Source organism: Leuciscus leuciscus (assembly GCF_965113295.1).
Source record: "Leuciscus leuciscus genome assembly, chromosome: 22".
NCBI classification, from domain to species: domain Eukaryota; kingdom Metazoa; phylum Chordata; class Actinopteri; order Cypriniformes; family Leuciscidae; genus Leuciscus; species Leuciscus leuciscus.
In genome coordinates this window covers 4,013,418-4,147,198 of record NC_138746.1, presented here as the reverse complement: position 1 = coordinate 4,147,198, position 133,781 = coordinate 4,013,418, and the positions used below count along the sequence as shown (strand labels likewise).

The window sequence follows — 133,781 nt, the reverse complement described above, 5'->3', positions numbered from 1 at the left end:
CCATGTCCCTTTAGGGGCTCCGTGGTGTAATGATTCGTAAAAAGGATTGAGTAAATAATTTCCTTTAATCTCTGTAAGATGGACTACACATCATCCATACTGTTGCATACGGAGCCTGTTATTTTCCCAGCATTACTAGCTCTGTCTGATAGACTCCCTCATGCAGCTCCCCCATGGAGCCCTCAGTCTCCCAGCGCTCACACGGGGAGGCTCCCTAATCAATGACCCCTAAATGTCACAGACTGAGGGGCCCCTGCCGCACTCCACACTCCCCTTCCAAACTGTCTTCTCCATTGGACAGGCCCTTTTCACTTATCCGAAGGAGAAAACTAAAGAGTTGTGGAGGAGAGCGGGATTAGGAGAGGAGGAGGAGGAGGAGGGAACTGTGGCCAATATGCCTTTCCTTCTCCGCTCTACACCAGGCTGCCCGAGCCTCCTGTTTTTTCCCCCTTCCCCATAAAAGAAACGTTCCCATTCACTCCGAACGAGCCAGCTAATAAGGCTGTTAAAGAAAGAGAGAGGTTCCTCTGTGAATGGGGCCTTCGATCACGGCTTTTCTTTCCCTTTTAGCCCCGATTCTCTCTCTCTCTCTCACTCATACACAGTGAAGCCATCACACACTCCCATAAAAGGTGACAGTTTGGATCGCAATGAGAGGGAAGCGGGGAAAGGAGGGGACAGGCCACAGGTTTAGGGGTGTGAAATAAAAGATGGACTATACAGTCTTTCACACGCTTCCCCATCGCCTGTCCGAGCCAGATTTACATTGTTTTTATGGCTGTCTTACAGGCCTGCCACATTTAGCAAATACAATAGGACAGCTAGTGAGAGTCAGAGAAAGAGACAGAACTGAAAAAGGTTGGTCACGTCTTGCTGTTCTTCATTTTCCACCAAGAAACACTCATCCAGCTGAAGATGTTAGGATTGAATCAACAGAGAAAACATACATACAGTGTTTGCATAAACCTTGATCAGAAGTTTACTGCACATTAATGCAACACATTGTCAGAAATCCCCACCTCATGTTGCATGCTATCAAATGGAAATAAATTAGATAATTTTGCATTGTTTACTTAATTTGGAACATATTATGCCCTTTTACAAAGTCCTGATTTAGTTTTTGGGCTCTACTAGACAAGGTTTTAATTCTTGAATGTTAAAAAAACACATTCTTTTTCACATATTTTACATTGATCGGCTCCTCTCTTCCCAGTCTGTCAGTAACGCTCTGGGGTGCGTTTCCCGAAAGCATCGTTGGCCAACTATGGTCGCAAGTTCCCTCGTTGCCAATAGAGTTCAATGGACATTGCGATGAACTTGCGACCATAGTTGGCCAACGATGCTTTCGGGAAACGCACCCCTGTTTAGTTCCTGTCTCAATGAAGCCCCTCCTTCTGAAAAGCACACTGTGCTCTGATTGGTCAGCTAAACTGGTGTGTTGTGATTGGTCACCTGCTTCAAGCGTGTTCGGGAAATTTCACACTCCTTATCATAACAGAGAGTTTCAACACACTACTAACTCACTCAACCAGGCCCCGCCCCTTTATTCTGCGTATTAATTATTTAAATGAGGATTATTGTGACTTGTTTGTTCCCGGAAGAAAACTCAAGACTACAATGGAAGCGTTTCAGGGAGTTCAGAAACAGTGAGATTGATATAGAGAAGAACTCCTGCTGGAGGGACTTTGTAACTTTGCAGAGCTTTTTTATGCTCAAACAGCGACATTACACACTAAAGAAAGATGAAAAAGTGGGAAAAAGCATAAAAGGTCCTTTGTAAATTAATTAATGAGTCAGAATATTTTAATAGTTGTCATTGTGAGAAACAGTATTCCACACAGTGTGCTCTGTAGCATACTACTTTCTTTTTTTTCTTTTTTTTAAGTGTACAACTGTGCAGGCTTTTTTTAGCTAACAGCCTAATGTCCATAACCCTTCACTGGTCAGTCTTGAACACGGTTGAAACTCGCTGAAGATGTTAAGATATAACCGACAGTGGAATATACTTTATAAATCACGACAGCTAGAATTCAACCAATCAACTTTCAGAAATTCGACTCCAAACGTAACAATGTAAATTATCTCATTGAATGTGACAATTTACATAAGAATGGTTTAATGACCAATTTTACACAGATATATTATTTTCATTAATGATGAATGATGCACAATACTGTCTAACATTTTCAAAAGTATGTACTTTCCTATTGGCAGTGAAGTACTATACTTTTAGCAATTAGTATAATGCGATTTGGAAAGCTCCTCATGACATAGCAGTACGATTAAGAAAAACACACAATCACACACACGTCTTGAGAAAGATTTGTCATTTCCTTAGGTCAATAGAGTTATCAGAACTTGAGCATGAGAACAGCCACCTAATGGATGCTAAACGCTTATTACAGCCGGGTCCGCCTGTTATGCTAATGTTGAGTTATTTCAGCGAGGCCATCGACACAACGGTGTTATTCTACCGCCGAAGAGAGTCACGTGACCAGCCTGCTGTGTGCTGCCCTTCTGTCTATTGACAGCGAGTTATGATTTATGCAAGACACTTGTTTGGTCAGCTTTTGATTTCAAAACAATCCAACCAAAATGCAGAGTTTGTTTTACTCTGAGAGGAGACGAGAAGAAAAACTATTCACACGGAGAATAAACATTCACTCCCCACGTCACTATGAGGGCAAGAATTCTTAGATAAACATTATGTCACGTATCATCTCCCTGGCAACGTTCCCAAGGCATAAATACTCATTATAATCATTAAGAAAACACTTTAAGCAGTGTTTAGTGCAATTTGACTTTAGGTGTGCCAAATACTTGAACACTTAAATTATAGAGAACGGAGCAATTGTAGGATAATGTCTGTGTAGGTGTTCTTTGCCATGCATTAACATGTTTTGTGTAATGTAATGGCACATACGAAAGTCAACCAAGCACAAGCGGAGTTAGTCCTGATCCTTGCTTAAAAGGATCTTAAAAATAAATATACTCTTAAAAATAAAGGTTCTTTATTGGCATCGATGGTTCCATGAAGAATCTTTAACATCCATGGAATCTTTCCATTCCACAAAAGAATCTTTAGAATTTTAAATGTTCTTAAAGTGGTTCTTTTCAGAACTGTTCACTGAAATGTTCTTTGGGGAATCAAACATTCTTCTTCTATGGCTCCTCCAATCCTGCAATGTCCGTCAGAGTAAAGCTTCAACCGGCCCCAACACACTTGCCTGGAAGTTTCTAGTGACCTGAAGACCTCAGTGAGCTGGTTCAGTGTGTTTGATTAGGACTGAAGCTAAACTCTTACGGACATTGGCCCTCCAGGAGCAGGACTGGACACCCCTGTTCTATGGCATCACTGTGAAAAAACCCTTTTGGGGGTTCAATAAGTTCAGAAAGGCTTTTCAAACTAAAGGAAGTGTGAGTGATTCTTACCAATGCACAACTCACTGCCATAATGCTAGGATTTGCTATGCGCTTGCTGACTGGTCCTTCATCCAAGTCTTAATGCCTTCAAGGTCTTGATAGCACCATTAGCCAAATGACTTGGGATCAAACCTAAGGAAAAACTATTTTTTTTTAAATGTTCTTGGTTCACAAGCCACACTTAATGTAAGAGGTGGTGAACTGTATGAATATAATTTTTGGTCTCTCTAATAGCACTCTTTTATATGCATATGAATGACAAACCCACTTAAGCAACTTGTGGTGTTCCTGACTGTGAGATTGGCACTTTCGGACAGCAAGCGTTACCAGTAAATGGCCCTGTGGTGCAGCTTTAGTGATGCCATTAGTGGTTGTGGTGATGGTCTCAAACTGCAGTCCATCAAGCGTTATATGGTGCTTCCTCATGGCTACATTAGGCAGAACAAAACCTCTTTAGGGGTTTACCATCGGTTGGGAACCAGATAACACAGTCATTTAAGAAGTGCAATAAACTTGAGCACAAAGATGGGTTACTTTGATCATCCACACAAAATGACTATACATCTCACACTTACAAAAAAAAACATATATATATATATATATATATATATATATATATATATATACATATATATATAACTTCAAATATTCTCAGAACATTTATTTTCCTTTCAGACAACATTTAAAGAAAGTAGAGATCTCATAATGAGTTTTCGAACCAAAACCATTGATCTGAATGGATGTTGTCTCTAATCAAGACTGATACCGAGCTGAGAAACGAACTCGTTCATTCCAGGAAAGATCTGTGATTGATTTGTCCATAAATATAAGAACTGAACTGGACTCACATGATGTGCTTTGAAATTTATTTTTGTCGCTCATCTATCAATTATCTACACTCTTAAACATGAATGTTTCTTTATCGGCACTGGTGGTTTCATTAAGAACCTTTAACATCCACTGAATCTTTCCATTTCACAAAAGGTTCTCTATATTGGAAAAAAGTTCTTTAGATTATTAAAATGTTCTTCACACTAAGAAAAACATGGTTCTTTTAAGAACTGATCACTGAAAGGTTCTTTGAGGATCACAAGAGACGACACTGCAAAAAAAAACGTAAAAAAACTTTTGGAACCTTTATTTTTAAGTGTATGGATATTTGTTTCTGCCACTGAATAAAATAAAAAAAACTTAATTTGACTTTTTTTCTCAGAATTGTTAGATATAAATTTGTAATTGAAAAAAAGTCTGAATTGCACGATTTAAACTCGTAAATTTGAGATAATTACGTCAAAATTGTGTGATATAAGTCACAATTCAGTGACAGAAACAAGCTTCTATTATTATCAGTTTGTTTTGTACATACTGATATATTTAGAATATGGATGCATAGTGGTATTCCTGTAACAATATGAAACAATTTAAAAATGTACTGAATTAGAGATATTAGACTTGTAGATTTTCTGAAGAAAATGTGAATTTGATCTCAATGCACAATATATACAATTCTTCAGTAACACTTTTCAATGGTCCACTTTAGACATTCTACTCACTACAAGTAACTTTGCAACTACACGTCAACTAGCAGTCATTAGAGCATTAGTAGACTGTCTGCTTAATATCTGCTAACACTTTATTCTGATGCTCCTAAACAGACATTCTACTGACTATAAGTGACTTTGCAAGTACTTGTCAACTAACACCTAACCCTAACCTAACAGTCTAGTAATACATATTGACTGCTAGTTAACATGTAGTTGCAAAGTTACTTATAGTTAGTAGAATGTCTGTTTAGGAGCATCAGAATAAAGTGTTAGCAGATATTAAACAGACAGTCTACTAATACTCTAATGACTGCTAGTTGACGTGTAGTTGCAAAGTTACTTATAGTTAGTAGAATGTCTAAAGTGGACCATTAAAATAAAGTGTAACCAATTCTTCTAGTGTTTACATTACCTTGTCTATTAAAACAAATGCTTGAAGTACACCAATATAGTTCCTAATATATGCAGATTTTAGTCATCAGGCCTGAGTGAGAAATCAAACACCCTCGCTCGCGCTGCTCTCCACGGCTGCAGAGGTCCAGTGACAGGCATGCAAGTTATTTCAAGCACTCCAGAGAGCAGCAGCCCAGACATCTGAAGAATCTGGACACTTCACCAACACACACACACACACACACACACACACACACACACACACACACACACACACACACACACACACACACACACACACACACACAGACAAACACACAGACACACACGCACACACACACTCTCTCTCTCTCTCTCTCTCTCTCTCTTTCTCTCTCTCTCTCTCTCTCACACACACACACACACACACACACACACACACACACACACACACACACACACACAGACAAACACACAGACACACACACTCTCTCTCTCTCTCTCTCTCTCTCTCTCTCTCACACACACACACACACTCTCTCTCTCTCTCTCTCTCTCTCTCTCTCTCTGTGTGTCACACACACACTCTCTCTCTCTCACACACACACACACACACACGCACACACACTCACTCACTCTCTCTCACACACACACACACAGGTCTAGGGCTGAAAGGCTGGGCGTAAGGATGAGGGACTGTTAATGCGTCAGGTGACAGGAAAGGGCAGAGGTCAAGAACCATCATCTCTACAAATCACCAAAGACTGACATTTATGAGCCATTTAAGACAAAGACTTAATTAAGGAGACTCATTATCATGCTACACTCAACATGTCTCTGAAGACACCGCACATTTCATGTGCACTGTACCACGGTTTTATGAACGTTACCTGAAAAAGATTTCTTTAATCTGTGTGTGGAAAACCTTAAAGGGATAGTTCACTTTGAAATTAAATTTTGGTATGTTTCAGCTTACCTCAAGGGCATCCAAGATGTAGGTGTCTTTTTTTCCGCAGTAGCTTCAATTTTGATATTTTTAGGTCAAACCGTTCTTGTCTGTCAGTCATATAATGCAGGTCTATGGTCACTGTCTCAAAGAGCATGCATGCACAGATTCCCCGTCGTCCAAATTAAACAATTCCCCATCGTAAGTACACATTGATGGCCCAAGACACGAAACGAGCGGTTTGTGTGAGAAAAAGAACAGTATTTATATCGTTTTTACCTCTTATACACAGCCATGTCCAAGTGATCTGATCTGACGTGTACGCAGACTGGTGCATAGATATATACACTAGATGTCGCCTTAAAGACATTCGTTCCAATGAACTGCCGTAGACAAGGCATCAGATCACTCGGACATCGCTGTGTTCAAGAGGTAACTATATAAATACTGTTCTTTTTCTCACACAAACCGCTCGTTTCGTGTCTTAGGCCATCAATGTGTACTTACGATGGGGAATTGTTTAATTTGGACGACGGGGAATTGTTTTAATTTGGACTCTGTGCATGCTCTTTGAGACCGTGACCATAGACCTGCATTATATGACTGACAGACAAGAACGGTTTGACCTAAAAATATCAAAATTGAAACTACTGCGGAAAAAAAGACACCTACATCTTGGATGCCCTTGAGGTAAGCTAAAACATACCAAAAATTAATTTCAAAGTGAACTATCCCTTTAACCATGTTTCATAAAATAAACATTTAAGGGTGAAGTATTTTACATACACTGTTAAAAATAAAGGTTTACGTTAGAACCAAAAAAAAAAGGTTTTAAAACAAACTTTTTTGTGCTCTAGTTCTTAAATGGATAGTTAAACATTCAAATGACATCATTGTTTACTCTCTGTTATGTCGTCTCAAACCCATATGCTGTTGTTTTTATTTTTGGAACATAAAAGGAAAATTCTGAAGGACATTTACACAGTTATTTTCCATGAGACAGTTCATAGTGACCACATTTGTCAAGCTCCAAAAAAAAGAACAAAAACACCTCATAAAAGTAGTCCATACAAATATATTTCAAGTCTTATTAGCTTTGTGTGAGAAACAGATTTGGATCGAAACTCTTTTAAAATCAGCCCACCAATGCTCTGAAATGTAATTTGCATCTGCATTTGGGCTTGGTAGGACTTCGTAATGGTTTTGGAAGAAGTCTCTTATGCTTGCCAAGGCGGAATTTATTGGATCAAAAAGACCAAAATATTCTGAAATATTATTATATTTTAAAATGACTGCTTTTTCAGCATCATTATTCTCCAGTCTTCAGTGTCACATGATCCTTCAGAAATTGATGATTTGCTGAAACATTTCTGATTATTATCAATGTGAAAGTTGTGCTGCTTCATATTTTTGTGAAAATGTGATTTAAAGAAAATTCAGGAGTCTTTGATGAATAGTTAAAAGTCCAATAGAACAGCATTTATTTGAAATAGAAATATCTTGTAACAACATAAGTGTCTTTATTGAAACTTTTATCAATGTAATGCATCCTTGCTGGAAAAAAAGGAAACAGAAAACTTACACTTTAAAAAAAATAAAGGTTCAAATGCATTGATGCACAATTTCCATTAATTATTCCATTCAACTCAAGGTTCTTTATAGTGGAAAAAACTATAATATTTTTAATAATAACTATAGCACTTTAAGGTGGTTCTTCTATGGCATCACTGTGATATATGAACCCAAAAACAATAATGCTGATCTAAATAATGAACTTATGAAAGCACTCCAGAACATTCTCTGTGCATCTCTAATGAACCTTGATTTCTCTAAAAGATTCAGACTGAGATGAGTCTGTATAAGTTCAGTGGAGGATCCTTCAGTATCGCTGCATCTTCTCTTCATACAAACCAACATGTTTCCACAGTCAACTTGTATGGTTCATATTAAAGCCCGGGGCGATTGTGCACGTACACACACACACACATATCTTTTCACATTTGTTTCATATTGCACTCAGGATATGAGTCATCTACCTCTGATCTTTTAATTATAACATGACAAAAATACATCGCAAAAAAAAAAAAAAAAGAAGAAAATCCCTCCGGACGTTTAGGAAGTCTGGGGCCTAGAAAGTGCTGAAATGATGACAATTAAACTCAAAGACTGATGAAGTTGAGCTATCAAGGTGTTGGAGTGTGTTTTAACAATCTACTCACGCTGTAATCTTCACATGAGAGAGAAGCAGAAGCCAAGACGAGTTAAACACTTCTCAACACTGCAGAAAGTGCAGCTGCTTTCATTCATCTCAGACTGATGGTGCATGGATTGCTTCTTGATGAACAAACAAACCTGAGCTTCAAAATGAAGCTATTAATATGAATGACTAATCAGTTTCTGATTACTCTGGCCACAACTTAAAATCTTATTAAGGTCCAAACACGCAGCTCTCCCTGATAATATCTGTAATGTGTAAGAGAGGACTGCAGGTTACGTATTCATGCTGACTGAGCGAATCCATGAACTCATTCTGTCTGGACAAGCAGGAAACGTGGTTAAACTTTAGCAGTAAAGCTGTCACAAACAGGCCCGACACAAACCCCGAAACACTCCCCAGTGTCATTAGCAGGATAATTAGTCAACGGAGACGGTCACTGCAAACTGTTTTTATAGCATTCATCTATTTGCCTTCTGACGATCCAACACAAACACAACATTTACTGTTCCTCAGAGACAAAACTTGCCAAAATTGCCAAAACCTAAATTTGCCATCAAATGAATCCTGACAGGTAATTATGTGAAAATGTTCAGTTAGTGTAAGCTATATAGATGAAAACTTTGGCAAATATATAAGACTCGTTTACTGTTTAAAAGTTTGGGATTTGGGAAAGAAGCCTCTTCTGCTCACCAAGGTTACATTTATTTAATCAAAAATACACGAAAAACTGAAATAATGTGAAAAATTATTACAAATAAAAATGTATTCCTGTGATCAAAGCTGAATTTTCAGCATCATTACTCCAGTCTTCAGTGTCACATGATCCTTCAGAAATCATTCTAATATGCATATTTTTGTGGAAACTGTGATACTGTGATTTTTTTTTTTCAGGATTCTTTCAATGTTCAACAGTTCAAAACAGCATTTTTTTAAATCACATTTTTTTGTCACTCTATAAATGTCTTTAATGTCCCTTTTGATCAAGTCCTTGATGAATAAAAGTATGCCTTCCTTTAAAAAAAATGGTACAGACCGAAAAAAATGTAAAGTACAGTACAGGCCAAAAGTTTGGACACATTACTATTTTTAATGTTTTTGAAAGAAGTTTCTTCTGCTCATCAAGCCTGCATTTATTTGATCAAAAATACAGATTTTTTTTTAATATTGTGATATATTATTACAATTTAAAATAATTGGTTTTCAATTTATTATACTTTAAATTATCATTTATTTCTGTGACGCAAAGCAGAATTTTCAGGATCATTACTCCAGTCTTCAGTGTCACATGTGACATCCAGTCTATCACATGATCCTTTAGAAATCATTCTAATATTCTGATTTATTATGAGCGTTGGACACAGTTCTGCTGCCTAATAAATTTGATGAATAAAAGGTTAAAAAGAACTGCATTTATTCAAAATAAAAAAATATTTTCTAATAATATAAATCTTCTTTACTATCACTTTTTATCAATTTAACACATCCTTGCTGAATAAAAGTATTGATTTATTTCAAAAAAAAGAAAGAAAAAAAATGACTGACCCCAAATTACTGACCAGTAGTGTATATCAACACATTCTCACCCCAAATCGTCACTTTTTCGTCACTTTCAACCATGCTTCAATATCCGACGCACAAAGCACCCTTTAGCGTCCATATGTGACGCTTCGGTTATGGGTAGGTTTAGGTATGTGGTAGGGTTATGCGTCTCATATGGACGCTAAAGGGTGCTTTGTGCGTCAGATATTGAAGCATGGTTGAAAGTGACGAAAAAGTGACGTTTTGGGTATGAGAACGGGCTGTTGTTACAAAAGATTTCTATTTTTAAAACATTTGCTTCTTTTTTTTTTTCATCAAAGTATCCTAAAAAAAAGTATCACAGGTTATGAAAAAATATTAAGCAGCAGAACTGTTTCCAACTTTGATAATGAATCATCATATTAGAATGATTTCTAAAGGATCATGTGATAGACTGGAGTAATGATCCTGAAAATTCAGGTTTGCATCACAGAAATAAATGAAAATTTTAAGTATAATAAATTGAAAACCAATTATTTTAAATTGTAATAATATATCACAATATTAAAAAAAATATCTGTATTTTTGATCAAACAAATGCAGGCTTGATGAGCAGAAGAAACTTCTTTCAAAAACATTAAAAATAGTACTGTGTATTTTTTATTCGTTTTTATAAGTGGTGTTTTAATCTTAACAGCCATGAACAAACTCATAACACTCCAACTTAACACCTCAGCACTAACACCATAACAACACACTAAAACCAATTCAGAACACCTTAGCAACACCCTGGAAACCAACCACGACATGACAGTGAGTTTAGCATGGGAAAACACAACTGACATAAATCTGAACAGCACATTATTCCCATGCATTATTCCGCTTGTCTGTGAAGATGTTCACACTCATCTCTCTTCTGTGTAAATGCGGCTCCACTCCAGTTGTCTTTCATCTTGAGATGCATAAAGGCTTTGAGACGTCTCGGCGAGACACTAGAGAATGTGAAGTTGACAAGAGGAGAAGGAGGGGAAGACTAGAGAAACGGGTTTATGATCAACCTCTTCAGCTGTGTGTTGACACAGACGTGGATTGTATTGTGACAGCACCTGGAGGAGGGAGAAAAGGCTAGACTGAAGACACTGTTACTTCATAAAAACAGACAGCAGATTCTCTCTGCTTTACACTTTCTGGCCCAAAACAAATCGCTGTTTGGATTTAAATAGGCAAATGCTTAAAAATATATGATTGGATCATCATTGCAGTGATTATTATGTTTCTAGCATGTTATATGTTGACCAAAAATGTATGCACCTCTTGATGGAAATAACGTCACAACATGCATACATTTTTGGTCCAGATCTCGTATTGTCAAAGCAAGAGTCCAGCACTCTGTAAAGTCTCCTCCAGCACATCCCAAAGACTTTCAATGAGTTTATGCAGTTGTTTAGTAGAATGTCCAAGATGCTCTTTTCAATTTCTCAAACTTATTTCACAGCTAAACCCCTTTGACCTAAAATATTTACTTGAATTGCCGCCTGAGATTTTAAGTGAATATTTCAGTAAATTAACAACACTTTCACAGGTCTCTGATGTCAGTTAATGGTCACATATTGTAACATGCCGGTAAACAAATAACATATATTAATCTTTTTTTTATAGTAACTTTTATTTTGATATTTTAAATTATTTATTGGTGCACTTTACACTTTACAATAAGGGGCTCTATCTTGCACCCAGCGCAACTTGACTTGACTTTGTACACCGACGCATGTATCATTCCTATTTTGCACCCACGCACAGCGGACTTTTCCTTCCACAGACGCACTCCGGTAAACTAGCAAATGCATTTGCGCTCCCGGGGGCGGTTCAGCGCAAAGAGGAGGCGTGTTCCGGCGCAAACGTTCCCTGGTGCTATTTTGCAGGTTTAGAAAACAATTCCGCCACTAATTAGGAAAAACCTAGTCTAAAGTCAGTGGCGCGTTGCGCATGTTATTCATATGCTATTTTAAGGGCGCATGCTTGGCCATAACCAATGTAGCGAGTGCACAACGCGCATACACTTTGATTCTCTCATCTACACACAGATGCAGCAGTTCTCATTTTTAGAAAACCATACATTATTACAAGGAAAAATATTACCACACGAGGGAAATCTTTGTGGTGTCCATGAAGATGTGAAAAAATAGGCATAAATCTAGCTTACACATTTACCCAAATTATTATACGCCTGTTTAACCGAAACTAATTTGGGTGTGTTTCTCCATCCCCAATGTCACTTCTCTGTGTTTTACGGCCCTGACGGGAACGTCGGTCTCCTCGGCTGTGAACCGCTCCTGGCGTGCGCCTGGCAAATCCACCATTATAATAGCAATCCGCCATGGAAAAAGCGCTTGCTCTTAAAGGGAATGTGAGATGTTGCTCTGATTGGTTTATTTCACGTTACGCCCAAACCACACCTATGAGCAATGAAGCTACTTCAGACCAACCCATTTTAGATTTTCGTCGGGCGCAAGAGTCATTTATCCCGCTGGTATAATAGCAACAGCGCCCGAGACCCGCCCACAAAGTTACTTGCGTTTCGCACTTGATACTTGCGTTTCAGATCGTTAAAATAGGGCCCAAGGTTTCATTAGTTAACAGTTACTTTAGTTAACATGAACTAAGAATGAACAATTCTTATACAGCATTTATTATTTTAATGTTAATTTCAACATTTACTAATATGCTTGAATTTATTTATTTAATTAATTAAAAGGAAAAGCATTATAAAGTTTGCAGAGCAGACATGAACCGCTTTAAAAAACATGAAGTTGGTTGATGAACATCGATGAGTGACCATGAATATAGACAAAACAAAAAATATATATTCATAAAAGAGTTTTCATTCATCTCACATATTTGGTGGTGACTACAAATGTCCATACTAAGATGTGTTATTCAGTAGTTTTGATGATTTGATGTAAAATGTGGAAAATAAAATAGGTCTAGTCATAATAAAAAAGAGAACATGTGTCCAAACGTTTATGTACTCTGAAAGCATCATATAACCAATCTTGTTTACACAAGATGGTTTTTCTATCAGAAACTGTTAACAGGGTGTACTTCTACGCAGACGTTCCTCAAACTTTCCACTTCCATTTGTGCCTAAAGTTTGAGTCAAACAAAACACCCCCATGTCAACTAATCCAGCGGCGCTCAGACAAACTTCAGAAGCAGCGATCACTTAATCTGGATTAAGACGAGATTTCTCGTCCTCGTCGGAGGAGGTGGAAAAACAGACAGATTTATTGGCAGTGTTTGCTCATTTCATGCTCTCCAGGCTCAGAGGAGGGAGTTGTGGAGAGACGCTCACGGGTTTGTTTTCCCACACATGCTCGTGCGCATCAGTCCCGGCCCATTTCATACACACTCACACACACACAGCACTGTTTAAGGCCGAGGAAGTTCAGTGAAAGCCCGCCGCTGTATCCGACTTCACCCTTTAATAAAGAGCGTCTGTGAGCAGGTTGGGTTTGAGCCGGGCGTCAGGTCACGGCATGTAAGTCTGCAGGTGAACAAATGACAGATTTACATTGTGGTCTTTCCCTTTGCTCCACTTTCTGCCCGCCTAATGAGTGTGTTACACAACACGGCAGAGTCGAATCTCCCGCCGGCTTCACCCACGGCGAGTTGAAGCGTGTTCAGACTTCTGCAGTGTGTGTTGTTGCCACACAATGTTCCTGTGACGTTGCCCTCGGGTTTTCACTGAATTTATGCCAAACTGCAACTTGTTTGAAAACACTGCGGGCAAAGTTTGATTTAATGACTTTATCGGCAAGTAGAAAGAACAAATGGAGGATTTGCATGTTAAATCGGCCTACTTGAAGTTCCTCAACCGACGAGTGGCTTTAAATAGACATGAAAGAGCAGATGAGGAGGAACGTTGCAAACACAAACACTGTACAAAATCAAGCCAATCTAAACAGCACCAGCTTCCAAACTCAGACCACAGCGAGTATTAATACAAACATTACAGACAATTTACTGAAGTCTGTCTTATGAGAATGGAGGCACGATTAAGGCCCGTTCACACCGAGAACGACAACTAACAATATCTCTATTAGCATCAGCGCACGATATCGTTCTGTTTATTATAAGAACGCTGCAGTTTTGTCATCTGACACTTTAAGGGACATTCTACATGATCTGTCCTTGAATTGTTACAGTTAATAAAAAAATATTTCATCCAAAAAATTCCAAAACTGGCTCATGGTTGATTTCTGTGAGTTGTTCTGTGAGGGAATATGTCATTCATTAGGTTATCATATATTTTTTTCTTTATTAAAAATAATTTTGAAAATGACAAATCCTGTCAATGTCCTTGTCCTCAGCCGAACTGGAGCTACAGCTTTCATAGTTTTGTCATGCTAAAAACTCCATCAATAACAAGTTTAAAGGACAAGTTCGGTATTTTACACTTAAAGCCCTGTTTACAGATCGTATCTGATGAAATAGAACGGTTAAGATTAAAATTTGGACACATGCTCCTGTCCCGAGAATTTTAGGTTTATTTCGCTTTTGTGGACCTATTTTGCCAAACGCGTCACACCCGTGATTCTTCCGTTGAGAGCTTGAATAATAGACACTCCAGCCCAGTTGGTGGCGATAATGCACCTTTGCCAATTGCAAGCAAACCACGGGCATTTCATTGAATACACAGAAGAAGCAGAAGAAGAAGCGGCGGAGTAATACCGTAAAGGTGCTGCGGTCTCACAGCGCGTCCTATACAAGTCAATTAGTTGGGGGCCTTAAGCACATTTTCGCGCAAATTCATCTAAAAGCGCCAGATTTGGCACAGATGTAGCTCAGGTCATACCGAAATGATTTAGCTAGGGCGCCGGAGCCAGCGACCCTCGGGGCCAAGATGGCGGCCAAATCCAAAATGGCCGCCGCCCGAAAAGGGTTCCGGCTTTAACTTTTGAACCACATGAGTTACAAATACAAACTTGATATGTTTTTCAGCTTAATTGATCATGAGAAACACATAGGAATGTTTATATTTATGACCCAGTATACCCCTCGATCCTCCAATTCCAATATGGCTGCTGTCCAAAAAAGCAGTTTGGGCTGTAGTATGGGGCCTTACACACCATTGTTCGCGCAAATTCATCTACAAGCACCAAATTTGGCACAGATGTAGCTGAGGGGATACTGAAATGATTTAGCCAGGGCGCCCGAGCCAATGGTCCCTGAGACCAAGATGGCGGCCAAATCCAATATGGCCGCCGCCTGAAAGGGTTTCAGCTATAGCTTTTGAGCCAGATGAGATACAAATACAAACTTGATGTCTATTTTACCTTCTTTGACCATGGGAAACCCATAGGAATACTTACATTTATAATTGGGTATATCAGGACCCCCCAAATTCCCTAAATTTAATATGGCCGCTGTCCGAAAAACGGTTTTGACTACAAATTTTGAACTAAATGCGCTACAAATGAGGATGTGGTGTCTATGTTATGTTTATTGACCACAGGAAGTCCATTGGCATATTTATATTTATGCTTGTGTAAGTCTGGAACCTGTATTCTTTTCAAGACTGTGGTTGAAAATCCTTTTTTTTACCACAACTTTGAAGGTTATTCTCAATGTTGATTCATTTCCTTATAAAAGTGAAATGGTTTTCAGTGTACCACAGGTGAATACATTTCAAAGTGTAATCATATAAGAAAGAATAAGACAATTATTATTGCAAGGCAATATTTATATTATGTTAAATTGTTAAAATAATAATATAGTCAATTTTTCCAAAACTCTTAAAGGTTTGCTTAGCATAACAAAAAAACAGCAATAACATAAAAAACAACAGTGAATTCTTATGGTCTCTCACATGAATTATCATTATCACTCACAATCACCGGATCTCTCATTGTCTTCACCATCATTGTTTGTACAAGCACCCTCACATGCACATATAGAAGTGCAACGAACTCCGGCTTTACAGCACTTACAGTGCCCTCTACATGCTGTCTTGCAGCCACAGTGGAGGAGAATGGTGCAGGCTTTACTGGCGTCTCTGAGAATAGTCCAGTAAGGTTCCCAAGTCTTGCTCGTAGAGTCCCGAAACCATCCCCATGCATTAAACTCTGGGATATCTTGCTGGACAGCGGTTGCCTGATTCCAGTAGAAGCTGGCCTGCAGAAGTGCTCTTTTGATGTGCTGAATCAATGCAGCTTGGGTGGGTGGCAGGTTCTCGAGAGACTTGGTACCATTCGAGAAAAGGTGATGTCTAGCTTCATCTACACGGCTGGAACCACAGCTCTTCCTGTACATGATGACGACCATACGCTCCAGTCTTTGGACATGGACGTCATTGTTGATCTGTTCAGGCTCCAAGGTGAGGGTAACCAGAGATTCTGTGAGATCTGGTGTTTGATTGATTCAGCACATCAAAAGAGCACTTCTGCAGGCCAGCTTCTACTGGAATCAGGCAACCGCTGTCCAGCAAGATATCCCAGAGTTTAATGCATGGGGATGGTTTCGGGACTCTACGAGCAAGACTTGGGAACCTTACTGGACTAATCTCAGAGACGCCAGTAAAGCCTGCACCATTCTCCTCCACTGTGGCTGCAAGACAGCATGTAGAGGGCACTGTAAGTGCTGTAAAGCCGGAGTTCGTTGCACTTCTATATGTGCATGTGAGGGTGCTTGTACAAACAATGATGGTGAAGACAATGAGAGATCCGGTGATTGTGAGTGATAATGATAATTCATGTGAGAGACCATGAGAATTCACTGTTGTTTTTTATGTTATTGCTGTTTTTTTGTTATGCTAAGCAAACCTTTAAGAGTTTTGGAAAAATGTACTATATTATTATTTTAACAATTTGACATAATATAAATATTGCCTTGCAATATTAATTGTGTCTTATTTTTTCTTATATGATTACACTTTGAAATGTATTCACCTGTGGTAAACTGAAAACCATTTCACTTCTATAAGGAAATGAATCAACATTGAGAATAACCTTCAAAGTTGTGAAAAAAAAAAAAAAGGATTTTCAACCACAGTCTTGAAAAGAATACAGGTTCCAGACTTACACAAGCATAAATATAAATATGCCAATGGACTTCCTGTGGTCAATAAACATAACATAGACACCACATCCTCATTTGTAGCGCATTTGGTTCAAAATTTGCAGTCAAAACCGTTTTTTGGACAGCAGCCATATTGAATTTAGGGAATTTGGGGGGTCCTGATATACCCAATCATAAATGTAAGTATTCCTATGGGTTTCCCATGGTCAAAGAAGGTAAAATAGACATCAAGTTTGTATTTGTATCTCATCTGGCTCAAAAGCTATAGCCGAAACCCTTTCAGGCGGCGGCCATATTGGATTTGGCCGCCATCTTGGTCTCAGGGACCATTGGCTCGGGCGCCCTGGCTAAATCATTTCAGTATCCCCTCAGCTACATCTGTGCCAAATTTGGTGCTTGTAGATGAATTTGCGCGAACAATGGTGTGTAAGGCCCCATACTACAGCCCAAACGGCTTTTTTGGACAGCGGCCATATTGGAATTGGAGGATCGAGGGGTCCAGATATACTGGGTCATAAATATAAACATTCCTATGTGTTTCTCATGATCAATTAAGCTGAAAAACATATCAAGTTTGTATTTGTAACTCATGTGGTTCAAAAGTTAAAGCCGGAACCCTTTTCGGGCGGCGGCCATATTGGATTTGGCCGCCATCTTGGCCCCGAGGGTCGCTGGCTCCGGCGCCCTAGCTAAATCATTTCGGTATGACCTGAGCTACATCTGTGCCAAATCTGGCGCTTTTAGATGAATTTGTGCGAAATTACCTATTTATGTGCTTAAGGCCCCCAACTAAATGGAGTTGGACAAAAACTACGATAAAACCTGTTGGAATGCATCTTTTTCAGCGATTTTTGAGGGAACATATCAGTGAACACCCCCTGACCACTCGGTGAGTTTCACGTCTTTGTAAACGAAAGTTTAATGTGTTTTTAGGACGGAATCTTCCAGTGCATATAGACAACCATTGTGGGGGTGGTGGGGGGAAGCGAAATAAACCAAAAATTCTCGGGACAGCAGCATGTGTCCAAATTTTAATCTTAACCGTTCTATTTCATCAGATACGATCTGTAAACAGGGCTTTAAGTGTAAAATACCGAACTTGTCCTTTAAGCTTTTATCATTCACATCAATTGATCAAAAACATGAAATTATACATATATATTCTACAAATAAATACTATTTTACATCTGTCCCCATGTTTTCGGTCAGTCTTGTCACATTTACATAAAACTCTACATAAAATGTGTGAAAAACGGCTTTAAGGGTATGACTCAGAGGAAGTGACATCATCTGACCCAGGTGAAGCTGACATTGATCAAGGCTGAATTCTGTCATTGAATTGTAGGATTTGAAGCTTGTTTTAGTTTTAGTTTTGATTTTAAGCTTGTTTTTTCTTTTAAAAATGATCAAGCTTTTTAAAGTCACATGGATTCTGATTGCCTGTCAATGTTTTTATCGTTTGTTTTGAAAGTGTTTCCAATGATATTGTTCCTCTGTGCCGCCATCGTTATAGTTGTGGACTCTGCTATTAATTAAATTGAGAAGGATTTGCTTTATCTTTAATGTTATTATTCTCGTCCTTGGAGTGAACGGGCCTTTACACTGTAAAATATGGATTCCAGACCTTTTTAAATATAAATATCTACATTATCATTCAAAAGTTTGAGGTTGTAGGATTAATACATTCAGCATAAACTAATACTTTATACAGCTAGGATGCATTAAATTGATAAAAAAAAAAAAAAGTCACATGAATTCTGATTGCCTGTCAATGTTTTCTTGAGCAGCAAATCATCATATTAGAATGATTTCTGAAGGATCATGTGACACTGAAGACTGGAGTAATGATGCTGAAAATTCAGCTTTGATCACAGAAATATATTGCAGTTTAAAATATATTTAAATAGAATTTTAAATTGTAAAAATATTTCACAATATTACTGATTTTACTTTATTTTTGATCAAATAAATGCAGCCTTGGGGACCAGAAGAAACTTATTTTAAAAACATGCACCAGTGTTTAAAAAAATCATTGTAAATGATTCTTAATCAAGACTAGCTTAATTTTTTGCGGAATCATCATTGTCAATTTATGATGGACAAATCAAGATAAAACTGTGCTTGATAAAAACTCCTGCAGAGTCCAGATGGATTGGTCAAAGTTGTTGTCCTGAGACATAATACAGTAATACTGATATTTATACTGTACAGACTGTATATTCTATCCCCCAAACCGACCAATCACAGAAAACTTTCTGCATTATTACATGTTCAAAAAACATTATATATTATGAATTATAAGCTGTTTTCCTCATGGGGACCAACATTTTCCTCACAAGGACAAGGATTTTCGATATTGCCATCTTTTGGGGGACATTTTGTCCACGTAATGTAGGGTTTACCTAAACCACACACACAGACACACACACACACACACACACACACACACACACACACACACACACCCTCCTCATTCATCCCACCCAGTGAGAGCCATCACTCCTCCAGTGTGTCAGAGTAATTTACTGTGACAACACACACCAGTGGGCCACCATGAGCACATATTCAGAGACGGTGAGAGTGTGAAAACACACAGACAGAGAGAGAGAGAGAGAGAGAGAGAGACAGAGACAGAGAGAGAGAGAGAGAGAGAGAGATGAGAGATATTTTTGGATTCTTGTTGAATGTTTTACTTTAAATATTTTCTGCCATCAGAAGGGACTTTGATAAACACCATGATATATTAAAACACACGGTTTCAGTGATCCACAATTTCCTCCAGAATATTGGTAATATTTAAAATTACTAGGACAATATTTTCATTCTGACACTGTTACAAAAATAAACAAACTGTGTTTATAAATGTAAATCCTTTATGATATTTCTTCAGCTTTATTATTTCTGCTCGTACTGTCCCGCTTGGTCGAGAGAAGTCTTATAAATTCTCTGGCAAAGTTGCTGAGAGAGACGTGGAGCAGCCGTCAATACCATATTTGACTTAAACAACACAAGCTAGTGCTAGTTCTCATGAGGAGAAGATTGGAGGAGAGTTCATGAATATGGTAATCAGGGTCTATATCAAAGTACTGATACCATCACTGTACCATGTTATCACTACAGTACTTTTATATAGGATCTAGAGAATGACAAGGACATGTGACTGTAAAGAGTTATAAATCAAAAACCGTGTGAAGCCTCTCCTTCCCCAAATGGATATGACAAACTGGAGCACCTGATTTAGCAGAGGCGAGTGATCAGTTGTTTGTTTTACATTAGTCTTCAGATTTAAAGCCATAAAAGTGTTGAGGTTTCCTCACCTTGTGAGCCGGAGGAGGGTTGAAACTTCACACGTGGATGCTTGGGAAATGTGTCCTGTTATTCTCTCCATCACCCCCACTGCCTCACATGAAAAAACAAAACTCTTTAAAAAAAAATTACATTCCAGCTGGGTGAATATCGTGGAACCTATTTTTATTTTTTTTGGGTCCAATTCTCACTATTAACTAGCTGCTTATTAACGTGCATATTATTAGGATATTGGCTGTTTATTAGTACTTATAAAGCACATATTAATGCCTTATTCTGCATGACCATATTCTACTTTCCTAATCCTATCCAATTCCTAAACTTAACAACTATCTTACTATATATTAATAAGCAGTAATTAGGAGTTTATTGAGGCAAAATTCATAGTTAATTGTTAGTAAATTGTGAGAATTGGACCCTAATCTAATGTGTTACCCAATTTTCAATTAAAAATATTTTGGAGTGTATTTAAATAGTATATATAAAAAAGTCATTTAAATCTTATTTATTCTAAAATAAAAAAATCACTACAACATTTTTAGAAACACATGAATAATCAAGAAAAAACGAGGATTGGTTATAAGCACACGAGTAAACATCTGGGTAAATCATAGCAATGAGAATTTCATTTAATTTAAAAATGCAATAATGCATACATTTTTCATGGCTCAAAAATATGATTTATATTTGAAATATGTTTTTTTTTTTTTTGTGAACTATTGAACTATGATCTGAATATGTTTCCATGAGATTCACCTAATTTGACCATTTTAAATGTATAAATCGGTAAAAAATTAAATAATAACTAGAAATCAATGCGTTTCAAATTCCATTGGGTCTAAATAATGTTTCCCCCTAACTCTGTCTTTCCTAAACACACTTCCACCATCCAATCAGATCTGGAATTCCTTTCTAAAGAAATAAAAATACTAATTACAAGATCCTCACAATCAACGTAACCGTCATTGTAATTGATATAAAAGATTACGGTGAACTCCATCAGTCGACTCTGCAGTCAAACTCTCTTTGCCTTTAACTTGTTTCTGTTGCTAAAACACAAGACTTATGAGCTCTGTGTCCCTTTGAGAGTTTCTAAAACATTTGACCCCCAAAAGTTCAGCAGAATTTCCCAACTCTGCACCTGGATACCCAAAGAGTTGTGGGAATGTCTTAGCAAGTGTGTCTCTATGAGAAAAAAAACATGTTGACAGGGACAGATAATGCAGTTGTTCAAGTACTTTTTGATACGAAAAATTATTCCATGAACGTGTAATGGAACAATGCGCTCATACTTCAGGCAATTGCACTGTTATAAATGACTTTGTGATCTTATCTTTGTTGTTTCTGCTTTAGCACAAGTCGATTTCTCAATAGCACTGGGCATGACCCCATCAAGATGATGTGTGGTTGTGTTTACCGTGTGTCCATCTGTGTGCCAGCTTGTCTGGTCAGTGGGTGATGTGTCCTGCAGCGCTGGTGTCTGCTGGGAGTGTTGGACCATGTGGCTCGGTCTCAAAAGAGGAGGCTGGGGTCTTGGTGAGACCATCAATCCGTGAACATCAGGACTGTCACAGTCTATCTGGTGGACATTCATACACAGAACAATACAGACTATTTAAAGAGATACATCAATATATATATATATATATACACATCGCCTGATCCAAAAATAAAGTCACTGTTTGGATTTAAATAGGCAAATGCTTAAGAGTCAGTGATTGGATAGTTATTGCAGTGATTATTATGTGCTCTAAGGTCCAGGTCCTACGTTCTCATGTACATTGTAGGCACTTTTGACATTGGTCAGGGGTCATCATACTGCAGCAGAGTGCGATGCACTGTGTGTTGTGACACATTCCTCCCATAACATTAAATCACATCATTAAAATGTTGTGTGACCTGTGCCGCAGTAGACCTTCTGTTGGCTCAGACCAGACAGGATAGCCCTCGTGCATTGATAAGCCTTGGACGTCCAACACTCTGTTGTATGTGTTTTGTCCTTCCTCGGACACTGTTGGTAAATTCTCACCTCTGCTGACCAGTAGAAACCCACAAGCCTTGCTGTTTCAGATAATCTCTGACCCAGTCGCCTTGCCATAACTATTTGGCTCTTGTCAAAGTCGCTCAGATATTTATATTCCTGCACATTTCTCCTGCATCCAACACGTTGATTACAAGAAGTAATTGTTTGCTTTCCATTTCATCTACACATACCTTAATACGTGGTCTTGTTAGGAGATTCACTTCACCGGTGACTGGTCATAATGTTTTGGCTCATCAGCGTGCATCACACACACACACACACACACACACACACACACACACACACACACACACACACACACACACACACTGATAGATCAAATTAGCCATTGTTGAAATACACTAGATACGACACATGTGAGATTAATAGAGTCTTTATATCAGGGGAAACATTTGACAAACAAGAAACTTTACTAAAAATCCCCCTCTGCTCCACATTTAATCGCATATCGGAAACAATTGAGATGTTAAAGAGATCTTCTTTGAGTTCTTTTTTTTTACCATGGGAGTTTTGTGAGCATTGTGCCAAATTCGGGTCACGGCACCAACGTAACCCCTCAGGTCCTACTCGCCTCGCTCTGTGCGGGTCTCGAACCCGGGTCTCTGGTGTGGGAGGCTGAAGACCGCAGTCTCTAGTGTCCTCTTGAGATCAGGGGAGTGAGGTTTACACGCACAGCTCTCACTAGCTGGCCTCCGTTACATATATAACAAACTCAAGCCAGGACACATGCAGCACCTCACATTCTGGTTCAAAAGATCATAAGGTGGATCTCAATAAGAAAGTATTCTCTTCTTCTCATCCTAAACTGTCCTCGCATCAGGCGTGGGGGAAATTAAATCCGGCTCTCGACGGCTGTCGTTCGAGGGTGGATAATCCGGGGCGGATTAGAGGTCGAGGGGGATCTGAGGGGTGACAATGAGGCAAAGATCCGGGAGTCAGTGAGTAAAGACACTAACCGGCTTTCTGATTCAAAGCTTCAAAGACTAGGCCTCATAATCAGACAGAGGGAGGGGGAGGCTTGAAATCTAGAATATTTTTATATTATATATCAAGTCCTAGGATGGGCTATGCAAATCAAAGTAGAATCTACTTTTAAAATACAAATACCTGGTTTTATTGTGAACAGTTTAACAAGCTTTCATCAAACTAATTTGCTTCTCCTTTAAAATGACTTTCTATTCAAATGATATCAGGCCCTCTTATCTTTTCAACCCTTCCTCTCTAAATGAATGTCACTTTTCATAGTCCAATCAATTCCCAATGGATAAAATCAAGTTCCGCCATATTTTCTTTGTGATTGCAAGTTGTTTGTAAACATGTCACATTACATAAGTAAAATGAATTGTGAACAAGGGTTATAATAATAATAATAATAATAATAATAAACTTTATTATCTACAGCGCCTTTAAAAGTTAAATCTCAAAGCGCTTCACAAAAATAAGAATTCATAAAAGAGAAATACAACAATATAAAAGAAAAGAATTCATAAAAGAGAAGTACAAATTTACAATACAAATATAAAATGTTATCAAAAGAGTTTCATAAGTAAATGGTTTAGAAAAAAATTGTTTAAGTAATCAAATAAATCAAATAATCTAATCGCTTGCCTAATCTCAGAGGACAGAGAGCTCCATAATTCTGGAGCAAATGAAGAGAAAGTCCTATCTCCCATAGATCTTAAACGGGTTATATTGAGGAGCCAGGCCATGCAAAGCCTTATAAGTAAGCCTGAGAATTTTAAAATCAACACAAAACAGGGAGCCAGTGTAAGGACTCCAGAATAGGAGTGATGTGATCCCTAGTCCTGGTCCTAGTCAGTGTTAATATCATTAACTAATAAGCCGTTTACTCGACACAACTAAAAACTTTTTATGCATTTTGGCCATTCATAACATGACCTACTGCGTTTTGGGGGCCTGAAGTGCCAGTTTTTGAAAACGATACCATTATTGTCCCTGTGTAAAGTACAATGCAAATTTGTGAAAACAGTGATGTCATGCTCATGCGTATTACATGTTCAGTCTATAGGTGCGTAGTTCCTTTACAAAGTGACATCGCCAACTACTGGCCTGACATGAATAATACAGCGTTTTTAGTCGTTTTAGGGGATCCGTGTGACAATGTCGTCGTCTGTACGTGAAAAATGCGAAGGAAAAACGTTTCTGTTTTTAGTACATCGTTGTCATGTAACCATAACCCTAAAACTAAAATCCTAAAAAAAATTTAAATCATTATTTGAAATAAAATAAACAATAACTGAAATAAAAAAATTATCTAAAAAACTTCCGTTTAATTTGAAGTACTAAAATAGCAGAATAAACTAAAAACAAAAATTATATAGTCAAAAAAAAAACTTTAACTAAAACTTATACTATATAAAAATATAATAAAAATCAAATCAAATTCAAAATATTAACAAAAACTATAAGTGTACATCAATGATTAAAAAAATTTCTCACTTTAAATCTGTGCTATTCAGATGCTGAATAAATAATAAATAAACTTAAAAAAAAAAAAAAAAACTTACAAAAATGCACAATTAACAGTTTTAATAAGTGCACTTAAATTACAATATACACACATGCACAAAAACAGCACAAACGCACACACCACGCCTCAATCCAAACATGCCAAGTTTCCAGCTGGCCGCCAACTACACACTGCTCCCCTTTTCCAAACCTTCCACACATATTTGACCCGGAGGCCAGGGAATGTCGTGTAGAGACGGGCCAGATGACACCGCGGAGGTGAGGCGGGGGTCCAGTGCTAACTGTGCTGTGAATGACAGCGGCTCTCTGTGTGTGTGCAGTCTGAACGCCTAATCTGCTAATGTATTCCTGAGGTCAGGAGGTCCTCCACCAAATCAATGGCAGGGATTTACACAGCTTTCCCCTGGAATGTGCCTGATCCGCACTCCTCTCCGCGGCCGGGGGGAAAACATCCAGTTTGGCAGCGCCGTCCAATTTTCCGCGGAATTTAACCAATGAAAAGTGAACGGGGGAGGAGGAGGCCAGTGACAGCCCCCGCTGACATAACGCTTCTCGCTGAATAATATTAATACACATAAAGGATGAAAACCTTCTCAGACTGATTAAAATGAGCTTGATTTGAGAGTCTGGGAGTTTGAAGTGCACTTTAAAGTAGTCTGACCTTAAGAATTTGGCCTCAAACTCACTCAAAAAGTGCAATTCATGAGTTAACAGAAAATACACATTCTAATGATTATTGACAAAGGACCTTACTTGCTGAACCAGTTAACTATTAGTTAGAAATGAACAGTTCATTTATTAAAATCTGAATCTCAATAGATTGATAAAGGGTCATATGTACTGGTTTGAATTCCTTTTATTGATGGATGGATGGATGGATGGATGGATGGATGGATGGATGGATGGATGGATGGATGGATGGATGGATGGATGGATGGATGGATGGATGGATGGATGGATGGACGGATGGATGGACGGATGGATGGATGGATTCAAGCTATAATGCAAGACAAAGGGTTTCCATGGTGGAATTTCCCTACAGAACTTAAAATTATGCTGCAAATGACTGCAAAAACGACTGCCAATTCAAACACAACGCCTTTAATAGATCACCGCCACTTCTAATCGCTCTAAAGCCATTTGGTGATTTCTTATTTCTTCATAAAGCAGGTTCTAATTTCCATCGCGTCATGAAACCAGGCGAGAGAAAGAATGACGACTCATCAAACATTTGGCCAGATCTGAGGTTCCCTTCTCCATCAATGTCTGCTTCTCTCCCAGAAACCTCAGTTAAAGATGCTGGTGTCTGTAAAATGGCTTCATGACTTCAGGCTGCATCCAGGTTAGAGAGGTTCACCAGTTCATTTATAGAAAGCACAACGATGTGAGAAACAGTTGAGATCTTTAGAGTAAGACGTGTGATTACTGAGGTCAGAAAAGCATAAGACAGGAGAAACAATTGAGATATTAATATGTGATTTTTCTGTCCTATAGATGAAACATAGACACATCTGTCAGGAAGACGGAGGAGTAGTAACATAGATGATTAGATCCCATCACACTAACCAACCCCTCCTCTTTCTCCTCTTAGCTTTTCATTGGCATGATCTCTCCATTCATCCGTCAATATGCTTCCTGTCTGGGACGCCACAGGGTCAGCAGAGTGACAAACATATAAATCCACCCCGTTTCCCCATGTGCCCCATCCCATCCCATCCCATCCCAGCACTGTCCAACCAAACGGCCCCCTGCCCTCTGGTTCCCACAGAATGTGTGTCCGTCAGTCACGCTGAGTGACAGCCCTATTATAATCCGCCACAGTCCCGTCATGAGATGATGAGCTGTCTGTCACTCATACACCACTAAAGCTCAAGCACTAATGGGTCTGAAGGCTAACAAATAATCAACCGAAACTATGGCATCCGGGCTCATATGCATATGTATTCATATTTATAAAGATATAAAAAACAACAACCCAAAAACTAGCTGAACTCTTGCTAAGTCAAGCATCACTGTCACTATTGCTCACAGTAACATCATGTCTACACTAGACGCGAGCGGTTGCAAGACACATTATTTGAAGCGCAGCGCGACGCAACACGACAAATTCCCGACAGCTGCGCCCATCCGGTGTAGACAGCATCACTGATTATAATGGGTTATATCTGGTTTTGTCGCATCGCTGGCGTTTGGTGTAGACACCGTGTTAGTTCTTGTCATGCATGTTTGTGCTACACACATGAATAAATGAATTTAGCAAGTGCACTTAGGCCGTGTCCGAAACCATTTTTGCTAGTTTAACGACGGGAAAAATGGTAGACACGCAGCGCATGGTCTAAAAGGGTTGTTCCTATTCTCTTAATGAGTAATGGGTGTGTTTTGGGGGTTAACGTGCAATAAACCAATAAGTGTCTCATCTCACATTCCCTTTAAGAGTCTCATCTCCCATTCCCTTTAAAAGCCAGTTGCGCTCGCGCCATGGCGGATTCGCTTATTACATGGCGGAATTTGCAAGCGGAAACACTGAACGCTTCTCCAGACAGGAAACGGATCTGCTCGTGTGCGAGGTTAAAGCACAAGCAGATCATCTTACGGGACAAGCCGGATTCCACCATATCTTTAAAGGAGTCATGACCTGTAATTTTCACTTTTCCACGAGAAAAAATGTATGTTATGATTACCTAACGATTATACACTGGCCGGGAAGCCGATATTTAAAAGTGAAGCGTTTGTTTACCCCTGGGTTCGTCAACCAGCCCACGTGCACGCGCAATTAAATACGTGATGTTAATTTCTGCGCCGACTTGACGTCAAGTCGCCGCAGGATATACCATATATGGACACCGCAGACCTATGCTGCAGGAAGCCCGCCCTGCCCCTCTCCCCCTCATATTCAGTCGAGCGCCGCCATTACTGAATTCCGATTCGAAGTACGCACTCGACCGTGTAAGATGCAGAAACGTGGTGCACACGTGAGTTGCTCTGTTGTTGACTGCCAGAATCAACATGGAAATGTTTTTTCTCTCCCAAGAACGGACCAAGCTATCAGGGACCAGTGGATTAAAATCATTTTTAATGACGCGGTTCCTACAACCCTTCCCACTGGCTTAGGTGTCTGTGCTAAACATTTTACAAAAATTGCGTTGCAATGATAAGATCTTTATTCACGCGATCAACAGACTGTCTGTCATCTGCTCAGTCAGTGCTCATCATGCTGCAACCTTTCATGTGATGGAATAGATTTAAATATAATGCTTTAAACGATACTTTTCACGATTTGTTAATCTCGATAGCTGTAATAGTAAAAACGTAGTAAAAGTTTTTGAGAGAGTTCATGTAATACTAGCTATTTCATATGCAAGCATGTCAGTCTCACAGCAGACACGCACCTTAAAACAGAGCGTTCAAATCTGAGGCTGAAATCAGGCTTGGAAAAATGGCTTTTATTTATAAATTATGACAATTTTTGATGTAAAAATCATACTAACATTATAAGGGCACCCCAGGCAACATTATAAAATAATAAAACAATCCAGTTCATGACTCCTTTAAGTACACTATATTAATCTTTTACATTGTAATCCTTTTATTTTTAATATTTGGCTAGTCTGTGTGCTGCTGTGAGTCCCTGTGTGTGTAATAAGCAGAGTGTACTGCGTTGTGGACCCGCTATAGGCGCACATTACTAACGCGCTCTTTAAATAACAAAAAAAAAATACTGCGCCATTGACTTTAGACCAGGTTTCAGTTGGTCAATGGCGCAGTCTATTTCAGTCGCCTCAAAAAAGCAACGCGCCAACAATGCGCCTGAACACACCTCATTCTCAGACCAGCAGCACATGGGCGCACAAATGCATTTGCTATTTAAACAATGTGCAGGACATGAAAATGATAACTGCGTCGGGCTGAAACTAGCAAAAAACACTTGTGTCGCGCCTGGCGCTGCATTGCACCGGATGTATGATAGGGCCCAATATGTCTTGCAACCACATTGCAACAAACTTACATAAAACATAGAACACTCATAGCAACCCCATATGTCCTCAGAAGAGATTTGCAACGGCATAGGAAAGCTCTGGCAACCACCCATAACTGAAAAAAACACTCGTTTCTGTATATAACCCCACGTCCACCTCGTGCAACTCAACAGTCAATTAAGAATGACAAAAGCATTTGTGTCCTAAAGCAACAGATGTGAAAGTTCAGTGTTAACTGGACATACTCATTTAAACTCCTGCTCTACCCACTGTAACTCATCACAGTCAGCGGACACAAAGCCTGTTTTCTGCTCTTATAACCTCCTGTGTGTCAGACGCCCAACAAAACCAGAGGCCCATCACACTGTCCGTCTGAAAGCGCCACTGAAAGGGAAGAATGCAGCATGAGAATGAGCTTTCTCCAGCAGACGGGCAGATGAATGGAGTCGAGCTGGTGCTACAGACTCTTGGCACATGGAGTCCAGTGTTATAAAGAGATTCGTCCTGGGTGGGTAAACAACAGTTCCTGTCCTCTCTTCTGATGCAGAAAGGCATTGGATGGGGGAAGAGTTGGCATGAGTGCCAACCAACAACTGAACTTTAATCTCAAACTAAACTCAGAGCACAATCTATCCTGCTATGATTAATACGGTGTCTGCACTGCAAGCGCCAGTCGAAGCTTCATGTCACCTCAGAAAGAGCAGAACGGACCAATCAGCTGTGAGCTTGAGGACATATATATATGATTGGTTATTTCTGAACATAATCACATACACAAGTATAAAAGGGTGTGCACACTTATGCAGTTACTATTCCAAGTTATTTTCTCTCCCTGAAATGTGTCCATTTGATTTCCATTGGCATTGAAATTTTTACATTAAAGGTGCAAAAGTTTTCATATGATTTGCTTAATTTTTGACATCACAAAAGCAGCCTATCTATCTATCTATCTATCTATCTATCTATCTATCTATCTATCTATCTATCTATCTATCTATTTATCTATCTATCTGTCTATCTATCTATCTATCTATCTGTCTATCTATCTGTCTATCTATCTGTCTGTCTATCTATCTGTCTGTCTGTCTGTCTATCTATCTATCAATCTGTCTGTCTGTCTGTCTGTCTGTCTATCTATCTATATGTCTGTCTGTCTGTCTGTCTGTCTATCTATCTATATGTCTATCCATTGTTCTGTATATATATATATATATCTGTCTATCTATCTATCTATCTGTCTGTCTATCTATCTATCTGTCTATCTATATGTCTGTCTGTCTATCTATATGTCTGTCTGTCTATCTATCTATCTGTTTATCTATCTATCTGTCTGTCTATCTATCTGTCTATCCATTGTTCTGTATATCTATCTATCTATGTCTATCTATCTGTCTGTCTGTCTATCTATCTATCTGTCTATCCATTGTTCTGTATATATATCTCTCTATCCATTGTTCTATCTATCTATCTATCTATCTATCTATCTATCTATCTATCTATAGATCTATCTATCTAGCTAGCTAGCTATGTCTATCTATCTATGTATCTATCTATGTCTATCTGTCTATCTATCTGTCTGTCTATCTGTCTTTCTGTGAATTCTTAGATAATAATATGAATTTCGTTGAATTGCAATTAATTTGAATTTAACTTCCTTACATTTAAATTGCAATTCTTCATCCAGTATTTCATCTCAATTCAAATTAAAAATCATAAATTTAAAGGCATTCTGAATTTAATTCTGAATGGAGCACTACCCTGCTGTTTAACTGCATTTACACATACAGATGGAAACAAAAAGATAATTTAAATAAGATTTAAAAAATGCTTTGCCTCTAAAATGAAGGGGCTAAAAAAAAGTATAAACTAAAAATAGTTTAAAAATAAGGCCGATCAGCGCATTTTAAGAGTCAAGTTAAAAATAACTCAAATTTCATGATGTTACCGAGCTGCTCAATGTCAATTTAAAACCAAAGTACCAATCGATTACACCAGTGGTGGTTCTCAATCCTGGTCCTGGGGACCCACAGCTCTGCACATTTTATATGTCTCCCTCATTTAACACACCTGATTCAGATCATCAGCTCGTTAGGAAAGAGCTCTGAACTGAACTGGGTGTGTAAGATAAAGGAGACATATAAAATGTGCAGAGCTGTGGGTCCCCAGGACCAGGATTGAGAACCTCCCGCCCGCAGAGTCGATGAGGTGAATCGCGCATATAGGGTCACACTCTTTGAAAAAGATTCAGTGACTATGTAGACTATGCAAGTTCTATATTTTAGGTGAGAGCATCATGAGCTGAAGATTTAATGTGGTCAGACGAAGGAGGGAGACGTGGGTGTTGTCCAGATGCTCTTCACCGTCTCGTCTGGGAAGAGTCCAGGACTCACGTTCTTTCCAAATGGAATTGCACTGTCACACTGCACATCCATTAAGACCCCGCTAAGTGATCGCCTGGCTTACGAGAGCCTAAGAGAAGATGAGCTAATCTCGTCTAATTTACAAGAGGGGTTAGCTTTACTCCTCGCAGTGTCATTCTGGATATGGGTTTGAAGACAAGTTCAGAGCTTTTGACTGAGCTTGAGTTTCCACCGTCAGACGAGAGCAAACGTCTCCTATTGGATCCATTTACTACAAATTAACCATCAGTTCTGAGCTAATACTAACAAAACTTCAAGCTTTCATTCTGAAAAGAATGACATCAACAGATGAGATTAGGGGAGGAACGGTACACAGAAGTCACGGTTTCGGTTCAGACCTCGGTTCAGACATCACGGTTCGGTACAAGTTCGGTACAATGGAGGGAAAAGCAAAACAAAAATGTAGAAGGCAATTTTTTTTTTATTGTGCATGTCTGTAGGCTGTTCCACCAAAGGAAAATAAATGTCTTAAGCCTTGTATTTTTTAAATAAGTTTTATTAATAAAGTAAAGGCATGGAACCAGTTTATTTGTAGTGCATTGCCAATAGTTTTATATAATTAGTTTATTAATTAAATTAATGAAAAGACAAAAAGACCTTGAGATATGTTTGGTAATTGTACCTGAATGAATTTAAAATTAATTTGCTATATTTCAGATCAATATTTGTATTTGTTTTCCTTCAAATTTCAATTAACACTTACCTCATTCTCATCTGAATTATAATTTATTTCTGTATAAAATAATACTACCATTAAAAACAAATTTGATTTTCTTTTAATCAATGTAGAATGTGTAACTTACTGTGTTGGGTGACAGTTGTAGGTTACAGTTTGACAAGAGTTTACAGTTTGAGAAAAGCACAATGTTGTGTTTTATTGCGAGTGTACACAGATATAAGTAATCACTTTGCAGTTTGAATGATGTCCTATGAACAAAATGGCGGAGAATGTTTAAGTTTCCACTGTTCGATCGCGCCCGCGCCTCTCTCAACACACACACACACACACACACACACCATTTTCCAGCATTGCAAACTTGACATCGCAGCCTGCCTGTCCATTAGCCACGGAGCTTCAGAGCTAAGGCGGAGCTACAGATTTGGTGTCCCTAAAGAACCCGCGTATCTAACAGTAGTTCCGCATTACATTAATTAATTTGCACGTGAGTTTTATTTATTTTTATACCGTGTATTCTCCGTGTGTATTCATGCACCGAACCGTGACGCCCGTACTGTCTCGGTTCAATACGAATACATGTACCGTTCCACCGCTGGATGACATGTCCACTGATTATTATTCTCCAAAGTGCGACAGTATTTAAAAGATATTTCGAGAAGTTATTTGCTTGAGGTGCTTGTGTAGTAACGTTACTCCTGTAAATAAACAAGAAAATGAAGAGAAGAACGCTAATGATGGCTTCTCGTCTCTGCATTTACTACGAATGAATCAATAAAAGTAGATGCATATTACAACCGTTCAGCACATTACATGGTCAACACATGTATGACTTTTACATAGTAATGCCTGAATATCATTAACAACTTTAAACATTTTGCATATCCAGCATTTACAATTGCCAAAGTGACACTCTAATCGAAAATTTCTATAACATTTTCACTGGTATTTAACCTTTATCTAACTAATAACATGAGAATGATGATGTAAAAATACATGTAGAATACAATCCATATTTTCAGCTGAGAACACTACTCAGTTCGTTGTCTGATGTATTACATTGAATGACGAGACATGAAATTCACTCTTCAAATACATTCACTCAACTGTAACGCATAACACAGTTTACAGACATCACCGCAGATTAAACGACCACGTCTGTAAATTAAAGATAATTCATAACGCTAAACAATATTATCTCTTATAGATTAAAATATTATTTCTACTTTACCCACTTCTGTGACGAACTTTCGCGCTAATCGCGGAGCACTTATGCTAACCATGTGCTCAACCGCACTGAACTCATGACAACTTTTACTGAAGTTTAAAATATCAGCTTTAAACACATACAATTCGTTCGTATTATATTAACAGTGTTTATACTCAAATCGAAAGTGTGTTTTTGCATTATACTTTGCAGTAACCTGTAAATAAACAAGAAAATGAAGAGAACACTAATATGATGGCTTCTCGTCTCTGCATTTACTACGAATGAAGCACATCACTAGCAAACTAGCCAGCGTGTGATGACGTCATGCCTAATGAAAATAATGAATTCACTAAATGCACAAAACATATTTTTCTTCTCATAAACACAAATAACGAATTAATACTATTTTACAGTATTAGAAAAATAACATTAAACAATTTGGGAACTTATTCAATATATCACACTCTCCCCGACAGGATAAGATGTCGTCCCGACATCTACCAATGTCCTTATAAACTTCGATTGCTTCCAGTTCAATAACTTGTTTTTTTCATTGGTATACTCAGTCAAATTTCCTCTATAATGACACTTTAAGTTCACATGTTAAAGTAGAAAAGAGTTTCTTCAGAATACTTCTGAATACTATCATGAAGCCTACGAGACTCTTGTATTTGTTGTTCCTCCACGAGCAAGTTCCAGGCTGGCTTGTTCCTCTTCTTGGAGCGTAGAACGGAATGACCTCACTTTATCTCGGAAGCTCAATAAAGATCTCGATCTTCTGGTCAAGAATCTGCTCGAGCTGAGAGGAGTAGGTGTCCACCTCCTCCGTCATCTCCAGGAGAACCTTCTCGTCCTCAAGCCACCTGATAGACTCCTAAAACACAGCCCTGTGGTCCTCCAAAACCTGCTCCTCCATCTCCACCAGCTGAGACACTGCCTCATGGAACGTGAAGAGCTGAGGGCAGACTTCCTCTTCATTCTGTCCACAGAGCAGTTTGAGGTCATCTCTCTGAGGGGAGTTACCCAACTCCCAATCCTCATCCATGATGTCCAGCTGGTTGATAGCATTGACATTGGGGCGGATTTCCTCCGTCACAGCATTAGGATCCACGGTCAGCTCCTTCACTCTGTTGGCATATCTTAAGAGTGTTCAGCGTGTTCTCACAGGAGGCCATACCAGGAGAGATGGTGGCGATCATGCATGTCCTGGAGTTCTCACCGATAAATGAGTCTCTGAGGACCTGTGTTAGCTTGCTCGCTCTGAATGGGGTGTGAGGCTTATTACGGCCCAGAGCTCTGATACATTCCTTTAGAGCCAACAGAATCTTGTTGATTTCGGCTCCCTCTAAACGAGTCTGCCGATCAACGCTGGACGTGTCCGCTCCACGCTCGTTACCCGCCAGATCAATGAATGAGAATTTGCCATGCATCTTGCCCTTCCTTCGTAGTATGATTTGAAAGACGGCGTGGCTACAGGACGAGTGGGCATTGGCTGAGGTCTGACCTGATGTCCTGCAGCTGTTTCCCATTTCAATGAGTTTGAGGACGTCCTCAGTGCATTTGACCTCACGTTCCTGAAGTCCAACCACTTGCACCTGTTGCTTTCCATCTTCTAGCATACGCAGTTTAGCCTTCCGATTCAACGGATCAAATACCTTTTCACTGTAAATTTCAAAGAACGTTGCATAAACCTGAAGATCCAGCTTCTTATAGTTTGGTTTCTTCAGCATGAGAAAAACATCTCGAGCAGCTAATGCATAGATTCCTTTAGAGCAATCCTGGTTCTTTCCTGAAAAATCTCCACCCATGGTATGTTTGGCCATAAGCAAAGCATGTGGCCATTCCTCTATCAAATATGGTTTCCACAAGAGGTCTTGCAGTAAACCTGTAAACCATTTCATTTGTTGTGCTGTCATCAAAGGCATTATCGAAGCGGAATATGTTTGGTTCTCTAGGTGTCGAGTCAGGTCCACCTTCTGTTTTGGTTCATGAACCATGACAACATCTTTACTTGGAATAGTGATCACATCTAGGTCCTTTACTGTCAACTCTTTTTTATTGAGGGGTCGTTTCCTAACACAAACACATATTCTGTGCTCTTCAATCAAATCTGTCGTGGTTAGTGGTCGATAGTCCAAACTTGCTCTGAAGTCTCTGATCATCTGAAGTATTTCATAGTTTGGGACCGTTGTATCAATCTCCTGTGCTCGCTTCTCTCTCAGTTCCTGTTGCTTTACCTGCACCGCTCCCTCTTCTCCTGCAATTTTTCCACTTCCTTCACACAGTTCGAATTCCTCCTTGCGTTCTGGTGCTGAATTAGCTGACTTTGGGTCTGGCTCTGTGTGGGTTGAGAGGGTTGTTGTGCAGGTGGAGGGGGTGCTGATTCTGGCTGCTGCTGCTGGGCCGGCCGTGCCCGAGTCGAGACAACTCTGTTGTCTCTGGATGGGATTTCACTTCTTCCCGGTGCAATAGTTCTACGATTCTTAGGGATTTTGTTGACTTTCACAGAGCTGGGTGTAGGAGACGGTGGTGTAACAGGGCTCAAGGAAATCTATTCCTCTGCAGCAACATCTGGATTTAGTGAGAATATGCCCTCCAAATCAATCTCTATCCCAGCGGTGCCTCCAAAATTGTAGTACTCCTGTAAATAAACAAGAAAATGAAGAGAAGAACGCTAATATGATTGCTTCTCGTCTCTGCATTTACTACGAATGAAGCACATCACGGGCACGGCGCGCACCAAACTAGCGTGAGATGACGTCATGCCTAATGAAAATAATTAATTCACTAAATGCACAAAACATATTTTTCTTCTCAAATAACGAATTAAATACTATTTTACAGTATTAGAAAAATAACATTAAACAATTTGGGAACTTATTCAATATATCACACTTGGTAAAAGTATTGTGATTAAGACTTTTTATCTCACAATTCTGACATTTTTTCTCACAATTGCCTGATATAAAGTCAGAATTCCAAGATATAAAGTCAGATATGTGAGACATAAACTTGCAATTCTGAGAAAAAAAATTCTCTGAATTGGACTTTATAACTTGCAATAGCAAGAAAAATGTTGTATCTCGCACTTCTGACTGTTTTTCTTGCAATTCTGCAATTCAGAATTTCAGGATATAAGCTCACAATTGCAAGAAATAAAGTCAAAATTGTGAGAAATAAAGTCAGAACTGCGAGGGAAAAAAGTCAGAATTGTCGGATATAAACACACAATTGTGAGAAAAAAGTCAGAATTGTGAGATTTAAAGTTGAAATTATCTTTTAAATTGTTTTATTCCACGGTGGAAACAAGCTCCCATAGAAAAGAGAATACTGAATATGTAAAATAGATTCCTAAATATCACTGAAAGTCCCTCACCAAGTGACCTGTCATGAGCACATGTCAGCAGATCACAAATCTCTGCTTTCTCATGGAGAAAAAGGCACCCAATAATCACACATATCTCACTCACTAAAGTTTTGCGTTCAGCCAAGAAACTTTGCATTAGCTTGCAAAACGTTTTTTTTTTTTTTTTTTTTTTTTTTTACTTTGCGTAGGCTCCCAAAAGTTTTGTGTTCACCCAAGAAACACAAAACTGGTGATGAAAACAATATGATGTGGGAGGGAAAAACAACATTGCAGTGCTTTTGTGAGAGAACACGACGTTTCTCGAGGGCACGCAAAACTTTTAAAATATAACTTTTTCTCCAAAAGTATAAAATGCAAACTATTGAATCATTTATTGTCCTAATGAAGTTTCAGACAAGCACCTGAGAGGAAGTTAATACTTAAATGAGGCATGAACAAGATCTCCGTCTGCACTGACATTAACAATATGAATGCTAGCTTTATTAGCCTCTGACCTCTCTGGCACTGCAGTCCTGAAGACATTCATCCGTACCATGCCATCCATTTTTTATTTCATTACTGTTTTTTCTCTTCAGCTCCTCAACTGATCTTTTCCTCATTTACCAGTGAGAACCACAGGCCTTCATCACCCTTCAGCTCCCAGCATTCCCATCAACCAGCCTGAAATATACAGTACAAACACAATCTTCATAGTTACACAACCACAACTAAACACTTCCTCTCCTCCTGCCCAGAGCATCAAATTATTGACATTAATAAATCTTCCCTTTTTTTTTTTCACCCAAAATTTGCTCTTGGATTCTTGGGGTCTGAACACCGCTAGTGCCACAAATCCCCTGAAATGGTTCCTCTTGGCCGCATGTCACAATTCTTTGGGGTTTTGTAAGTGAATTCAGATTCTCTTTAAATTACTTCTAGCCCTAGATATGAAGGAGGGAAAGGAGAAAGAGAGAGAAAGAGAGGCGTCAAGGTTTTATCCTCCTCTGCTCAGGATTCCAGGATAATGACTGGGCTGAAACCGTACAGCGCCGCTCTCAGCCAACTCAAACAATCACCTCTGCCAGCTTCTCTCTATTTATTTCTCTCCATTTTTCACCCTTCTCTTTTTTCTCTTATTACACACATAGAGTACTCCAAAAAAAAAATCATATATAGAAAGAATCTGCACTTAATTTGCATGGCAGCCCACCGTTCCCTCTTTTTTAACTTTTTTGCACATTCAGCAAACACTCGGGCCAGGACTGGGATTTGTGGCTCGTCGTCCTCCAGTCGGAGTGGGGAATATTTTCTGAGAAAATGCATCGGCCAACAAAGTTTCTGAGCTGTGGTCTTAAACGCTGACCTTCGTAAATAGTTTTTAGTGTACAGACAATAAGAAGGCTTTGGAAAAATAAAACCTCTGTACGTGCGTTTTGTTGTTCAGGGACTCGACATATACATTCAATACAGATCAATAAACTCTAAAAACAATATCACACTGATTTTACACACTGGTCTTTTGAGTCTTTGGAAGATGGATACAACTGATCAGCACATATATATATATATATATGTTCAATTTTCAAGATTTTTCAGACAATAGCAAGAAAGCATCTCACACAATTTGTAATGAAAATAATTTTTTTTTTTTAAACATAATAATTTGGACCGATGGAAGACAAGGCATTGAGATTTCTTGATAATTAAGCATATTTTCATATGTATGCTGTTAAAAATATCAGTAATGAGAATCTAATGAGAATCACTATGAAAATAATCAAATTACAAATAAATGGCCAAAGTAATGAGAAGCATTCAGAAAGCTTAACTGTAATGAAAAAAGTTGTAATGCAAAAAAAGTTAATGGTCCTAAAGAAGCCTCATTTAATATATACAAAATCATTATTTATTTATTAAAATTTTGGGAGGATTTAAGACATGGACGTTAGATATGAAACCTGGCCATGAAACTCATGAATAAGCACAGATTTCCCCTCAGTTCTCATTACTGAAAACTAATCAAACATTTGTGGTAGATGGTTGTTAAATTGGCTTAAATTTAAGATGATTAAATTAATTGTATTCGAGATTAGAGAATCTATTAAAAATCAACATTGAGCATCAGAAAAAAAAACTCAACAGTGAAATATCCAGATGCATTAGTTTAGAGCTTTATTAATCCCCATGGGGCAATTAGTTTGAGCTTACATGGTGACTCATATAAAACACTGATCACATATAGTACAGGCCAAACGTTTGGACATATTACTATTTTTAATGTTTTTGAAAGAAGTTTCTTCTGCTCATCAAGCCTGCATTTATTTGATCAAAAATACAGATTTTTTTTATTTTTTATATTGTGATATATTATTACAATTTAAAATAATTGGTTTTCAATTTATTATACTTTAAATTATCATTTATTTCTGTGATGCAAAGCTGAATTTTCAGGATCATTACTCCAGTCTTCAGTGTCACATGTGACATCCAGTCTATCACATGATCCTTTAGAAATCATTCTAATATTCTGATTTATTATGAGTGTTGGACACAGTTCTGCTGCCTAATATATTTGATGAATAAAAGGTTAAAAAGAACTGCATTTATTCAAAATAAAAAAAATATTTTCTAATAATATAAATCTTCTTTACTATCACTTTTTATCAATTTAACACATCCTTGCTGAATAAAAGTATTGATTTATTTCAAAAAAAGAAAGAAAAAAAATTACTGACCCCAAATGACTGACCAGTCGTGTATATTGTTGTTACAAAAGATTTCTATTTTTAAAACATTTTTTAATATTTGTTTTTATTTTAATTTTAAAAAAAAATGTATTCATCAAAGTATCCTAAAAAAGTATCACAGGTTATGAAAAAATATTAAGCAGCAGAACTGTTTCCAACTTTGATAATGAATCATCATATTAGAATGATTACTAAAGGATAGTAATGTTTCCAAACTTTTGGCCTGTACTGTACATTCAAATACATAAATACTTAAAAAAAAAAATCACCTAAGTTTATTACATAAACGTATTGCTTCAGGCACAAAAGTAAATTTATAGCGATTTGTAGAACATTTAATTGCCCTTAGACGTCGCCCCAGGGGCATCCACTCAAAGTCCAAATGCAGCGGGTGTGTACTAATAATTTGAGTTTTTGAGAGAATATTGGAGCTTAATTGTCATGAAAATGTTGTCATAATGTTGACATAATAAAAAAATAAATAAAAAAACATAATGGCCTTACTGTATATAAATAGACTTTTTGAAGTTTCTGGATTAAATTGGCCCTGGACATTGCAACAGAAATGCAAGAAGAAATGGACGGCAGCCAAAGTTGATGTATAACATTGAGAGACAGCAGCCGAGACACAATGGAGGGAGGGCGAGTGTCCAGACGTGGCTCTGTTGCGTTTGGCAAGGCAGGTGTGAGGCTTTTCTCTGGAACACACAGTGCGTGTGTGTGTGTGTGTGTGTGTGTGTGTGTAAGAGCAGCTGAGCTGCTGCAAGACTCTTTAAGACGGTTCACTCACGCACACAGAGGCGCTGTGGCCAGACGGAGAGAGAATAATCTGCCTCTCAAAGCCATGGGTTAAGAGTACGTGAGCCCTGTAGAACATACACTGCGTTCCTGAAGAAACTCATCTTGGTGAAGGACTCCATATATGGTTGGATTTATGGTTTATGGATTGGGTTCTGCATCACAGAAGCTTGGCGAGGTCCGGCACGCTCAGCAGACTCAGGGTCCTTTACATGGAAGAACAGAGCATTGCTTTCAAGTTAGAAAACAATAACCTGAAGTTGCATAAATCAGCATTACAGGGAAACATTCAGCCATTTACTCACCCTTGTGTTGTTCCAAACATGACTTTCGTTCTCAAAAGGAGACACTGTGCAGTATATTTGAACTCTTATTTTCCATATAATGAAAGTGGGTGAATATTAACACTATCAAGCTGCAAAAAGGGCAAATATGAACCTTAAAATTAATTTTGAAAATGTATTGAAATACGCAGTTTGGACATTCTGCTTTGAAAGATGAAAAGCTTTCAAATGTCTGTATTTGCATGTAATCGGTCAATGTTCTGCTAACAAAATGTATTATTATTATTTTTAAATGTTATTTCGCCACTTACTATTTTTATAAACATGAAGAAATGACTACAACATACCTGGTGTTATGTCCAGTCAGAGTCCAGAATAACAATGTGTTTTACAAGCATAAAATAATGAGAACAATTCTTCAGAAAACTGGATGAGAACTTTAATAGTTTGTGCCTGGCGAGTGTTCTTTGGCATATGATAAGAAATTAAAATGTCCAGAACGCTTCACTTACAAGTCAACACTTAAAAAGACTAAAAAGACAAACTTATCTTAATGCTCACACACCTGTAGAGATGATATACAGTAGTCAACATTTGAAGTGGATCAAAAAAAGTTAATCAAAGTTGTGCTAAGACAATAACAGGTATTGTTCAAAATTCACGAATAACTTTGATGAAATGTTTTGATCCACTTCAAATGGTGCCTACTGTAGTTACTGTACTGTGTGTTGTACGTCTTCATCGGTAAGTGAAGAAGCAGTGTGTGATTTTCCGCTAGTCTCCCTCAGGCTCGAGCTGCTGGGCTTTAATGAAGCATGTCTCCTCTCTGCTCTCTAATGACCATTAATTAAAACCACTATAATTTCTATTCCCACTCAGTTAAACCATTCTCAGCCAAGATAGTAAGTGAGAAACCAGTGTCTGAAAACATTCGACCCGAGAGCCAGATTATACAGACTTTTGAGCTGTCACCAAAAACTGCCCACTTTAACAGGACGAGAGCGTTTGACTGACATGTAAATCAGCCGAAGACTCGTTTAGATGCAGATTCATGTAAAGAAGCTGATAGCACAGCACGGGAAAATATCAGTTCAGGACAGTTTAGTTCAGGATTGTTAAATAAGGACCAATAACTATGATGAGAAATAACCTGAATGAAAATATGCTTCATATAATAAAAAAAATAAAATAAAAAATAAGTATTTAGTATTGTATTAATAGGTCATTTTCATTGCCATTAAAGTGAAATAACTGAACATAAACATACAAGCATATATATACACATTGATAATAATCATAAATGTTTCTTGAGCATCAAATCATCATATTATAATGATTTCTGAAGGATCATGTGACACTGAAGACTGGAGTAATGATGCTGAAAATTCAGCTTTGATCACAGGAATAAATTACACTTAACTATATATTCACACAGAAAACAGCTGTTTTAAATTGGAATAATATTTCACAATATTACTGTTTTTGTTTGTATTTTTAATCAAATAAATGCAGCCTTGGTGAGCAGAAGATACTTCTTTTAAAAACAAAAAAAACTTACCGATCTAAAACTTTTGACCAGTAGTGTATATATTGTGAAAAATAGTAAGCATGATATTATAAAGAAAACATTGTTTGCAAAAAAAAAAAAAATTTTTTTTTTTGATAATTAAAATCAAAACATTAGACCTGAACCAGTTTACAGATTTTATTAGATTTTTTCATTTTTTATTATTACTACAATCATTATCTGGACAGTGGAAAAGAAAATATATATATTTTTAAAGCCTACATGCTGTATGCAGAATAAATTTTTTATTCTAAATGTAATATATAATGTTATATCAGTTATACATGTATATATGTGTGTGTGTGTGTGTGTGTATAATATATGTAATATATACTGTACATATATATAAACATATGTATTTGCAGTTAAATATGTACAATGCTGTCTAATAAATTAAAGTGTGTGTGTGTGTGTGTGTGTGTGTGTGTGTGTGTGTGTGTGTGTGTGTGTGTGTGTGTGTGTGTGTGTGTGTGTGTGTGTGTGTGTGTGTGTGTGTGTGTGTGTGTGTGTGTGTGTGTGTGTGTGTGTAATACGCACTTTACAGCACTAATCAGATCAGCCCATAACGCTGACTGCAGTATATATGCAGGTGGTGGTCATGGACAAATATGAATCCAATCAGAAAAGTGTCAAACCATGGACTGCTTACGTCAGTATGATTTGATTGTTTTGGAGGAAAAACCAGTTATACTTCTGAATGTTTCTCCAAATCAGCAGTTCATCCATCCAAGGGCACTGATGAGTCTGTGGTCAAGCAGTCCGGTTACAGAGTTTTGGACAACTGCATGGAAAAAGGCAAACAGTTACTCCACCCATCATCTTCTGGAAGGTACAAACCAACAGGCTTACACAGTCAAGAATAGATCCACTTCAAAACGGACCTGAAATATATATTTTGACATGTGCCACATCACAACCAATCACGCGTTTCATCCTGACAGCTAAGTATGTAGTTAGTGTTCAGTAGAGCAGCACATCTGTTTGTTTTTAGATGTAAAATAAATGCGGGATTTAGGAGGATGTAATGCTTGAAACATTTCTGACATTGCTGAAATGTGTGTTAAATCAGGAAGGGCAGTAAATGTCTCAGTGTCTGTGATTTACACACAACGAGGACGCAGCAAACATGCTTTAGGCTCGACCACAAGCGTTCAGGAACAAAGACACTGTAGATATAGAGCACATCTACTAACCAGCAGTGAGACGTTATGTCACCGCTTCACGTCCTGCCATCTTGTTCATATTAAACTGTAAACATGCTCTGCTGTCGCTGATTGACGGATGACTCTTAAAGGGACAGTAAAAAAAATAAAAAATAAAAATAATAATTTATTATTATTTGATGATTTGATTATTTATTATTATTTATTATTCACTCTCATGTTCAAAAACCTGTTCCAAACATGTGTGAGTTTATTTCTTCTGTGGAACACAAAATAATATTGTTTTTGTCCATATCATTTAAAGGATTAGTTCACCCCAAAATGAAAATTTCCTAATAATTTACTCACCCCAATGCCATCCAAGATATCCATGTCTTTCTTTCCTCAGTGGGAGAGAAATTATGTTTTTTGAGGAAAACATTTCTGGATTTTTCTTCTAACAATGGACTTCATTGGTTACCATCGTTTTTAAGTCCAAATCAATGCAGTTTCAAAAGTCTTTGAAGTGTTTAAACGGGCTGTACGCGATCACAGCTGAAGAAGAGGTTGTTATCTAGAGAAACGATAGGTCATTTTCATTTTTTTAAAATAATTTATAGACTTTTTACCTTCCATAGTTCGGATTGAGCTGATCAACAAATGGACGGAACTACGTCATCACGTTGAAAGGTCGCGCCGGCGCCGGCAGAAGCACCGCTCCACTGTTTACAATGCGACCGTACGTAGGAGGATAGTTCAAATAGTATTGTTTGCTATTATATATATAGTAATAGTATTCAGTGAATATGAATATGAATATGAATAGTATATGAACAACATTCTGATGCATATGAACAGTAGTTCAAATAGTATTGCCGGCGCCGGCGTGACCTTTCAACGTGATGACGTAGTTCCCTGTCCGTTTGTTGATCAGCTCAATCCCAACTATTGAAGGTAAAAAGTCTATAAATGTAATTAAAAAAAAAGAAAGTAAAATGACCTATCGTTTCGCTATATAACAACCTCTTCTTCAGCTGTGATCGCGTACAGCCGTTTAAACACTTCAAAGACTTTTGAAACTGCATTGATTTGGACTTAAAAATGATGGAAACCAATGAAGTCCATTGTTAGAAGAAAAATCCAGAAATGTTTTCCTCAAAAAACATAATTTCTCTCCCACTGAGGAAAGAAAGACATGGATATCTTGGATGGCATTGGGATGAGTAAATTATTAGGAAATTTTCATTTTGGGGTGAACTAATCCTTTAAAGGAACACTCCGACTTTTTGGGACTTTAGCTTATTCACAGTATCCCCCAGAGTTAGATAAGTCCATACATAACTTTTTCATTTCTGTGCGTTCTGTAAGTGTTATTTGACGCACCCACCGCTAGCCTAGCTTAGCACAAAGACTGGATGTAAATGGATAAAGTAGCATACTAATCCCAATAAGTGACAACATAATGCAAACATTTTCCTATTTATGTGTTAGCTGTGCTCCTACGCCTAGTGAGAATATAGTTCCCAGTATTTATACGATTAAAAATGGTCTCTGTCTCATATAGCCTTGTTATTTGTACACGCTGTGACTATACAGATCACAACACATAAATAGGAAAATGTTTGCATTATTTTTTCACTTATTGGGATTAGTATGCTACCTTATCCATTTACATTCAGTCTTTGTGCTAAGCTAGGCTAGCGGTGGGTGCGTCAAATAACACTTACAGAACGCACAGAAATGAAAAAGGTATGTATGGACTTATCTAACTCTGGGGGATACTGTGAATAAGCTAAAGTCCCAAAAAGTCGGAGTGTTCCTTTAAGTCAATGGGGTCCAAAACAACATGGGATGTCACAGTGTGGACAAAAAAAAGACATTCTTCTTTTGTGTTCCACAGAATAATAATAATAAAAAAATAAAAAAATAATAATGCATGTTTGAAACAACATGAGGGTGAGAAAATCACGACTTCTCTTTTTATTGAACAACATTGGATCAATATTTTCCGAACCCAAAACTGGACGCTTTTCTGGCAGTCTATCACATTTACATCAACTTCATTTCAATACCTTACCATGAATCATTATACTTTAGTTTCTCATAATAAAAAATGCAACTGGAACCAAATGAACCAATATGAGTCTCATAACAACATCTACTGGGAATAAAATAAATAAATAAAGACAGAGTTGGAAAATGAACCCACAAAACAATAGCAGTTCTTGGAATAATGGGCGATTATAGACTATTAATGAGCAGAAGTACTATTTACTAGACGAAGAGCCGAGCCAAAGGCATTTACAGCATCAAATGAGGTGTGAAGAGCTGAGAAACAGACAAGGAGAGTGAAGGAGTCACATCTTTAGCTGAAAAAAACCAGCTTTATGAGCGCGAACAGCAGCACGCTTGTTGCTTTAATTGCATGTACGCATTTATCCATGACAGACCCCAGGTGAGAACACCTCCTGAGGAGAACCACACTGGAACGAGTCTCTGTTACGACACTACCAAAGCAAAGACAAACATATATCGAAGAAAATCAGAAGAAAAACAAACGTGGCCCAACCGGATTTTATAATAGTAAATCTTCAAGCATTTTTCTGCTGTCGCGCACGGCCAGGCCAACTCTCTCCCTGAGACACAGCAGGGTTTCAGTGCCAATGCCAAGACCGGGAGAACAACAACCGCATTCATAAAGGTGCAAGAACTAGAGTGCTTCAAATATAAACCCCATTCACTTCACCTGAGGTTCTGAGGGCAGAGAGAGAACGTTTATTTTCCACAGTTCACACATGTAGTGAGCTTACCTAGACATCACTGACACACTCCTGACAGTGAAACTTTGTCCTCGAATGTAGTCCTGCCACTATTTCCGTGACTTATCTACGTCACCATGTTATAATGTACGGTGACCGGGAGGGGACATGTTCAGGTCACTTAGTTTTGTCGTGGCCACAACATATAAACTCATGGGAACGTGATAATATGTTGTTGCCACAAGATATTAATTCGTGGGAACGTCATATCTTAATATGATAATATTGATAATAAATCGTGGCCACGAGATCATTTTGTTGAGGTAACGATATATTTTTCTCGTGACCACGAATTCATATTTTGAAAGAACAACATCTATTTCTCGTGCACGAGTTATGTTGAGGGAACCACACCGGTCAATACTGTACATATACAGCAGTCGGAGATGGAGATGACTGGTGAAATAACATTTTACTTTGAATTATGAATGTCATATAAAGATATAGAGCGGTCTCTGGCATTAAGACATGTAAGTGAAAGACACCTGAAGCGCATTCTTAAGTTGAATGGGCTTTTTTGTCGGAAATTTGCTGGCTTGAATGAAATACTCGGGTCACGAATAAAGTCCCGTTTAAGGCAATAAACAAAAACGAATTATGAGAAACTTAAATTAACAAATAACAAAGTAAATTATGACCGGGGTAAAAGGAGGAGCCTGTGTCGCGTGTGAAGATTCGGTTCCCACATGTTATAAAACTCGCAGTCACGAGAAACGGATGTTGTTCGCTCAGCATATGATCTCGTGCCCACACAAGATAGGCTATTATGACGTTCCCACGAGTTTATATGTTGTGGCCACGACAAAACTAAGTGAACCAAACATGTCCCCTCCCGGTCACCGTACATATATGATCATAAATGTCCGTCTGCCAGCTCCTTTGGGGAAGTGGTAAGAACAGTCGTGTAAGTGATTTGTACGGAGTCCTGCACATGACATGCACACACAAATATATAATTATTAAGAATTCGTCCCTTGTTTTAAGTAAATCGTGCACATGATATAATCATTTGTTCCCTCTTTCACTAAATCATGCACAATGCACACGATATCATACTTTGTTTCCTCTATTCAGTTAATCTTGGGCATGTTGTAATAATGAATTCACTTGTTTTGAATGAATTAAAACAAGGGATTGAATATCATCCAAACAATTTGCTTAAAGGGAAAATTCTGGAAAATGCATCTTTTACTCACCCTCAAGTTGTTCCATATTATGGATGTCGATGGGGTCCATCAACTGTTTGGTTACCCATATTCTTCATAATATCTTCTTTTGTGTTCAGCAGAAGAAAGAACTTCATACATGTTTGGAACAACTTGAGAGTGAGTAAATGATGAGAGAATTTTCATTTTGGGGTGAACTATCCCTTTAAAACAAGGGAATGAATGAGTAAAATGTGCTGACGTATTAAGTTGTGGGAATGATTTGTTAATTCGAGGCCACAATATAAATATTTTCTCCTGTATATCATTAGTGGGGCTCCATACGTACGCCATATTGTTTGTGTTACTCTACATGACCTCATAAATTGCCCCTTGGGGACAAATAATGTGTTTGAATTAAATTGTAGATTTGGCCATGTTGAAGAAACACTTTTTTATTTGCTGCGAGTGTAAACAATAGTGGACTTCCAATGCCGACACCATAGTTACCATAGATACAATACTGTTTACAGCTGTTACATTTCTGACACATGCTAATCTAAGCGGTTGACCAATCACAAAAGACTGGGCCAGCTGACCAATCAGAGCAGACTGGGCTTTTTGGAAAGGCGGGCTTTAAAAAGACAGGAACTAAAACAGCGTTTCAGACAGAAGATATAAAAAGGGAGTGACAGGGGGTCCGTGGAAAAGTCAAGAAAATGTTAAATACATTTAACAATTCATTACTATATAGACAAGCAGATGTAACTAAACAGAAACTAATTTTAGATTTATAATATTTTTTTCAGTGTATAAATCTGGTGTTTATAAAAGACAGGGAACTTTTACATTTTAGGATGGGGGATCTGTGTCATCTAAAAGATTGAAAAACCCTATATTAGCAGACCCCTGAAATAAAACTATAAACTTGTAAATGATCATAATATGGGCAGTTGGGCACTATTATATAATACGTCCGCCAGCGGATGTGCACAAGCATCACGGTTGAAAGCAGATGAACTTTCCTGACAGAGCCAAAGGGAAGGCGTCCCACAGACCCACAGACCCCAGGCCTAATCCCTCAGAGAAAAGCCCTGCATTTAGGCCCTGGTACACTTAATCCAGGGCCCCTGTTCACAATGCACTCCAGATCTTCCTCTGGCCACTGCGCTTCCGCTCAGGGCCCGTCCGGTGCCATGAAAAACACAAAGAGAAAGAGAGGTTAGGAAACTACGACATATGGATGGTTTCAACGAATCAAACTTGAGCAGTGATTCACGTAAAGCTTCCACGCGATCATCACAGCTGATGTAAAGAATATCTGATAGAGTTGCACCGCTCATCCGGCTGCCAAACTAAACAAGATGCATCCAAAAGAACAAGTCAAAGGCACAAAAATAAAACCACAAAATTAGAAAGTTGACCCCTCCTGCCAGGAGACAGCCCTCATACGAGTCCAGAGAAGAAACACTCGTACTCTTTCTTGTGTCCGTGCCAGCACAAACATGTATAAAGAGCACGTACGTATCACACACACACACACACTGGTGGGCATTGTGAGTGTTTAGATGGAGCCTCCGTGTCGAGAGGAAAACAAGCTTCTCTGAACGGACAGATAAAGGAGAGCAGAGGAGAGATAATGTGGACGGGGGACGTGCCTGTGTGTCACGTTTATTCTGGTGCACCAACAGCCAAAACATTTCAAATCCATAATTCAACCCAGATCTGAGATTTGATTAGACGGGAAGAAAAAAATAAATGGTACGAGAGTGACAGAAGGTAATACTATGGTATTCGTCAAGTCTGCATTTATTCGATCAAAAATACTGTAAAAAAATTTGAAATATTATTACAATTCAAAATATATGTTTTCCATGTGAATATATTGTAAAATGTAATTTATTCCTGTGATGCAAAGCTGAATTTTCAGCATCATTACTCCAGTCTTCAGTGTCACATGATCCTTCAGAAATCATTCTAATACGATGATTTGATACATTTATGATTAACAGTTTTGCTGCTTCATATTTTTGTGTAAATTTTTTTATTCTTTGATTAAAAGAACAGCATTTCTTTGAAACAGAAATCGTTTGTAACATTATAAATGTATTTACTGTCACTTTTATATCAATTTAATGCACCTTTGTTACATAAAATTAATTTATTTAAAACAAGTTAAAGTTAAAGACAAATTTATTGTCACTTTTTATCAATTTTTGCAAAATTTTGCAATGTAAACATTTTGTCGAAATAAAACACATGTAACTATAGGACCCGGACTTTTCCTAAATGTCTCTATATTTTATTCTATCATTGTTATTTTATTAAAATTACAAGACACAAAAGAGTTTTGAGTATTTCTACCTTGAATGGCCATAACAGTCATACTGACCATATGACCGTATGCATACAATTTTCATTGTAATTTTACAGCATGATATTTTTGCTCACTAAAACAAATACTGGTTACTAAATCAGTTCGTTTTCTCGCAGTTTATAATATTTTCATATTATTTTCCCGTGACGGTCAGAATGACTGTTTTAGCCAGTTTGGGGCAACCACAGAATTTCTTTATTATTATTTTTTTATTATTAGAATACAATAACTTACAAAAACATCGCCAATATGCATTTCAATGCATAGGTAAAACCTTTATGGGCACATATGAAACGCATTCATATGTGCCCATAAAGGTTTTACCTATGCATTGAAATGCATATTGGCGATGTTTTTGTAAGTTATTGTATTCTAATATCCAAGGATGAATACATTTGTTTTCATTCTACAAAGAAAATAATAGAAAATGTATCACTTTCGACTTTGTATCTGTAATTACAATAGCTGTTCTGTGGTTGTCGATTAACTAATACATTTTCACATAGTCCTACTTTAGAATTAAAATGTAGTGTTCTGATGTTTATTATTACCTATCCTAACATTACAGATCCATTTATTCTTAGATTTGATACAGCTTATTGAAATGATACTGTATGCAAATAATGTATGAGCGGTCAGAATGACTGCTATGGCCATTATAGTAGTTATAGAATTCCGGTATTCTGGTGTTAATGCACCTTCGTAAAAATATAATAAAATAAAAATAAGACCCAAAACTTTTAAACAGTAGTTCACTAGTGCTGTCTGAGAGCCACATTTATATCCCCTAGTATTTTAATAGAAATGCAAAGAATATCATGGTCTTAGCATCATAATATAGTTTTTATGTTTAACCTGATACAGTGTAAAACTTTAATCAAGACCGTTCAAATAACAGAAAGCTAACCTCACCATGCTCAAGTCATCTAAATAATCTGATTCATTGAACCCAATGGCAGTGGATTGAGTGGGATGACGGCAGAATCGTGACCAGAGGTTACATTACATCCTCTCATCTCATTCCATGTTTACCGTTTTCCTTTTCTTCGCTTCCCTTTGGTTCATGTGGCCTATCCGTGCGGAAACCCAGCGGTTAATTCCATGAAACTTGAAGAGAGTCTGAGAGCAGAGAAAAATCTTCACCAGCGCCACAAAGCAACCAGTGTTTCTGTCCTGTGGTCGCCACTCGATGGTACCAAACTTCTTCAAATTAAACTGTGCACTATGAGCTCAGTAGAGGGGATTTACCAAAGTTTGTGTGTTTGAACATGCTTTAAACAATATCAGAGAGTTTACTTCTACTGAAATAAGCTAGATTAAGTGGAATGCAGCATCAGAGTGGATTACAGTGGATGGAAACGATCTCGGATGTGTCCCGAAACCTGCTAAATGATACCTTTTGCAAGCAATATATAGAAGAATGAAGGCACGTCTGAATCCAATGTCTGCATGAGATCCCTTCTACTCGTATGACTTCATGTGGTTCATTTTAGATGCCAGTGTAGATATATCCTTCACCATCCATCCACAATCCTGCAGAAACAAAGGCTTCTACTGTAAAGGAGCAAATGAAATAAGTCAATTTTAGCGGGTAGAAAAAAATCTAAACGAATTGAAATTGAATGGTGAAATGGTAAGCAGTTAATGAGATAATGTGACGGTGAGAGGCAGAGAGGATTTAATGAGGATGCTAAAGCAGGACTTGATGATTTAGGACAAACTAAATCATTTTGCCAGTCATCTCAAATAGCTTGTGGCTCACAGCCCGCTAAAACATATCATAGCCAAATCTTCTATAATGGTAAAGTGATGCCTGGTGTTTTTACAGTCCGCTGGCAGAGTCCGCGTTCACAGCACGGAGACACTAACACAGTGTGGCAGCGCCAACAGAGAACCGAGAGACTAGAAGAGAAAGAGAAAACACAGTTATGTATGGCATGGTATAGTATGGTATGATATAGTTAGGCATGTAGACGACACACACCCACAGATAGGCTACACACTGCATAGAAAAACAGCACTTGCTTCAATGATGTGACTTCCAGATTTAATGGTGTACAGGATAGTACCAGTCTACCTGGAAACAAAGTCATGTTTACGACAAACACTTTACTAAATGTGTTTAGTCATTGTGTGATAAACTAAATGTTGACCTGTAGAACTAAACTACCGCTCAAAAGTATGGGGTAAAGATTTTTTTTTTAATTGATTGGCAGTAAAGTCATTTAAAATGTGACAAATTATTTCTATTTCAAATAAATCCTGGTCTTTTAAAAGGAAAATATAACTTTTATTGTTTTACTGTATGTTGCTTTACATAATTTTTTTTTTTTTTTGATCCTGTTCTTTTGAACTTTCCATTCATCAAAGAAATGATAAAATGCATCACGTTTTCCACAAGAATGTGAAGCAGCACAACTGTTTTCAACATTGATAATAATCAGAAATGTTTCTTGAGCAGCAAATCATTATATTAGAATGATTTCTGAAGGATCATGTGACACTGAAGACTGGAGTAATGATGCTGAAAATTCAGCTTTGATCAAAGGAATAAATTAGTTTTTTTTTTTATACACAATTTTTACTGTTTTTGATTAAATAAATGGAGCTTTGGTGAGAAAGAGACCATAAAAACCTATGAAATTACCAATATTTACACTTTTTTTTTGTTGGTTTGAAAAAAATGTACACCACTCATGTAAAGAAAGACACCGCACAAACCTATTATGGCAGTGTAAACTGATAAACCCACCTTTTAAAAACCGAATGTAAAAAAAAGAAGAAAAAAAAGAACTGTGATTGGTCACTTTACATGTCAGTCAAACAATCTATTCCTGTGTAAGTGGGCCGTTCTTGAACAGAAAATGCTGAGATAATCTCAACTTCTGACTATCGACTAAGAGTTATTCATGTGTCTATTCAAAGACAGAATGAATTGCATCAGAGGTCAGGTGACTCCTGCTGAAGTCTCGTGATTAATTTAGCATGTTTCCTCGATCTACAGCTGGCTCTCGCTCCTGGTTCAACACCAAGGCCAGCCACCCTTCTCAACAGAGCCAGTTCTGCCGACAAAACACAGCGTCCCCGGCCAGACGCGTGTGAGTCAGCTCTGCATCAGCGTTCACACGTTAGTCTTTAGATCTGACTGAAGCGCAGGAACGAGGACTGGAGTTTGGCCCAGAGAATGTCACCCACAGCTGCAGAGGAGACGTTATAGTGCTTGAATACAACAACAAAAAAATGGTGTTGAGTCCCACAAATTTCAACAAATCGAGACCAAACCAGTTGTCATTATATAATATTTTTTATTTCACTTGAAACAAAACAATAATATTAAAATAAAAGCACTCGAGTTATTACTTCAACTGAAAGACAAAGTGAGAAAAGAAAAATCTGTTCCACAGGAAAATGAATCGATTCAACTATCCAGCAAAGCCAATAACAAGTCGTCTGCTGTATAACTTACATCGTGTCATAGCACCTGCTTTGAATGGTATTAGTTGCTTTAGAAGAATATAATTATCTGGAACCTTAAACACTTTGAGAAAGCAGTGATTATGTCACAAAAGGCCAAACGTTTCAGGGCAACCGCAGTCTAGAAACACCATCCAGACATGACATATATTCAGAATTAGGGTCGCACATCATTTCTTGTTACAGTATATATAGCTAGTTAAGATGTGATTGGTGAGTTGTAAATGAGTAATATTCTGGGATACATTGTGAGACAACACATGTGCCAGGTCGTTGCGTGTTGCATGTGTGCGAGTGGGGATTATTGCAAAGCGCTGCTGGCGAGATAATATAAAAGTAGAGTTCAAAGAGATTACGAAAGACAGGGTGAGCGAAGCAATCCACTGCAGTACAAAAAAAGAAAGCAAACAGCACACACAGATGGGGAAAATACTTCTGGGGGAGGAAAATGACAAAAGCAAAGAAGAAAAGCAGACAAATATACAATCAGGGAGACAATAAACAGACAAGCGTACAAACACTTACATGTTTGGAAAGACAGACAGATGCTTGTAAGGTTTAAAGGGGCTCTAAGCTCTGTAAAGCAGAATTCTCTCTGCACACGACTGGCCCACCAGACTAGTGTATTGCTCCACTTCTTTCTCGTCGTTCGAACCCTTGCGCTTACGGGCGTAGGCCGCATAGGGCATCACTGTCCTCCTGTGGAGCACTAACGCCCGGCTCAGATCCTTCAGCGCAAGAGCATCCCCTACAGAAGGACACAGAAAGAGGAGAAAAGTTAGCCAAATCCTGAGAAACTAAAGAGCTGCAGGATCATTACAAATCAGGAACTATTCAAAACCATAGATATCATATATAAACGCTAGATGTCTTATGGCGCAGTCACTTCCGGCATCACCGTTCGGTCATCTTGTCACAGTGAAGCTGTGAATTAGGGTGAGTGATCAGCATGCACACAAATCCTCTTATCTCGCTGAAATCTTGACGGATTTACAAACGGTTTGGTTTCTTACAAACGTTATTAACGTGGCTATAATTCAGAATGCTTAAACATGTATGTTATAATTATTCATATGTATGCAGTGTATGTATGCAGTGTCATAACTACATCTCTGACGTTTATAACAAACCAAACCGTTTGAAAATCGGTAGAAAATTGAGCAAATTATGGTTATTTAAAAGTACATGCACCATTAAACGAGTGAGCGAGCACACTGTGGCAAGATGGCCGCCATGTGCGGACGTCGACCTCCATTGGCCAGCAGCGCGCACGAGACATCTAGCGTTTATATATGATATCTATGCCCAAAACACCCTTACATCCATGTAGCATCACACAGGTAAGCAACCGCAACATGCACATTTTCACTTGTGCCTAACAATATTGGCTAGGTAGGCAGCTCACCAAGACACAAAGCTACTTCAATTTTACATTCATGACTGAAACAACGTGTGGTTAAGTCACTGGGTGGAGGGATAAACATCAGTGCACAAGGTCTTAATTCAACCTCAAAGGTTCAAATGAGGGTCAGGTGCAGATTCCAACTAACAATTACCCAGGTATGATGATGAAAAATGATCTCTCCACCCTTAGGGCAACAACACCAGGTCAGCCAGGGTTACTACAGCTTGACCTCAATCGTCACAAACATAGAAGCAGAATCGTTCCAGAAGCAGCGGCTCAGAGCACAGAAGAGCAGCCAGAGACGTGTAACAATGACTCCTTCAGTGAAGGAACAGCTTGGTCGGTTCTCATTTGTTTATAGGACTTCACTCCACTCCGGCAAGCCAAAATTCAGACACACATTGCGTATTCAGTCAAGAAGCCAACACCTTCCCCCATGAGCTGTTAAAACAAGAATTGCTGCAAAAAAAGAATGCAGTCATTTGTAGAAGCCTGAAAATGGCCCTCCAAGGCAGCGGGAGGTTAAAAAGGGGAGAATAAACTTTCTAGGCCAGGCTGACTAACCCAAATTGAAGAATTACAACGTCAACTCAACGTCATTTTTAACTGAAAAAGCAAAGTTTCGAATGTCGCAATCATAGCGACAAAGAATTTAGATATACAAATATATACAATACTCATATTAATTGTGAATGAGAGAAAGTGCAACGCGCAATATGTGCGGAGTAAGCCCCGCCTTCTAAATAAAAGAGCCAATCGGCGATTGATAAAGTCAGCTGGTGTTAGAAGCTCCGCTGGTGCGCATTAGCTGGTCTAGCCCGAAAAATACGCTTTTTTTTAATGCCATGTGAGCATAAGAAACAAAATGTATGAGACAGTTATTGTCAGACTTCATTGGTGAATTCAAATATGAAAAGTTTGGTGAACAGCTATGGAGAATTTGATGTTTCCCCACTCAAAGAGATTGGAGCTGTACTTGCATGACTGAAAGAGCTGCCCGAGAGGAGTTTCAGAGGTGGCCGCTGAGTGAAATGACTTGCCTTTAAGGGACTTTGATATGTGTACGTAGATGCCACATTCGACCACATTGATGCAATGAGTTTTCCAAGATGCCACAACATTGTTCCAATCCATTCCAATATGGCGGACAGCTTGCATATAGCGGCCCATAGAGATAGACGCTAATGAGGCATATATGTGTATATATCTGGTAGTGCCATACATTTATATAAAGGCAGAAAGTGCTGAGAAAATAACAGAATATTGCAAATGTGCTTTTCCATAACAAAAAGTGACAGAAATATACAAACTATAGGCCACTAGCCTTAAACAGAGCTGGAGAAACAGAAGAGAAAATAAACACAGGGATATGCAAAAGTCCAGGCCAACAGTGACAGATGAGTAACAATATATTGCTCTAGCGATTCTTTTTAGAGAAAATTATGATTGTTATTAACAGATCTGACACCAGCTCATGGCTCTCGCTCTGTGAAGCGCCTCATCTGGAAGCCAGCTGACTGAGATTTCATGGGGGATGCTGGGTAATGTAAATTAGTCCTCATCATTTCACACACATAGGGGGTTTAATTTACACCGTTTCCCTGTAATATATCCAGTAGAACCCATCCGCCACACAGGCACTGTTCAAACTTGGCCTGAGTTTTGTGGGAGATTGAGGGGTATGAGAAAAGAGAAGTGAAAGAGAAATGAAATATAAAACTTGAGCACAACTACAGTGCCCACATTGTTCTCACATGCTGATAAAAAAAAAAGAGAGAACGCTGATGAAAAGACCTGCATATGTTGTGTTATTGATGCTGGTGTTCTTCCAGATCATTTTGTCCAGCACCAGAGCACCACTAACCAACATAAACCAGCCTGAAATAGTAGTAAATTCCACCCTTGGCAAAGATCTTCTTTTAAGCAGTGAAGTTGGAGAAAAAAACAAAAACAAAAAAACAAGATGGATTAGAAGCGCTCTGTACTTTTGGTGTACAATGGTCCCAGAAAGTATTTGAACACTTAAAAACACCTAATAAATTCTAAATTCCTTTATTATATATGTCATCTGCAAACAAAACATGTCTCAATCACAAAGAGTCAGAATATTTGTATTATGTAACAGTACAACTATCGTTTCATTGAAAAATCTATGTGCATCTTTCTTTCAAATAAATGAAATGATATATTAATATATAATATTTTGTTGTCTGATGTAATGAAATTCAGACCTTTTTAAATGTCAAAATACATGTTGAGGTCTCTGTAGCTGAAGAGGCCTTTCAAATGTATGAATATCTATATGTTCTGTATCTGATTTGTCCTGATCTTGGTCTGCAATGGAGAAATTTGCTAGCTACCCCAGACTGTAAGACGATAGCTGTGTGCAGACAGATAAAGCAGGATAAATCGAGTGCAAGGAAGACAGACAGCTATAGAGTGAGCAAGAGGGGGGGAAAAAATGGAGAGAGGAAAAAGAGAGGTAGCTGGCAGTCCATCATACTACATCCAATAAATTATGATAAATGAAGAGCAGACGAGACCCGTGAACAGCAAGTTCTGGACGTTCTCTCATAACCGTATGAAGTCCCTGCCTACACCCCCAAACCAAACACTGAGAGCTTTATTATTTCCACTCAAAAAGAAGAAAAAACATTCCCTGGAAAACCCCTTCAGGCGCTCAATACTCGGGTCCTGTCCCAGTAAGGTACTGCAACTACCCTATTAGAGGAAAATTAAAGCTTACTTTATACTTTTATACTGCATATCTTTATTTATTCATCCACTGGCCTTTTTTTTTTTTTTTTTGCTTGCAAACTGTAGTTCCTTGAATAAAATAAGCTTTTAAGTTTAAAATTCAAGTGCAAGTTAAAATTCTAAATCAGCACAAATGTGATACCTTGAACACAGAACTAAGGGCTGTGGTCCTCCAGGGTAAACAGGTTGCGTAATACATTAGCATTTTAAAGAGACAACCCAAGTGAATGTGTCTAAAATGCGGTAATGTATGCTCAGCATGGTATTATACAACTTTATTGCATACTTTACAAAGGAAAAAAATCCAGAGGTACCCAGTGTGTGAGGTCATCTATAGTGTAACCCCTCAGGTCCTACTCGCCCCGCTCTGTGCAGGCCTCGAACCCGGGTCGCTGGCATAGGAGGCGCGCGCGCTAATAAAGATGTCAGTCGCTAGTGCGGCTCTTGAGATCAGGGGAGTGAGGTTTACCTGCATAGCTCTCACTAGCTGGGCTCCGTTACACTAGCTATTGAATCTACAGCAAAATAATCTGTATTTAACACAATTTCATGAGATTAAGTATTGGAATATAATATAGAGAACACCAATTTCTATATTGTTGTCTTCACTGGCTGCATACAAAAACAAACATACGGCACGACAAGAGTAGTCTGATTCACGAACAAATGACTCGATTTGTCGATTGTTTTAAAGGATCACAAATTAAACGGTATCAATGTGAAACGGTATAACCAATAAACGTTTTTTAATGAATTTATATGTAAACAACGTGGTTCTGTACATTTTTTTTACATTTAGCAAAGACAAAAGACTCATTTAAAGGAAAGTAAAAGAAAATGAAAACGGTGTCGAGATACCAAACAGCAATAAACATTTCAGAATGAAAGCTTTTAGCTGCTCAATTAAGCACAACAATAACACTGTACAGAGCCGTCACGACAGTTGGGCTCTTTTCAGTCAATCCAAACATCCGCTCTGTATATAAACACTCCTTCCCCCGACCCATTCTTACTCCATTCATCCATCCTTTGACTCGATTAACACTCCTGTCAAGCGGCATCAGACTTTCTCAATCAGCCGCACCGGAGGTTCACCGACACGCTGCTTAAGGGCCAGATCTATCCCGGGGTCAGAGGTCAAAGGTGATAGATCGGACTTTCTCTGGAATGAGAGTCGGGCTGACACCCCGGCACGCTCCTCGAAGAGAAAGAGGAGGAGGTCTGGAGCAACTGCAGAAGTTTCCTACAGAACTATGTTTTACTTAAACTTTTCTGTGTGCATGTACTGTATCTTTAACTATACATTATGATATAAATATCCACTTAATCAGTGAGTAACATTAATTCAGTAACCGCTCTGACAGATTCAGCAAATAATTCGTTGGACTAATTCAAACTGATGGCTTTGTGTGTTGGCAGCGAATACAACACAACAAAAATTTTTTCGTTTTTTTCCTCATCACATTTAATTCAGACCTCAAACTCACAGATCACACAATTTAGTTTATTTTGCAATGGCGCCGTAGATTTAGCCTAGACTATCAGTCCTTAAGATCAAATCTGAAAAACAAATCTGTTGAATGTAGCAGTGTAAACAAGCCAAAAAACCAAACATTTTCACAACAATTTTGTGGCGCTCATCTCGTACTGTAAATATAACCTGAATCCTGTCAGTCAGGAGAAGCTCATGAGGTCAGTTTGGTACTCTGTCACTGGATGTTGCCAGAAGAACACAATACAGTCCCCACAGCCAGATTTACCTCATCAGGATTGAAGAGTTCAACAGTATGAGAGTAAACGTGCTCCACAAGCACCTCATTAAAATGAGCTTCCTCCTCTGGATTGATCATTCATTGCCATGACTCTGTAGTGTCTGGCAGAATGTTTTTGTTTCAACTCTGAACTCACACACCTAATTTAATCAATCAATCAAGGTCTGTTAGTTCAGTACAAATATACATTATGTCAGATAGGTCACCAGTACTAGAATCACATATAACTACAACGAGAAGAAGTAGTCTGAACCGCAAACCATGTGTTTGGGGGGGGGGGGGGGGGCAAATTCATACTGCTTTGTGTAGATGACGATGAAAAATTCAAGTAACAATTGACCGGAAAATGCAAATTGATTTTAAACCTTTCAGGAAAAAAAAAGGGGAAAGAATTTAAAACAAATAAGTTTTAAAGACTTTTTAAATAAAGTCATTTAAAATCATTGTAATTGTTATGAGACACGAGAAACAATGTTTAGTGCCAATGACATCAAACTTGGCGTTACACATCTTGATGTGGCCAAGTTTGAAAAGGCTCATGCACAAATGACATTCAAATAAAAAACAAAATAATATTTAATTACTCTCACATCATCATCTAAACCTGTTTCCACAAAATGTGACTTGACTGTGAAATATGACTTTCTTTTGTGGAACATAAAAAGATATTGTGAAGATGTTAGGAACCAAGCAACACTGGAACCCAATGACTTCCATTGTATGTCCAAAAAAAAAAGACATTTACTAAAATATCTTCTTTTATGTTCTATAGAAGAATGTCAATATAGGTTTGGAACAACATGAGGGTGAGAATTCGTCCATCATTTTATCTCTTTAAGAGGGTGAGCTTAACCTTAGCTTAGGACAATTTCATAGTTCCAAAAAAAACTATTAATAAAAAGCATCATATTTCTTTCAGTTTTCGAAAGAGGGCATGTAGTTTATAACGCAGACATTTCTACATTAGTTTCCTAATGTGGCTCCAATGTGGTTTCACTAGAATCTAAACATCGACCTTGTAACCAACCGTCAGACCGCTGGCCTTGAGCTCTGCTGAGAAACAGGCCTGAAATAGTTGGTTTGTCAGGCCAAGAACAACAGGTCATGTAGGACTGGAGGCACCACAAGAACGGTTTAAAAACACTGGGGGAAATGAAGGCCCGTGTCTGGTTGCCAGTCAGCACGGAGGTAGGTCAAACAAGACCAAGGGCCTCCCAAGCTATGCAATCAAAGCCAGTACGAAATGTGTGGGAAGCTATAAGGACTGCAATGAGGTAATTCTTATTGGCATCATTCACTCAAAAAAAAAGAAAAAGATATTAAAATAATTTTCCTTAACTACTGTATATAATTTATAGATTTGACAATATAACTGTTGCGTTTTTGATTTAGAAAACGGTCATCCTAACGTGTGTCCTAACCAGGCAAATGGTCAAAATAGACTAATCACCTTTTGAAAGTAACTTGACACTTCAAATAAAGATTATATCAATTACATAGTTACACCAGTAGGTGGCAACAAGTGACTTAAACATTTATTTGACATTCAATCATTCACTCAAGAGATTCATTCAAAAATGCTGATTCATCCAGTGATGAAACAATTGAGGCGAGTCATAGGCGAGTCATTGAATCATTCATTCAAACTGACAAAAAAAAAAATCTAATTGATTAATATTTTTAAAAAGACTGAAGCAACTAACATTTTTTCAGAACCTCTGGTAAAGTACATGTTATTTTGTTTAGTTGTCCATTCAGAATCGTGATCTCTATTAAAAAAGAAAAGAAAAAGTAATTCTCAATTTATCAAGAATTGTGCCGCTCTACTTCGTACTAAATTTCATGTCCAAACGGAAACGGTCGGTATCACTCACTTACATGACAATTCCATGAGGATCATAGAGTTTTTACACCCTCTTCATCAGCGGCTTCAGAGACGAGTTCAAACGCCACACATTGCTGTGAGGATCCGCTGACCGTGAACATAATCTCTCCTTGACCCTTACCTCAACCCTCACTCCATTTAAACATCCAAACGCTCAGCTATAACTTAAATATTTACACACAAGAGAAGTACAGGCACACTTGCACTTGCCCCAGTGTGTTTACAGGGCCGACAGGGTCGAATGTGAAGACAAATGAACCTGATGAAGGAAAGTGTGTTTACAGCCATGATCAGACAGGTGAGATCAATTTCTGAAAGAACTGCTATTCTTCCTTATAGAGAAAAATTCACCCATAAATGAAAGATTATGTTGCTCGTGTTGTTCCAAACCCATATATATATATATATATATATATATATATATATATATATATATATATATATATATATATTTATTTATGTTTATGAATCTTCACATTTGTCATAATGACCAGTGACTGTGGAGCTACAAAAGTACGAAAAATTTGTTAAAAGTTCAAATGTTTTTAAAATAAATAAATAAATACTTATTTGTTGCATCCTTGGTGAATATTTAGTATTAAATTGATCTAAAATTACAGACATTTTAAATTGTAAAAAATAAAAAATAAAAATAAAGCATATTTCAAATAAAAGCTGTTTTTTTTATAACTTTCTTTCAAATAATCCAGAAAAAATTGCATCACAACTTCTACAAAAATAGCGTTTTCCACATTGATAATAATAGGAAACGTTTCCTGAGCAGCAAATTTGAAACTTTCAGCTTTGCCACCACAGTCAGGTATAAATTAGACTTTTCAATAAAACTTTAAATTGTAATAACTGAATTTACTGTATTTTTGATCAAATAAATGCAGCCCTGGTGAAAATAAGAGATTTCTTTCACATTAAAAAAAAATCTTACTGACCCCAAACTTGAACAGTATAGTGTATATGTTTTTTTTTTTTTACTTTTTTTTATTTGTTTTTTTTTTAGAAATAACACCATACAGGTTTGGAATGATATGAGGGTGAGTAAATAATGACAGCATTATCATTTTTGGGTGAAGAGGGACGTCTGACATTAAAAGCACATGAGGGTATGGATGGATAAAGATCACGACGTGAAGGAAAAATAAATGCATTGTTGTCTGTCCGGGGTGGACGTGTCTGTGGCATCCTAAAAGCAATCCTTCCTTTATCTGCCTGTATCACCCAGCATTAAATATGAATTCACAATGTTGACAGAATAACAGATACGCCTCTATAAACCATGTTCTTTAAATAGTGAAGAACTATCTGTGTGATCTTTGCGCAGAGACTCACGTCAGCACACCTCTGCTGTGGGCTCCAGTGGCACATCCTGATTTAACTGGGCAATATAAACAACGGAGACTCTCAAATTACATAAGTACATCAGCAATGTGTTCTCTGTGCTACAAGTGAGACACTACACAATTTAATAACATTGTTTGTCAAAAACAAGTTTAGATTGAATTTTCACCCAACATTTCCTGGTAGTGGAAAAGGAATTCTGCTGAACGAGTTGTGCTGCAACAACTACACTGATGCTGATATGTGAATAATCAAATTAGGCAAAATATTTATCAAACAAACAATTTACACAAAGAAGTTCTGTGGCCATAGCATTGAAGAATAGGAACTAAACATACTATATACGTCATATATGTACGGTGACCGGGAGGGGACATGTTCGGTTCACTTAGTTTTGTCGTGGCCACAACATATAAACTCGTGGGAACGTGATATTAAGTCGTGGGCACGAGATCGTATGTTGAGTGAACGACATCTGTTTCTCGTGGCTGCGAGTTTTATAACGTGGGAACCGAATCTTCACTGCGACACGGCCTCCTCCTTTTACCCCGGTCATAATTTACTTTATTTGTTAATTTAAATTTATCATAATTAGTTTTTGTTTATTGCCTTAAACAGGACTTTATTCGTGACCCGAGTATTTCATTCAAGCCAGCAAATTTCCGACAAAAAAGCCCATTCAACTTAAGAATGCGCTTCAGGTGTCTTTCACTCTCGTACCCATGTCTTAATGCCAGAGACCGCACTATATCTTTATATGACATTCCTAATTCAACTCCGACTGCTGTATATGTACAGTATTGACCGGTGTGGTTCCCTCAACATAACTCGTAGAAAAATATATCGCTCCCTCAACATATGATCTCGAGGCCACGACTTCACACCGCGTGGCCACGACATAATGATGTCGTTACCTCAACAAAATGATCTTGTGGCCACGATTTATCATCACGTTCCCACGACTTAATATGACGTTCCCACAAATGAATATCTCACGGCAACAATATATTATCACGTTCCCACGAGTTTATATGTTGTGGCCTCGACAAAACTAAGTGAACCAAACATGTCCCCTCCCGGTCACCGTATATATGTTCTTACTTAAACTATTTACTGCCTTAATACAAATTTCTGGTCTTATGTAGACGATTCATCTGTGCAGTTTGTTCAAAGTAAAAAAAAAAATTCTTGTTTTTTTTAGTATGACGTGACGAATCCCTCTTCCTTCTCAATTTCTCCAACCACTTGACTCCATTCTGGGATGTACTGTAACGCCCACTTTACACAATCAAAACAGTTTAATTAAGCACAAGAAACAGTAAAAACTAAATGATCTACAAGTGATACTACTGATTTCAACTGATAACTGATTTTGAAAACCTTTTGATGGTTTTGTAAACAAATACAAATCATTCCTATGTTCGAATTTCTGTATTAAACGATATTTTAAATGGATGTTTGGAGCGGAGAGTGAAGGAAACACCATACAAAAATGGCAAGTATACATGTTCCTCTTTCAATATAGTCTGAAAAGCATCCCAGGATGCATTTCATGAAGTTGGCTGATGAATAAATGTGCAGTTCAAATATGAGTCAGATTGCATTATTTTTGGTCACTACATACTTCTATTGGTGTAATTTCATAGTGTTCAAGACTTTACTATTATTCTAAAATGAGAAAAAACACTGAGGTGTGTCTAAACATTTTACTGCTAGTGTACATAAAAGTTGGGCAAAGGGAAATAAAAACGAAAAAGCAGAGAAAAATAAGAAGAGTTATTTTCTTCATCAGCGCCTCACCCTCCCTCTATTGGCCCAAGCATGGCGTCTACTTGTCGGTACTGACATTATTATTATTATTATCATCGTCATCAACCCCAGAGTTCTGGGCCGAGACCACAGCACTGACCCGCTTGACTGCCGCAACAGAATCCTGGATGTTCTCCATGCCTGGATCCAGTCCTGTTATTTCAACACACAAAACGCAGGACCAATGCACCCCTCCTTTAGTTCACAGAACTGAAATCTATAAACACACTTGACGGTTTACAAATTGAGCTCCAAAGCAATGGCATCCAAGGAGCGAATGGCTACCGTAGTTAAGCTGACACAAATGACGTTTATTGTGCAATTACAGACATGGGAACTGCTGTTACATATTGATTTTACAGTTGGCCCCTACAGACTCCACCAATCTGTCAAACTGATTAGCAAGTCTGATAGTAAAGTGTCATGACGTGGTCAAGTGGACTGGTTCCCGAACCCACTTGTGGTGATGGATCTCCATCAGAGCTCGCTCGATCTGACCCAGAGTCCAATAACCTGATGCAATTTTGACACTAAACAGACAGCATTTGATAAGCGCAGTCAGCTGTGTTAGGGAAAGGTTGGCTGGACCTAAAACTTTGTCAGGTCTTGTCAGATTGGCTCTGGAAAAGGGAAGAACAGCCAATGTGTTTTGAGAGTTTAGAGGTTCAACTACAGGATCTTTTTTAACTTGAGCAACAGAACAGGTGACAGTGGGGGAACCTCACAATATGAAAAAAACCTGACAGGGTGAACAAATTTGGAATTGTATTTTGCTTACAGAAATAAGCCTATTTTAGACTTAAAATAGGATATAAATATCATTAAAATTATATATAAATTAATGATATATTACTAAAATAAATAAATAAATGTTATATATATATATATATATACGTATAAATATATATACATTTATATTAAAATTACATAGCAAAAACATAATAAAAAATTATATAATATATATTAAATTAACATTTTACTATATTATAATATATAATTTTTATTGTTTTATTGTTTTTTTTTTACTATATCATTTTTTTTTACACTATATATGATTTTAATGTATTGTTATTTATATATAAAATGTAAAACTTAGGGTGAAATTTCATTCCAAAATCAAAAGAAAATATGAAATTATATTTTGCTTATTTTAGTCTTAAAACAGGGCATAATAATAATAATAATAATTTTGTTAAACAAATTTTTTTAAATTAAGGACAGTTCTTATTATTGTAATTAAAACATAAATATATAAAAATATGTAAATAAATATAAATAAACCATATATTTTGGTATTTGCTGAATTTCCTGTATGCTGTATTTAATAAAAAATAATATAATAAAAAATTATATAATAATTCAATGATGTTAAAACAAATGAGTTAAAAGTCAAAAGTAAAGTGTCCAGATGCAGTAATGACAATTAGGTGAGAAAACGTGCCATTAAAACACCAAAACTTTAAAAACATCCTGACATTTTCTTGTGAGATGGATTTGATGTGTTAAGTGTTTTATAATCCCACTGAAGGCTAACCTGCTTGAGCGTTCTCGTTGAGACGAGAGTAGGCGGAGATCTCGAGGCGGGAAATGCATCTCTCGATGGACACCCAAGCGTAGGTTTCAGGGCACAGGAGGTCTGAAGGCCGGTACTGACCCTATGAATGCAAAAACAAGAAGAAGAAGAGCTCGGTCAGTGCATCGGTATGTCGAATGCTGTAGATTAGAGGGAAACCAGGAGAGAAAAAGAGGGGGAAAGCAGATGGCCTTCTCAGGCCTTGAGTTGCGTGTCTATTAGGGGACTACGCATAGTCACACAGAGCCAAACAAATATACACACACCATTGTGACCGCAGTGTAAACAAGCAAACGCCTCAGTGCAGATCTCTGCATTTCTTCAAACACAATTAAGCTATTTCTGGCGAAGGCAAAAGTGCACTGACACGAACTTACGGACACGCACTCACACACTAAAGCCCGCGCAGATTATGTGGGTTTAGTTCAGTATTTGGTCAAACTAGAAGCAGCCTTGTGAAAGTCCCACCATTACCGACAGGATTCGTCTTTCATTAACCCGCGGTGGAAACTATGTGTCCTGTTTTCACAAGACGGACAGCATGGGAACGAGGGACCCTGTGGAACGTGAAAATAAAAGGCATTTTGTTGGGCAAGGCAAGGAGGGGTGGCGATATGCTCGATGGGTAGTGAGGGAAAGGTTTTCACACTCGTGTTCATCACTCTGTCATCAGCAGACTATACGGAGAGCCCTAAAGAGTGAGGTGACTTATTCAGAGCAGTCCGATGACAAGCAAGCAAGGGTCACTGAGCATTGAAAGAGTATTTGTTTGCTTTCGAGCCTGCAGACAGACGTGTGCACGTGTACAATACTGCATTATAGGAACATAATATGTAAAACACCACGGAATTGTAAAAAAAAATACAGTATAGTAGTAATTATAGATGGATACATAATGAAAAACAGGATTTTTCTTAAATTTTTGAAATAAATGGAAAAACTGAAAGGGCTGTGCAGGTATGCAGGGGTTAGTCAATCACAAAGGTCTTATGCATAGAAAATTCTTAAAGGTATAGTAGCAAAAATGGTCAAAGAGCAGGTGGATAATGGTCATGCAAAGCTAAAGCACAACTGTTCTGGTGCAAGAAACCTTGAATAACATTACAATAGACTTCAGGGGGAAAGGTATAAAATGCAACAAAAGCGTAGAATATGATGACCCCTTTAATGTGAAAGATGTGCTACAGATGTTTGGATGAGTGGAATGTCAAATCCACGGCCATTAAATGTGCAGCTTGTGATCGTGCTCTGAAAGGGAATCTCGGCTGCTGGTACATGCAAGAGCCTGTAAAGAGATTTTGAAAAGATGCAACGTCCATTTTTAGGGGAAACCAGGAAGACCAGAACAAACAGATGATACATTTAACAAGTCAAGCTAAAAATCAAGAAAAACAGTCCAAAAAGTGTCTTTTTTATTACATGTGTCTGTGGAATACTTGATTCTGATTGGTCAATCTCGTCATCCATTGGTATGTTATTCTGGTTTATTCTGCGATAACCAGCTGGATGTACATTATTCCTTACATGATCAGTTAAATAAATGCAACAAAAAAATTATAATAATGAATAATTTAATTAATTAATTGCAAGAGACACTGATCACACACCAGAAACTCATCTGTGCAGCAGACTTAACTGCAGATATCATTAATGATAAATTAAGTAAATATTAAAATTGTAAGCAAATTTGGTGCACTCTATGTCAGAGTATATTTAAGGCTATTCGTCTTCCCTGGTGAATTGTTCCAAGATCTAAAATATAATGAATTCAGATCTAGGAATTATTAATCTACTTTACCTGTAATAAAATCTGCAAAATGGAAACTGTATATGGACTACGAATACAACCATGTCCAACTGCATGTACTGTAAACAGAGAGATGCACGGGGTGGGATGAAGAAGTGTGCAATAAGGGGCTGATGTCAGTAACTGCCCTCTGGACATGCTTTCTGCCATCAATGAGGGACTTTCTGCCTGTTCCAACAGGTCTGGAGCCATTGAGAAACAAACCTTTTCCCGGAATACGATGGGGGAAATCATTCTCAGACACTTTTGACGACCATAGAAACAGAATAGTAGGAGCAAGTTCACAGTAGCAGTTCAGGAAAAATGGCACTGCATGCTTATTTTCTGCTAGATGGCTAAAGTTGACGTGTGTTTTTAATGCATCCTGTACACATTTACAGTATATTAAAAATTCATTAAACGAATCATGTTGTTTGAGTGCAGCCAGTGAAGACAATGGAGATACGTAACGATACATGTGATACCTCATCATAATTCAGACTGCAAGCTTACATCTCTGGAAAAAATTTTATTTTACCATGGCGCTGTAGAAACGCGGTACGGAAACACTGTAGTTAGCACATACTTACAGAAGCCTGCGATCTCGGGGGAGTCAGAACGGTTCATGCAGAAGACACTTGGATAAAGGTTGTCATAGAGTTAAGACGAGACTGTTAAGAGACTGAGAGATGGAGTCTGGCTGGTCATTATCTCGGAGTCTGTTCCACTTCCCTGACGGCTCTGTTGGCCACGAGTCTCGAGGCTGAGCTCACCGCCGCACCAAAGGCCTTCTCTCCTCATAGCCTGTCCCCAAATCACTCTCAAAGATTCAGTGTTTGCACGCAAGTGCTTGCTCCAAAGATGGCCAGTTTAAAAGACACACCAAAATGTAACCATCAATTTGCTTTTCAAATCAAGGAAGGGATATTTCAAACATTAAATGATTACATGTCCGAAGTTCCAGTTCCTTAATGGTAATTCCTTAACAAGTAATTTTGGGGAAGAATAAATGGACAATGTTTGTAAAATTCTTTATGCACTGCAAGTTTGCATTTAATGTATCTAGTTTGATATATCTCTTAAAGGAATAGTTCACAAAGGCAAGCAATTTTGTCACGAGATTCTGCCACTTTTTTCCATGCAATTACAATGAATGAGAACTGGAGCATTCAAACTTCAAAAAGGACATAAAAAAAGTAATGCACAAATAGTTCAAATGACTCACTGAGAACTAGGGCGGATGTAGTCATACGGACTACTTTTATGATGTTTTTGCATTCTGTTTGAGGCTTGTAAACTACAGTCCCCATTAATTCTACAGAATATAATCTAAAGTTCAAAAGTTTGGGGTTGGTCTCTTTTTTTAGTCTCTTATTGCTCACCAAGGTTGCATTTATTGGAGCAAAAATAAAGCAGAAACAGCTAAATTGTGAAATATTATTATTCAAAATAATTTGTAGATATTTATGTAAAAAGTTATTATGTAAAAGTGCATTTACTGTACATAGCTGACTGAAAATAAAGCTGCTTTAATTGCATTTTTTAAAAGTTATTATTAAGATATTCTGTCCACATCTGCAGAACAATACAGATGTTCCATAAACCACTAAAAGAACTGAACGTCTAGAAAAATCAAGATTTGGTTTCCAAATTTATTGTAAATCAATTCTTGTTATCTCCTGGTAAACTGATCTAGCTGACGCCTGTATCTAAAATGATAGCAGAGGGTATCATGGGATGCTGAAGACTAAAAAACAACTAAAAAAGCCAAACGAGCAAAAAATAACCACGTGGAACATATTTTTTTACCTTTGCATCCATAAATCTGTCAGTTCCGCTAGCTCAGCAAAGTGCTATCAGAGGAGGATGTGATAGCACAGGCTGAAGGCCAGGTAAGAAAAAAAAATGGCAAGAAACGACATGCTCTCTGTCCCGCTCTTTCCAGCTGATCCAAAGCCACTTTTGTCTTCTGCTGAGACAGGATGTGGTTAAGAGTCTGAGGGTACGAGCTCTGATCCAACATCAGTTCATAAGCACAGTGAAGTGAACTGTGACTGCTAAAAGGACAAATTGAAACCAATTTAATCCGTGTGTTTCTGTCTGCATTTCTCACTCCCGTGTTTGTTTAAAAGAATGGCACGATGAACACACTGCCATCCGTCTTCAAGTCCTCCTGCCAACCTGCTTTCACACGACAATGAAGGTAATGTTGACAGACGGCCCACACTCGCTAAGGCTCATTGACATCACCATAGTGAGGAATACAGAGGATAAAGAAAAGAAAACAAGAACTGTGTTTGAGAAGCACCTTTCGTCATGTTGCATGAATAGCCGTTTAAAACAAATACACAATAATAAATCAGAGATGAAATCAGAAAGTTCCAAAAACATGTGGCAATGACAGATGCAACGTCATGGAGGACTGGATAAGAACAAAACCATCCAAGATGGAGAAGAAACATGGACATGCAGGTATGTTTTGCTTTAATTTAAGGATGCACAATGTATATTTGTGAATGGAGCTTCACAATATCCATTTTTTAATTGTAAATAATAATGTTTTGATCATGATTGTATAGTATTTCTCTAATCGATCATATATAATTATTACTGTATTGCATTTTACTGTGAAGTTCTAGTTACTCAAGAGATACTACTTATAAATTCAAATTTAATTCCTGAATTGAATATGAATTGAGAAAGCAAACCGGATGCAGAATTGCAATTTGAATTCAAGTAGAATTAAAATAACATGAAATTAATTTAATTATACTGCAATAAAGTGTTTAACTGGTAAAGGAACATCTGTCAAGACACATTTTGAATGCTGGCTTGATAGAGCATAGTTTGAAAGTATTGAAAACGGGGGAAAAACGGGGAAAAAACCCCTCAAACGAACCCAAAAGTAAAAAGTATGGATTTAAAATATGGCTACCAAACATTATAATAGTTAGTCGACTACTGGTGTAGTCCATATGTTTTTATATCTGTGCATTCTAAGGTAAATCTACCATAAAATGATGAATGCTCAAAAGATGTGAAAGTGAAAACACTGACTGTAATATAATGTCAGTTTTGCGTCTTCTATGAGAGGGTCTCGACTCTCGAGGGGAAAAAAACTAATTTCCACGTACTCTAAAAAAACTCCACCCCACCGGCTGGGGCGCGCCGCAGGGTCCATACCTGAGATTTATTAGAAAAGCAATTAATCAGAGGCATAAATCCTCAACTTCACTGCTGGCTAGGAATCTCTGTGAAAGACAACACCTCAACTCTCGCTGTGGGGAGTGAAGACGTCTACACAAGCTGATCTGGGGAGAGCACTCTGTGCCTTACAGTCAGCCATGACCTACAGAAAACAAACAGCACTTTTTTTTTTTTACAGATCTTAAAAGTCATTACAAATACTTTAATGTAATCCACTTTTACTGCTTTTTTTTTTAATTAATCTAGATACTAAGAACTTCTTGTACCAAGATAAATGTTATGCTCTCAAAGTTTAAATTGAAGAACAGACAAAGCAGTCCTGCCAAGTAGCCGTACTTCTGTACACTACCGCTCAAAAGTTTGGAATGTTTTCCTTGTGCTCACTAAGGCTGTGTTCACTCTATAAAAAGTACATGTGAAACAGTAATATATTTTAAAATCTAATTTATTCCTGTGAATTTTCTGCATCATTACTCCAGTCTTCAGTGTCACATGATCCTTCTGAAATCTGTTGCTGCTGCTCTTTATATAAATTGGGCTTTGCTATCACAGGAATAAATTGCATTTTAAAATGTATTCAAAAAAGACATTTAGATTAATTATCCAAAACTTTTGTCCAGTAGTGTAAATCTGTCACAAGACGTAGTTAAACCCACAAGTCAAATCCAGATCGAACCACAAACTGGGTCCTAAAGGCCATTGTGGGCCACGGAGGGAACCAAACCCTCCCACTGCGAACCGAGGGGGTCTAAATAGAGGCGGGATGTCGGCTTTTCGCCATTCACTAGGATTTCATGCACATCTGGGGTCTATTTCCTCTGTAGAGGTCCATTTCAGGTTTTTTTTAGAAGTATTCATAGGCACCTACAGGCTGAAAAGACACAATGAGAGAAACTAGATACAGTATTTTTCTGAAGAAAATCTGAGTGGCGTTAGACCATGCAAAAGACACAGACACAATGTTAGGGTGTCTGAACAAACCCCTAACCAAGAGAATGAGCAATAGTAACAGTAGTACACACAGTAAAAATAATAAAAAAAATAATAAAAAAAGTGTATGCGCTGCAGTCATGAATTCCAACTGCAACCTGTCTAAACATTTACCATGCTGTTCACAGTCCCTCCTGCTCTATAGTCCCGAACAATGCCTGGCCTATCCCTTCTTACATAATGGCAAACATACACAGGAACAAGGACAGGTCTGTGCATTGACAGACACAAGTGCACACTTGCTTTCACCCACTGGTGTCTTATCTTGGCTTTTTAGATACACACAAAGAGCAAACACAGTTGCCATGTTGTGCCTACTGTTTAAATTGCAGGTTACACACAGTTGATAAGTAGATCTGAAATAGAGTCAGAAAGTGCTAAGGAGGCGGAATTGAAATCAGGTGTCAATCCCTACGAGAAAGCAAGCTTGTTGTTTTGCATTACTGCCAAAGGGGTCGATAGAGTACCTTTCCAATGACTGCATATAACCCATATCTTACTATTCAGGCAGCTTCCATAAACATGTCAAAGGTTTGTGCTAATGCCCATTACAGTGCCTCTTGCAGTAACAGTTAGAAAGCAATGCACACTTGCATGTTTCAGACATTTTGGAACTGCATGCATGAAATTTAGCTAGCTAGACGTGTTTGCGTAGGGAATAGACCTTGGTCAGGCTAGCGGCATATTACATTTTTTGACAGGAATGAAAACGAGGCTGTGCGTTCAGTGGATTGTTTAGAAACATACAGATTGTTCAGCTGACGAAACATCTTTCCAAAAAAACTTTCAATAGACAAAAATTCCATTAAACAGATTTAAAAGTTCACCCCCAGAGAACACATTTAAGCTTAAGAAATGATAAAAGTTGTTCATTCAAAAAAAGAAAAAAGAAGAAGAAAAAAAATCGATAAAAAATTGTAGAATTCATACAACTTTGTAGGTCACATCTTATTTGGGAAAGTAGAAAAACATTTTTTTTTTTGTCGAGGGAACCAGGGTGATGCTACAGTAACTTCTGGGTTGGCCTACAAAAATAAGTCATCAATGCAAAAGCACATCTAGCTAGTACTAAAAAAGGGGCTGTCCTGGATAGGGATGGGTACCGACTGGTTTAACATCTCTTTTTTGTGAGCGTGCTTTGGATGTGTGTGCAGTTGTCTCGCGCTTGAATGGATCCGTGCAGCTCTTAAAGTGACAGCAGCCTAATATTCCTGGACTAAGATGAAGGTCAGTTAGTCAGCTAGTGCATTTACTATATATATATATATATATATATATATATATATATATATATATATATATATATATATATAGAAAGAAAACCCTGTTATTTTTCCTCAAACTGACCCTCTATTAACTCTCTATTAATCTCTGCCTCATCTCAACTTTCTCTGGCATTCACTAACGCTGCACAGATGGCAAGACCGCCCTGTAAGAGCTGACATCAGGGCAGACGCCGCTGAATGACACGTGTAAACATGCACTCGCACAAACAGCGGTCGACAAGGCTTTTGTAAATGGGCAGAGGAGAGGTGCTCTCTGACAGACATGTGTAAATAAAGAATCCCTCCTCTCTTTGCATACTAAACTATTGCATGCATACATAGTACCATACACACTAGCCGACAGTCCTCAGGAGAGCATCGGACCACATTCAAAATTCAGATATTTACACAAACCTGCAGTTTAAACACACAAAGTTGGGCGAGTCGTTTCGCCTCACTCGACACATTACCAAGGGACAGAATTCAAATAAATACATCGTCCCGACTGCTAACTAATGCCTCCACAGACACACACACACACGCTCACTCGTAGTGCCTGGCCAAGCTGTGTATCAGGGGTTCGTGGATGACAGCTTAATGATGGGAAAATATTTTTACAGGATCACGTTTCGGAGGGCAGTGTTTTACAGGCACAGCCTCCCGGGCCTCATTTTATCTCTCTATCTCTCCTGGCGTTTATTGGCGGGGTTGGCTTAAGCGCTGCGGTCTTACAGCCTTAACACTCACCTTCCTTAAGTGCTTTTCACTCCAGACATCTTTGATCCGGCTTACTAGACGCACGCCCAAATATAAAGCTGGTATGGAAATTAGCCCTACGTTTGAGCCACGTTTTTTCCTACAACAACTGCAGTACAGTTTACGATCTGACAGGAATTTGATAGTAAAAACATAGCAAATGTTGCATATTGTTTAAACAAGCTATTATAATACAAAAATTATCCAACAGAATAAATAACAGATTTTTCAGTGTTTGTGCAAAACTCGAAAGGTTTGGGGCTGGTAAGATTTTTGAAATAAGTTTCTGTAACACTTTAGTTTATGGTCCAAATCTCACTCTTAACTAGTTGCTTATTAGCATGATATTACTATGATATTGGCTGTTTATTAGTACATATTAATGCCTTATTCTGCATGATCATATTCTACATCTCTTAATCCTATCCAATACCTAAACTTAACAACTACCTTACAAACTATTAATAAGCAGTAATTATGGGTTTATAGAGGCAAAATTTTATTTGATCAAAAATAAGTTAGAGTTATAAGTTACACTACGGTCTTCATTGTCACTATTGTAACACTTCATTTTTTCAGGATTCTTTGATGATTAGAAAGTTTGAAATTTGAAATACAAATATTTAGCAATTTTATAAATGTCTTTACTGTCACTTTCGGTCCATTTAATGCATCCTTGCTGAATAACAGTAGTAATTTCTTAAAAATCTTACTGAAACCAAACTTTTAAACGGCAATGTATACAAAAAAACACATTTAGAAGGTGATGATAACAGTAATATGATTTATAAAAAACACGTCATGTGCAAAACACAAGAATCCCATGTTTCATTTCAATACTCCTACAGGAAAAAACAGCCCATTCGTTTTGTTTGCTCTTTGTTCCACGCTCTATATATCAAAGTGTGCTATATGTTATAAGGACTGGAGGCCCTGTCACCTCAGACAAAGTGGCTGAATCCAAGGCTCTGAAAATAAACCAAGGGCGAGTTAATGGCAAGGCAAACACAGTGCGCTGGCAGCTGGGCCACTCTGGCTATTTTCACCCTGACATCAGATCTAAACTCTCATTTTCCAGCCCTGTGACCTTCACACCTCCCTCACCGAACCCCCTTCCCCCGCCATCTATCGTTTCTCTCTTTCACTGCCGAGACTAAATCGTCTGACCCGACCTCTCAACTCTGACCCCGGAGGTCTGTCGTCATGTCAACGCTCCTGATGGGGGGGGGAGCAGGGGTAAGTGCGCTGAATCAGGGCCTCAATGTAAACACATAAAACACGTCGCCTCTATTACCACACTGTGTCAACGTGCTAAACGAATGGACATCCTGAACGTGGGTTATTTATTATTTAGGGATGCACAATATGCATGCGATTAAGCTTGTCGCAGATATCTGAGAAAACACAATCATTGTGCACTTTAAATTTCATATTGCCATTCAAATAAGTTCATTTAAGCAAATGCAATGTGCATTTTAATGCGTTTTCCGGTGCAGAAGCGCATTATGTGAACTCTCATGTGTCTCATCGACCCACATCACAGACCCACAAACCACACAAAGAGCAGCTACTGCTGAATGTATGCCACACTCCAGCCAAAGCATAAACACGGCGTATTGTGCGCTAAAAAAGCAAAGCACCCTTGTTTTATATTATTATAAAATAATATTCAGGTTGCCTGGGGTCTTAAAAAAAACAGTCAAAGAGGACTAAGACCAAAAAGAGGAATATATTAAGCACTTGTAAATATTTTAGTAACTAAAATAACATTAATCATGTCATTCTACCCTTGTGCAATATTTGCTTACAAAAGCTTAATATCCATTCGATATGAACTTCTTAAGAGTTATTAAGGTCTTTTTACACTGTAATGGACATGAACAAAAAAAATTTACTCATTAAATCACAAGTTATTGCATGGCAATGAATCATCAAAACTTTTACAAGACTAAAAAAAAACAAAAAAAAACTCTAAAGACTAGACTAGTTGACCTTCAAGACTCATACGCAGTCTGATAAGGCCAATCTTGGCAGTGAAAAGTTTTTAAAAAGTGCTATACACTACCATTGAGGTCGGAATGATCTTTAAATGTTTTTTTGGTCACCAAAGCTGCATTTATCTGATCAAAAATACAGAAAAAAAACAGTAATTTGTTAAATATTATTCAAATTTAAAATAACTTTTTTCTATTTTAACATTTTAAAATGTAATTTATTCCTGTGATCAAAGCTGAATTTTCAGCATCATTACTCCAGTCTTCAGTGTCACATGATCCTTCAGAAATCATTCTAATATGCTGATTTGCTGCGCAAGAAACTATTATCAATGTTGAAAAAAACAGTTGTGCTGCTTCATATTTTTGTGGAAACCGTGATATTTTTTATTTTTTATTTGATGAATAGAAAGTTCAAAAGAACAGCATTTATAGCGAATACAGTAGTGCACGCCACAAAGACCAACACAGACAGAAAGAGTTTGCTAGATGAGTGAGAAGTTTTGTACTAATTGGAACAAGACCCTCGTGCTGGCTTCAACTGATGTCAAAACTTACACCGTACAGAAGGGAGAGAGAAAAGAGAAGAAACAAACCCCAATTCAAACAAACTTTTCCCCTCATACGCCTCACTGTTGGTGGTCTCAGTTGAACCAAATCAAAAAGCAACTTCTGTCAGGTTGGCAGCCAACAGTGGACTTGGAGAAGGCTGAAAATCAGGCGAAGAGGGAGGGCGCTGGACTCATAAGCATTACTGAAGAAGTGAGAGGTTAAAAAAAAAAAGGCACTTGAGGTGGTTTAGTGCTTCAGGGGTGCACGACTTTGCCTTTTAAACGGTGAAGAGGGGAATAGAGTTCATGAACAGCCATTTTAAATTGCCAAATTAGTGCAGTATCACCCAAAAATGAAAAATGTGTGCTGCTTCTGATCTGTTTAATAATCTCCATGGGTTTTGGGGTGAACTGTCCAAGCTAAATGTACAAAAAAAAAAGGAGCTAGTACATTGGCGGTTTACGATAGATCATGTATTTTGACATTTCAGCCCTACGCTAACAAGATCACACTTGCAGAAGCCTGAAGAAATGATTTCGGACGGGCAGTGAGACCCTGACGCTGGAATCTGTGTGTCTTTTCCCTGTCCTGACATGCACCACAATCACAAATCCAATCTCAACAGCACGTAACGAAAGTGTGGACCACATTTAAACGGCTAACTGACAGTTCCACAGCGCCGTGGCTTATTAATGAAAGAAAAACAAGTGAAAGAGATTACGCTGCAGAGCAGAGCACGCTTCAAAGGCGCTTTGAAGAGGAGAAAAAAGGAGAAAGGACAGAACAAGCCAAACTAAATGTGTGGTAATTGTTTATTTTTCTCTCAGACCACTTTCTTTCATTTCAAGCCCTCATTTCCTATCGTTTCATTTAGCGCTTCATGATGGCGTGATGGTGCGGTTTATGGGACGGGCACAGAGACGGTAAAGAAAGGAGTTTGGAGAGAGTTTACATGCATGATGAAAGTTTAAATGGGTTGGGTTCTGCAAGCATACAGAAAAAAGGCTTCAGCTGAAGATAAAGTGGATCATACTAGGACTGTCTCTCGAAATCTAGGCCGCGTTTTTCCTAGAGCATTCAAACCAAGGGTACGTTTTTTGTTTCTTTTGAGATATTTCTGTCAACATGAACTGAACTGTAGTTTGGTTTTGAGTTTATTTAATTCAATGGCTTGACAAAAATACACACAAACATGTGTGACCATGTGTGTACAAGCAAAGCAAACACGTACAACACACTCCACTAGAGGTGACGAGAGCGAGAGAGCAAGAAACAGAGCACTTGTTCCCACTTGCCTCGGCATTCCTGAGGATTTATACAAGAGCAGAGAGAGCGAGACACAGAAACACGTACAGCAAACAGGATGAGGACTCTAAATTAGAGATGTAGTGATTAGATGAGAAGGGTCTTTTGTGCTGCGATGCAACGACTCAAACACCACGTGCACAATCTCCTGGGTTCCCACTGCTTTCGATCACTCAATTTCCATGACTTCTAGATAGACTAACATAAAGATGGGCAGAACAATGGTTGTATTCACTAGACTGTTCTAGCCAAATCAATATTTTAGCGCTGAGAATAACTAGAAAATCTGTGCCAAAATGTTCATAACTTCAGATGAGAATTTTCAAGAATTTTCAAGACCTGGAGATCCCAACATTATCATGACGGTGGGAACCCTGATTCTCAAAAGTAATGCTTCTCTTTTCAATGGAAAAGAGTTGTAAAAGTCTGTCATGTGGTTTAGCACGCTGAAAACACTAGACTTTACATAAGGAGGTACAAAACTGTTCTTAAGACCTGACACCACCTACAACTACACTATCCTGTATAACTATACAATATCCTAAGAATTCTCGTATGCTCACCTGCTGCATTTATTGGATCAAAATGACAGGAAAAACAGTAATATTGTGAAATAATATTACATTTTAAAATAACTCTTTTCTATCTGAATGTATCTTAAATATCTGATCAAAGTTACATTTTCAGCATCATTACTCGTCTTCATACTCCTTCAGAAATAATTCTAATTTGCTTATTTGATGCTTAAGAAACATTTCTGATTATTATCAATAGCTGTGGTGCATAATATTTTTGCGTAAACCGTGATGCGTTGACCATGACCATGATAGATCAAAATAGATTCTTTTATTGTCTCTGGTCCAAAACATCAATGCCTCTTTTCAGCTCTAAGACTCTGTCCTGCACCATTTCTGCTTGTTATTTAATGGAAACTAAATGACTAAACTTTATTTTAGGTAAAGGAATTAACCTTAAAATAAACAATAACCACACAGTTAACCTAAATGACATAGCTTTACCATCATTCTACAGATAACACACATCTTTAATGCCACTGAAACTCACTTCAACTCAAAGGAAAACTAGAACAGACACTTGGGAACATTCTTGGTCCTAAAATACAAAGAAAACAACATTAAATAAAATGTTGTGCAACATCACAAACATCACCCCACGCAAAGCAGGGGAACGGGGAAAAGGGAGGCACCGACTAAAGTCAATCAATTAAAAAAAACTAAATGTTTCTAAGAATCAAAGCTAAATATAACACTGGAAAACATGAACAGATGTTGACTTCTCTGGTTTAGCATGCTACAAATAATGCTCTGTAGCTGTATTTGTAGCATGCTAAACCAGAAAATACAACATCTGTTCATGTTTTCCAGTGTTATATTTAGCTTTGATTCTTAGGAACATTTTGTTTTATAAATTGATTGACTTTTGTAATAAACTTTTGTTGCTTTATAATGCATTCATCAGGCTAATGCATGATCATTTACTCATTAAATGTTCTGTCAGCTCTTGGCCCGGTCATTTATCCCAGATGAAAGGTTACAGTCATCCAAAGAAGTGTAGGAGAGCGCAATAAATGCAATCCCTCTTGACTACACTAGAGGGACTTTTACTGAAGTCCATACATAGCTGTAAGAAACATACCTGCCAAACATGGGTCCTTTCATAGGGTGTGGGGTCTTCCAATCATGCAAAATCTAATTAAATGAAACATTTATGTTTTAAGTCACATTAAAATCACTGTGTATATCAGAAATTCGTATGCATGCTTAATGGTGCCACATTTGGTTCAAGGTTGGCCTGAGCACAGTGCAAGCATTATCCATTTCACCCACTGACAAATCCTCAGGTTTCCTACATTGACTTTGCGGCAAGGGGCTCTTAAGACGAATGAAAAGCCTCTCCAGATGACCGGCAGCCCGCACACAAACATACAAAGACGACCCCAATACAAAGTTCTCAGATGCTTGTTTCCTTTGGCCTGGATGTGGAATTCACAGGAAGCTTTGAGAAACACCTGGTGGATGGAGAGGGAGGCAGGTGAAGGGAGGGTGGAGAGGGGAAGCATCTCTCGCCAGAACCCCACAGACCTGCTCATTCCACCCCATTAGACACATTCAGAAGCCTGAAAGCTCGGGCACAGTCGAGGGCCAAACAGCCATCAGAGGATCAGACACAGAATGGACACGGCAGGGCCAGGAAGTCACGTCTCGAACTGGACGGCGGTCTGGCTTGACTGCAGAAGAGAAATGGAGCTGGCAATGGGTACCGCCTCCCGAAAGGACCCCGACCACTGCCTTTGTGGCCAGTGAAGTTTAAACGGAGGCCAGTTAAAGTTCTTGGCATCGTGTCTGGTTGTTTTTGTTTACAGTCTGCTCCTTTCCTTCTTTCGAAACAACTAAATAATATATACTGTATGATAAAAGTGCTCTTACCATAACCTAACATGAAAAGAACATTCCTGTTCAAAAGTCTGAGGTCAGTAAGATGTTTTTAAATAAATGAATAACAAGGATGCTTTAAATCAAAAGTGACAGCAAAGACATCTTTTCACCAAATAATTCTGGAAAAAAAATCTTTCAAAAAAACATGTAATCTTTTTCAAATTGTAAATGCTGACAATGTAGAAATACGTACGTGCTTAAAGTATGTTTCATGCCTAATGCACTTTTAACAATTATACACATCAGCGTTCAAAACACAAGCATCGACTCCAGCACATACTGTATGTGAACGCTGCATTGAGAGATCTGCATCAGCACACAGTCGGTGTGCTTTCCCGGTAGACACAGCGAGGGGTACACAGTGTTCCCCGCCTGAAAAGAAGGAAGCTGTTCTAATGGGATGGATTTGAGCTCTAGGCAGGGCAAAGCATGAGAGAGCTCAGAAGCTTTGACGAAACGCAGCGGGTGCTGTGCTCTTAGCAGAGGTGCAGGGGGTCGTTCTGAAACAACACACCGAGATGAATTTCAAGAAGACACTCCAGGACGGCCACAATAATACCATATGCCTTTGTGTTAAAGGAATACGGAACATTCTAGCATCTTTTACTCACCCTCATGTCTTTCCAAATCTTTCCGCAGAACACAAAAAAAGAGAACATTTTACCATGCTCTTTTGCAACAATGGTGGCTGGGGCTTTTAAGCTTCAAAAAGAATGCAAAAACATCATAAAAGCATCTTGAAAGCAGTTTATACAACTCTTCTGAAGTCATACAATCACTCTATGATTGAGAAATAGACCAAACATTTAAGACGTTGAAAACACATTCATAGGAGTTTATGAGAGAAGATTCATGAACAAATCACTCTTTTGAATCGTATAAATTAATCGGTTCGTTGTTTATTCAATGATTCATTTACGAATCGGATTGATTTGTTAGTCAAGTTTAACTCAATGATTCGGTGACAACTCATTAGCTACGTTTACATGCACCCAAATAATCTGTTTATAATCGGATTCATGGCTCAATAAGACTGAAAAGCCTTCATGTAAACACCTCAATGGATTTGAATGAAGTTTTGATCAGATTAAAAGGGTGTAGACCTGAATAATTTGATCAACAGGAAAAAAACAAGCATGTAAATGACTTGAATCAGACTATTTTCTCGTTCAGATTAAAACATACCTGAAGTTTTGTTAAGAATACATGTAATGCACACGTAAACGAATATGTGAATTGGATTGCAACGTTTAGAGTTCATTTAAACAGATTGGATTCATTCTTATTGACAAAAATTATATACATATATACACACACACACACACCCATGCACACACATATATATCTATAAATAAAATAATATATAAACACACATTATGTTAACCTGTGTTATGTTAATCATGATTAATCGATTTGACAGCACTAATTTGAACTTTTGAGGATGATTATCTGTGTATTTTTGGTCGTCACCTTTGTTTTACACAAAGCTATCGTACGAGTTCAGACGATACTTTTATGATGCTTTTGTGTCCTTTTTTTGAACCTTGAAAGCTTCAGTCCTCTATTGTAAATTGCATGGAAAAGTCCAATAAGCTCCGCCTTCAGAAAGAAAGAAAGCCATTTGGATTTGGAACGACATGAGTTTTCATTTTTATGTGAACTATTCCTTTATTAAGCGATTTGAAAAGTGGGTTCTGGATGTAGGTGAGAAACAGACAACCTTCTAACCCCAGACTAATCTCTCAGCGCACAATGGCAGGAGGTGAATGAGAGGGGTGAGTGGCACTCATCCTCTGATGTGAGAGTTATGCTGGGAGAGAGCGAGAGCTGGGCTCCAACCGAGATCTATTCACTATTCCACACGCACAGCGCTGCAGAAACCGACTCCACTGAGAGAGTCCAACAAAGACAGAAACAGAGAGAAAGACAAGACGCACAAACAACTTCCAGGACTACAGATCCAGCCTGAGGTTGAACGTTTCAGTAGACTAATACTGCAGTGCAGAGAAACACAGTGAATTAAGACACCCAGAGGCTTTACACTCACTGCCGCATTGCAGAGATGCTCACAGGTTTGAGATGTGGAAATCATGTCCTGGTTTCTAATAGAACAGAGTGCTTATAGATATGTTTAAAGATACGTTTTGTAGCTATGAAAACAAAAAATCTCAAATAATGAGTGATGAGCTGTGATAAATAATAATGGCTCATCTACAAAATAGGTGCCATTTATAAATAAATATTTGATAAATTCAATATTTTGATTTTAAATTAAAAAGGTCATAATGAAATGATCAGCCTTTCTAAAAGTGAACTCTTCATGGACAAGTTTAACACTTTTTCCTCCATGTTATGCATTTTGTTTTTCATAATGGGGATTGAGGCTGTGAATCTCCAAAAAAAAGGACTATAAAAGTGATCCATATGACTATATTCTGAACACATAGAATTTAAATATGCTGCAATGGGTGAGTAAATGATGATAGAATTATAATTTTTCCAAATCCTTTAAAGGGAGGAATGTTTAAATAAAGATGAGCGCTGTGTCTGCCTCTCCGATAACACTATCAGGTGACACTGTGAACTACAGTAGCTCTGACCTCTTCCTCAACTGCTAATAGCTTCTACAGCTGCACACTGTATGTTCCCTCTTCCTCGCCTTCAGCTCTGGGCCAGTCCGTCACTTTTATTTACATTCTTTTCCTCTCTCACAATCTCCGCCTATCGTATAAGAATCAGCTGTTCGGTTGCCCAACATCTCCCTCGTCTCAGTCGAACGACGGCCAACACGCTTTACGTTCAGCCACACCTGTGCAAGCACTTACACAGAGTTCCCGCTGGACCGCTTTACCGTCATCCTCCACAGTCCTGTGGCCGAGCTCGAACACAGCTCCAAGTCCCTTGTTCGCAAAAGATGCTGAAAACTCACTACGAGCCAAGTGCGAGGCTGTGGAACACGTCGCAGGAACAGCTAATGGTGTCAGAAACTCAATAAGCTACACAACAGAGCCAAACCTGAAGCATACCTCAACATTTTCCATGGCCTGTCCGCACCGAGGGGCTTAAGGGCTGAAAAGCAGGCATGCGATTGTGATATTGAGATAGCGCTGATGAATTCTGCAGTTCAGCCTGTCGCTGGGTTCACTGCATGTCAAATATATTAGCTTTCCAAAATTCAGAGTAGTTTTAAAATAGTTGGCAATGTTAAAATTATGTAATAAAAAGCCAAATAAAATAATAAAATCCCATAGTGAGAGAACGTAAAAGTCAGCATGGAACGGAAGTCGCAAAGGCTGTTCTTCCCTATTGTGACATATATCCAAGTGAAACGGCTTCTGGAATGAGAAAAATGTAATTTCGTTGATTCTTCATTTCGTCCTTTGCGGAATTAATTAGATCGTAGGGAGTTTGGCGTTGCTAACTGAATGGAGGCAGATCTGAATGCTAGTTTGCAGTCAGTAGTGGAGGATATTTAGACTTATGCCAAGACATATGTCATGAAGAGATGTTGTTTCGAGGGGGAGGGGACGTTAACATTTTTGATTAGAGATTACAAGTGCACATGAATTTAAAAATAAAATAATGATGTACAGGGATAAATCATTTATAATAAACACTGCAAAATTCTGTAAAAATAAGATTTGTGAATTTTGATTTCATGGTGACTTTAAGAAATGTATGTGGCTATATATAACAAAATAATTTGTTATGTAATAAAACAAACGATGATGGATGGATGTGAACAAACCTAAGTGAACAAGATAAACTGATGAGTAACACCTCTTGAATGGCATTCTAAGACATTCATGGCTATTTAAGTACTGAGAGGCTTCAAATACACACCAAATGAGAAAAAAGAGGAGAAAGAAAGAGGAGAAAGAAAGAGGTAAGGCGTTTCATGGCATTTCCTCACTCCTCCCCATTGTTGTTATTGTTAACTAAAATGGAAACCAAAAAAAGTATTAATATTAGATGAAAAACTGAAAATACAAAAATAAAAGCTCAGTCAAAATATATAAAAAAGTCTATAATAGTATATACATCAAACTAAAATCTTCCTATATCTACTGTACCATCTGACAGGAAGCGGGGAAGAGATATTTCCTGTGGCGGAGGCATTGCGATCGCTCAAGGACGAGTCTTTGGGGAGCAGTAATGAGAGAAACAGACCGAGCGGAGAGGTGTGATGCTGGCGGACGATAGAGGATTAACACCTTTAACAGGTGTCTACTTCAGCTCCACCCTGCCGATTATACAACCACTGTGGCCTGCCTCGTCTTAAAAGTGTGATGGAGGACTATACACGCATATCAAATATTTAAGAAAGTGTACGGTTACACCTGCTAGAATGACTTGTTTTTGATGCATCTTGTTTTAAGATTCAGAAAAGTGCAATCAAGGGAAAAAGTTTCTGAAAGTTATAAACAAAGTAGAAAAACGTATCTAAATCTGATCCTTCATTAGCATTGTGCCAGAGGATTTATGCAACCAATTTAGGTATATGCACATGTTAGAGGTGCATTATGCTCTATACTGCCACCTGTCTATGTGGTGTCTTCTTTCATTGCAAAAATGTATGACATCTCAGTACATATTCCAGCAAGGTTAGATGATACTAACCAGGGCAAACAGAAGATGAAGAGAAATGAAGGTTGATGCCGTTGATGAGGTTGAGACGTACCTTATAGCGCATCTTGGGACACGAGTGTACGTAGAAACCCAGATAGTAGTAGGCGAGTTTGGGCGACTGCTTCTGCAACTGCCTGGTGAAAGCGATCTCCCTGCAGAGAGAACGAGAGCAGAAATCATATTTTACAGGCGTATGGTTTATGCTACGAAACAGGCACATGTTTTCCGGTTAGTTTGATATAAGGAACATTGTGGTCCAAGTCGTGAAACAACATGGTGCTCATTAGAAAGAGAATGTAATGCTGTTTTAATGCTACAATTACTGTTCAATTATCAATTGTTTACTTGATAAAAATCTTTTTTAGACTGGCCGGTAAACAAGAGTCTATGTAGTTTGGCAGATTGCTTTCCATTTATGTAACAATATGTAATTTTAGGAATTTTAGAGATATTAAGAGATATGACACTTCAAATTTAAATCTTTTTAACAAATCAACTGACAATAAAATTGTATTCATGATTTTTAAACAAGATTAATAACTTAAAAGTCCTTAATTATACTATACAATGTGTAGCATTAGGATATGATGCTTAAAGGGATAGTTCACCCAAAAATTAAAATTTTGTCAGTAATTACTCACCCTCATCTCGTTACAAACCCGTAAGACCTTCGTTCATCTTCGGAAGACAAATTAAGATATTTTTGATGAAAGCCGAGAGCTTTCTGACCCTCCAAAGACTGCGACGTTATTACCACTTTCAAGGCACAGAAAGGTAGTAAAGACATCGTTAAAATAGTCCATGTACTTTTTGTGGCAAAAAACAAACAAAAATAACAACTTTATTCAACAGTTTCTTCTCTTCCGTGTCAGTCTGTGTTCCGAAGATGAACGAAGGTCTTACGGGTTTGGAACGACATGAGGGCGAGTAATTAATGACAGAATTTTCATTTTCTGGGTGAACTGTCCCTTTAAAGTAGATAAAACATCAACTGCTTTGCTGCATACGGACCAGATCAACTGTTTCCCTCATAAACAACCATTTGAATGTGTATCTGGAAGTGCTGAAAAAGAGGAAGCGGAGGAGAAAAACAAAAGGGAGCTGAGAAAATAAAAACAGGAGGAAAAATAGAGGAGATTTATACTTCCTCTCGCTCGCTCTCTCTCTCTCTCTTCAGTTCTCTCTTTATTCCCTGCACAAACATGTTTCTCTTTTCCATAAATAAATCCTGCTCTTTCTTCTCTCTTCTTCTGCAATTTTGTACACCTCATACTCTCTGTCTTTTCAAAAATTAGGGGGAGAAATCTTTTCTTTTCTTTTTTTTTTGCAGGAAAAAGAGAGGAAGAGTGAGAAGCCAAAGCAAAATAAAAGTGGTGGAAAATGAAAGAGGAAAACAGAGAAGGGAGAAGGAGCGACGACAAACAGCGAGGTGCTGGAAGGTCATGCGGTCGCTGCCAGGTTCCCGGGTTCCCATCCCCTGGTGACAAAGCCTGGCTCTCCATGAATGAGAGACGGATAAGAAGAGGCTGTGGAACCCATTCACAAAAAAGATGGAGAAAGAAAGAGGGACAGAAGAAAGAGGGACATAAAGAAAGGGCAGTCCCCCCCCCCCTCGATTTGAACCCCAGTCCCCACCCGCTCGCGCTGGCAGCAGTTTGAAGCCTCCATTATCTCCTCTTCAGCGGACTGACACCCCCACACAAGCCAATTATGCAGAAGCGCTCACCACGGACAAGACGTCTGCTTAATATTAATGTCACACACACACACGCACGCACACACACACGCACACACGCACACGCACACACACACAGAGCAGAAGATGCGTGGAACATATTTCCTGAATCTGAACAATGTCTGACGATTATTGAAGATGTAAACAAAATAGCAGTTATTGAAACAATACAACATATAAAAGTTTCTTATATTTTTTTACTGTAATGTATTCATGCAAATTTATCTTCTTTAAAGGATGTTTTAATGATATTTTGTACTAAAAAGCAAGAAATATATACTGATTAGAAGGGTGAATTTAAATCTGTCAAGGTGTCTGGGACATATTTCAGCCCAGAAAAAAAAAAAGAAGAAAATTATACATATTGATACATATATGATACATTACTATATATTTATATATATATTGCTTAAAATGAAAGGGCTACTTTTAGGGCCATTAAGTGTTTGCATATTTTCACCATAAATTCTGTATTTTGTATTTTTTCCCCCCATTGATATATTAATGTTAATTACAAATAAACCATGATAAAATGTCCAGACTAATAACCGTAATAAGATACGGTTTATCATTATTTATGATTCATATTAAACATAATAATAATTTGGGGGAAATAAAAATAAAATAAAAAATCGAATTGATTCCTTAAAAAAATCTAATTATTTTTGTAAAATATTACTTCTTATTTATACATATTCTGAGTTGAATGATATAGGGGTTAAAATATGCCAAGGACAAATTTTCTTAAGATTCACATAAAAAAATTCGACAAAATTAACAGTGCAAATGAATTTTCAGCACGTTTCAACTCAGAGGAAACACATTTTTGTTTATCTTTGCTGGCCATTCATCATTATTTATAGTGTCCAGAGCAGCATGGAGACACATTACTGAACAGTGTCACATCCTGCGCTCAGACAGTCTCACTCAATCACACTGACACACAACAGCACAAAGACACTGACCCCGCGGTTGACACCAGCTGCTCTCGGCACAATCTCCACTTCTCCCTCACGCTTTCTCTCCCTTAGCCTTCTTTTTATTATTCTCTCGGTGACAAATGAGGCTCCCGAAGCCTCCAAACACCCAAAACTCAGAACACACACACACATCTGGCATCTCCTGTTAAGTGTAACCTAATCAGGTGAGCCTCCCGTGTGAAATATTTAAACACATGTGTGTGACAAAGAAATATAGACCTGTAACCGTGGGTGTGTCTGGTTGTTTTGAACATAAGATGTATTTAAAACTCTACCAGCAAAACCATCAGAAACACATTCTAGAGACAAGATTCTACACTAAAAGACAGCCAGATCAGGATGCATTAATGTGCTTTTCGTCTTCAAGGATAAAATAATTCTATGAAAAAATCTGCAACATTAATGCTGTTAAATTTTTGTAGGGAGGTAGTGTAGCCTAGTGGTTAAAGGTTTAAGCTAGCAACTAAAAGGATGTTTTCTCAAACTAGATGTCCGAGCAGATTCACACTTCAACTCAAGTCAGATAAATGACCAATTATTAATTAGTAAATGTTTACACCTGCTTGAACATAATCGGCCTAAAACGCTCAAAGATTAGAGAGAATTTATGAGCGGCAGACAGACAGACAAACCTGAGAGCAGAGTATGTGCCCAATGAGAGCGAGGAGAAGTCGGGGTGGTAGTAGAGGTACACAGACGACACACAGGAGGGAAGGATGTCCAGAACGCCCACTGCTACTATTCTGCCATCTAACCAGTACTGCTGATGGAACGAGCCGTAGCCCACATCAGGACCATCAGGAGCGGTCTCAGCCTGGGAGAAAGACACGGAATATCATTATTATAAAGATTTCAATATTATACAATGAAATTTATTCTTTTTTAGGCTTTTTAGGCTCTTTTCATTGGACAAGAGTAACAGGTAATTACTGGGGATTTAGAGTGAGGAACAAGAAATTCTGTGACAAATTGAGAGACAATATTGGTCTGACTTGGCCATAATAAAATAAAATATAATAAAGGGCACATTAAAAAGGGAGGCCTACCAAAGGAGCTTTTTAGTCAGCATGAAACATTACGATTTTATCCATGTGGCATACTTTAGAGTGAAGCAGAATAATTCATTAGAAAACAAACAGACATGGGACTTGATTTTATGCATCAGGATTTGTTTAGATGGTGAAAATGGTTGCAGGGGAGGGGCTGAAAAAAAAAAAGACTGGTGGTTAACAGCAAGTTTGCATTTTAATGACAAACTTTTTTGTGTGCGTACTGATGAATTGCGCAGAATAAGACCAGGAAAATGCATTTAAAAAAAAAAGTAAATTTTCATCTAATTTAACAAAGTCGAATCTTCAAGCTAGTATTATCATGCAAATCATTTCAAATTGTTGAAAACATTTGAAATATGTTCCTGTGTGAGATCCTGTGTAAAAACGAGTCAATCAATGCTCAAACAATTTGAAAGTCTGTGCTTGCAAAGGAACACAGGGTGTACAGTAGCTCACTAATAGATCCCACATGTGGGCTGAGAGTGGAGGTGTGTGTGTGTGTGTGTGTGTGTGTGTGTGTGTGTGTGTGTGTGTGTGTGTGTGTGTGTGTGTGTGTGTGTGTGTGTGTGTGTGTGTGTGTGTGTGTGTGTGTGTGTGTTTGTGGAGTAGAAGTCAACGCCAGGCACACACGAACTACGAGAAACTACAAGACGCGATTTAATAAAAATCCTTGCATGAACAAAAATCAATCTCCACACTGAAAGCCTGTGCAGGAGGGAATAGGGGAGCCGTTTTTACCCTGTGTGTAAATCAGGGGTGGCAGTGATTGGAACCATACACACACACACACACACACAAAAAAGCTTCTGTTGTGTCTGAAGATAAAAGCCCACATTCCTTCATGTGACATATATGCACTTGTGTCTCTGAATATTCGTCTGCTGTTTTGGACGGCTGTAAAACCCCGAACCGTTACCTGCCCGAGATCGTATTTCCCACTCAAACCTTCATGCTGGCTTTTTTCAATCAAAGTGGCTTATCGAGAAGGGCGCTTTATTCACCCTAGTCCACCAATGAGACTTGAAACGGCTCAGCGGGAGGGGGTAACGGGATCTCTCCGCGGCCCATCTGGGTCCAGTTAGCCCTGCAGGAAGGCGGCTCGTTATCACAACACCAGGGGAGCGGCTCGGACAATCTGTTCAGTACGAGAGGCTTTAGACGCTGCTGCGCCACGGTCACTCACCTCCAAATTAAAACCAACACAGAAACATCACATATGCTACTCACAATGTGCAAACCTACACTTGTAAAAAATATTTGTAATGTTTAACAGTAGAAGACTGTAAAAATGCTACAGTAAAAACCTTTTAATTGGTTAATGGCAAGGTCCCTTACTATATACTGCGGAAAAACATCCTCTAACGGGACATTTTATCCACTTTATGTTTAATGTGAGAGCGGGTGAGGCTATTTGTAACTTTCCTGTGTCATTTGTTTCCAATTATTTTACCTGTACAAAAACAGTCCATTATACTACTTAATACAGCAAACTGGTATTTGTTTTCATATTATTTTAATGGGTTGTCATAATTTTAAACACACTGGTTTGCAGCTCAAATAGTTTTACCATTTACTGCATTTTGTTATTTTTCTGTTACTTACATAATGAATCGGAAGTCTTGCATATTCACAGACATTTTTTTCATTCTGCGTTGCATTTGGTGGATATAATTATACAGTAAAATACTGTTAAATGTCCAGATTTTGGAAGTACAATATATAATTATAGTCATATTATAAATTATAGTGTAAAAAAAAAAAAAATTAAACTGACATGCTTGACATTACATTTGATATTTCATTTAAGTAATTATATTTCTTGGTTTCTAGGTAAAGGTTTTGTTATCAGTTATGTAAATTTAGGTTTTATGTTACATCTTATATTGTTAATTAAGGTTTATTGCATTAAGTATCAAGTGTGTTTCCATGATGGTGTTCTGTATTTCTGTACATGACACTGTATGCACACCTTCTATCTACTTTTTTATACTAATTGAAACATGCATTTTCTTTGAAACATAGTTTCAAAGCAGCTTCACAGAAAAGGCAAATGTTTTAAAAGAGCTACAAATAAACTTGAGTTAAACTGAATATTTTAGTATATCGCTCAGCTTGTGGGAAGGTTACTTGTGATTCATCATGTGTCTCTTTTAACACCTGTATTATTATGGTGGTTATCAGTTTATTATACAGACACAAAACAGATTTTAGTACTTTAGGAGGATGGAATATTAACATTATATCAGTTAGTGAAATTCAACTTTTTTATTTGTATTTAAGTGCTATTCAGTGCCTTTCAAATCTAGCATCTTTAAAAGTATAATCTTTGTTCTACCGCTAAACTGGCACGGTTCACAGCATCCCTGTCTACTTCCTAGATATGTGTTACAGTAAACCCCTCATTTCGTCCGCCGAGGGCCACATTCCATATGTATAGTTTACTTATTTTCATTCAGCGTGCTTGTCCAGTTGGTTGGCGGTTTAAACTAGCTGTCAGAATTAAGTACACACAGCCGCTCAAGATGAAGGTGCTTTCATAGCGCGGCTAGCGGTGATGATTAAGGGCTTGCGGTGAAACTGAGAGCCCATTCTCAGCCTGGCTTTTGGCACCACATGTGCTGCGCCTCGTTTCTGTCAGAACCAGACTGGACTCAAATCCAACGCATGTCATGCTAACCTGCCCTCAGGCAGCGGAGAGCCGCTAAAGGAACGTTAAGCTCTCAGCACCACCTGACAGCCGCCCATCTTTCATCCATAATGATCTGACGGTATGTTCTAGATTGCGTTTTCGCTCTGTTTTAATGAAACGCAGCCTCCACAGAAGTATTTCACAGTGAAAGTATCAGGCATGTTTATGCAGCCATGACCTGAGTGAGGGAAATGGCGTCACCTTGACCCCAGGATCACCTTGCCGGACAGCCTAATGACTGCGTCTGTGCCACTGTGAAGGCAAAGCAAAACAGAGATGAAGCCAACAATAAAGGCAGGGGCCCAAATCACAAGCATATGCTGCCCTGTGTCAGTCTTTGTTTGGCCAGCTTCCTCCAGCCGTGTAGTTGCGTGCTACGTTTGCAGTCGGCATAAGGGACGTCAACAGGCTGTTTGTCAGGTCGCTGGGGTAGTTATCATTCCTCTTTCATGAACGATACAATGGCTCTTCTATGCGTACAAACAACGAGAAGAGAGGAGAGGAGACTACAAATTATGCATGAAATGGATGGATGGATGGATGGATGGATGGATGGATGGATGGATGGATGGATGGATGGATGGATGGATGGATGGATGGATGGATGGATGGATGGATGGATGGATGGATGGATGGATGGATGGATGGATGGATGGATGGATGGATGGATGGATGGATGGATGGATGGATGGATGGATGGATGGATGGATGGATGGATGGATGGATGGATGGATGGATGGATGGATGGATGGATGGATGGATGGATGGATGGATGGATGGATGGATGGATGGATGGATGGATGGATGGATGGATGGATGGATGGATGGATGGATGGATGGATGGATGGATGGATGGATGGATGGATGGATGGATGGATGGATGGATGGATGGATGGATGGATGGATGGATGGATGGATGGATGGATGGATGGATGGATGGATGGATGGATGGATGGATGGATGGATGGATGGATGTTATTCAGAGCAGTGCAATGACAGGTATGAAAGCGAGGCTGTGATCACTTCTAATTTTCCACAGCTCATATTGTCTGGAGTTTTAGTGTCTACTGAAATTTCTCTGAAAAATAAATTCCCGTTAAAAATCAAAGATGCTGCTGTGAATATGGTCTATTATATGCTGAATTCAGTCCAACGTTCCTGGATTCAGACTGTAATAATATAGCAAGACAGATATTCACAATGTACATTGTGAAAAGCACTATACAAATAAAACTGACTTGACTATTGTACAATAGAAAATAAAATACCCCCATTATATTATATTACTTTCCATTTATTGACTACAGAGATTATTCCCTCAGAGCATTAAATGTCAAATAATTATTTCTCAAATGTGGGCCCTAGAGAAGCACTGGGAACGCAGCAGGGCTCAAATGTTATTTGAGTCACACAGGCACTCTAAACACACAGCGCTCATTAGACGCAGCGCTCAGCGACGGCTCATTTAACCCCACGTGGAAACAGCAGCGCTCGATTACGGCTGCCATTTCTCTCAGAGCCGGCACTCACGGCATGGCGTGGGACGCGGCTCCCTCTGCGACGCAGATGCAATGCCTGTACGCGATATATGCAGGCATGTGGAGCTCTGATTACATTATGGGGAAGTGTTTATTAATGTGCTAATGATTTCATTGTGCCATATCCTTCAGATAAGGATGTGTGTCATGCTGGTCTTTTAAGATGACGAGACATGGACAGTTAAAGACTAATTGGTTTTGCTTGTCACTGGAATTAGAAAATAAAGGAAAACTATGGCATAAGTGGTGTATGCCAAGTATGTGTGTATATGCATGTGGAAAAACCAGGGTATGGTGCAAAGGCAGGGTTTGAGGTTTATAAAACCTTGACGACTAATTACACAACACCGCTGTTAACGAGCATTTCCCCTTAGGACAGACATTTCAGGTCAATAAAAGACATTTAAAAAAGCCAAGCAGAAACAGACATACAAATGCAACACAGGCGTGCATCAGGAGAAGGGCATGTCAGTGACGCAAGACACGCTGCCACGCACGCCATGTGACACACACGTGAACAAATACACACACACCTAGATAAATACAACCAGGTGAATGTGCCTAATACATGCTAACAGCTAATCTTCAATTATGTTTGTTTACTTTTGACTTTGCAGGCAAAGTTCAAATAGTGTTATTGTTCATGGATCTTTAAGTGAACGGATATGCCACAAGCGCACACGGTTCTGCACCTGATGCCAATTGCCCCTTTAAGATTTCTGCACGCAGAACCCTGGTTTATCAGTGCATGAAAAAAAGAGTCCTTCATATAGTACTATAGCAATAAAAAGCAATAATTAAACCCATCTTAATCGGTTTCAAGCCACAGCCACACCTGACCATTGATGCTGTAATTACAGCAACATTTCTCAAGCTAAACAAGTGAAAATCACAACACCATTCAAGACAGTAACAACACAGTAAGACAGTGTGACACTGAAGACTGGAGTAATGATGCTGAAAATTCAGCTTTTGCCTAAAACTTCTGAAAGGTAGTGTATATTTTGCTAACTAAGTAAAAAATGGAGGTTTGAAAGAGAATGTAAATAAAAAGTATGAGTGAGTATATGGCATCAACAGCACTGATGTCGGAGCGTCTGGCTAACAGCCTTGACGAGGTGTTAAAAGCATGTTTCTGGTAAATGGTAACAATCTTCATTAGCACAAAGGGGAAGCAGAGTGCACATGTTTCCCTCCATGGTAATACCTTGTTTTGTTGGATATGGTAAAACCACACTATATAAATACCACAGTAAATAAATATTTTAGTTTTTCAGTGCCATAGTTTGTTTTTTTAAGAAAATAGGACTAGGTGTTAAATTCCCTAATAAATCTGGTGTAATGAGATAACGAGTGAAGTTAGGGAGGGTTAAAAGGTGTTGGTGGGGGGAAATCAAGGGTTTAAAACTTCTTACACTTTTATATACAGTACTGTGCAAAAGTCTTGGGCATGTTAATATCCTTTTAAGGCAGTTATTTATATCTTTTGCTGTAGTGTGTCAGTAGGAAATATCAGTTTACATTTCCAAACATTCTTTTTGCCATTAATTGTAATAATCCAGTGAGATTTGAGTATGCACAATGAGTCTGAGAACAGCCGGTATGATCTGATCTCACCATCATCGAGTCCGTCTGTGATTACATGAAGAAACAGAAGAAACTGAGACAGACTAAATCCAGAAGAACTGCGGGAACGTCTCCGAGATGCTTGAAGAAACCTTCCTGCAAAGCTTCCTGAAAAACTATGCGCAAGTGTACCTGGACAAAAGCCGTTTTAAACGCGAAGGGTCGTTACACCATATATTGATTTGAATTAGTTAATAGAAGTTAAATCATAAATAAGTTCAATTTGTGATTTTATTTTTGAAAGCATTCTCACTTTATAGCATTTTAACACGAGTGCCAGTACTTTACTTCACAGTCCTGTAGCTTTGCAGGAAGGTTTCTTCAAGCATCTCGGAGACGTTCCCGCAGTTCTTCTGGATTTAGTCTGTCTCAGTTTCTTCTGTTTCTTCATGTAATCACAGACGGACTCGATGATGGTGAGATCAGATCATACCGGCTGTCGTCAGACTCCTTGTGCATACACAAATCTCACTGGATTATTACAATTAATGGCAAAAAGAATGTTTGGAAATGTAAACTGATATTTCCTACTGACACACTACAGCAAAAGATATATATATCAATTACCATTTACATGAAATGAAAGAATATTTGTGCCATGCCACAGCACTTTTTTTGTAAAGGAATAAAAAAAAATCCGAATGGAAAAACCAAGTCAATAAGTCTTTCAACCTCACTGCAATTTAACATCCCAAACATCAACAAACGTTTGCCTCTTCTGCTCCTCGATATCAAGGAAACACCACAAAGGGATCTCTTGATGATGGCAGTTGGACACGACAGAGATGATCATCTGTCAGGGACAATTTCACTTCACAGTCAACTCATTGTTTGCGTTCCCGTCCCATGTGTGTGTGTGGCCATGCCATGCTGCACAGAAATGTGGCTGGTCTGGACAACACATTTCACTTTTTCCATCGTTTCTTGACAAACAAACAACCCAACAATTACACTGCTACGCAGAGAGCCATTTCCACATGTTTTTTGTCTCACTGTGGCTCTACATCAGTCTCCTATAGACCACTGCGTAAATTAACATTGTTACTGTTATTGGTGGCATTACCCTAAGATTTTATGAATATGATGCCTGTCAAAAATCTAAGTTAAATTTCCCTCAAAATCAAAAGAAAAAAATACATTTTGTATAAAAAAGATTCTGTGCAAAATCATTTTTAAGTAACTTTTATGACTGCCAATGGAAACTATATGTGCACTTTGAGTTCTTCAGTAGAAACCAGAAGTGTATGATTACGAACCGTATGGAACTACTGATGATTATGATTAAATCTGCTTTGAGACTATACTGGACCTGTGCAATTTCAAAGGGAAATCCTCTAAATTGGCCAAGACTTCGGCAAGAGAGGCAAATCTTATTGTACATTTGAAATATAAAAAAAGACTTACCTCTAAAGGGGAGTCACAGAGGAACCTCTTAAACTGTGAGGGGAAAGAAATAGAAAAGAACAGTGTTACTTTAAATTCAACTACATGACAAAATATGAAATACACAAGATAACATAGTTATAGTTAACAGGCAGTCTCATGTATACAGTTGAACACATTTGATATGGCCTTTGTATCATCTTTTCAAATATATCTCCTGTGGTTGTTGCATCCCCATTATTAGGTTGTTAGCTCACATTACAAGACTTTTTACACATTTAAAAACCACGTTTGTTTTCCCACTGGCAATGTTATGGTGTGCATTCATGTCAGATTAGGCTTAAATAGCTATTATCCCAAATTCCTGCTCTCACACACACACACACAATCATGCACTATAGCAAAGTGAGAAAAGATTAATGACAACATGTCTGCAAACAACATTTTGCAGTGTTGGGCTGGTCGCGATGCCCAAACAAACAAATCTATGCTTTAAATCTTCAATTGGACTTTCAACTGTTTTCAATTCTGCTTCACTTAAGAGCGTTTAAATAAACTTGGCTCTTTAACAACACACACAATAGCAACTTTTGCAATCACAGTGATGTAAGACATTTAATATCGTTTACTTAATTTCAAAATGAGTAGCAGTTCGCTCATTAGTTTGTTTTGGCAAAAGTGAGGAGGTAGTAACTGGCTAGCATTGTGAAGAGAGCAAAAGCAAAATGTTTATTAAGGAGGTTTTAAACAACTTTATCTTTGCTGAAGTGGACTTGGTCTTGGTTTGTTTATCCATGACTGACTTACGGGACTTCTTTGTTTAGGTCACAAACAGGACTTAAGGACCGGACTTAAGGACAATAGAACATGCGTACAGACACACAATACGTGTTAGGACACAAAACACGTATGAAAACCATGCACAGGGCACACAAAAGTGAACTCCATCTTGCATTATTTGCATTAAGTTAACTTTGCTCAACTCTGTCACGTCTCTGTCTCTCATGCCATCTAAAAATCGATATTGAAAACGAATGACGTTCAATTGTGTTGTTGCTGCCCCCTGTAAATGTAATGAAAATCCTGAGGCCTCAAATACTTATATTGTCACTAACAACTAACAAATAGGAAGTGTGAGACAAAACTGATCAGATAAAAGATCTTCATACAAACTTACAAACCACAGAAATGCATGAAAGCCACTAAACGGTCCACGATCATTGGCTCTTTTCTCAGTAGCATGTGTGCTGTTTTAGCTGGTTGTCACTGCTTATCCACAGGCCTGTGATACTAATATACCCTGATATAATAGTGAAACAGTATAAACCAATGAGAGAGAAAGAGAGAGGCAGCTTATGCAAACTAAAAACGACAATAACGAACTAACACAAATGCACATTTCATCCCCTAGTATACAGAAAAACACACACACACAGCCAGTCTGGTTGTAATCTGGCAAAACCAGGCTCCTGTGGTTTAAAATGCTGCAAAACAACAGTGAGCAGCTTTGCTTATTGGACAGCGAGAGGGTTGGAGAGAATTAGTCAGCAGTTACAAACTCCATATGGTGATTTTTGCATCTGCAATGTTTAGAGAACTAACAGCGAATGTGGGTTTGAAATCAACAACGGTTCAAAAAAATCAAACAATTTATGATTTTTGTTTCCATTAAATGTTCTTGAACATACAATTTTCAGAGAACTGTTTCTGTGTTACATACACTTACAACTGTACGACTTAAATCAACAAATGGCTCTTTTGCAATAAGGCTCAATTTGCGGCGGTTGTGTAAGAGGAACGTATTGTTGGGAAAGTGGAAGTGAGAAAGATGGGATATGGGAGAGAGGTGTGGTGAGTCACTTAGGGGTAAAACCTGGCAAAGACTCTCTCCTGTGCTGCCAGGAGCTCAACAGTGGGGGTCCGTGGGTAACAGCTCAATGAGAAAGGGCAATGCGGGCAAAGCAGCCATGCATGTTTCCATTAGTCTTCTTGCTGATCTCCTGGAGCCTGGCAGTGAACACCCTGCGTGGTTATTAACTTAAGACTGGATAGGACGAGGATGCACAGATTTACATATGAAGAGTTCAGATGCAAAAGCCTCTAAGTGCCATCTGAACATTTTCTTCTAGAATGATCATTTTTATCAAGCTCGTATATTTAAGTTCAATAATTTCACTTAAATGGCAATGCAAATTACCTATTAATTGTCATTTAAGTGAAATTACTTAACCTAAATATACAAGCTTCATAAAAATGATCATTCTAGAAGAAAATTTCAGATGGCACTTATATACAGTATATATACACATTTACATGCACAAAAGGAAAAAGAAAAGAATGGGAAAGAAAAAGAAAAAGAAAATTATTTTGCTCCATCACCAAGCTCTTACTTCTCAACCTCTCCCCTACAACCACCAACCATATTAGACACTTTTCACAATTCAATCAATTCCTGGTGGGAAAAAAGTCTAGTTCTGTTCTACTTTTTTTTTTCTCTCCTTGAATGTCTTGATGTTGAAAGGAAAACCTCTTATTTGTCAACTACCCATATCTTACATGACAAATGTTAAACACAAGCATCCATGCTTCTTTCACCATGGCTTTATTCTCTCTGTAGCCCTTCTTCAAATATGTTGTTCTGAGACCTTCCAAAATGGCCTTTTGTGAAAGCAAAAAGGTGAACTCTGACCAAAAGTAGGAAGTGAAATGGCTCAGCAGGGATTTGAAATTAAGCAGAACATAGTGAACGTTAGAGACTGGTCATTAATGCTCCATGAAATCTGCTGTTTAGATCAACCTACGTCTGTCAGAGAGCTAATATAACTAGGTAATATACTTGTACATTGAAATTATTCAAGTGATGGGGAGTTTTAAGAAGAGAAACGGCTAATTTTGGAAAATGGCATGCATCATTTAACTTCAAATGCATACATTAACATACATTAATATAGAACGTCTGAGACCCTACAGGATGATGGCATTAGTAAGAATAAACACATACTGTATGAATTGATTTGTGTTCCTCCTCTCCTCCCCGGAGGTACTCCTAATAATTAGTCAGTGTGCCATTGGGAATAAACTCAGTATTTACAGGATTTGTTGTGCTGAAAATCAGTGCCACATGTAGATCAGTCACACCTCACTACAACAACAGAAATCCCTGCCTGTGTGTGTGTGTCTTCCACTCACAATAAAGGGGTGTTTATACTGATTTCAAGCAACAAAATGACTAGAAGTCCTGCATTTCCACAAATTTTGAGGGAAATTAGTTACTGCATAATCAGCCCACAAACTTGCTCCTAACTTACTTTAACATCCAGGAATATAACTTCACCATCTCAAGATGACTTTGATGTAACTTTGTGTCAACTTAGATTATTGAAAAAAGGGGCATGAAATTATAAGACTATGTCTTCCTCATGCTCCTATTCAGCATTGAATGTTATTTTTTGTTTTTGATGTGATTATTATTGTGTCTGTAATAACATCATGACTGAATAAAGAACTTGAATTGAAAAATTGAAAAATTGAATTGATGTAAGAATTCATTCAATTATTAAGATATCATTAAAAAGTTTGGGGTCAGTAAGTTTCATTAAAGAAATTAATACTTTTATTCAGCAAGGATGCATTAAACTGATCAAAAGTGACAGTAACAAGATTTATAATGTCAAAAGATTTATATTTCATATATATATGCTGTTCTTTTGAACTTTCCATTTATCAAAAAATCCAAAAAAATTATTATCATGGTTACTACAAAAATATGAAGCACACAACTGGTTTCAACATTGATATTAATAAGAAATGTTTATTGAGCAGCAAATCATCATATTAGAATGATTTCTGAAGGATCATGTGACACTGAAGACTGGAGTAATGATGCTGAAAATGCAGCTTTGATCACAAGAATAAATTACATTTTACTATATATTCCAATAGAAAAAAGTTATTTAAAATTGTAATATTTCACAATATTACAGTTTTAATGTATTTGTGATCAAATAAATGCAGCCTTGGTGAACAGAAGAGACTTAAAAACATTAAAACACCTTCCCAAACCAAAACTTTTCAAGAGTATAGTGTAAGTTCACATAAATCAAATCACCAAAACAATGTAATTTCACACAGACAGGGAAATGAATCTTGCTGAAGTAGCTTTGCAACACATTTTCTTCAGGGCCAGATCCACCACCAAAGGGTATGAGGAGGTAAAGTATGAAGGAAGAAAAATAAGGGAAGGAATGGGCTGAGAGACAAGACGTGACTTTAGGAAAATCCCCACCTCAATTTAAACACACAGACCAATGTCTCATATCTGAGTGCAATGTCTCGGCTATAACGCTCACGAGGCTGTGCTAATGCAAACATACGAACACCTTCCGCACTATAAATAGAGCTCTGTTATGGCACTAGGAAAGAATCTGGGAGACTGACGGCTCTGACGACTTCATTCATTTCCTGAGAATTAATTAATCTGCTGTTGGCAGAGCCGGGCCAGTTTCCAGGCCTAAGGGGGGCAAAGGCTTCTCTCAGGTTACAGGGAATATCAAGTAGGTCCACGTCCAGTTCACCCTCAGCATCTGTGTACCAACTCGTCTTAACAGCAAACACGTGATTAAGGCGCAGAAAGAGCTTCTATTAATGCACAATCAACAAGTCTGTGGCGGTAACAAACCTTGAGGTTTCAAGAAGATGACAGAGTTTGTTTCAGATATGTTATCAATATGTTATCAAGCTACAGTATAGACATTGATGAACTGGGAAGCAGTTATAGTTTTTGATTGCTCTGCCAAAAGGAACAGTAAAAAACATTAACAAAATATCTATGTAATTACAACGCAAACTTTTGAACAATTGTGTATTTGTGAAGAGTACACAACATACAGTACATACAAGACAAAAAACGGTACAGACAAAATGTACACAAACCACAGATCAATCAGCTATTAAAGGGATGGTTCGGAGTCATTTCAACCTAGGGTCCTTTGCACCATGACATCAGGAGTTTATTTAAATAACATTTGCCTGATGGGTCATGCTACCGCTAACCCGGACGTCGAGGTCACTTCCGTGATTTGGGAAAAGCCTGTAAAAGTCCTGGCAGAAAGTGATGCATAAGGATGTAGTGTAACGATCTAATATTTTGTTGGTAGTACCAGTTTGCAACAATTATTAGTTAACACTAAGTTGTCAACACTTTGGAAAAAATAATAAAAAATGCATCACTTTCTTTTACGTGCTTTTCCCAAATCACGGAAGTGACCTCGACGTCCGGGTTAGCGGTAGCATGACCCATCAGGCAAATGTTATTTAAATAAACTCCTGATGTACTTACAGACTTTCCAATGCCTCTTTTTATGAGTACAGAACCTATTTGTACTACTGTAGAAGTTTGGTACCGTTCTGGGCATTATTAGTGGGGTAATTTACGAGATACACCCTTGGATCCATTAGCACCTGCACTAAACCATCCGGCTGATATCTCTAAATAAGCTCTAACTTTAATAATGTTCGACTAAGGGAAAAAAAGCTTCTGGGGGGGGGGGGGGGGGGTGTTTGGCTCGAGGTCATGGTGCAAAGGACCCTAGGTTGAAATTCCTCCAAACCATCCCTTTAACCTGTCAATCGACATAATCATCAAGCTACAGTGACTGCAATGGGACGAATTTGTGGCTGGCGTTTGCTTGATACTCTTTCAGCTCCAAAGCACCTCTAAAGCACCAAGAATGTACATGACTTGGTGTCTTTAGACATATGGTTCATCCTTTACACAACAACCCCTTTCCCTTTATACTCAAAAACCCTCCAAACTCAATTACATTTAAGATGAAACCACACTTTCACTATATTCATGTTCATTGTTCATTCATGTTAGACATTGTTCAGTGTAGCTGAACCACCAAATCATCAAAGTTTTTTTATATCACTCTTTATATAAAATTAGATTTATCTTGGCCTCCCTTTGTCCTCCCGACAGTGTTTTAATAATGTAAAGATTCCCTACAAACTCCCAGACCGCGAATGTACTTCTTTTATGACATGTAATTAAGTTATGGCTGTGTTTCACAGAGCAGGGTGTGTGTGTATGCGGCCCGGCCCAGTCTATGACTGAAACAACACAATAGAAGAGCTTTAACCGCTTGCATCTCAGCAGATTCACCCAGTCCTAATTCACTCTCTACCAAAACACAGGTGAATTATTGGCCAATCCAATTCGAATGGAGGCCACTGTAAAATAGTTCTGCAAGTAGCCTACTATATACTTACTAAATCTTTTCAACATGCAATATATTATTCACTGACGACATCAGACACAAATGAATCTATAGACACAACGTTACAAACAAAACTCTTAGGTTGAGTTCACACTTGGCAGGGTTGGTTCGATTTAAACTAATTGTGGTGCGATTGCTCTGTTAGTGCGGTTGAATAAGTGTGAACGCTGCTGTCCGAACCCTGGTGTGCACCAAACAAGCAGACCGAGAACGCTGAAAAGACTGGACTGAAATATGAACGTAACATATAATATTTATCAATAAAGTCTCAATATGTCAGTAAATATGTTAATGGATTTGTAGTATACTTAGTATGAAATAATTGTATTTTGGTATAGGTTTTTTTCACTTTGCGGGCATTGATTCTATGCAGGTCTAGCAAAAAGCTAATGCATTTGAGAGAAGTGTGCATATATTTGTGAGTTAGTGAGCAGAGCTTCAGGTTAGTCGGTGTGTTTCATGCAGTTGTGAATGGGCCATGTTTGAAGTGTGTACCTCGCTCTCCCCGCACTCGGACGGAGCATCGCCATGAACGGTCATCTGGTAGCGGGCGTACAGCGCCACTGACTGCTTGTACGACGCCAGGAACTCCGGGTCCTCAAAGCTGACCGGCACTAGCCTCACCTTCAGAGTGATGGAGGGATGATTAGAGGGAGGAGAAGACAGGCGAATAAAGAGGGACGGAAGGGTAATGGGAAATGGAAAAAAATGGGACATAAAAAATGGAGGATGGGGAGATTTGGAGGGAAAGGAAAAGAGAGGAGGGTAATAAAAATGTGTGGATAAGGGGAATGGTTAATACAAATATATCAATGAAATGATTTAAACAACATACATCACATATGCAGTGTTTTTTTGGGTTCATATTCACATTGCAAGCCAAAGTACCCATTCCAACTTTTTGTTCATGAGATCTTTGATATGTGACCTTTATCAGGCACTGGTCTGAACTGGCAATTCTTAATTATATGTTCTTTTAAGAACTCTTCACTTAAAGGTTCTTTGGGAACTGGGGGGAAAAAATGGTCCTTCAATGACATCATTGCAAAAACACCCTTTTGGTAGCTTTATTTTTAAGAGTGTAGTTTGTCATATGAAATTAGAAAATCTCGGTCTCCCCACTGTATTTTTGCACATTTCAGACTAAAACTTCATACAGTTCGACTGACTTGATTGTTTTATGATCCAACAGTAAATTAAATAAGCAATTGAAGAGTTAAAAATATAAATCACATGAATTCTGACTGTTCACATCATCACTTTTGGCATATGAAAGTGGTTCAGAATGGAATTAAACTGATCAAATTCAATGTGATTTGTGCTGATCACAATGAGACCCAAAAAAACTGATTTGCGTGAAGTTTCTTAGAATCGATATTGCATCTTCTTAAATAAAGACAGTAAATAAATATGAACCCAAAAAAAAACTGTAAAAAAAAAAAAACTGCATTCCCAAGCTGTCTTACACTTTACTTTTTTTTTAATTAAAATGCTTTCTTTTTTTAAGCATTTGAGAATTGCTTCAAACCATTTAAAGAAAGTTTTTTTGTAGTGATGGACAACATGTCTGTCACCATACCAATACTGGTTAATTATCAGTCTGATTAGGCTGATATTAGAAGTAATTAAGGCATAATTATGATATGATAAAGTTTAGAAAATTCAAACAGTGTAATCTTCTCTTGATCCAGATTTTTAGAGAAGAGAACAGTTTGGGATCTGTTAAACAGTTTATATGATAATGTTCTGAATCTGCACTTGAAACACATTGAAGCATGTACAGATATACAGCACATGCAAATATATCATGTAGATCATCATACTGGCATGTTTATCAGCCATTGTGTACAAAATAATTATGGTTTGAACGCCAGTAAGCCATGTTCTACATTCCTACAATTAAAAAAAAATTCAAGCAACTTTCTGTGTTTCAGTGTGGAGTAAGACAGGAAAGGGAATGTGCATTATTGATTAAAGTCAGAGTTTGAGGGTAAATGTAGGGAAAGGGAAGGGGCTGAAGGTGAGGCTTGTGCACTGAGGCCGTGAAGCTCTGCTCAAGATCTAAAATCATATTCCCTAGACTATCAATGAACCTGAAGAATTACAGGTTAACAACTCATGTTGAAGGTGATGGGGGATAAGTAATGATCCCTCGACAAAAAAATAATAAAAAGCTTGTTCTACCTCTTCCAATGTGATGAGCCACACAAAATAAGCAGTCTGAGGCAAAAATATCATCAATAACATGGCATCCTTCAGTGTACACACACACACACACACAGCCAATTCAAGAACTTGGAAATGTCAATAAGCTAGAGCAAAAAGCACATATGTTTAGAAAAGTCAAAGATTGAAGTACACCACCAATTCAATCCAACTCAAAACTAAAATTCCCATACGCATGTTCTATATACATTCCTTGTATTCCCATGTTCTCTAATATAATAAAATAACTGATTTAAAGCTGTTCAAGTAAGCTAAGGGGTTTTTCTAGTTGCATTTTATTAACGTGTGTTCCAGTCACAATCCTAGTTGAGATCCTGTTTGTATTTGGAATGACAAAAACATCTCCAACAGATTCAGACTGATTTACAATCAGTCTGACCGACTCATTACAGACATCACAGCATATGTTTGTTACAGCATGTGCTTGTGCACCGATCTCATTCATAATTCATTAAGCATTCCACAGTGCCCAGTCATGAAATATGAAACTGTTAAGCCGTTGTGTTGTTGATTCAGCAAACACTGATGATGACAGAAATTAATGTTAATGGATTGTAATTTCTCACATTAGTCAGCAAATTACTCAAACCTCAAAAAGAAAATTGTAGAAAGGTCAGAGCCGTGGTTCATGTGCTTTGACCCATTAAGCTGTGGTGCTCATGAGAGGGACGAAGGTTTAAGATCTCATTCCCTTTTTTCCTGCTCATCCCATCTTCCTTCCCTTTACATAAACAGTGGTAAAATGCCACATAATCATAAGAGCAAGAATTTTAAATACATTTTTGTGTGGGGGAAAAACTGAGGCTGTATGAAAATTACACGGGCACATCATGAGCAAAAGCATATTGAATGAAACTTCACTACCTAGAAGAAGATGTTTGACTAAAATTGCAGTTTCCTAGTTTGGCTTAAGAAGAGGAAAGAGGAGGTAAAATAACTGTGTAAGAACCCAAACATCTTAACAGCAACAAACTCCTCATTTTACACGAGCACCTGTAGAAACACTGCCCACACAGTGCGGATAGGAGCGTTTTCCTCATTTCCTTGCCATTCGCCCTCGTTTCAGGATTACACTCATACGGTTTCACGGAGTTTCCATGGCTTACATCCATTTATTTAGCCTTCCCTCATTTCCTGTCTGCTTGCTTTCAGTTTCCTCCTTCTCACTGCTGTTTTAAAACACTGCTCATTAAAGTCAGTGCACTGTGATTTTCTTTTTTGCTTCCAACCAGGTGAACATGCTTTCTACCTCATGCTTTTCACCCATCTTGTCTTATATACACAAATGTAAGCTGATGTCACAATCCTCAAAATATGATTTGGTTTAGAGATCAAAGTAGGAGCATGGCCATGTCAAATGTGCTCAATGGCTAGAAAGAGAAAGCCCCTCAGCTCTGGATCCCCTGACCTGGCTCTCGGTAGGCTTGTCAGGCGGGTCCTTGTGAATGGCCATCTGGTAGAGTTTGTACACTTGGTATGAGGCATCAAACGAAGCTTTGAACTGTGGACTGGGAGGGCTGGAGCGCACTAGCCTCACCTTCAACATGAGGATGAGCATCAGAGGGTTAAACAGAAAAATTACAGATTCTTTCCAAGAAACAAGCCAAGTAATAGTACAGTGAGAGAACAGTGAGAAAGGAACATCTTATGATTTGGAATGGAAACAATAAAAAAGTTGTACATGCTGTTTTCTTTATAGCACAAGGGTGAATCTAATGAAACCGTTCCAATATTTACAGCTAAAAAAATGGGAAAAAATAATAATAAAGAAATATGAAAAAACCTATTTGGCATAAAAGTAAATAAAGCTCATTTGTAATTTCAATATTTTTACATTGTGACCATTTTTATCACATTATATTGAAAAAAATTAACAGCCAAATCTCATTTGTAACTGCAAAAAAACATTGTATAAAAAAAAAAAAATTGTAGTAGTGCATTTAAAGTATGCAGATCAAAAAAATTATAATAATTTTGCATTAATTGGGAAAAAAAGACTACTACTGTAATGGAAATCTGATAAAAAAAAATAATATGAAAATAATGGACATAACTAAATTAAATTATCCAGCTGCATAGAAATGTGAGAAAAAAAAAGTGATTTATGTGATTTGAAAGAAATGTGACAAACATATTATATATAATTTTAATGAGATTGACTCATCGGCAAATCAGTGGTCCTTATGCTTACTGCTGCTTACGCCCCAACAAATGAAGAAAACAGGAGAATGTAAAAACAACAACAAAGAAACATGAAAGAGACACATATTCATCATCATATTACAGCCTTTGTTTGTTTGGGTGATATTCAGCATGAGTTCAGCCAGAAAACATTATAGATTATATGAAAGAGTGACTCTCGTGAAAACATAACACGTCATATTTCAACCTAAAATTAAAATGAAAAACATATCTTTGCATTAACAAATTATGCACTTATTATAATATATGACCCAAAATATTAAATATGATTCATCCAAAATTATAATTTAGAAAAATCCAGTGCATATAATGCAGTTAGTTGTGTATTTTCTCAACAGATTTTAGAAGAACGAAACGTGTTCATTGATAAAGAACCACTTCCTGGTCCTCCAAGTGATGCAAACTGTAGAGAAGAGGAGAACACATGACTTCCTGCACCTGCACTAATGATTAAACACAGACCTGCAGTGAATCCGTCTCAAAGTGTCTCCTTATATACGGTTACAAAGGAAACGTTCGGAATTTCTAGGCAAAGTTGAACTGGCTTTCATTATCACATTAGCAACCACTGGAAATTATGAAAAGCTATAACAATGAGAAATACTTTAGCTTATGATATACATTTCAAAGGAAAAATTATTTTAAAAAGTAGCTATATAAATCAATCCAACCAGTAGCTATAAATATAAATGAATGGGTGATTTTAAAGTAGTAGATTTGAAGTCAAGATGCATTACACCAGGTTAATAATAGCAAACATAACTGATTCTCATACGGGATTGGAGCGACATGAGGGTGAATAATTCAAATACGCATATGCACTTACAAAATGCAGGTCACAATCATTCAATTACACGACAGACCAGTCATTCTGCGACAGTCTGAAGACGAAGTGAGACGAAGCCTCATTCAACTCGCTGTATAAGAGTGTAAAAGTCTAACATGAGTTTAAACGTTTAACTGTGTGGGATCAGATGTTATGTTTGATTAGTAAAACTGAGCTTGACATCTAACAGGATCATCAGTGTTTGCACAAGGACAAACTGGCCTCAGAATTGAGGCGGCAAATCGAAATCCAATCCTCCAAAAAAAACATTTAATTGACTGGCAAAGCTGTTCCTAATTAAAGGACCTCTCACTGAGACATTTTCATTGGACGAGGTGCTTATGGTTCACAAGTTCCCCAGAAGAGCATAACTGGGGGATTTAGATTCGCTTTTATTTTATTTGGCCCTCAATGCATATCTCTTATTATTGCTTGGCCAAGTTAATGAAGATATTTGCGACTTTTGTTTCAGATAAACATAAGTAGAGTCTTTTAATCTGCTGGGCAATTCTCTTGAGATGTGGATATTTGATTAAGTGTGTAAGGAGTAACCAAGACAAAGAGAGCGCAGTGCTGTCAAAACAGCTCAGAGATTTCAAATTATATGGGAGGTGAAAGAGGGCAGAAGCAAAGGCTTCACAAACGGAGATTTTAAAAGTTTGAAACGTTATAATGTACCTTTACTGCCCTCTGCAGGAGGAGTTGGGGGATTTTGATAACCATATTCAATCATAATTAATCTTGAGAAGACACAGGCACCTATACTTTTTAAAGCAACTTTCTGGGTTCAGTACAAGTTAACCTAGAGTGAAAGCAATTGTGGCACAATAATGATTTTAACAGAAAGTCTTTTGACACATCGTTTTTTTTAACTAATCAAAAATCAGGGCGACAGTCAAGCACTTACAAGAGAAGTAAATGGAAAATGCAACTTTAACATATGAAGAGTTCAGATGCAAAAGCCTCTAAGTGCCATCTGAAATTTTCTTCTAGAATGATCATTTTTATCAAGCTCGTATATTTAAGTTCAGTAATTTCACTTAAATGGCAATGAAAATGACCTATGAATTGTCATTTAAGTGAAATTACTGACCTTAAATATACAAGCTTGATAAAAATGATCATTCTAGAAGAAAATTTCAGATGGCACTTAGAGGCTTTTGCATCTGAACTCTTCATATATAGACACACACATATATATATATATATATATGTATATGTATGTGTGTCTATATATATATATATATATATATATATATATATATATACAGTGTCAGAGTAAAACTATATGCAAAATAAGATACACGATACATGAGAAGTTTATTCTATGTATCATCTTTTTACTACTTTAATTCATTTTAATATAATTCATTTTATAACTGTATCATTTATCTCCTTTAATTCCTTTTATAACCGTTTTAATTTCCCTTGCTTTTATTTTGTGTTTGTTTTCTATGCAAAGCACTTTGAATTGCCATAGTGTGATTATTTAAATTTCTTTCTATGTAAAGCATTTTGAATAACTGTTTTAATTTTCCTTGCTTTTATTTTGAGATTATTTTTACTCCTTTCTATGTAAAGCACTTTGAATTGCCATAGTGTATGAAATGTGCTATATAAATAAACTTGCCTTGCCATTTAAGTGTGGGGTCAGTACGATTTTTTATGTTTTTTAAAGGAAGCAACTCATGCACAGTAAAAACAGTAAAATTGTGAAATATTGAAGAATTTTTTTTACAAACAGTGATATATTTTTAAGTGTCATTTATTCCTGTGATTAAAGATGATTTTTTAGCATCATTACTCCAGTCTTTAGTGTCACATGATGATTTGCTCTCAAGAAACATTTCTTATTATTATCAATGTTGAAAAAAGTTGTGCTGCTTCATATTTTATTTCGATTAGAAATCCTTTGTAACATAATAAATGCCTAAATGTCAATTTTGATCAATTTAATGCATCCTTGTATTATTTTATTCTTTACACAAAACACAAGGAGAATTTTGGACTAAATGTCCATGCAGTCTTTTTCCATACTATGAAAGTAGATGCAAAGAGGGGGAGTTTCAGTCAATACTGACTTAAATTACTTCAGAAGATTTGAAGTGATTTGAAGTACTTCTTGTATTTAGTAATTTTTGGAGATTGGCGTTTAAAAATCATTGTACTTTTCTTGTAAGTAAAAAAAAAAAAAAAACATTGCTCGCATCCCCTTTTACATGTTACAGAAGAAAGAAAAGCGCTCTTCATTTGTCATTTTTGGGAAAACTATTCTTTCAACATGTATTGAACCCAGAACATTCCACTAATTCAGCATCAAAAGCCCAAGGTAAGGCTAGAAGTAAAATGTGCCAAGGCTTCCTAAAGTAATCTTTTCCCTGTCAAACAATGAGAGCTTCACTTTGATTGTAGTGTGTAAGATAAAACGCACTCCACACGCGTCTGATTGGTTGTGTGTAAACATCTCATTAGCCTGGGTGTCTCTGAGGTCCTTCTCCGAGGGCTTAACGACCCCACAACTGAGATTTACAGAAATGAGCCCTAACACCCCTATTTCACAAGAGATAAAGTGACGTCTGGAAAGGAAACGTGTGATACTCCACGCACTGCTTTAATAGCATTTGTTTTCATTATGTGCCAGAGAGATAAGTGGTAACAAACAGACTTCAAGGACGGAGCTTAACCAGCATCAAACTACACTCTTGACGGTTTATATTTCCACACAAGGGTCTGACACGCAAACTACATTGTTGAATAAATAAATGCACAAATTGTTTGTTTGCAAGAGAAAGTTCATAATGATAAAAAAAAAATTTGTAAAAGAGTTCAGCTTGCTTTTAGTCTGCAAATGCAGAGGATTTTATCATGTATTGTTTCTAAAGTGAACCACTAACCTTGTTCAGATGACAGTGACATTGACTGCTATCCACTTAAGATAATTGAATGACATATTGAAGTCAATCAAATCAATCCAGTCAACAAGCTAATTGAGGGATGAATCGCCCCAGTGCCGTCTCCAGGGACAATGACGTTTGGGGTATGAGATGGCCTTTCATACAGACTTGCTTAGAACGCAAAAACACTGGCTGTTTACCCATGCTGACTTCACCCAAGCAATCACAGCAAAAGCAGGAGAGGATTGTTTGTGAAGAGAATGGCCTGGAATATTTCCCCAGGACACTGTGTGAGATAGATGCAGTTTTGAGATTGGTGCAGGGTCCATTTTTATTGGTGCATCTTCTCCTGCTTTGGCCAGTTTAGTTACTTGACCTCAAAGAAGTATTACATACAAGCAAAGTTCATGACTTACCTCTAAACGGTGCAGCGGGTCATTGGGTAAGTACTCTGTAATGAATTCCTCCAATGATTTGGCCTGATTAGATGAAGATTTTGATGGGGCTGGACTCGGAGAAGATGAAACCGCTTCTTGCTGCTTCAGTTGCTCCTTCTGAAGTCGTTTCTCTTTCCTAATGTCCTTTGCTTTCCGACACAGAGGCCTGTTGGGGTCGGCTCCCTTACCTAGCATTAAGAAGACAACCATGATTGAAGATATTTTCACGTTGATTAACTGTCTTAATGACAGGCCAAGCATTATTGCATTGAATTTTCAGCATCATTACTCCAGTCTTCAGTGTCACATGATCCTTCAGAAATCATTCTAATATGATGATTTGCTGCTCAAGAAACATTTACTATCAATGTTGAAAAGAGTTGTCCTGTTTCATATTTTTGTGGAAACCGAGATTTTTTTCTCCAAATCATTTGATGGAGAACATTAAAAGGAACTTTATCTTTTGTAACATTATAAATGTCCTTATTTGAATTACTTTTTATGAATTTAATGCATCCTTGCTGAATAAAAGTATTATTTTCTCTTATATATATATATATATATATATATAGATAGATATATAGATATAGATAGATATATTACGAACCACAAACTTTAAAATGGTAGTGTATATTTAGCACAACAGGGACAACTTTACTGATGAAGAATTCATTTTTATTATTGATGCTTTACAAAGTAAGGCATGACTTTAAAAACTTTGCCTTTATATACTATACATTATTTGGCACTTCTGACCAGACTCCCATCACTAATAAAAACCCTGAACTCTCAAGATATTGGCATTAGCAAGATTCTACGAAATAATTAGAAGGAAAAGTTAATTTGTTAAAGGGGTCATGACATGAGAAATCAGATTTGCCTTGATTTTTTGACATATTAAAGGTCTTTGTACCATTAAAACATCCTGACACTTGCCTACACTGGATGCAAACGTTGTGTCAAAAGCAAATAGAACCCATTATAAATCACTAACGCTGTCTACACTGGATGCAATGTCAATGTATAGTAAAGTTATGTTTAACACATGGTTTATTTGACACATAAATAAAAAAACTCACTATAAAAACCCACTATAAAAAACCAATAGGAAAATCTAGAAGAAACCAGCGGCAAATTAGACTTTTAGGTTCTGACATCATACCTGCACCAATCTATAGCGAGTGACCGTTGATACTCTTTCCTTTGCAATGGCGTTAGCCAATCATAACTCGTTTACTGACGAGCCTTAAAGGAGCCGACCCTTAAAAACTGATCAGACAGAGGGTTAGAATGAAGGTTGAAAATAACTGTTTTTACACATATCTATATTAGTTTCTTTGCTTTATTTTGTTCAACTTAACATTATAAGAGAACCTCAAAGAACATATTAAAATAATAAAATTAACCATGTCATGGCCCCTTTAAAATGAACATGCTCCTGCATTTGCATTTTAGTTTTATAATGTGACGTGTTTCTGAGGAGCAAATTAAAGGTGGAGAACTGATTTCATCCATTATTCATTTATTGAATGGTGTCAAGTTGGTATTTTTACATTGTTCTAAGTTATTCAACTTAGGTAATTCATCTTTTTTCTTCTTTTAACATTTAGAAAAAATGTGTACTGATGAATTGTTCACATTAAGACCAGCGAAGTAACCATTTTGATTTCATGCTGACTTGGTTAGCTACATGTGGCATGTGTAATTTTTAAGAACGTATGCCCACAGGCAGAGGCACACCCTGTGTCTAAAATATGTCAAATAAATAGTTCTGCACAGTGGAAAACTTGACATCTCCAAAAAGAGCAGAGGAAAACCAGCAGCAGGAGTCTAAAAACCTGAGGGCCGAGATCCCCAATGAAACAAAACTAAGCATCCATTTACAGACTACCACATAAACTGTGCGGCATGTTGCTGGTGATATCTGGTAGAGGGGCGAAGACTACAGGAGAGGTATAATCAATAACAGGTCTTGAGCACATCCCACATTTGGAGCCGTTTTGCTGGGTGTGAGAGCATGTTTCCATTAGCGGCTCGCGGGCACATTCGCTAACCGTAGGAGTGTGTGAAAGCAATCCTTTGAGCGAGTTACGAGCACGATGTGTGCGCTCCAATGAGTCGTCCAGTTTGCATTAGTAAACGCAGGGGCCGAGTCCTCCCGTTTAGATGGAAGTCATTTGCGCTCCTCTGACATCATGACATCATCGCAGCTGTAAAACAACACGGGCTCTGTTTGTTGACACCCGCTGCTTTTGCGAGGATTGTTCAGACCACTCGCACGTTTAAATTAAAGTGTCAAGATGGTTGTTCATTTTCCCTAAAGGAAACTGAAGGAGGTGGTAATCCCAGATTGGGAATGACAGGCAGGGCTGGTCAGGAAAGGGGGGGACGGACAGGGTCATTGAATCAGTTACGGTTTCAGAGTGTGCAACAGCAGCCCTGGCAGTCAGCCATCCATTTACTACTGAGAAAAGATTAGAGAGTGAGCTTTATGGTGTACAGTAATGGTGTAATGCTAAGATAACACTCAAACACACACTCCAGTCATGAACTTGCAGTGCAGTTTATCTCTGACAACGGTCAACCACTCAATCACCTAAAAATGTTCATAATTCTGAGGCATTTCTAGCTATAATTACATTTCCGAGGATAATTTAAGAGGTGTTTGCTGGCGCAAAACTTGCTCATTTGATTTTAGGATGCTTGGCTGGGGATTACAACGCATTTGCCAAAGTCTCTGTGATACTCTGGTCTCTAGACACGGCTCTAGGCGACTTTGAGCTGATTAACTGGCAATTATGAAAACAGACACACATATTTGACACAAGAAGTGTTTGTAATTGCAAAATGAAATGGTTCACATCCTGCCCTACTGGTCAAGAACCATTTGTTGGACTGATCAATCTAAAACAGTTTATGTGTGATAATGTATATTAATCTTTGGCCGTATATATCTGTGTATACAGTACAATAACCCGCTCACTCCCTCCCCATCTCTCTGGACCGGGGCCAGTCCCTCGGAGTGCTCCCGGCATCCCATGTCAACAGTTTACACGCCGACATCCTGTTTGGAGCAATAAGGAAAGCAGGGCCATTTCCTGCCTGTCCCTGTGCCAGCCGTCGACGAGCGTCAGCCTGCCATCAAACCCTTTCAACCCGGTTTGAGAGAGGGGGAGAGGGAGAGGGAGAGGAGAGAGAGAGAGAGAGAGAGAGAGAGAGAGAGAGAGAGAGAGAGAGAGAGAGAGAGAGAGAGAGAGAGAGAGAGAGAGAGAGAGAGAGAGAGAGAGATCGCATCTCACAGAAACTGTCAGGAGCGTATAAATCAAATAAAAATTCATTAAAATAAGGAATTATATACTGCATAAAAAAGGATGCCTAATTATAAAACCATTATGATTTGTTGCATTACTGCGTCAAGGCCACAAGACATAATGAAAGTCATGAAGTAAGTTTTTTTTTTTTTGTGAAGAAATTAATACTTTTATTCAGTAAAGATGCATTAAATAAAACCGATCAAAAGTGACAGTAAAGTTACTAAAGTTACAAAAGATTTCTATTGCAAATAAATGCTGTTCTTTTCAACTTTCTATTTATCAAGAAATTATGGGGAAAAAATGATCACGTTTCAACGAAAATATGAAGCAGTACAGCTTTTTTCACCATTTATAATAATAATAAATGTTTTTAGAGCAGCAAATCAGCATATTAGAATTATTTTTTCTTAAGTTATATTTTTGGGCTTTTTTGTCTTTATTTAGAAAGGACAAGAAAATTTACTTAATTGTCAATAGAGATATAGATATAGAGATACAGTTATAGAGATATAGATATAGAGATATATAGCTAGATCGATAAGCTTCATTGTCAATAGAGATATAGATATATAGATAAAGAGATATAGATATAGAGATACAGTTATAGAGATACAGTTATAGAGATATAGATATAGAGATAAAGTTATAGAGATATATAGCTAGATCGATAAGCTTAATTGTCAATAGAGATATAGATAGAGATATAGACAAAGAGATATAGATATAGAGATACAGTTATAGAGATACAGTTATAGAGATATAGATATAGATATACAGTTATAGAGATATAGATATAGAGATATATAGCTAGATCGATAAGCTTAATTGTCAATAGAGATATAGATATAGAGATATAGATATAGAGATACAGATATAGAGATACAGATATAGAGATACAGATATAGAGATATATAGCTAGATCGATAAGCTTAATTGTCAATAGAGATATAGATATAGAGATATAGATATAGAGATACAGTTATAGAGATATATAGCTAGATCGATAAGCTTAATTGACGTTTAAATGACACAATACAAAAAAAGAAATCCTGTCCTCTCTCGATCGACAGATTGATAGATCGATATAGAAAGTCCTGAACAAAAATGGAGTAATTATGACCTGGACACATTCTGGATGAGTTTCAAGGGATTCGTCCATAATTCACTTTAATTTTAGGCTACAAAAAAAAAACTGTTTTAGAAGTGCAGCGTTAACCGGATACAACTTGTTAGTTACACTTGCAATACAAAGCACAAATTTGGACCGGCTTTAAAAAGCACATTGATAACAGACTATTTACACTTTCCTCAAATAAATCTGGCCTTTACACGCTTCGCATGAGACGCGGGACCTCCTTCAGGACCTCCGAGCGCTGCTCTGTGACTTCCTCCGACAAAGAGCCAGAGTCATCGAGACAATTAGCCCTTTCTTAACACTCATTCTTCCCTCTTTTCCTGTTAATACCTCCAGTTGACTTAGAGGAGGGAATGTTTCCGGCCAGGGTTGTAAATACGGCACAGGGATGATAGAGATGTTGAATGGCTTTCTTCCAAACCAGAGTAAACACGAACGAGAGCTAGAGCAGATGCTGGGCCGGATCCAGGTCGAAGACAAGCCTGCGTTCTGTTACTTGCACTGTTTAACTGAACTATCCTGAGCGGATAGGAGCCGGTGTGGTGCTGTTTGGTTATAATACAGTAGAGTATTGTATGAATTCATCATCACACTACTCAAGCACACACACCAAGAAAACCCCTCAACACGGCTGACGGGGGTTCATGGCCCCAGGACTATTCACAATTGGTTTGAAAGCAATACAGCTGCTTAGGATCAACATAGAAGTGATAAGTTTTAATCACTTGTCACTTTATCACTTTCCGCCCGGTTACGACAGTGTTATGTTAATGACGTAAATGCAATTCAACTCACTTAAAAATACAAAAACACACACACACTTTTCAAAATATCTTCTTTTGTGCTCCACAGAGGCAAGAAATGCATACAGGTTTACAGACACGATGGTGCGTAAATGATCGATCATTCCTTTAAGATCAAACCTGAGGAGGAACCAAGATCTAACTCGGAGAGCTCATTTTCCTCTGGCTGGGACCGTTTTAAAGATAAATAAATAAATAAATAACACTGAATATTACCATGTTTGAAAACACTGACCGGATTGTACTGCGGTCTGATAGACCTTTAGCAAATAAACACGTGGTGTTGCAAGCGGGCCATTGAGTGCAAGGGAGAGATAAACTCTGACAGATCCGTTCCTGCGGAAGACACATTCTCCCTCTCTAGCAGTTAACAGTTCGTAAAAAAGTCCAGAACTGCCTTTCCTTGAGGACTCATGGATACACATGTACAGTTACGCACACTCATGTACATGCAGGAACTCACAGACACATTCCTGTACTACTCCTGCAGAAACACACACACTCTCTGCGGACTCCCTGAGGGGACAGTGTAATGTATATTTGCTGTGCGGGGATGACTCAGGGCTGGGTGAATTAGAGCTGGCACACTCCTTTATGAAAGGAAAACATATGGAAAGAAGAACAAACACGTGGGGGCGCGGGGAAGAGAAACACTTTTACTACCTGGACCAGCCTTTACTGGCACAGTCAACACCAAAACACACAACGCTCAACCACTTAGTCAGCATGAAATCAATATGTACTTTTGTAATACACATTCCTAGTCTTTTAGTGCAACCACTCAACACCTCAGAAACTGCCCAGAACCGCTGCTCGGATCACAACAAATCTAGTTTTAATTGTTCTTTCTTAGTTTCTCATTAACATGAATTATGAGTGAAGTTCTAAGGCTGTTCACGTGTACTCGCTTCACTTCATTCAGCTCAAATATCCAAAGAGACCATTTACAGATTCTGTTGTTTATAACCGGAGCATTAACCTCCGGTGAGGAATCAGTCATTTAGCTCCGTCTGTGTCAACGCTAACAACAGACATAACTCAGACGTAAAGATGGTCATAAAGCAAGCGGCAATAAATTTGTCACCAGGTGGTTTCCGTTTGGAGATGGAGAGAGCGAGAGTTCTCTCCTCCTTTTGGGAGCCTCTATAAATCCTTCCCATTTCCGGACTGTTCTGTGGGGGTGCTCATTCCAGGGGCTTGTAGATGAATGGGACTTTTAATTTGCCTAAAATTCATATTCAAAGATGTATGGTCCTCGTGCCTCAAGTCTACAGGGAATTTATTATACGTTTTGGCTCACAGCACTTCACCCTCGGAGGAAAGCTAGTAGATTAAACATTTTTACATTTAACTAAAGGATAAGATGGTGAAATTGTTTAACATAGGAAGTGACACTGGCAGGAATACTAGCAGTATCATTTTACACAGATGATGTGAAAAAAAAGTTTATATCCCAAGGGAGCCACCACATTTATTTCTTGCCATATGCTGCCCTCTATTGATCCTCAGTGGAATCCCATGTTCTGCTATTCTAAGTTTCTAGAGGCAAGGCAAGTAGTCATTTATCAGACACTTATCCTTACTTACTAGTAGTCATTTATCAGACACTTATCCTTACTTACTAGTAGTCATTTATCAGACACTTATCCTTACTTACTAGTAGTCTTTTATCAGACACTTATCCTTACTTACTAGTAGTCATTTATCAGACACTTATCCTTACTTACTAGTAGTCTTTTATCAGACACTTGTCCTTACTTACTAGTAGTCTTTTATCAGACACTTATCCTTACTTACTAGTCATTTATCAGACACTTATCCTTACTTACTAGTCATTTATCAGACACTTATCCTTACTTACTAGTCATTTATCAGACACTTGTCCTTACTTACTAGTAGTCATTTATCAGACACTTATCCTTACTTACTAGTCATTTATCAGACACTTATCCTTACTTACTAGTAGTCATTTATCAGACACTTATCCTTACTTACTAGTCATTTATCAGACACTTGTCCTTACTTACTAGTAGTCATTTATCAGACACTTATCCTTACTTACTAGTAGTCTTTTATCAGACACTTGTCCTTACTTACTAGTAGTCTTTTATCAGACACTTATCCTTACTTACTAGTCATTTATCAGACACTTATCCTTACTTACTAGTCATTTATCAGACACTTATCCTTACTTACTAGTCATTTATCAGACACTTGTCCTTACTTACTAGTAGTCATTTATCAGACACTTATCCTTACTTACTAGTCATTTATCAGACACTTATCCTTACTTACTAGTAGTCATTTATCAGACACTTATCCTTACTTACTAGTAGTCATTTATCAGACACTTATCCTTACTTACTAGTAGTCTTTTATCAGACACTTGTCCTTACTTACTAGTAGTCTTTTATCAGACACTTATCCTTACTTACTAGTCATTTATCAGACACTTATCCTTACTTACTAGTAATTTATCAGACACTTATCCTTACTTACTAGTAGTCATTTATCAGACACTTATCCTTACTTACTAGTCATTTATCAGACACTTATCCTTACTTACTAGTAGTCATTTATCAGACACTTATCCTTACTTACTAGTAGTCATTTATCAGACACTTATCCTTACTTACTAGTCATTTATCAGACACTTATCCTTACTTACTAGTAGTCATTTATCAGACAGTTATCCTTACTTACTAGTCATTTAGTAAGTAAGGTAGTCCCCCCCCCCCCCTTACCCCCCCCCCCCCTTACTAGTCCCCCCCACCTTAACAATGTCTGCATAGGTGCACTGGAATAATCCTTCCTAAAACGCATTAAACTTTCGTTTACAAAGACGTGAAACTCATAGAGTGGTCAGGGGTGTTCACTGATATGCTCACACAAAAATCGCTGCAAAAGATGCTTTCCAACAGGTTTTATCGTAGTTTTTGTCCAACTCCATTGACTTGTATAGGACGTGCTGTGAGACCGCAGCACCTTTACGGTATTACTCCGCCGCTTCTTCTTCTGCTTCTTCTGTGTATTCGATGAAATGCCAGTGGTTTGCTTGCAATTGGCAAAGGTGCATTATCACCACCAACTGGGCTGGAGAGTCTATTATTCAAGCTCTCAACGGAAGAATGTACGGGTGTGAGGCGTTTGGAAAAAAAGGTCCACAGTTTTACAACGAATGGTAAAACACCTGTTTGAAAGCATCTTTTGCAGCGATTTTTGTGTGAGCATATCAGTGAACACCCCTGACCACTCGGTGAGTTTCACGTCTTTGTAAACAAACGATTTTTCCAGTGCACCTATGCAACCGTTGTATAGGTGGGGGGTGCTACCACAAAAACCTAAAATTCTCAGGACAGCAGCATTTGTCCAAATTTCAATCTTAACCATTGTATTTCATCAGAAACTATCTGAAAACAGGGCTTTAAGTGTAAAATACCGAACTTGCCCTTTAATGCAGTGGTTCCCAACCAGGGAATTTTAAATTGTCATTTAGGATGAGACAAAAGCATTAAAATAAGCTAAAACAACTCAAATTGTATTTTAAATCAGCCCCGTTAACAGGTGTTTTTCTCTCTTTGTAGAACCAGGACTCCGATGGTCTTGAAAAATGTGGATATATGTGGAAGCCTAATTTTAAAAGTGTGAATTCAAGACCTGGAAAAGTAATGTGAATTCATAAAATATTGAAACAAAATGAGCAATTTTACAATGAATATGCATTTTACTAGTTATGCCAAGTTCCAAAAATAACTTAGAAATTGTAAGTAAAAAAACAAAAAACATCCAGTAAACCACAAACAACTTGCAGTCAGAAAGGTTGAGAACCACTGCCTTAATTGTTGAAGTATCAAAGTCTTAAACCTTAAAGTCTCTGAATCAACGTAGTTAAATTTTCGTACAATATTTCCAGTGCTGCACTGCAACTGATTCTACAACAACAAGGCCAAAGGAATCGCTAAAAACAATGTGTGAACTAAATGTGATTGGAAAGGCACTATACATTATACAAAGACACTATAAAGACATCACATCTTTCTACTGCAAAGCTCTCACTGGTTGCACACAACAGCAAACATTCAGCAAGACCAGTGTAAGACCAATTCAAGGATAAATGAACCAATTCTTTTTAATGAAATGGTCAAAAAGATTTATAAGCCTGAATCACTTGCTGGCAGACAATCAATCAATCAATCAATCAATCAATCAATCGCTACTTTGGACGAAAAGAACCAAGAACTGTAACTGTGTTATTTGAGACTTAAATGAGTGTAGAGACTGACCTGGCTTGGCCGTAACATTTGAGGTTTTCTCTGCAGAAGCAGGCGCTGCGTCTTCTCTGGGCGTTGAGTTGGAGGACTCAGTGTCTAGGCTGGTGGTGATGTCTTGTATTTCACTGTGGTCTATTTTCAGTGGATCTTCAGGAGGGGGTCGCACATCTTCTTCATGCACAGAGTTCATGGGCTCTCCTAAAGAATCAACACATTTAAATTTAAGATGACCATCATGGATAATGTGACGCCGTCTACTACAGGGATTCACTCAAATCACACTTATACTTGGAACTATCAAATTATGCAGGGCCACGTTTCCCAAAAGCATTGTTGAGCCTAAGTTGTAAACCAACTGCACCAAAGGACTCTACGATCTACTTACGCTTACAATGCTTCTGGGAAACGCAGCCCAAATCATTTGAAACGAAAACAACAATTGGGAATGGGTGCATTAATGGGATAGTTCACCCAAAAATGAAAAAAATTCAACAAAAATGACTCATCCTCATGTCATTTCAAACCCGTAAGACTTTTTATTCATCATCTTCATTCATCATAAAATTGAGATTAAACTACTGGAGTCACATGGATTACTTTAATGATGTTTTTACTAGCTTTCAGTTGCGTAGCTGTCAATGGAGGGACAGAAAGCGCTCGGATTTCATCAAAAAGATCTTCATTTGTGTTCTGAAGATGAACGAAACTCTTACGGGTTTGAAATGACATGAAGGTGAGTAATTAATGACAGAATTGTCATTTTTCAGTGAACTAACATAAAATTAAACACCCTTAATCAAGCTATAAATGTATGTCTAAATGGTATGAAATGGATCTTGTACTTGCAAACACAATTTTAGTTCATAAACACTAAGAAAATGTGTCATGCCCAAACCCACACAAACAAACTGAGCACAAGAAACACAAGACATGTAGAAAAAGAGAAGAAAATAGCAAAATATGTGAGGGATAACACATGATGCCTGGGTGACAGGAGGGGAGTCTGGTTAATGTCTGGCCAACAGCACAAAGCGCACCTGACAAAAACGACTGGGTTTTTCCTGCAGCTATAGCCACTGTCCTCTGAAGTATGGACGAGAAGGGCTTTAGACGGCTTTTGATTTCTTCTAAAACATCTGGGATGGCATATTAAATCAGACCAGACCACAATATATAAGAAACAGACAGAGGCTATACCTGTAGAAAACATGCCTTGGGGATGCAACTCTTCTGACTGGGCTATATATATCGAGTCAGATATATTCAGATATGATTTTGTGCCAATGTATATTAAACATCATTGTGAAAATAAGAGACATTTTAATAGAATCTTTGATTTAAACTTGGTGTGAATCATTTCAAACTGTCCATTTTATATTACAAACGTTTGTGTCACTCAGAAATGTTAATCTTCACAATTCATTAAGTGGCATTTCTCATATATTAACATGTTTCATTATAAATATAATGCATATGTACTGCAGGTAGATGTTATCATATCATATCATAAATTATTAAATATTCTCTTGTTCATTTTTAATCTGTTTTCAATGTTGAAATGGTGGTTTCTGTCATTTGAAAAAAGAATCTCCATATCGGAGAAAATTCATAACTAAATATAAATACTGAATGTAATCAAAAGGCTCTAATTTATGAGCCAGCCCACAAGTTCAAAAGTAAATGATGTGTTTAAATATGGCCTCTTCGATTTGTGGCATCACACCCTCATGTTATTTTCACGTTCGGATGTAATGAAGAGGTTTTCAAGTTATTTAACAAAACACAGATAAAATAAACATTTAACATATCATCCAGCTTCATGATACCAAGTTGTGGATCATGACTGATCACCACCAGTAGCCAAATAATCTAAGTGGCACTCGATCGCTCGCTCACCTTCATGTCCCTCATCACACCGCTCCACTGGCATCTCTCCTTTGGAGAGAAACTTGTTCACTCTCTTCAAGGTCTTTTTGTGAGTCTTCGACGGATGGAAGTTCAAGGCATGGCACCTGCCAAACAGTAAGCACAACAACTAGTAAAGTTCTATATAAATGCCTCATTCAGTCAACATATTAAAGGATTAGTTCACCTAATTTCCTGACAATTTACTCACCCCAATGCCATCCAAGATGTTCATTTCTTTCTTTCTTCAGTGGAAAAGAAATTAAGTTTTTTGAGGAAAACATTTCAGGATTTTTCTCCACACAATGGACTTCAACGGCAACCAGAATGTTGAAGTTCAAATCAATGCAGTTTCAAAGGGCTTTGAAGTGCCTCAAAGGGCTCTGCACGATCCCAGCTGAGGAATAGGGTCTTATCTAGCGAAACGATCGGTCATTTTCCAAAAAAATTTAACTTTTTAACCAGAATTGTTCATCTTGTGCTGGTCTGCAACGTGCCACGTATTGCGTCATCACGTTGGAAAGGTCACGCTTCACATCATCTATCTAAGTTATTTGTCTATGTACTCCGGTTCAAAAAAGTAGGGAAGGGCGAAATTTTTTTTAAATGTCGTGACCTTTCCAACGTGATGACATAATATTTTTTTTTGAAAATGACAGATTATTTCGCTAGATAAGACCCTATTCCTCTAAGTACTTCAAAGCCCTTTGAAACTGCATTGATTTGAACTTCAACATCTTGGTTGCCATTGAAGTCCATTGTGTGGAGAAAAATCCTGAAATGTTTTCCTCAAAAAACTTAATTTCTTTTCCACTGAAAAAAGAAAGACATGAACATCTTGGATGGCATTGGGGTGAGTAAATTGTCAGGAAATTTTTGTTTTGAGGTGAACTAATCCTTTAATGTATAGCCTAAAGAAAGACCAAACACACAATTTGTTTCCAGCAAATTAAGCCGCGGTCACACTAGACTTTGAGCATGCTAAATTTCTTCGGGCACTGCAATAATCGTGATATGACTTTATAAACATGAATTAAACATATAACAAATAGTAATACATTCAAAATGTAAAAATATACAATCTACTTAACTTTACTGCAAAAACATCGTTCTTTTAATTCAGCCAAGAGGTCACTCTGTGACGCATCGATCTTTTACTGGTAACACGTCTTCACGTGTCAGAGTTCACCCAACTTTGGACGCAGCGAAACGCAAAACTTTGCATGAGCTTGCGTTTTACGGTCTGATGCATTTGCATGCGTAAGAATGGAAGTCAGTGGAATGAAAAGTGTAGTGTGACCGCACCTTTATACACATTTAAGAAGATCACTCAATAGTCAAATTTAACGATAAGATATTCATTTTAATTGATCACAAAGTATCCTATATACACAAGCAAGCTTTTACCTGATGGTGTACTGTGGGCAGCATGTCTTATTCATTATAGGCTTGTAAACATATTTGCCACTTCTAAAAAAAAATTAAAAAACAGGAAAAGAACAAAGGGGAGATCAATTTAAATATAATACAATTTAAATTTAGCCATACATCAATAAGCCAATGATTGTTCATTAAACCAATTATAATAAAATCATGGTTAAAAATTCAGTTGTTTTTATAAGTGATATAATTTATTTTAAATATATGCTCATGCACTCAATTATATGCTCTCAACTACCATTGCCTACCAACATTAGTTCAAATTTAGTAGTATCTCACTCAGTCAAGATATGGACTCAATTTAGAAAACAGACTGGGTTGCATAGGTCTTCTACACTCTCTCCGATAATTAAAAACCACAATTTTGCACCCTCTAATATGGATGAGGCGTTTCGAATATGGTTTGATAAAGGCATAAAGACCATTGATGATCTCTATGAGTGTGGAGTTTTCTCGTCCTTTAATAACCTTTCCAAAAGATTTGACTTACCTAATTCCCACTTATTTTGTTCAAGTCAGGCATTTTGTGCAAAAACTATTCCCTCACTTTCCGAATCGCCCCCCTGAATCGCCATTGGATGACTTCTTAAAGCTTGAACCACATTCAAAACACTGTATTTCTGTAATTTATAATTTGATTCACAATAATAATCCAGCCTCTACAAGTAGGGCCAGAGCGGCGTGGGAGGGAGACTTGGGATTTGAAATCCCTGATGAACATTGGGAGCGCATTCTTGCTCTCATACACACATCATCTATAAGTGCAAGACATGGCCTGATACAGTGTAAGATTCTGCATAGGGTTTACTATACAAATGCTAAACTTGCTAAAATATACCCCTCTGTCAGCGATGCATGTAATAGGTGCAAGCAATCACCAGCAGATCTCATTCATATGTTATGGGGATGCCCTAAATTATATGATTACTGGACTAAAATATTCAAAATTCTGAGGGAAGCCTTTGCCATAGATCTTGACATAAATCCTCTTCTGGCCATCTTTGGGATGACCGTTGAAGTTAACCTTTCTGTAACGGTTCAAAAGGCTCTAGCCTTTACTACTTTGCTAGCGAGACGTCTCATACTTATGAAGTGGAAACATGCCTCACCCCCTTCTTTTGATGCACTGTCACAGACTGGATCTTTAAGGACCTTTGATAAACTGTGGCGCCCCTTTTTAGACTATTTACTAGCTAATTCTCAAGACACTTAAGCTGAGCATCCTCTGATGATTTATTTATTTTATTTTGAAAAGGTTTTAAGATATCAATATTATATTTTTTATTTTATTTTTATTTTTTTATTGGAGGCTGTAGGTTGTTTATTTGAGGGAGGGTTTTATTGGGGTATGAACAGTGTGGAACGATTATTTCATAAAATCATTATTATTCGTTGACGATATTCCCAGCAGAAAAACCAATAAGGAAATTTAAATTTAAATGTATGCTCATACATTTTAAATAAATTATATATTTTTCTTTACCTGCCATTGTTCACTATGAATATTGCTGACTCTGCTTGTGATTTTCCACATTTGTAACTCACTTACTTTGTAAGTGTCTGCAAAATGAATAAATGTACAGTTTTCTTGCCAAATATATCCAGATTAAAATGTGGTTTCATGTTGAATTGAACCATTTGTCTTGTTCAAGCTCAGGGAGTATCTCTGAATCTGTCACTGTGTTAAGCTCATTAAACTGCCCAGACTAATGCATCCTGTTAATGTGTAAAAGTGTTTCCTGCTAAGACATTACGCAAGAAATCCTAATCATGCAGCACATGATTTAAAGTCAAGTCAGAAGATTGAATTATGAAACACTCATTATTAGAATTGAACAGTTCAGAGGTCAGACAGTAGTTGATATCAGGACCTTCTCCAGCCTCTGTCGATGAGATCTTGGTAGTCCTGCACTGTCATAGTATGGGACCACATGCCTAGAGAGAGAACAACACTATTTAGATCATACACGACACAAACTTATCAAGTTAAACCTCTTAAATAAAGACATGCATGAACATGAGAACAGGAGGGCATCTGATGCTTATAGCCTTGTGTTCTGAGACACAGTGAGCCTCAAATGGACACAGTTCAGGAAGGGAAAAAGTTTCCTTTGACGTCATGGAGAATTAAGCTCCCTCACAGGGACACGTATAGGACATCTGTCCTCAAAGCTTTGAGAATTCTTTCAGTTTTTTGGCTGTGGGGTTAAGATGTCTCTTTATCTAGATTGAGCTATAATCCAATCAATACAAACACTGAGGAGAATATAAACACAGATCACTATCTTGTGGACTAAAAACAAAGATTAAAACCACACAATACCGACAAAACATTTAAACAATGACACATATACACAAATAAAAATTAGTGAACAATATACATGTCTCAATGTGAAATGGTAATACCGATATCAATAACGAGAGGGCAGGATGTCTGATATATAAATGTGAAATAGGCTAGAATATCTTATACATAATATTTAATCAAAGCTGACAAAAAACATATTTCAAAACAGAAATGACTGATTAGGTTGTTGGTAGATTTTGGGACAGAAACAAGGGGTGCTAATGCTCCTCTAATCTGCCAAAGAAGAACGTCAGTGTACAATCAGCTGATTTATAGCTAGTTAAATTCATGTTCAGAATCTCCATAAATACTTTAAGCAATAACACAGTCTAAACCTTTCAATAACAATGTATGATATGATATCAGTACATCATCTGATATTTATTATGTTATTTAATTTTTGCATTACTTTTGCCAGAACTAATCTTTCCATAATCTAGCGCTTTCCTTTTTAAGAGCATGATTTATTCATATAAGAAAGGTGGGGAAATTAATTTTTTTTAATAGACATAATAGGCACATTCCGAACTTAAATGGTTGTAATTCAAGTATGCTTTAGAATATCTAAACGTAAGATTGGTCTTGTTTTAAAGAAGACATTTGGCAGATTTTTGTAGAAGTGAAATATATTTAAAAAAGGGAAATAGAAAAAAGTTTATGAAAATGTACAATGTAAAAATTTAATTATTCAAATTTTATATAAAATATATATTTTCAAAACATGTTGGACTCTAAAACTGCAAGAAAATCAAAGCCAAAAATCTGAACAAGTTGTGTTTCAAATTGTGGGTTGATATCTCAAAAAATGAGCTTTCAGTAAGATTTTGTTTGGGCGCAGTACCAAACTTTTTCACTAGGTGACAACCAGACTCCAAGGCTGGATCCCAAATGGCACACTCCGGCTTTGTGGACCTCCTTCGAGTTCACACTTGGTGACGTGAGGAAGTGCAGACCTAAGGGGCGCTGGCCTCAAGTCCATGCGAGAGTGTATTTTGGGACAGGCTTGATGACACTATGCCACCGAAAGTCAAACAGCCACGAAACTCCTCCCCTCATTTATCTGATTGGCCGTTCACAACTTCGCAAGGATTCCTGGGTAGGTAACTCGTGTGGAGGGTTCGAGGGCACAAAGGCGGCACTTGCGAGCACACTTCTGAGCACTGAAATGCAGAATGGGACACCCTACGGACTCGTACACTTGGCGAGAGACAGCGAGTCCACATGAAGTGTGCCATTGGGGATCCAGCCCTTTACTGCCCATATAAGGGCGCTTCCTTTTCACATGTGGTTTGAGTGATCTGAACCATTTATTTCCACAATTTTCATACAATTTATGAAGTAGACATCCTATGTAGTATGCTAGAAGTATGGGAAGTTTGGCAGATTTTGATATGAATTCAACCTCTAATAAACACATAAAAAGAACAAGTATGTGCGTTATAGTTAGCTGCCACATCACAAATTTTTATTTATTTATTATTATTATAAATTATTATTTTTTTCTTCTTTATATTTAAAACATTTTCAGACCTTTTTTTCTAAAAGAAATTGAATGGATGTTATCTTTTGGACTCTTTGCATGAAAACAAACTGAGGTTTCTACCATTCTTTCATGATTTTTCACGTTCATCGCTATTTCAAAATAAAGGTCTGAACACGCCTTAGGAGTATGAAAATATTATTGTTGCAAATTGATAAATTACGGTAATTTATTTTGAATTGTATAGAGATTGTAAGCTTTCAAATGATATGCAGTTTGTCAAGATTAGTTTAGGTTTAGTATAGAATATTACAGTTTTAAATATGTAATGGCTGTGGACCCACCAGGCCAAATATTGATTTGATTTGAATCAATTTTAATGTTGGGAATTGGGACTGATTTTGGAGCTGGCTCAAGTTAAAACACTAAGAGGAAAAAAAGATTCGCTCAAAAAACCCTAATGTAAATGTAAATTTAACAAAATAATTATAATAAAAAAAAAACTTCCAGAATTCAGGCCAGGAAAAGCAGACACTCATTGTTAAGGTCTACGGGCCAAGCCGATTGTTTTCAGAGCACAAACAAACAAACGATTCAACAGCACAGAACACGACACAGTCCAGAAAGACCCATTAAGCAACATCAGGTCAGATCACTGCAACAACAGAGACAAGAGGTTTGTTTTTACCGGACTTATCCATTAATCTAGTCCATACAGGGCGGGTTTTTCAGAACACAACACAATAGACACTGATTAGGTTTGAGGCAGATAGAAAAAGCAGGTAATAACAAGCCCTGAAAAGATTGAAAAGGCGTAAAATAAAAAACAAAAAGTTCAGGCCCAGTCTGGACCACAACACAGTAAAACAATTAAAAGGAAACTACGAAGGTGTGTTTCTTATTATAACACTCACAAGGGGTTCAGGCATTGTGTCATGGCACATAATGTCACCTCTGGGTTAAGCATTAGCCTGGTATGATGCAATCTCTTTGCATAAATTTGATAGAGAGTTATAAAGTCAAAAGTTTATGATAAGTCATTCACCTCTAGATTGTTCAGAGTCACGCAGCACCCGCTGTTCCTGGATTTGTACTTGTGCTGATATTTATGTTAATTGATAAGTAAGTACTTCGCAAAGAAAAGTTCAACTTCCAAATAAGAGATAAAATAGAACTGAAAAGTCAAGATGAAACCAAAACGGACCCCAGTCACTATCTTAATGCATTATCTTGGACTTTTTGTGCATTATGCACATTACTCAACAAAAAAAAAAAGTGAATCTTCATATAGTTTTATATTAACTTTCTCCACCTCAAGTTGTTTTACTTTTCAACTGACATCTTCAAGCCCTCGGCTCCATTTTGGTAACAACCAATTTTCCCAAATTAATTTGCAATCACTAAATTAGAGTCCTGTCCAACATTATTTCTCATTGAATATCCAGTTTCAATAGGAAATGCGTCACATCATAAAAAGTAAAATGTGTTACAAACATAATTTCATGTTGACTTTGAAAGGTTCAGGTCCTTACTTTCACTTTCAAATTCTTGAAAGTGAAAGCAATCAATTAAACTGTATTCTCCTGCATGGCTAGACTATAAAAGTGTGATGACGGCCTATAAATCAGTGGAAGATGGAGATATCAAGAGTTACTGAGGTATTACGCAGAGCCCTGGGTAATAAAGCATGTTGCTTAGGATAATAATTATCTGCTTAATCAAAGTAAACAAACGCGTCCCGTCCTAATGGCTTCCACATTATGTAGCATAGGGCAGATTAGGATCAGATTATCTTTAGCACCACTATTACTACCGCTATTACAACACCGCTTCCTAACAATCCTTGTTGATCTGCTTGCGTCACCACTTTTAGCACCATTTGTTAACATCATCATCATCATAAAGGCAAATAAAAAAACATTTCGATGTGAATTATCCGGTGGCTGTAGTACAAAAAAACTGTCAGATCATGCAGTAAATATAATAAACCATTGGCCATCAATCTTTGGCAATTCCCTGGACCATTTTCCAGAATGATGGGAACCATGAACTATAAATCTATGATACATTTTCTAAAACTGAGAGAAGACTTCTATCTCTAACTGTAATAAAAGAAAGTGCTAGAAGGTCTAAGTGAAAAAAAAAGTAAAATATTAATAATTATTAGGCTACTTAATTAATAAAATAGGATTAAATAAGATTAAAATAAATAGAAATTATAATCTTAAAATTAGTAAATACTATAATGAATAGAAAACATAATAATGTAACTTAATAGAAACATATATACATATTGTTTTTATATTTTTCACAGTATAAATTGGGTCTTTATTTATACTAGAAAATATATAGATGCCTCTCAAGCTTTAGGGCCCCTCATACATGATCTGGGACATCTAAAAGACTGAAACCCCCTGATATACAATAAATAGTAGAGTAAATAAATGTATTATTTTATAAACTCAGTGACCCTGTATCTGACTGCCTAGATTACACAACATAGACACTTAAGCCTATTTATTAGACTTCGGTTTATAATAAGGTGAATAAACAGTTAGAATCCAGGACACTCTTTTTGTAAAGATCTGAACTGTAAAAATTATTGCAAAAACAAGAATGGCACATAGGATAGGAGTAAATCACTTTAAGGTCCAGACAGGGGTGGACAAACATGAACAGGCCTCTGCTATTCCCTCACATCAGGAAATGATTTCAATCTTCTCTGTTTTTAAAAATACACTTTAAAACTGACATGTCAATGACAGACAGCTGACAAGCTCTTCACTATCCACCACAAACAAAGATTATGACACCATCTTACAGTTTATAATTGACTTGACAATGAAGCAACTCATTTGGAACTATATAATTAATACTATAATATTAATAAAGCGTTTAAACATTTGACAAACCAAGCTAATCAGTTCATGAAACAGTCATCGCTTGTCGAAACAGTCATCGCTAATCAAAACAGAGTGGTCCAACCCGGCTTCCCTCAAACGTTCTGTCGATTCACTGATATATTGACCACAAACCATTAGTAACAGAGTAATGCCCACTCACCGTGTGAGAAATTGCCATTTTCATGTTTACAGTAACCGCAGCGATAGCCGTCATCTCCCCCAAAATACTCCACTATACTGTAAGATCCACCCGCTGCCATTTCCACGCTCGCCCAGGTACGATTAACAAACCCTACTATTGGTAAGGACAGGCTCATGAATATTAATTACGCTGCATGACGTTCGTACAGCGCGCTTTCTGATTGGTCTGATTTTCTGAAAAACCGCCGTTAGTAAGTGAGCAATTATTCATGTGAATGAGGTTACCGTGACTGGACGTCCCAAAAAGGGCAAGCAAACTATGGCAAGCCGTTTTCACTTTTATTCATTCCCAGGATATGAATAGCAACAATTACATTTTCACTAGTTAACATAATAATTCTTGATATCAGGGATTATATTTCTACTAGTAACAATTATGGCAAGCCGTTTTAACTTTTATTAATTTCCAGGATATGAATTGTTGATATCAAGAATTACATTTTTGATATAAACAATTGAATTCTTGATATCAACAATTGAATTCTTGATATAAAAAATTTAATTGTTGATATCAAAAATGTAATTGTTGATATCAACAATTTAATTGTTGATATCTGTAATTATATTTTCACTAGTGAAATGTCACCATAGGCTGCCATTCAAAATCAATTGTTGATATCAAGAATTGATTTCTTACTAGTAGAAATATAATTTTTGATATCAATAATTAAATTGTTACTAGTAAAAATGTGAATTACTGATATCAATAATTCAATTGTCACTAGTTGAAATGTCTATTCTTGATATCAACAATTGAATTGCTAATTTGCTACTAGTAAAAAATTTCATTTTTGATATCTGAAAATGTATTTCTGATATCAATATTATTTCAGATATCTAAAATGGCTTTCTTACTAGTAACAATCACATTCATGATATCAGAAATTAACATCGTCACTAGTGAAAATTGAATTATTGATATCAAAAATGAACATTGTTACTAGTAGCAATTCAAATGTTGATATCAAGAATAGACATTTCAAGTAGTGACAGTTTAATTCTTGATATCAAAAATAAAGGTTTTTACTAGTAAGAATTGTATTTCTGATAGCCTACGTGAAATTGAAATTTCAACTAGTAAGAAATCAATGATTGATATCAACAATAGAATTTGAATGGCAGCCTATGGTGACATTAAACTAGTGAAATACAAATACAGATATCAAGAATTACAGTTTTTACTAGTTGAAATGTATTCTTAATATCAAGAATTCGTATTTCTGCGAGTGATTATGTCATTGTTGACATCAATAACAATAATTCACATTTTTACTAGTGGATATTCAATTGTTGATATCAAGAATATCCTGGGAATGAATGAAGGTTAAAGCGGCTTGCCATAAGCAATCAACGTCAAAGGGGAACAAAACATTCACCATAGTAGGATTCGAGCGCTTTATGACCCGGAAGTACAGCACAGATTCACCGCACATTTCCTGTAGTGGTATAAAAGCCCAACAGGCACGGAAGGAAGCAATACAATATTTATTATTTAATAAAACTATCGTTTTGAAAGCTGCTTACCTTACAAAATGGTGCAACTTGCTTTGTTCATTTCCACAAAAACAATTTTCACTGTACACGAAAGTGGGAAGGTTATTGTGTGTTGTAATAATTTGTTTGTTTTGTGCAGATACTTCCCTTATCCAAAATAATGCAAACTTCACTTACCGTATGAAGCTTTACCTCCTTCATTCCTACAGTAGCCACAGCGATATCCACAACGGACTCCTTTGAACTCCACTATGGTGTACATTTCCCAAGGGATCCTTTAAAGTATCTGCCATGCAAAACTTTTGAGTCTGTAGTGATAAAAATGTATACTGTAAAAATCCCCTGCGGTCATTTGTTTATGTGCAGCCGGTGATGGTGCATTTAAAAAAACATAAGGCTACATGTAAGCTAATGTGAAGTTTGGTTCACTTTTGTGTGTTATAAATTAAACCAAAATTATCTAAATAAAAACGAAATATTCATAAAGGACGGAAAAGGCCAAGATACGACAGCTGCCATGCTGAGATAAGAACATGTTCGAAGGATTCAAACGTTTACATAGTCGGCCACTAGATGGCAGTACATGCCCTGTTGTGGACAGAATAACAACTTCATTCACAAATATTGTTTATTAAAGGGATAGTTCACCCAAAAATGTTGTCAAAATTTACTCACCTTCAAGTTGTTTCAAACCTGTGTGAGTTTCTTTCTTCTGTTGAACACAAAAGAAGATATTTTGAAGAATGTTGGTAAGTCGACGGCACCCATTGACTTCCATGGTATTTTAATCCTACAATGGAACTCAATGGGAACCAGCAACTGTCTGGTTACCAACATTCTTCAAAATATCTTCTTTTGTGTTCAACAGAAGGAACTCATACAGGTTTGGAACAATTTGAGGGTAAATGAGTAATGACAACATTTTAATTTTTTCCCCTAACTATCCCTTCCTATTGTATTGTTATTTGTTGTTGTTATGTTGTACATTCATTTTGCTTGCCATTACTTGTTTGGTGATTAATGCTTTAGCAATGTTATATGTAAACATAATCAGAAGTTAATCTTAATTTCGAAGTTCTTTAAATTGACAAAAAGTGCATTGAATACGTGTTGAAAGAGACAGTATTTATAACTTTAACAATACATTTCAAACAATAGTTGGGTGGTATATTTTGTGCGTAACAACTGCCACCAGGGGCCTCATGTATCAATCTTGCGTACGCCCAAAAACTTTGCGTACGCCAGCTTTCACGCTCACGGTCGGATGTACTAACAGTGAAATTAACGCGAGAATGTGCGTTCCTCCACGCCAATTTCATGTCTGGCGTACGTACATTTCTCATTGTTTTTGTCCGTTGGCGACTCTTACAGGCAATGAAGTGAAGTTGCAAACATTACACAACGAATGGTTCTACAAGTCTATCGCACCACCACCTGTGGGAAGCATGCTATTCATTTGCAGTTTATAAAATAAATGACATATATTGTCACATGAGCCTTGTGGAAATATTCTATCAATTATGCAATTAAGTAAGAACATATAAAAGCATATGCAAATTGATACAACCCTTAGTCTATGGCAATGACAGCTTTGGTTTAATGTCCACCTTTATATCAGACCATTTCTTTTTAAGGTCATTTAGGGTAGACTGTGCACAGTTGAGACATGTGTACAGTTGAGACACCTTAAATAACTTGCGTTCGCAGCAAGCACAAGTTGTGATTTTTGCTGTGCGTGCGTATAGTGTCCTCTTTGATCGTGGGAAATTTGAACAACGGACGCATCTCCGATCCGAAGAAATCGGGAAAAGTTTTTTTTTTTCTAAGCTATGACGTTCACTTCACCATGCACTCTCCACAATGAATAGCTTATTATCCTTATGTGACTGTTAAACGTATCACCACAAACGTTATTCTGTGCCCTAAATACTGGCATATTTCATGGCATGTGTCATGCAAGGTAATTGCAAAATCTAGCGAAATGTGCGAGGTGGCCAGCGGGGGATATTGAGACACATATCTACTGTACCCCCGATAGAGCTCTATTAGGAAACACACTGTTTAGTTGTTCAGCGTTATGATAACAGGTTAAATGTCATAATAAGCCAGCATAGGACGCAAATGAAAATAAAATTTGATATTTGTGATATTTAAACTGTGTATTATTAATAAATATTGTTACATATCTTGTTCCTGCTTTATACATTT

The 133,781-nt window shown here is 37.6% G+C and overlaps 1 protein-coding gene and 1 pseudogene across 4 annotated transcripts; both read right to left on the bottom strand.

Annotated features, from left to right (window-relative positions):
- Positions 1-33,860: 33,860 nt before the first annotated feature.
- On the bottom strand, positions 33,861-35,985 carry LOC309486894 (kinesin-like protein KIF2A; annotated as a pseudogene). Its single transcript has 2 exons — positions 35,962-35,985; positions 33,861-35,862 (listed from the first exon to the last, which is right to left on the bottom strand). The product of its transcript is annotated as a kinesin-like protein KIF2A (transcript).
- A 16,746-nt stretch (positions 35,986-52,731) lies between these two features.
- ate1 (arginyltransferase 1) lies at positions 52,732-132,128 on the bottom strand. Of its 3 annotated transcripts, none has more exons than XM_082153407.1 (12): positions 131,751-132,128; positions 125,020-125,083; positions 123,116-123,178; positions 121,700-121,815; positions 119,816-120,001; positions 110,260-110,468; positions 105,330-105,458; positions 95,439-95,471; positions 87,762-87,943; positions 84,467-84,566; positions 65,436-65,556; positions 52,732-53,668 (listed from the first exon to the last, which is right to left on the bottom strand). In XM_082153407.1, the coding sequence occupies exons 1-12, from the start codon at positions 131,833-131,835 to the stop codon at positions 53,490-53,492; spliced, it is 1,467 nt and encodes a 488-aa protein (XP_082009533.1). In that variant the 5' UTR covers positions 131,836-132,128; the 3' UTR covers positions 52,732-53,489. The 3 variants fall into 3 exon arrangements, with proteins under 3 accessions (XP_082009533.1, XP_082009532.1, XP_082009531.1); XM_082153406.1 differs by lacking the exons at positions 105,330-105,458; positions 131,751-132,128 and adding exons at positions 102,191-102,319; positions 130,039-130,388; XM_082153405.1 differs by lacking the exon at positions 131,751-132,128 and adding an exon at positions 130,039-130,386.
- Between the last annotated feature and the right edge of the window lie 1,653 nt (positions 132,129-133,781).

Excerpts from the sequence above, each read along its gene's own strand:
- ate1 (XM_082153406.1), bottom strand. The coding sequence starts at position 130,195 with ATGAGCCTGTCCTTACCAATAGTAGGGTTTGTTAATCGTACCTGGGCG. Across the intron at positions 125,084-130,038 it reads AAATGGCAATTTCTCACACG|GCATGTGGTCCCATACTATG; the intron begins GTGAGTGGGCAT and ends TTCTCTCTCTAG. Across the intron at positions 87,944-95,438 it reads TCTGTGACTCCCCTTTAGAG|GCTGAGACCGCTCCTGATGG; the intron begins GTAAGTCTTTTT and ends TCTTTCTCCCAG.